This window comes from Cynocephalus volans, chromosome 3 (genome assembly GCF_027409185.1).
Source record: "Cynocephalus volans isolate mCynVol1 chromosome 3, mCynVol1.pri, whole genome shotgun sequence".
NCBI classification, from domain to species: domain Eukaryota; kingdom Metazoa; phylum Chordata; class Mammalia; order Dermoptera; family Cynocephalidae; genus Cynocephalus; species Cynocephalus volans.
Genome location: NC_084462.1, coordinates 106,977,425 through 107,121,603, shown reverse-complemented (window position 1 = coordinate 107,121,603; position 144,179 = coordinate 106,977,425). Strand labels below are relative to the sequence as shown.

The 144,179-nt window shown below is 37.7% G+C and overlaps 6 protein-coding genes, 1 pseudogene and 2 gene segments (V, D, J or C); 6 read left to right on the top strand and 3 right to left on the bottom strand.

Moving 5' to 3' along the window:
- Nucleotides 1-723: 723 nt before the first annotated feature.
- Nucleotides 724-1,671, top strand: LOC134373978 (olfactory receptor 4E1). Its single transcript, XM_063092109.1, has one exon. It carries the CDS (start codon nucleotides 724-726, stop codon nucleotides 1,669-1,671), a length of 948 nt encoding a protein of 315 aa, XP_062948179.1.
- Nucleotides 1,672-8,628: 6,957 nt separating this feature from the next.
- On the bottom strand, nucleotides 8,629-9,555 carry LOC134372671 (olfactory receptor 4E2). Its single transcript, XM_063090093.1, has one exon. The coding sequence runs from the start codon at nucleotides 9,553-9,555 to the stop codon at nucleotides 8,629-8,631; it is 927 nt and encodes a 308-aa protein (XP_062946163.1).
- Nucleotides 9,556-29,511: 19,956 nt separating this feature from the next.
- LOC134372670 (T cell receptor alpha variable 1-1-like) lies at nucleotides 29,512-35,788 on the bottom strand. The segment is given in 3 exon segments: nucleotides 29,512-29,849; nucleotides 30,151-30,295; nucleotides 35,684-35,788. Coding segments are annotated over 3 exon segments (588 nt in total).
- Nucleotides 35,789-36,014: 226 nt separating this feature from the next.
- On the top strand, nucleotides 36,015-36,971 carry LOC134372669 (olfactory receptor 10G2). The gene has a single exon (XM_063090092.1). It carries the CDS (start codon nucleotides 36,015-36,017, stop codon nucleotides 36,969-36,971), a length of 957 nt encoding a protein of 318 aa, XP_062946162.1.
- A 9,820-nt stretch (nucleotides 36,972-46,791) lies between these two features.
- On the bottom strand, nucleotides 46,792-51,938 carry LOC134372668 (T cell receptor alpha variable 1-1-like). The segment is given in 3 exon segments: nucleotides 46,792-47,156; nucleotides 47,458-47,602; nucleotides 51,879-51,938. Coding segments are annotated over 3 exon segments (570 nt in total).
- Nucleotides 51,939-54,214: 2,276 nt separating this feature from the next.
- On the top strand, nucleotides 54,215-54,315 carry LOC134374208 (U6 spliceosomal RNA; annotated as a pseudogene).
- An 8,354-nt stretch (nucleotides 54,316-62,669) lies between these two features.
- Nucleotides 62,670-63,626, top strand: LOC134372667 (olfactory receptor 10G2-like). The gene has a single exon (XM_063090091.1). It carries the CDS (start codon nucleotides 62,670-62,672, stop codon nucleotides 63,624-63,626), a length of 957 nt encoding a protein of 318 aa, XP_062946161.1.
- Nucleotides 63,627-79,555: 15,929 nt separating this feature from the next.
- On the top strand, nucleotides 79,556-117,468 carry LOC134372666 (thyroid receptor-interacting protein 11-like). Its single transcript, XM_063090090.1, is given in 18 exon segments — nucleotides 79,556-79,694; nucleotides 83,168-83,226; nucleotides 86,770-86,935; nucleotides 87,543-87,920; nucleotides 91,101-91,138; nucleotides 91,700-91,786; nucleotides 94,448-94,660; nucleotides 95,211-96,880; nucleotides 98,434-98,596; nucleotides 99,120-99,313; nucleotides 102,637-102,800; nucleotides 103,884-103,987; nucleotides 108,256-108,355; nucleotides 111,851-111,932; nucleotides 112,837-112,951; nucleotides 113,383-113,499; nucleotides 114,790-114,934; nucleotides 117,248-117,468. Coding segments are annotated over 18 exon segments (4,155 nt in total).
- Nucleotides 117,469-118,499: 1,031 nt separating this feature from the next.
- On the top strand, nucleotides 118,500-133,113 carry LOC134372664 (olfactory receptor 10G3-like). Its single transcript, XM_063090089.1, is given in 2 exon segments — nucleotides 118,500-118,636; nucleotides 132,129-133,113. Coding segments are annotated over 2 exon segments (1,122 nt in total).
- Nucleotides 133,114-144,179: the final 11,066 nt, after the last annotated feature.

The window sequence follows — 144,179 nt, the reverse complement described above, 5'->3', positions numbered from 1 at the left end:
AAAAATGAGCAAGTCTGCACTCAGCCAAGGGGTGGAGGAGAGGAAAGCTTCCCTTCACTTTTTCCAGATTGTCCAAGGCTTCCAGAGTTTGATCCAGCCTCCCATCAAAAACTGTTCAAAAAACATTACAGCCAGGTTGTCAGTTGCCCAGCAGTTCGGTGAAAAGCGGTTGCCCTCTGAAAGCTAGATCATGGAATTTATAGTCTCAGAGCAGCATGACAAAACCAACAGGGGAGCAAGTAGTTTGGGTTAGTGAAAAGTGCAGTAAACAGGACAATAAACAGAACTATGTTCAAAGCCCAGATATGTATGACCTTGGACAAATTACTTATTTAGAGTAAAGAGAACTTTAATTTCTTCTCCTGTAAAAAAAAAAAATCTATAACCTAAATCTACTCACTGATATCTTACTCCACGAAGGGAGAAATAACTTGTTTGATTTCTCCCTTTCCCTCTCCCAAGTTGTTTTATCTCTTAGTGAATCAAGATTCTCTGTTTTCTTATTCCAAAGTGTGTGCTTAGCACCAACTAGGTGTCCAACATAATTTAAGATACTGAATGAGAATTTTTAAAAGAAATATGAAATATTAGACCATAAATTCTAGATGGGGAGAAAAGTCATAAACACACAAGAAATTAAGTGACAAAGTGATTGATGCAGATATTATCTGTTATAGTTCAGGGGTTTTTTCTAATTCTTAACAGGAGTGTCCAACAAAGAGAATGGAAGAGGCTGTCCTACCCAATCAAACTTCTTTAGTGACATATTTTCGGCTTAGAGGTTTATCTGTAAATCAGAAGGCACAGATGGCTGTGTTTTTCACATTTCTCATTTTCTACGTCCTGACACTGATTGGGAACATCCTCGTTGTCATAACTATTAACTATGACCGCCAGCTCCATACCCCCATGTACTTCTTCCTCAGCAACCTGTCCTTTATCGATGTCTGCCACTCCACTGTCACTGTCCCCAAGATGCTGATAGACACCTTGTCAGAGGAGAAGCTTGTCTCCTTTGATGCCTGTGTGACCCAGATGTTCTTCCTGCACCTCTTTGCCTGCACAGAGATCTTCCTCCTCACCATCATGGCCTATGACCGGTATGTGGCCATTTGTAAACCCCTGCAGTACATGACAGTGATGAACTGGAAGGTATGTGCTCTCCTGGCTGTGGCCCTCTGGATAGGGGGGACCATCCACTCGGTAGCCCTGACCTCCCTCAGCATCAAGCTGCCCTACTGTGGTCCTGATGAAATTGACAACTTCTTCTGTGATGTACCTCAGGTGATCAAACTGGCCTGCACCGATACCCACATCATTGAGATCCTCATTGTCTCCAACAGTGGGCTCATCTCTGTGGTCTGTTTTGTGGTCCTTGTAGTGTCCTACACAGTCATCCTGGTGAGTCTGAGGCAGCAGATCTCCGAGGGCAGGTGGAAGGCCCTGTCCACCTGTGCAGCCCACCTCACCGTAGTCACACTGTTCCTGGGACACTGCATCTTCATCTATTCCCGCCCATCCACTAGCCTCCCAGAGGACAAGGTGGTGTCTGTGTTTTTCACTGTTGTCACCCCCCTGCTGAACCCCATCATCTACACTCTTAGGAATGAAGAAATGAAGAATGCCTTGAACAAGTTAATGGGGAGGAAGGAGGAAAAAGAGAAAAAATGAAAACCTAAGGATAGGATGCTTGGTGCTGCCAATCAAAGAAATGCCTTGCAAAGAATGAGTTACATGCCATATTTATCAGATTATATAACTTATAAAGTTATCCTCTGGCCCTATATCTGACAATTATAGCAATAGCTATGATTATTAATATCTGTCTTCTATATGCTAGAAATTTTTCTAGGCACTGTGCATTCACTTAATTCTTGCAACAGCCCTGGAAGGTAGGTATTATTATGCTTGTTTACACGTGAAGAAACTAGAGTTCAAAAGAGCAAATAGCCTGCGCCAAGTCACCCAGCTAGGAAATGATGAAGGCAGGATATGAGCCAATTGTATAAACATAAACTCAGACTGTTTTCATCACATCCTGCTGCCTCTCCCTGCTTTTCTGTTACGGTGATAACCAAGGTCTAAACAAACCTTCAGATTTCTCGGCAGCACTTGCTACATCATTCACTCAGATGCTTACCTAAACAGCTTAACAAACACTGGTGAATCAGACAAAGTGAGTTTGCATGTGACTTCAGTGATCAAGAAAGAAAATTTTGAACTACTGAAGTTACTGATACTCTAGAGTGTTGAGGCAAAGTATGCCATCAGAACAATGAAATTGGGATGTCTTATTCATTCACTTGATAAATATTTACTGAACATCTATTATGGGCTAGGTACTAGATTTATAGTCATAAATAAAACATACAATTAGTCCCTTCTTCATGGTGTTCAGAGTCTAGTGAAAAGAGAAAACAAAAATATGAACAAATAAATATAATTACAATTGTGACAAATGCTGTCACAGAATAGAGCAGGGTACTTATTCGAGAGTATGGAAGACACCGTCTTTAGACTGAGTGGTCAAGGAGGGCTTCTGTGAGGAAGTTACATTTAAGTTAAGATGTGAAAGATGAAAAGGAGGCAACCACAAGAAAAGAGGGTGATGAAAATTCTAGGCAGAGGAAACAGTAGGTGCAAAGACCTAAGCTGGGAAAGACCTTGGCTTGTTCTAAGAAGTGAGAGATCAACATGGTTACAGCTTAACTGTAAGGCAGATAGTGGCAAGAGAGTGATATTGGATAGGTAAAAGTCGTCCTTCCATGTTCTCTCAAAGAGTTTAGGATCTTTTCCAGTACAACAAGGAGCCACCAGACAGTTAAAGCACAGAAGTGGCATGATGTGATTTATGTTTTAATAAAGTTATTTTAGTTATTATGTAGAGAATTCATTCAACTAAGTACTTATTACTAAACACTTAATAGTTACCCAATATTGCTCTAAGAACTGGGAGAAAATACAAAGTTCAATAAAACATGATCTATAATCCAAATACCTTGAATATACTTGTGGTAGCACATATTGTAGGAGAATGGTGTGTGCTTAGTAGACTAGGAAAACAGGATATAAAGAGGACATTTCAGGCAATGGTGTCTCATGTTTCTATATACAAACGAGCATGGCATATTTGGAAATCAACAGTTCATTTTGACTACATCAGTGAGAAAGGCGTGCTTAAGAGCAGCTGGGATTTCCTGGTTAATCAGTGAGGTTGTGATCAATAAACCTGTAGACCACAAGACCCAATTCATGCTCTTTATTGTTTTTCGGGTGATACAAATTAACTTCCAACAAACAAATCTAATAATTAATAGAGTAGTCTCTTTCCCAAAAATAACTCTCTAAATAGTATAAAACTATATTCATTTGAACTGGTTGGTGGAACAACAGAGCCAAATTTGAGAATTATAGAATTTTTATAAAATAAATGCTCTTTTATTATACACAATAGAAGACAATAGGAGAAATCACTTTCCAAAGTGCCCAAATAGGACCACTTTGCACAGGAATCAGCTGCACAGAGGAACACATGCAATGTGGTAGATGAGATGATGCTTCATGGCGGTGGTTAAGGTTGTATCTGGTAAAACTATGACAGAACAATGATGTAATGTTTGCTTATTTTTCTCAGAGTAGCAAGCAAAATATCTAACACCACCCACTTTGAATTGCATTAATCTTTACAACTCTCTAGTGAAGTAAAATCAAATATTTATTCTCCATTTCACAGAAAAAAGTGTTTTAGATTCAGAGACGAGATAAAAATGTGTTTTGTTTCTCACTGAATAAATAAAGATTAAGCAATCAAATGAAAATATCTTCACTCTTGCCTGTGTGGTTGACTTACTTTAAACAGAAGAGAGGAAATGTTCAACCACTTTGTATTCAACAACTGAATTCTTCAGAATACAACCATCTTCTATGCAATAGAGTAACTAATATTGCCATAATACAAATAAAGAAATGAGGCATTGGGATTTATTTCTGTATAAAAGATACAAATAGGTATGAATACCTGTGTATAAAAGTCCAGAATGTAGAAGCACAATTAGATAATTTTTGTAAGTTTTTAACGTGTGTATAGTAATGATATCTGGGCCTCATTTCATCATAGATAAATAAAACTCTAATTTTAACTTGAATTTTATATGAGAACTATAAGGGATTGACAATATTCTACACTTGTTTGTTAATTTACAAGTACAGTTATGTGTTGCTTAACAACAGTGATATGTTCTGAGAGATGTGTCCCTAGGCGATTTCATCATTGTGCAAACATAATAGAGTGTACTTACACAAACCTAGATGGCATAAGCTACTATGTATTGCCTATTGCTCCAACCACTGTCATATGTGGTCCACCATAGGCCAAAACATTATTATGCAACATATAACTGTAATTATATTTAGATATTTTCATGAGCATCTTCCAGTTTATTTAATAGACTACTTCTGATTCTGTCCTTTTGAGTACTTTCTGTCATTTCAATCATTTATTACCGTTTTGTTAGAGTTAGTAGGCCACTTACTCTGTATTGAGTGGTGCCTGTGATGTATGGATGTCCACATTGTCTAGTATCCAATTCTCCAGAATACTCTTAAGCATTATCTCTACAAGTTAACAGAACATTGGTAGAATAGTGACCCAAAGGCCCCAATCAATTCTAAAGTCCTTTCAGAATAAGCAAAGATGGATTAGATATATTTTTAGTGTTAAATGTACTCTGTTTCATTCCACTGGGTTCATTAAAGTTGATATCGTAACTATTTTATATAGTAGCTCCCTGACCATCTATAGGATCCTCATCTATATCTGATCCTACTCCCTTCAGTCACAGTATATCATTTTATTTTCCTAAGAAATTTGTCACAGAGCCATCTTCATATGGACTTGCCTATTTCACAATAAACTGGTATACTTCAGCCCAATTAGTGATACTAGTTAATTCAGGAAATCAACAGCTCTGCAATATAAGTCCAAGCACCCCTCTTAACCACTTTCATTTGCTTATTTTTTCCAAATAAACTTTAGAATATTATTGGAAATTTTACCAAAAATATTGTGGGGTTTTTATGATAAATACACTAAATTTATAAGTCAATTTAAGTTCTATTATATTATCAATTTTTTTGGTTTTTTATTCTGTTATTTCAATTTTATTTATATTTATTTTTGTGGGGCATAGTGTGTTATTTCAATACATGCATATGTACTGCATAATGAACAACTTAGGGTAGATAGCATAGTTTTGTACCCATTAGTTTCTCCCTTCTCCTCCTCCCCATACCCCGCCCTTCCCAGATCTGGTAATCATTACTCTACTCCCTCGTTCTCTGAGAACCACTTTTTTTTTTTTTTAGATTCCATATATGAGTGAGATTATGTGGTGTTTGTCTTTCTGTGCCTGACTTATTTCACTTATAATGGTTTCCAGTTCCATCTATGTTGCTGCAAATGTTGGGATATCATTTCTTTTTATAGCTGAGTAATATTCCATTGTGTATATATACCAGTTTTTTTATCCATTCATCCATTGATGGGCATTTAGGTTGATTCTGTCTCTTGGCTATTGTAAATAGAGCTGCAATGAGCACGGGAGTGCAGGAATCCCTTCAACATGATCATTTCCATTCCTTTGGGTATATACCCAGAAGTGGGCCAATCACTTTCAACAAAGGTGCAAGTGTAATTCAATGAGAAGAAAATAAACTTTTCAGATGGTGCTGGATCAACTAGATAGATGTAAAAATTAATATCAACCTTTATCTCACACCACATATAAAAAGTAAAACAGGAATGGGTCATAGACCTAGAATTTAAAGCTAGAACAAGAGAAAATATTTGAGACTTTGGCAAAGGCAAAGATTTCCTAGGACACAAAAAGCATCAACCATAAAAATAAAAAATTGATACATTAGATTTAATCAAAATTTAAAACTTCTTCAAAATATACCATTAAGAAAATGAAATTGTAAGTCATAGAGCAAGAAAAAAACATTGCCAAGACACATACCCAACAAAGGTTTTGTATCCAGAATATACAACACAGAGACAAGAAAACTAATAATAATAATAAATGAGCAAAATATATGAACCGACACATCACAAAACAAGATGCGTGAAGGAAAAATAAGCAAATGAAAAGATGCTCAACATCATTACTCAATAGGGAAATAAAATTAAAACCACATCCTCACGACGATGCCTAAACTTAAAGACTGACGATACCAATTGCTGCATGTAAAACTCTCACACTTTTGATAAGGGTATAAAAACATACAACCACTTTGAAAAACAGTCTTGCAGTTTCTTACGAAGTTAAACACACCTTAACCAGTGATCCAACAACTCCACCCTTAGGTATTTACCCAAGATAATGAAAATAAGTCCAAAATAATCTGCACATAAATGTTTACAATTACTTTTAAATTGTCAAAAACTAGAAGCACCAAAATGTCCATCAATACATGAAAGAATAAACAAATTGTGGTATACCCATACAATGAAATATTACTCAACAATAAAAAGGAACAAACAGCTGATACCCACAAAAACATTAATTAATCTTAGAAACAGCACATACAGCAAAAGAAGCCAGCCACAGAAGAATACACACTATGCAATTCCATTTATATGAAACTCTAGTAAAGACAAATCTTATCTATGGTGACAAAAATCAGATCCTTGGATGCTTGAGTGCAGATACAGGGATTAGCTGGGAAGGGGATGAAGAAAACTTTTTGGGGTGGTGAAAATATTCTGTACAAGGGATCTTCAAAAAGGTCATGGAAAGATTTGTATTATATATTAATTCTACTTTTCCATGAAAAGTACCCACGTATCTTTATTGGAGTGGTGTTTACATGAGTGTATGTCACTCTGTCAAAACTTACCAAACTGCACAATTAAAATGGATGCATCCTACATAATGTCAATTTTACCTATAAAGCTTATTTTTTAAATAAGTTCTTTATACATCTCTACCTTGACTTCATCAAAACAAAGGGATTACAAAAATTACAAAATAGATCTAGACATAATGAGAGAATCACATTCAAAGGCAACAAAGTTTAATTCAATGTAAATAAGTAAAGGCTTATTTATACAACTTGAAAATGTATTTGAATGCAAGATTGAAACCATTTTTAAATTTATTTATTTACTTACTTACTTATTTTTATTATACATACATGTAGGGTATAATGCTGATTTTCAATAATTGCATACAACGTGTGATGTTTGGATCAGTATAGTTAGCTTATTCATCATCACAATACGCAATCATTCTTTGTGTCCATTGACCAATTCCTCATTAGCCCCCCTCCCTTTCCCTCTCCCCTCCCCTTTTCCCCCTCTACTTTTCTAAAAGTTCAACTTATTATTGTGATTGTTGTTTCTTTCCCTCTGTCTCTCTTTATTGTTCATTTGTTTATTTATGGATTAAGCTCCCAGTTTTGAGTGAGAACATGTGGTATGTCTCTTTCTGTATCTGGGTTGTTTCACTTCGAATAATTTTGTCCAGGTTCATCCATGTTGCTGCAAATGGTAGAATTTCATTCTTTTTTATGGCTGAGTAGTATTCCATTGTGTATATATACCAAACCATTTTACTGTATAAAGCACAGGCGTGATGTATAGCTTCCCAGAGGCAATAACCTATGGAACAGGATAAATCAAGAGAGTAGCTTCTCACAGCTGTACCTGTTTCTGAAACAAACTGAACTGAGTTCCCCAAATTACATTCTTTTACTGGTGAAATCAGAAGCTTTCTTTAAACTTTTCTAGGTTCTTTTTCCTTACATGTTCCATCATGACCTTTTTTTTTTTTTTTTTTTGGCAGCTGGCCAGTATAAGGATCCAAACCATTGAGTTTGGTATTATTTAAACAACAGCTAATAAGCCCCTCTCTTTTCTCTTTTTTATTTTTATTATTTTTACTTATACATATTTATGGGGTACATAGTTGGCTATCAATATCTGTGTACAGCATGTGATGATCAAATCAATATTATCAGCATGTTTATCATTACAAATCATAACTACTTTTTGTGTCCCTTGCCCAATTACTTCCTATCCTCCCTCTCCCTCCCCCTTTCTAGACTTTAGTAACTACGGTCTGTTCTCTCCTTCTGAAAGTTCAACATCTTATTATGTTCTTTCTTTCTTTGTTTCTTAGCTCCCACTTATAAGTGAGGACATGCAGTATTTCTCTTTCTGTGCCTGGCTTGTTTCACTTAATGTAATTTTCTCCAGTCTCATCCACGTTGCTGTGAATGGCAGAATTTCATTCTTTTTTTTTTTGGCTGAGTAGTATTCCACTGCATATATATGCCACATTTTCCTTATCCAGTCATCCGTTGATGGACGTTTGTGTTGTTTCATATCTTGGCTATTGTAAATAGAGCTGTGAGGAACATGGGACTGCAGGTATCCCTTCGACATGACCATATCCATTCCTTGGGTATGTACCCAGAACCGGGATAGAATAAGCCCCTCTCTTTAATGCAGAAGTCTGTCCTGCTCTGTGCCATTTCACCTAATGATTTTGACTCTACTTTTGCTCTCTCATTAAGGATGTGGCCACAATTATGTCTGCAGTCTCAATGCCCATCATGAATATGATTTCACAAAAAAACTTGTCTCTGCCTGAGCTGCTTCATGGCACTTTTTACCTCCTCATTCCTCAAGGTGTAAATGAGGGGATTTACCAAAGGGGTGACCACTGTGTAGAAGACAGACACCACCTTGTCAATGGAGAAGCTGGTGTCTGGCCGAGTGTAGATGAAGATACATGGCCCAAAGAAGAGGGCAACCACCATGAAGTGGGCTGAGCAGGTAGACAGGGCTTTCTGGCACCCTTCAGTTGATTGTTTTCGAAGAGAAACTAGGATGACCATGTAGGAGGTGACCAAGGCCAGGAAACAGGTGAGGGAGATGGTTCCACTATTGGACACGATGAGCATTCCTGTGAGATATGTGTCTGTGCAGGCCAGCTTAATGACAGGTGGCACATCACAGAAGTAGCTATCAATAATGTTGGGGCCACAGTAAGGTAGACGAATGGTCAAGAAGGTCTGTACTAGTGAGTGAACAGTAGCCCCAAGCCACAGAGCAAAGATAAGCTGTACACAGACTCTCATGTTCATCACACTGGGGTAGTGTAATGGAATGCAGATAGCTACATAACGATCATACGCCATAATGGTCAGCAGAAAGATCTCAGCACAGGCGAAAAGATGTAAGAAGAAGAGCTGTGCAATGCAATTGTCAAAGGAAATGGTCTTTCTCTCTAAAAGCAAACCCTGCAGCATCTTGGGGACAGTGACAGATGAATGGCAGATGTCAATGAAGGACAAATTTCTCAGGAAGAAATACATGGGGACATGGAGACGTGTAGTAAAGACTATGGTAACAATGATGAGAATGTTTCCCAAAAGCGTTAGAAAATAAGTGACTGAGAATGCCACAAAAAACAGTATCTCCAGCACCCGGTTATCAGTGAGTCCCAAGAAGACAAATTCAGTCACTCTTGTTTGGTTTAGAGTGTCCATCCAATAAGCTTTCCAGAGGACCTTGGGGAGAAAAATGAAAGCTAATTTAGCTTTAACATTACAGAAATAGAACTGTACTTATATCTGTATTTATATCTGAATTGCTTATTTTTTATCAGGGCACATAGAACATAAAGCCAATTTAACAGTAAATGTTACAGTATAGCCATGCCACACACTTCATGTACACCATTCAATTTAAGCACAACCACTCCATGGCATAGGAATAATTGTTCCTGTCTTGCAGATGAGGTCAGTGAGCCTTGACAAGAATAAGTAAATTGCCAAAAAACCCTTACCCATTTGTTAGCTGGCTCTTTTCATTTCAGACCAATCAACTGATAACATAAACTTAATATTCCAAAAACATATAACTGCCAACTAAAATCATTGAGTATTTGACTATTCCTATCAAATTAAACATACATTCAAAGCCTGCAACAGTTTGCTGCACACTTATTTTTCCAGCGTGGTATCCTTTTATTTTTCCTATGTATTCTCTCCAAACAAGTCACAATCCTGCATGCATGCTACCTCCACCTACCTACTTTCCAAAATCTTTGTCTTTATTTATTCTTTTTCCTCTTCTCAGAAAACATACCTTCTAATCAAGTGTGCTCTTATCACCTCACCGCTACTAAAATAGTATTTATCCTTCATTTTATCTTTGACTATCTCAAAGAGTACTGCCTTTAGGAAAGCTTTCCTGATGAAATCAAATTTTACCTCTTCCCCTTTATACTTTTTTATGGCATTTAACTATAAAAGAAAGTAAAATAAGATATTTATTTTTTCTCCCCATTAAATTAAAAAAAAATTAAGTAATAACCACACATGACTTATCCTTGCAGCACTTAGCAAGTGCTTTGCACACAGTAGGTATGTAAAAAATATTTTTATTTGAACTGAACCTAACTTCTTATGTAGCCTGAAAAAGAATCTAATCCTTCCTTCACAATGGAACTAATAAGTTACTTAAGAAACTTAATTTTTTAATTCTGCAATACGATTTCTCCCCTGGGCGATAGCATTATATAAATACTATAGTTGTATTACCCCTAACTTTCTATACTGATGGCCAAAAATTATAACAGTTTGGGAAATAATTATCACAAGCCACATAAAAAAGAATATTCTTGATCCAATTAATTCACTTGTAGGAATCTCCTAAGCATCCAAACTACAGAAAAAGCTAAATGCAAGGAAATACTAATTATAATATTATTTTAAATAACCTATAAGTCATGGGTTTTTGTTTTTGTTTTTGTTTTTTGAGGCTTGAGTGAATATAGAGGAACTTGAATTGCATGCAGCCACTAGGAATGATAATGACAAAGGATTACCAATATAAAAAAAAATTGAAATATAATTAGTAAAAGATGAGGTTGGCTGGCTAGCTCAGATGGTTAGAGTGTGGTGCTGATAACATAAAGGTCTGGGGTATGATCCCTATACTGGCCAACAAACAAACAAACAAACAAAAAGACAGAAAATCTGTTTATACATTCTCATCAGTTTAAAATATATATAGTGCCATATAAATTATCAAAAGGCAAATAGTAGACTAGAAGAAAATAGTGTAACACATATGGTCAAAAAAAGAATTTTGCTGTTATTCAAGATCTCTTAAAATTTGATAGGAAAAGACAATTCAGTTAAAAATGAGCAACGAATATGAATAGACAAGTCACAGAGAAAAGAAGAATAAATGACAAATAAGTATAAATAAAAAGATGTTCAACTTCAGTATAGGTGAAAAAGAAACAAAATACTTTTTGTCTTTCATCAGATTGACAAAAATATAAGGAACTGAGCACTCTTTATACACAGTTACTGAAAATAGGTATTATCAAGATCTTTTTGGAAAATAGTCTGGGAGTAACAATTAAAAGTTTAAGTGCTCATACTTCTAGATCCAGAAATTCCACTTCTAGAACTGTATCTTACAGAAATAAAGGAATCAGTAGCTAAGGAGACATGTTTACTGAAGCATTTTTAGTAAAACATGGTACCGAAAACAAATGGAACATTTATCAATAGACAAATAGATAAGCAAATTTTAGAACTGTCACAATATGGAATACTATGTAGCCATTATAAGAATGAGTTGGCTCTATGTCTTTTAACCTAAAGCAGTGGTTCTCAATATGGCTACACATTTGAATAACATAGGGAATTTTTGTAAATTTTGTTGCTCACTCCAAACAATTAATTCAGAATCGCTGGGAGTTGGACCCATCAGTACTGTTAAAGCTCCCTGGTGATTCTAATGTGCAGCCAAGATTGCAAACTACTAACTTCAAGGAATGATAATAATATCCTAGTCAGTGAAAAGAGCCTATTATGATTATATTATGAACCTTGAAGGAAAATAGGAAGGAAGAGAGGAAGGGAGGGAGAGAGGGACAAAGAAATAAATCAACAAAGGAACAAAGAAAAGAAGATATCAAAAGAGATTTGTGTAATATGTATAATCAATTATGTTCCAATAAAAAATAAATAAAACACACCCAAAAAGATATTTGTGTGTACATATATACACATGTATGCATATTTGTATGCACATATATTTGAACATATTTATACATATTAAAACATATATATACATATTCATGAATTGTGCTTGTATATATTTATTCCTGAAAGGATAGAGGGTAGATACTGAAGAATACACATGAATTTTAACATTGATTACCTGTAGAAGTACGTAATTGAAGGAAATAGTAGGATTTTATTAATTTTTATATATACCTCATAATTGTTTACATTTGTGTAATAAGCATGGGTTACTTTGTTTAAATAACAAAGTATTAAAAGCACGCATAGAAAAAAAGAAAGGAAACAAAAATGTTGACTGTAGGATTATGAGTAAATTATTTATTCTCCCTTTCTAAGAAATTATGATGTATTCATACTCTTATGAAGCAATATTCTTAAGATGCAAAGGATCTTTCCCATAAACTCCTGATCAGCAATGCATTCGTAGCAGAGAACTAGAGCTGTTTTCCTCTTAACTAGGAAGGAGAGGGCATAGGCTAGTCATAAAAGCACATACGGTGAATTCAAATAACTGTTACCTTTGGCCTTCACCTCTCGGAGCCTCAGTCTTCTGAGCTGTTAAATGGGATCTAGATGCATCTCTTCTATGGGATTCAATATAGTAGATGGCTGGGTCACCTGCTGAAAAGATGGAGAAGCCAAGGAATGAGGAGAACTTCTGGCTTCCTTAGGTCCTCTGTGGCAAAGAAGATCATCAGTAAAAATTGAAACTCATAATGCACATTTTACTTTGTAGAAAAATCTGATAGGAAGCATTGAATCTAGGAATTGTCTGAAATTCACAAAGGATAATTCCCTTGATGCCCTTGGGCTGTTTCCAGGGGCAGCAAAAGGTAGCAGCTACAACTTTAGCACCAGAGAAATCTATAAAGTGTAGAAAGGAGTTTGGGCTCTAGATTATGACTCTGAGATTAGCTGACTTTGGAAAAATTCCTTAGCTTTTCTGAGCTTCAGTTTTCTCATCAGGACAAATGTAAACACTAAAACCTACTTCATGAAACTGTAACCAAAGTGATTTACATATTGCCTGGCACTTGAAAGGTATAAAAAGGCTGCTCTTTTCATTGATAACTTAGGGATCTCTGTGAGAAAATACCCCAAAACTTTCCCCGAGTGAGAAAATGTAGGTTTATGTGTTTAGGCAGACTAAAACCAAGACCATGAAAAAGCAGATGAAAGAAAGAGAGACATCACTAATCAATCAAACAATATTGAGCAAGTGCCAGAGCGGGATCTATACCCAAGGAATATTCTTCTCCCAGATCTTCCATGGTTCCCTCCTTCTCCTCATGGAGACCCTCTTGACCATGAAAACTATAAGAATTCTCCCCAATTACACATTATCATAGTTCATCTTTATAGCACTTATAAATACTTGCAATTACCTGAAGTATTTGCGTATGTGTTTATTGTCTGCCTCTCCAAAATAGAAACCCCGTGAGGGCAAGAACTAGGTCCACCTTGTTTACTACCACAACCCTAACACTGTATTCAGCACCCAGCCCCCAAGTTCAGCAGTGACTGCGACCCATACATACTCCAGGACTATAGAAGCTAGTAATGGAACAGTGGGCAGCTTCTGCCCTTGATTCCATAAAAACAAAAACATACCATTGGAACTGATAACAAGTATATTGTGCCTCTGGAAGTGGGAGATTTAGCACTGTCCTGATTTTTTAAGATTTCATTCTTTTCTTCTGAAAGGTGCAGAGCACCTCCTTCAAACTCCCCATTATGTATTTCTTTACTTCTCTTCTTCCTTCCCCAGTCCTTGCCCACCATCATGTTGATCATTTTTTCCTATCTTTTTTCTTCCCTTTTTCCCATCCCTTGAAAGTTAAAAAAACAAACAAAAAAAACCAAAAAGAACAAAACTGAATGACTTAGGAAGCATAATCAAAAATTTGGAGAAGTGAGGCACATTAGAATGACCCAAAAGACCTAAAGAAAAGACACGTGCACACGAAGATGTTATTAATGACACCTGAGCAGAGCTATGTGGCTGTAAACACACTAAGTTTCACTTATTCCTTGAGTCATCTAGTGAACTCACAGATGGACTAATCCATGAAAAATTTGACAGATGGGGACTTTCAAGTGCAGAAAGAAGTTAGATTCATGGCTTGCAAAATAAGGATTTTTAAATAGTAAATACTGAATTCAAATTATTGATTTCAAAAAAATTAGTCAAGAAATGCCTCTTTTATCGACTTAGTAGTGGGGCTTTTTTATTTTTTTAATTATGAATATTCATGAAATACAAAGCTGATTGTCACCCTTCATGCCCATGATGCAAGGACCAGATTCATACTGGCAGCATACCCATTACCACAAATTGCATTGGTACCCCATGTCCCCCACTCAATTATCCCCAACCTCCCTCCCCCTCCCCCACTTTTTTAAAAAGAAAATTCTTTGGGAAAAAAAATTGTGAGCTTCCTTTTAAACTCACAATTCAATGTATCAAAATTTAAGCTTTGAATTAAACTTTCATTTGTAACTAAGAGCTTTTATCTTTTAGTCTACCAATAGATCAAAAGACCAGTTTTTAATAAGGAGTGTTGAAAAGTAAATCATAGACATAATATGGAACTAGGATGCCAGCACATTCTATTATGAACACTGAAGAATATTAGAAAGGAAATTCCACTGACATTTTTCTCAGAAATGGAAAGAACTATCCAGACATTTATATGGAATAATAAAAGACCACGCATAGCCAAAGCAATGCTGACCAAAAAAAAAAAAGCTGGAAGCATAACACTACCTGGCTTTAAGCTATACTACAAAGCTATAATAACCAAAACAGTATGGTACTGGCATAAAAACAGACACACTGATCAATGGAATAGAATAGAGAATCCAGAAATCAACCCACACACTTACTGCCATCTGACCTTTGACAAAGGCACCAAGCCTATTCACTGGGGAAGGGACTGTCTCTTCAGCAAACGGTGGTGGGATAACTGGATATCCATATGTAGGAGAATGAAACTAGACCCATACCTCTCACCATATACTAAAATCAACTCAAAATGGATTAAGGATTTAAATATACACCCTGAAACAATAAAACTTCTTAAAGAAAACATAGGAGAAACACTTCAGGAAATAGGACTGGACACAGACTTCATGAATACGACCCCAAAAGCACAGGCAACCAAAGGAAAAATAAACAAATGGGATTATATCAAACTAAAAAGCTTCTGCACAGCAAAAGAAACAATTAACAGAGTTAAAAGACAACCACAGAGTGGGAGAAAATGTTTGCAAAATATACATCTGACAAAGGATTAATATCCAGAATATATAAGGAACTCAAACAACTTTACAAGAAAAAAACAAGCAACCCAATTAAAAAATGGGCAAAAGAGCTAAGTAGGCATTTCTCTAAGGATGATATACAAATGGCCAACAGACATATGAAAAAATGCTCAACATCACTCAGCATCCGGGAAATGAAAATCAAAACCACACTGAGATACCATCTAACCCCAGTTAGGATGGCTAAAATCCAAAAGACTCTAAAAGATAAATGCTGGCGAGGTTGTGGAGAAAAAGGAACTCTCATCCATTGTTGGTGGGACTGCAAAATGGTGCAGCCTCTATGGAAAATGCTATGGAGGTTCCTCAAACAAATGCAGATAGATCTACCATATGACCCAGCTATCCCACTGCTGGGAATATACCCAGAGGAATGGAAATCATCTAGTCGAAGGTATACCTGTTCCCCAATGTTCATCGCAGCACTCTTTACAATAGCCAAGAGTTGGAACCAGCCCAAATGTCCATCATCGGATGAGTGGATAAGGAAAATGTGGTACATCTACACAATGGAATACTACTCAGCTATAAAAATGAATGAAATACTGCCATTTGCAACAACATGGATGGACCTTGAGAGAATTATATTAAGTGAAACGAGTCAGGCACAGAAAGAGAAATACCACATGTTCTCACTTATTGGTGGGAGCTAAAAATTAATATATAAATTCACACAAACACACACACACACAAAAAAAAAACGGGGGGGCAGGGGAAGAAGATATAACAACCACAATTACTTGAAGTTGATACGACAAGCAAACAGAAAGGACATTGTTGCGGGGGAGGGAGGAGAGGGAAGAGGGAGAGAGGTTTTGGTAAGGGGCAACAATAATCAACAACAATGTATATCAACAAAATAAAAGTTAAAAAAAAAAAAAAAAGAAAGGAAGAATGTCCACTTCCTCTGATACAATAACAAGTTCTTTTTTAGAGTTAGGTATAGCTCCTTAACAAGTACCTCGGTGGTAGAAATGATTTTTTAAGATGTTCATTCTGCCCAGGCCCTTCATCACAACTCCCTCACAACCAGCAAGTCAAGGTGGTTGTGCTTCTTTCTTACTCCAGCAGTGATTTGCTGTGGACTCTTTCCTAGGATTACAAAGGTTGGATGGGCTATTAAAAAGAGAAGTTGTAGGAACTCACAAAGAACTTAGAAAGACATAACATTAGAAAGGACAAGGAATGAAAAGAAACAAGGAAAATTGCCAGGTACAGACATGCCTACTAGATGCAGGCTCACACTTCTGCAGCCACTGCCTTCACAACCACTTCACAAATAGCTTGAGACTTGAAGAACTGAAAACCTTCTAGTACATACATATTAGCAGTATACAAATGCCAACCTGCAGATCCTCTAAGACACCTTCCTTTCTCTTCTCGCCAAGCCTCTATCTCATTGGCTTGCCTTTTTAGGTCTCCAACATCTTCCAACTCTGACTCAAACCTAGACTTTTGGCCTATACTTCTTTTGGCTCACCCTAAACCTTTGAGACCACACCCATCGTGACCTCATATTTTTACATATATTCTTAGAAAAGGAACATGACTATATAATGGAAAATCAAGTGGGAAGAATACCATAATCCTATAACCTAACTTAATTTTTATTATCATATTGCTTTTGTCTTTAATTTGTCCTTATTGTCTTACAAATATATAATTTTATATTCTTTCTTTTTATTCAGTATTACAACTATATGACTGAATGACATTTTATCATGTATATGTATCAGATGTATGTACTCAATCCACCCTTTGTTGCCACTCATGTTTCTAATTTCTCACTATTAAAATAATAGTGCAATCAGTTCTCAAAATGACAGTGAGAAATCCTATTAAAACATAGGTCAGATCATGTCATTCCACTAATCAGGTTTTCAGTGGCTCCGCATTCACACATTGTGAAGTAGTCTTTACAGTGGCCTGCAAGATTCTCCATTACCTGTCTGACCTTATCTCCTACACTCTCCCCTTTATTCACTCAGCTTTATCACTCAGTTCCAACATATGGTTTTTCTTGCTATTCCTCAAATATTCAGAACACAGTCCCATTTTTAGAACCTTTGTACTGGCTGCTTCCTCTGTTTGGAACCTCTTCCCCCAGAAATCCCAGAATTAACTCCCTCATGTCTCCCTAATGTCTTTGCTCAAACATCCTTTTATCAATAAAGTTTATGCTGATGAACATATACAAAACTGAAACTCACCTAGAATTCCCAGCACTCGTGATTCCCTATACCCTGATATGCTTTTCTGTTTTTTGAAAGCACCGATTACCTTCTAACATACTATATAATTCACTCATTTAATTAGTCCATTGCTTATTATTTTCTGTTTCCTCCGGTTAGAATGCAAACTCCAAAAGGACCAGGATTTTCATTTTGTTCAATTAAGTATTCAAAGTATCTAGGAAAATGCATAGAACATAGTGGTGACTCAATAAATGTTTTTGAGTAACTATAATTCCTCTAATATTTTAAGTTATTCTTTTAGGAATAGATTATTAGAAATGAATTCACTAGCTCAAAAGCTGTGACTCAAAATATAGTGCTGTCAAACTGCTTCCCCAAATGTTTGCAGGGTTAAGTAATTTACTCATGGTCGCTCAGCAATTGGTTGAAATAGAATTTAAACTTTCCAGAGCCTATGGTCTCAACCACTGTGCCATGCTGCTTAAAAAAGATTGAACAAAAAAAAATAATAATAATAACAATGTGGCCTTTAAGGAGTAATAAGATCCACCTATGCACCCCTTGAAGGAAGGGAAATACCTCATTCATTTTTCTACCCACATAGTGAAGTAACTGGCACAAAGGAGGAACTTATCAAATACTTGTTGAGTTAATTGGGAAAAAGAAATATTTTAAAATTAACACTACAAGTAAGAAACATGAAAAGTCCCAAAATTTGGGAGGAAGTGATCTGTGAATCAGAATAATTCCCCATATTTTTAAGGCACTCAGTACAAATCTTATCTGTGAATAGGTAACTAAGAGAAGCAGAATCCCCAATGGACATTACTATTGTCTATATTAGTATTATTTATAAAGGACTGAAGGTCAATGAAATCTGTCCCTTTTGCACTTTGCCTGCCTTTTGACCTTTCTCCCAAGAGCTCTGGAATTCCTACAGCACCTCCACAACACAGAAAGTAACAACTTTCCACTTTTTGTAATCACTTCTCTGAAATGGGGGCTGGCCGGTTAGTTTAGTTGGTTAGGTCATGATGTAGATAACACCAAGTCCAGGGTACGATCCCTGTACTGGTCAACTGCAAAACAAAAACAAAAACAAAAAAAGAGTATAATGACTTGCAGAGATCAGACTCCTTTACTTCCTGACTCACCAGTTTCAACTAGTCATTTTTTGCTGTTTTATCAGAAATACACCAAACCCATTCTTTCTTTGCCTCTTCTCTCTTTGCTCCTACTTGATCTCTATTTCAGCACTACAGACCCAACCCTTTGCTATGACACACTTACAGAAAGCTCCTTTTGCCAATAGGAACCTGAGTTTTCATCATAGTAGACCATCATCATTTTAGCCTGAAATGAACAGAGAAAAAGTAAAACATTAAAAATGCAAAATCAAAAAAAAAAAAAAAACACTCTGATTTGGATATTAGCAACTGAATTTCTGTTTGAATAGTTTTACCATTTAACATTGATCCCTGGATTTTTTTAATCCTTTTCTTTCTCTGCAAATTTTCCATTTGTTCTTTTTAATACATTTAACTTCTTCCTAGCCAAGTAAGGTAGACTAAGTCTGCTTGCCATTACCACTTTAATCAGTAATACCATGGGCACCATTAGAACTGTATTTTAACATCTTCCAAAATCTGTTACTCGGTCATTCATTTGTTTAACAAATTTTTTTATAGAAAGAAAGTACTTATTTCTAGCTAATATGAATAAATAGTATTCTTTAGGAGATTGACCTGATACTAATATTAAGCTTAAAATTTTGTATTAAGAAAATATAACAGTTTTTAAGGAGTTTGTGTCAAATCAAAGCCAGTTAGTCTTAGGTTCTATTATTCTCCAGCTGAACTAATAAACATTGTCAAGTGAAACCCTATTTTCTGAGTTAATATATCTAAAAATTTGGACTCTGTTTCCTTTTAGCACACCTCTGGGTACACTTGGGCAAGTCACTTGACTTTATTTTCATTATAGAAAGCAAGTGATAATTTTATCCTTTTAACTACTGTGATGATTAATTTCATGTGTCAGTTTGACTAGGCCATGTTAACCAGTTGTTCAGTCCAACAATAGACTAGCTGTTGCTGTGTAGATATTTTTTACATGTGATTAACATTTAAATGAGGAGACTTTGAGTAAAGCAGATTACCCTCCGTAATGTGGGTAGGCCTCATCCAATCAGCAGATGGCCTTAAAAGACTAAGTTCCCCAGAAGAAGAAAGAATCCTATCTCCAGTCTGCTTTCAGACTGAAGACTTCAACATTGACCCCTGCTGGAATTTTCAGCCTGCTTGCCCACTGTGCAGACTTCAGACTTGCCAGGCCCACAGCCTCATAATTTCCTTAGCCAATTCCTTAAATTAAATCAAATAAATCTCAACAGACAGACAGACAAATATATACATGAAGATACTTCAAAAAGTTTGTGAAAAAATAGAATTAAAAGATAATGTAAATCTTTCCACGAACTTTTTGAAGTACTCTCAGTATGAAACTAAAAGTGTCTGTTTCTCTGCAGTACTCTGACTAACACAATTACCTTCTTTGTAATAGTCTTAAAGATGGGAATCTGGTGAAGTTTAAGTATATAGGAAGACCACTGCACATTTATCAGGAGATAAACTCCCCTTGAAGATCCTATTATCTCCTCTCTTCCTCTCTCAACATCAGCCTTGAATAAGTAACAATAATCATTACCACTTTATAAATGACAGGCAGCAACAGGATAGAAAAACTCAGCATTATCAAATCAAATCAATCAACACAGTAGCTCTATTAAACTCTGGCTCTCTTTTTAAGTCCAAAATAATATTCTTCAATGTATATATTTATTTATAGACAAGGATGACTTATATTACTTGTTTAAAATAAATTTCCCAACTTACACCAGACACTTACTATCTGCTCCATACCTCTTACAACGATTTAACTCTCTTCTTAGACCCTATTACAGAAGCTTAGGATGTAAATCATAGAGAACAAAATTCTGCACAGTGTGAATTTCAGGCTTGAAAGCTCTGGGATTTTTATCTATCTAACATAAAATCTTGAAGTGATCATTACATGACTATAATTGAACTTGCTATCAATAAACACTCAGAGGTATTATTAAAAGTTTTTCATTTCCATGTATTTCTTGTTATTAGTCTCACTCATTTAGCAATTTAATAAGTGGACAATAAATCCAGTAGACTTCAAATATGGAAGGGTTCCAAACCTTTGGCAATTAGCATGACATCAGTTTGTGTAGCCACTGTGATAATCACAGCAATACACACCAGGATTCAAAGTTCATAGACAAGTGAAACCTCACCCATGAATACTAAATAAATTGGTACCACTCCACAGGTACCCAAGATGCCTGATATGCACTCTGGAACTAACTTAGTTTCTGGAAACATCTGACTCAATACCTCCTCACTTCTGTCTTCTACTACCTGAGCAAATGTTCAAAGCAAAAAATATTCCCCACATTTTACAGATTGTCTAGGTGAGATAATATCTATAAATAAGGTAAAGATGTCAAGATATTTTGGAACCAGTTAGTTTCTAAATCTCTCTAAAAGAGTTTTGACTACCTAAAGCAAAAATAATAATGCATTGTGAAATTTATAACATGCAAAAGTAAAATATGTGAAAATAATAGCAAAAAGACAGGGAGGAAGAAAACAAAAGTTTCAAAGGTTCTTATATTATACAAGTAATAATATAATATTATTTAAAAGTGTACTGTATTAAAGATGCTAGAGCAATGGCTAAAATAAACTGGTACAGCTAATAAGGTAATAAAAGAAATGAAATACTAAAAAAAAAAGGAACGTAGAGAACATGGGAAAATAGAAAATGAATAGGAAAATGGTAGATTTAAACCCAACCATGTCTTCTGATTTCCATACTGGCCAGCTGCCAAAAGAATAAAAAGTAAACTCAATCATATCAATAATTACGTTATTCTGTACTTACATACAGAATATATAAATGACTCATAACTCAAAACAAAAAGACAAATCACTGAACTTAAAAATGGGCAAAGGATTTAAATAGATATTTCTCCAAAGAAGAAATACAAATGCCAATAAGCCCATGAAAAAGAGTTCAACATAATTAACCTTTAGGGCAAAGCAAATCAAACTGCAATAGGAATACGAGAATATGAAGGTACTGGGATGACTATAATCAAAAAGACAGACAATGACAAGTGTCAGAAGAAATGTGTAGAAATTAGAACTCTCATACTTCGCTGATAAGAATGTAAAATGGTACATGTACTTTGGAAAACAATTTGGCAGTTCCTCAAAATGTTAAACACAAAATTACCATAACCCAGCAATACCACTCCTGTAACCAAGAGAACGAAAACATATATTCACACAAAAACTTGTACACAAGTATTCATGGCAGCATCATTAATGATGGCCAAAGTGGAAACAACCAAAATGTCTATCAGCTGATAAATGGATAAACAAAATATGGAATATCCATAAAATAGAATATTATTCAGTAATAAAAAGGAGTTAGATGCTGATACATGCTACATCATGGATAAAGTTTGAAAATATTGTGCTAAGTGAAAAAAAACCTGTCAAGACCATATTTGGTATCATTCCTTTTATATAAAATTTCCAGAAAGCTATAGAGACAGAAAGCAGATTAGTGGTTGCCAGGGACTGGAATGAGGTGGGAATAAAGAGTAACTGCTAATGGGTATGGGGTTTCTTTATAAGGTGATGAAAGTGTTCTAAAATTGGGCAGTGGTTATGGTTGCAAAATTTCATTAGCATATTAAAAACCACTACATCGTACACTTTGAGAATGGATCTTATTGTATGTAAATTATATCTCAATAAAGTTGTTATAATTATATCTCAATTATATCTTAATAAAATGTAAATAGTCTAAGTGCTCCAAATAAAATGCAGAGATTGTCAGATTGACTTTTTAAAAGCAATGCTAAACTCTATGTTGCCTACAAGAAAATTACTTTAAATACAAAGACACAAATAGCTTAAAAGTAAAAGGATTAGAAAAATAATATACCATGCTAACATTAATCAAAAGAAGTTCTTCACACCGTTTTGCAGAAATCTCCAACCCAATTTTAGTATATATGCTGCCGAAGCGAGCACAGAAATCTCCAACCCAGAGCCATCAACAGGCACAGACAAAAAAACTATAAGGAAAGCTTGTTTCTCCTATCCAAAGGACAAAGAAAAAGACGATGGCCCAACAGAAAAGCCTTTTGGTAATACTCTCCCTGCTTCAGCCAAACACCAATGGACAAACCATAACCCCAGGTTTCAGCCAGTAAGCAGGGAAGTTGATCTCCCATTCCGCCTCCCTTCTCAATGGAAGCAGGCTGTATGCTCTGATATCAGTGTCAGCAGGCCAAGCAGGAGGCTGATCTTCCATTCCCCACCTGGCAACAATAAAGTAGAATGAGGTGGTGGTCATCAACACTCAGCTTCCCCCTACCCCAGTGTCAGCAGTACCCAATGAGGAGCTGAACTTCCACACCCACCCTGAAGCTGTAACTGAACAAGGTGTGGGAAGTAACCAAAATATCCCGAGCTCCTGTTTCCACAACCTTGTCAATGAGGCCCAGTGGAAGGGAAGGGAAAGCAAAATCTCCACTCCTACCCAGCATCAACCAAGTGGGAGGTAGTTTTAATTGGCTCTCTCTTTTCCTCCTCCCCCTTTCCTGGTGGCAGCCAGCCCAGCAGAGAGCTGATCACCCCCATTCAGAGACAGCAAGGCAAAGTGATTCAATGCTCCCCTTTTGCTGGGGTGGTGCCACTGAGTCCGAGCAGGAAACTGAACATACACATCCACCGGCCTTCACACTACAACTCAAAGGGGAACTGCCTACTAAAAAGATTAAATAGGTGAAGATTAAATAGAATGCAGAGTTCATAATATAATATTCATAATGCCTAGACTACAATCAAAATCCCTTCTCCTTCCAAGAACTAGGAAACCACAGCATGAATGAAAAAAGACAATCAACCAATGTCGATGCCAAGCCGAATGAGATGCTGAAATTATTGGACTACTAGGATTTTAAAACAGCTGTTATAAAAATGCTTCAACAAGTAATTATAAATTCTCTTGAAACAAATGAAAAATAGAAAATCTCACAGAAATATATATAAATTATGAAAAAAGAACCAAGTGCAAATTAGAGAACTAAAAAATTCAATGACTGAAATTAGAAAGCTCTCTGGATAGATTCAATAGTAAAGTGGAGATGACAGAGGATAAAATCTGTGAACTTGAGAGCAGATCAATAGAATTTACACTTTCTGAACAACAGCAAGAAAACAGACTAAAAAAAAATGATCAAGTCTCAGCTACCTATGGGACAATAACAAAAGATCCAATATTCATATCATTAGAGTTTCAGAATAAGAGGAAAGAGAGAGAGAGAGAGACTTAAAAAGTCAAAGGAATAATTGCCAAAAGCCTCCCAAATTTGGCAAAACTATAGTGGCAGAAGTAATTGACTATAATGATGAGGACATAGAGTTGCTACTATATGTAATGGGAGTAGAGAGAAGTATTAATGGAACTCAGACGACTCACTGCAACATATTTTGGTGTTTCCATGCCTGGTGTTAACAGTGAACAGGCAATTGCATCAACCAATGCAAATACCCTGAAAAAGGGTTTGCTAACCAGGGGTTTTAGACCCTTCAGGAATGAAGGTCTGGGTCAAACACTGAGCAAGAAACTGAGACCAACCAGAATGCCAAATGAGGATGTGAGGAAATCCAGAAAGGGTGATAGAAGAGGAAACCAATAGATAACAATTACAGTCTTGGGACCAACTGCAGCAGTGAGGGCTGTATTTGTCCTACTAACTCTCCTGTTTTAGGTCTTTTTTTTTTTTTTTAAGAAACTATAATCAGTTATCACCTTAAGAAATAAATGACAGGACAAGGTGAATATAATATTGGGCATGAGTGTATCAAAGCAGTGGAAGGGTGAATTCAAGTTGTCAATGCTTTCCCCCACATAACCTATTGGCATTTTTCATGTCTTAGCACACTGGCCCCACTTCCAAATGTCAGCACCTGAAACTCTTTGCCTGAGGGGGTCTTTCTGGCAACTGGAGCTTTCTTTGTCCATGTGTATAGTAAACCCTGAATACTAGAAAATTAATGTCCCTGGTGAAAAATTCTCAACCAATGACTGACAGGAGCTAGTAAATGTTAGCCAGCCAATAAGATGAGTCCAGTGATTTCCACCATCTCTGGTATTCATGCCAATGTGTAGTCCCCCTTCCACACTGTATCAAAGTGGATCTGTGTGACCCATAGAATACAGCAGAAGTGATGGTATGGCACTCCTGAGGAACAGGTGTGTTCTCTCTCTCTCTCTCTCTCTTTCTCTCTCTCTCTCTCTCTCTCTCTCTCTCTCTCTCACCCTCTCCCCGCCCCCACCCTCCTTCCTCCCAGATTACTCTCTCTCGGGAAATCCAGCTACCATGTCATAAAGACACTCTATGAAAAGATCCACGTGATAAGGAACTGAGGTCTCTTGCCAGCAGCTATGTGAATAGGCCACCTTGGAATTCCATCCTCCATTCTAGTCGAACCTTTACATAATTTCATCTTGATTAAAACCACTTTTTAAAAAACACTGAGCCAACACTACTACCCAGCTAAGCTGCTGTCAAATTCGTCACCCACAGTAATTGTGAAATAATAAATGTTTGTTGGCCAAATAAATGTTTAGCCACCATGTTTGGCATAAGTTATTGTGCAGCAATGAATAACTAATATAGTGGATAAATACCCCAATTTTCTCACCCTTCTAGAAGAATAACTGTAAGCTTGTGTTCTAATAGCTCCAGAGTTCTGCAGTAGGGTTAAGTTCCAGTTGTCCACAGGAGTAACTTTCTTTATAATGTACACTGTATTGGCTTTCTTCCCTTCCCTGTCTCAATTCCCCACTTTCCTACTGGTATTTCCTGCGATTTCTTCTCAAATAACTAGTTGCAGTCAAACAGATGCCTTGGGGTCTGCTTTTGGCAACCTTAACCTAAGACATTGTCCCAGTCAGACATGCATCTTTCTCTGACTTGAGATTTGCTGATACCACAAATAAATTTTCCAAAATTTATATATAAGTAATACATATAATGTATAATATATATCGAGAGAGAGAGAGAAGAAAATCTGTGTATACCAAGACATTGAGTAAAGGAAATGCAGTGAAGAGTGTGTACCATAATTCCTTTCCATATTTTTCTATACCTAGAAGTTTTTACATAGCCATGATTATTCTGTATATTCAATTATTCACCCTTTCTTCCTGGTTCATTATTGTATCATAAGTAGTTCAGAGTTTTTATACAGCCTTAAAGAACATCTTTTATCGGCTGTGTGGTAAGTAGAATTTCAAAGAATAGTCCCAAGATTCCAAGCCCTGATCCCCAGAATCTTAAATGTGATGAAATGTCACTCTGATGATTATGTTGGGTTATATGGCAAATTGATTTTTGAAAAGGGAGATATCTAGATAGTCCTAGCCTGATCGCATGAGACCTTAAAAGCACAAGACCTTTTTCTGGTGGCAGGAAAAGAAAGTAGAAGATGAAGCCAGAAAAATATTTTAAGTGACATGCTTGACATGCTATTGCTGGTTAGAAGACAGTGGGCATCATGTGAAAAGAAATGTAGGTGGTCTTAAGGAGCTCAGAGATGCTCTCAGCCCACAAACAGCAAAGAAATGGAAGATCTCAGTCCCACAGCTCCCACAGCTACAAAGTACAGAATTCTGACAATAATGGGAATAAACTTGGAAGAGGACTCTGAGCTCCACTTGAGAACTCAGGCTGTCAACAGCTTGACTTTAGTCTTGTGATATCCTAAGCATAAAACCCAGCTGAGCCTGCCTGGACTTATGACCTACGGAACTGTAAGCTAACATATTGGTGTTTCAGTAATTTCTTATGCAGCAATAGAAACTAATACAGCTTTAAAATATTCCATTGATCATAACATATGTAATACTGTTGCCCATATTTTGCCCTAATGAACAATGTTATTATATGAACACCCCATACTCACCAAGTCCAAAGCCACTAAGTCTCATTTCTAGCCTGCAATTTTTTTGAGTAAGTTCAGAAAATGGAATTATCAGGAAAAAGGAATACGAACATTTAATGGCCTTGTCAGATTGCTTTTCACCATGACTTTGTCTATTCAAATTCCATCTCAAAAATTCATTTTATACATCAGAATGAAGAAGCACTTCTACCTCACCCAAAGAGAATTTTGTTTAATCTTTGATTCCAAAAAAAAGTATGTAATATATGACTGACTAAACCTTATGTTAACTTGGGGCAACCCTCACTTTTGATATCCAAATAAACTACAATCTGATTCTTCTGGTCAAGATGGCAGAATAGACGGTCCCCAGTGTCACTCCCTCCCACAAATCAACCAACTTACAACTATTAAAAAGCAGCAACAGCCAAGCTGGGGCCACTAGAGTTCAGAGGAAGAAGAGGAGAGACCTATGGAGTGCATGAAGGTGGGAGAAGCCATGATGAGAGAAAGAAAGAACTGTTCCAACCGTTACGAGCCCCGGCTTTTTCCAGGATAGAGCTTCTGAGCGCACAGAGCAAGAGCTGGCAAAAGCCACAGCTGTGCCCTACAGATGAAGTTGCTTGCAGGCAGCAGGGGAGAAAAGGGCCTTGGTGGCCCCCAGGCCAGCAAGACCACTAACAAGGTTCCTGCGGACCCATATAGGAGCAAGGAACCACAACAACTGAAAAGACGGAGCCACTCAGACGCCAGTGAGTCATCGCAAGGGACCACAGCACAGCCTGTCCCCTGGGAAGTGTTTGGAGCACAGGTGGTGGGGGAGACGGGCCCACAGGGGGAAGCTGATCTGCCCTCCAATCAGCGTAGAACCACTAGAGGAGACTGGTCAGGAATATAGAATTGCAGGGGGTGCAGTTTGATGAAAAGACTCAGGCCCACATCGGAGTTTCTATACAACCCAGTTGCACCAGATCTCATGAGAGCCAGAAGTATCTATAAAGTCAACCATTAAAACCTGAGCTACACAAAAAGCCTTCCCTAGGGAATTAGCAGCAAAGCCGCAATTTAGCTCAACCACAGAGCTCAAGTACTGGTCCCCACAGGAAGTTCCAAAGTAAGGAAAGGACAACAAATTAGTCCCAGCACAGAGTTTAAGTGATGGGAACAGCAAATAATCCAACACAAAACTGAAAGAAAAAAAGTACCCACAATCAAAGACAAAGTTTGATATTAACTAGTAAAGGTCTCATGTCACCAAAGAACACCTATAACACCTAGAAGGACTGAAAGTCCCCTGGGCTACCAAGCCAAAAAGAGGGGAGGGCTGAAGGCATCAGCCATGTCCCCTGACACCTACAACCAGTCCCAAGGGTGGGGGCCGAGGGCATCAGCCACACCCTTCCATACACACAACCACCCCAGTGACAACCACCGAGCCGCTACAGGAAGTCCCCTGGGCTCTCCCGAGCCAGGGCGGTAGAGACCCAAGGGCCTCAGCCAAGGCCCCCCAATACACACAACCAGCCCAGAGACAGCCACCGAGCCACAGCAAGAAGCACCCCGGGTTCCCGAGCTGGGGTGGTGGGGGGCGAGGGCTTTTGCCACACCCCCCTGACATCTGCACCCAGCCTGGCAATGACCAAGCCACCACTGGCAGCCCCCTGGTCTCCCTTGTGGGAATGAGGGGGGTGCCACAGGCCTCAATCCTGCCCCTCCTCCTTCCTCCTTCTTCCATCCCACTTTCTTCCCCTTTCCCATCCCCCCCTCCTTCCCAACTGCTACACAACAACTTCATACAATGTAATAATAATAAAAATAATAAACAAATAAATAAACTGCAATCTGAACTTCCACATTCTGGTCAGTTTTATCTTGTGTGGAGACAACCAGAACAATGATCATTTATTCTCTAAACCTAGCTGATGTAGGATGTAGAATGTAACAAACTTCACTGAAAGAATGAAGACAACATAAAGGAATTACAAAGCAGGAAAGGAAAATCTTAAAATTGATTATAGATTTTTACTGTTCTTAATGCCATTGACGATGCCCATCTTAGGAATCCTGTACTGGCTCTTCTTCCTCACCCTGAGCTGCCACCATGTCACTTATGCATACTCTCCTTTCTCATCTTCCATCGATCCCCGTGATCCCACGCTTCCCAAGTCTAAACCCCCTAAATCTCATTTCTAGCCTGCCTTATAAATTTCCAAAATATGTTAACATATTTATTTTTCTAGGATGCACATGATGAAGATAGCCTTACAAAATTAATCAAAATACTTAACATCTCATTCTGAAGCATTTGCATCTGCATTTCCAAAGTTCAGAGTCTCCCCAAAGAAAATGAGTATCACCACAGTGATCTCTCCAAAGCAAAGAACCTACCCCACAGGTGAACTCCAACTTGCAGCCTTAGATCCACAAGATACAAACAGTTGTCAGGATTTCACCCTCCACAGACCAAGGGTAGAGAAATACTGAGTTCCAGACCCAGAACCCCTGCCACATAACACCTAGCAAAAGTTCAAGATTAGAAGTGAAATGACTAACTTATATAAAGCTTGCTATGTGCTAGCACAGTTCTAAGATATACTATATAAATATACACACATATAAATTCACAACTCACAACAACCCTATGAGGCAGGTGCTATTATTATTTCCATTTTATAGATGAGGAAACCAAACCAAAAAAAGAGAAAGTGACTTACTTCACACCATCCAGTTAGGAAGTTGCAAACTCAAATCCAAACAGTTTGGTTTCAAAATCCCCACTCTTAACTCTCAGCAAACAAACACTCAAGAAATATAACTTCTCACTGCCATGGTAGCCTTTTGAATTTGGGGACAGCTGAAGATACAATCACTGTGTCTCTCACCGCACAGAGGTAAGAGGCAGAGTCTTGCGTCTGGAGCTCCTTCAGAATGAGGTAACTGTACCTATCAGACTGACTAAGGAATGAAGAAAACCGACCTCTCCTCTCCAAACCATCCAGAACACTGTAAGACAGAAATATGGGTGCTCCGCCATCGTGTTGCTGGTACCAGGACAGCCCATTGAACCCAGATGTCTGGTACGTGCAGTTGACCTGGACAGAGGCTCCTTCCATAGCCATCAACTCAGTGGGCTGCTCAATGCTTTGTCCTGCAGAGCCTATGAAAAGACACGTGACTGTTACCAGGGCAGCCCTCCTGGGAGCCACAACACTATCAAAAATAATAGTTCCTGTGTGATCACAAAAGAACTGCCATTGATGGGGAACTTCCTTAGATAGGAAAAAATGGTGGTGGTAGTAGCTGCAGCAATAGCAACAGGAGGACAGTTAGCAACTCACGAGGAAAATACGTATCAGGAAAGACTCTTTCATTACAAGCGTCAGAAGCTGCACTCATTTAGCTGGAAGAAAATCAGTTTGAAAACTCCCAGCCGCGTTTGCTATTAAGATGAGACTTACCTCCCATCTTCAGGGAAACATAAAGAAGAAAAAATCCCCACATCTGCTGCAGGACATCACAGGCCAGGCACTGCATTCCAGTTCTCCAGCCACTAGAGTCTGCAGAAGGTAAACCCTCCCTGAGAGTGAGGGAGGGACGCTCAATCTGGATGCAAAACCCGGAAGAAACACATGGGGAGGAGCTCCTTTCTTGACGGGTAACTTTAAGCTTCCACTGGAGCAGCTATGGGTTCCCTCACATGAGAGTCTTCACATGAACAGTTGCTACTAGCAAATCCACAGGTTTCAGTCCGAGTGATTCTGGTGAATATTGAAAAGAAATCTTCAGTTGTGAATAAAAATTAGAAAAGACACTAATAAGACTAACAGAAGGCAAAGGCAGAAGTGGTCAATTTCCCCATGCTACATGTTTCTCTTCTCAAGACAGGAGAAAGCGAAAACAGGGGTGCAGTTAGAGGTGGGTTATATACATATTGTGATTGTGTGCTTGTGTTATCGTTATCACTGTTGTATTTCTTTGTGGGACAAGGAAGAGACGGAAGAGTTTTTCAACTGTGTAAATTTATCTCCCAATAGGCAATCATGTATCAGAGATCAAAAGAGCTATAATACATACGGCTCTGTGTGTGTACATATATACGTGAATATAGAGGAAGAAATAGGAAAATAAAGAAAACAATATTTGTTACTTTGGAGGGTTGACATTAAAGGGAGATAGTGAAAATATTAACATTTTCTTATACATCTCTGAAAAACCTATGTTTCAAACAATTTCCCAAGTGTTACAAAAAGAAGTTAACACCTTTTGACACAGCTTTCCCAAACTAATGGACCCCTCACATGTAGTACCTTTACTAAGGGAATTTAGATCCCTCATGAATCCTCTAGATTTATTTCTTACTTACTCCATGTAGCAGAATACAGCACTTGGTTTTAATAAAGATGATACTGTCATCTTGTGGCCAGACGTACCATTACAACTTTACACACCCACACACACAAATCCCAAACTCTGAACATTTTCTTCCTTAGTAATTTAGACTTTAAAAGAAACTTAGAAATCACCCAGTCTTTGTCTAGTTTCATTATTGCACAGTGGAAGTTCTTGAAGCTTATAAAATAAAAAATGAAATGAAGCACTCCAGTCTTTATTTCTAGCCAATTTCCCAGTATTACTTAGATTAACATTGACTTTTGAAAAATAAGCAAATGGATTTCCAAAGCCACTTGCCCTGGCATATGCTATCTAGGCCTGTGTATGCATGTGACAATCAATTTGATATAAAATCTACTCCAGGTAAGTTTAAATATGAGATTCATATTTGAAATCGCAGCTCTTTTTTTCTGCCCACAGCATTTAATACGTGTGGCAATTTTCCACCGGCCAGCCCCATAATTCATTCAAAAGTATTTATTGAGAACCTACTATGTGCCACTGTGTTGAAGTGCTGGGAAGGCCACGGTGAGCAAAACTCCCTCCTATGGAGCCCATATTCTAGGGAAGGAAGACAAACAATAAACAAATAAATAAGTAAATACAGTATGTCAGTGGTGTTAAGTGGTACTGAGAAAAATAAAATAGGGAAGGGGAAGGAGGGTCAAGAGATACTTCACTGGTTACCTGACATCTGAACAGAAACCAGAGGGAGATGATGGAGAAATCCTGCTGAGTGTTTGCGAAGGGAAGGTGATCAGCTGAGATCTCATAACACCTCTAAAAAATTAGAAGTCATCCAGAATGATACTAACGAGTTTATTCCCCAAAGCCCCCTTTCCAGAAAACTACTAGAAATGTTTCCTGCTCTCTCTCAAAACAAAATAATGAGGATTTGGGGAGAGAAGATCTCATTAGGGAAACACTTCAGAGTAGGATTTCCCTTGAGATTACAATTTTTTCTTCAAATTTAATTTTTTTTCTTTTAATTAGAGCTATAGAGGCAACAGCTGATGAAAACCAAAGTAAAATATGACTCAAGACATACAGAAGACACTCTTGTCAAAGAGCCCTAAAAGGCAGATGCACTTAGAGATTCTGAATACTCACTTGCACAGCCAAGCTCAGAAAAGAATTCTACGGCCTTTCCAAAACAGATATGGGAGCTCTTTACAACAGGGCAGACTGACTGAGGGGATGCCCTCTCTCTGCTGGACCTCCACCCAGGGTCAGCCAGCCTCATGCCTGATTGTGCAGCTCTGTACATGTGAGTCTAATAGAACGGAAAAGCAGCCCTGAAACCAGCTCCATTCAAAGTAAGGGCATAAACTAATTTTGGAACGTTAAGACTTTCTGTTATTTTGTCCAAATGTTAGTTTAATCAGCCTCTTTTCTCCATTTTCTTCCTCAATTATACTAGAATTATGTTCCTTCTTTCCAAACTTGAGAAATTTCTTTTTGTGTTAAGAAAATGACTTGAAAAAATCTTAACACTATTTTCTTTTCATTTTCTCTTTTTATTAGGGCAGTGATAAAGGGCAAAGTTGGGCAGTGATAATGGCATAGGGGTCATGAAGAAGATTCTTTGGTGATTGTGCAAACACAAGACAGGCCAAATTTATACCCTTTCCTTTCTCCAGTGAAGAGGTTCTAAGCACCTTTCCTTAAGCAAGCTCATTTTTGCTTAACATTTGATAGAAGCACAAGCACCTACCTTGTGGATTAGACATGTCTAGGCCACCCCAAATTCTATTCATTTCCTCCACTCTGCCCTAGGCCAGGGAATGGATGATGACAGAAGGTGAATCTTCTTTCCAGAAACAGATTTGGGTTGGGTCTCATCTCAAGGGTAAATAGAAATCCTTAATTCTAGTTTATCCAACACAAGACTGAACCAGTCTTTATTCCTCATCTTCAGGATTTCATAATTACTCACTAGTAGCCCAGATCCCAATGGTCACTGTAAACATCCAAACAAAGATTTAAATTGCTTTATGGTGGCTTGCTCTTAAGAAAAGCACTTAAGAGCACTTCTGAGAGCACTAAATGGAAATGCTCTCAAGACATGTGCTCACATCAAACTAGCCTGATTTGGGGCTGGGGAGAGGGTCCACAGAAAGCAGATCATCCTGTGATCCCATGATGCCATAGTGGTCCCTCGAAGGTGTTCTTGTCCTTACCTTCTCAATGTCACTCTTTTACTCAGAGCATCTCCTTAGAGTTTCCAAGATAATTGCTTTTTTAAAATGTGCTGTTTACTCTCTTATTTTCAGATGCTTTTTATACTGAATTTTAACCCTCTGTTATTTTTATGTGCTTTGATTATTTAAATTCTGACCATTTTACAGGATGATTTTAACAACATCAAATATAGTCTAAACCTTGGGAAATTTTAGAATATTTTGGTTATCTAATTAGCCAGGGTAGATATATTAAAGTTGTTTTTAATTTCTTCAAACTCTTTAAGTTTGTCTCTTCCCTTACCTTAAACATCCTAAGTTTTAACAGCTAAAAAGAGGAGCAGACTTAAAGCATAATGACACAAAAAGCTAGAGGATGACAGAAAGGGAACAAGAGGACACTTGAATGTGACCTCTTCTTTTGTTTCTTCTAAGCTGGCCCCAGACTGTTGTCCTCTTTCATCAAGAGATCCAGTCCTTCTGCAAACATACTCCCTGTTCCCTCCAAATATCCACCTTCTAGCAATCTAGATTGTCCTCCTCTGCAACCCTTAAACACCACACTCCAAGTTAAAACTACCGTTCTTTGCCAAGTCAGCCTGGAAAAGTAACCTGTTCTCAAACCGACCAGCTCTAACCCACCTCAGTTTCCTGAGTCCTAGTAAGTAAGACACCAAGAACCCAGAAGGATAAAAAGAGCTTTCTTCTAAAAGGGCACCTGGGAGAAATGAAATCAGACTTACGCACAACAAAAGGGGGGAAATCACATTGACAAAGCAGATAAATTAGGGAGAAACTTTTCACTATACATAAATATGCGTTATGATAATTCTCCAAATAATTGCCCCAGTGGTAAATTCCATTTGATTTGATATACAAAACTGGATTTTCCTAAAACATTTCATGAATATATCATTTGCCTAAGTGGAAGCACACTGATATTGTGTTTGTATCAACACAAAAAAGTTACTTTGACTCATAATCAGTATGATATACATAATTTTAATACCAATTATTTCCATCTTTTCTCTGTATTCTAGCCCAAGAAATAAGAACTAGTCTTCCAGATAAATCAAGTTGCTCTCCTGAAACTTAGACAGTAAAAATCTGCTATTTCTTCTTTCTTTATGGCCAAAGGTCATGTTTAACACATTCTACAGACCCTAAAGAGCCAAATTTATTTTTTATTATTATTATTAATAATAACTCTAAAATGTTAACATATGAATTAAGGTATTTTAGAGATGAATCAAGATAAAATCACTTTGGAGAATTCTCTGATGAAGATTAAATGGTTAAATGAATTAATATTCACATGTTATTTATAATTAATCTGTTAGTATTATAATTGCTTTCTGAAAATAGTCATTTAAATTACAAAAACACTTTATGATTAAATGACAAATGAATGTATCTCAAACCCTAATGTGAGGGAAAAACCTTTATCTAACAACCTACTCAACAAAAGGAGTGAAACAAACACATTTCATCTCTCTATCTTTTTTTATCATTTGGTTCAGGTACTTGAAAATCTTTAAAAGGTCTTTAGAGAGAGTTGCTGTATGGTAGACTGCAACTATATATATCACACACAAACACACTAAAGATCGAGTGCTGCATTAATCAGTGACTTCATAACACAACAAAAATTTATCTGTAACCCCATACAAGAAATCCAGTCCCAAACCAATGGACCATATAAATCAACCAAGAGATCTAAATAATATCCTGGAGTAATAAAAACCAAGAATGATCCTTACAGTGTGTTATAATAAAACTAGACCCGTATTGCATAATAAAAGAGGTGATCCCTTCCCCTAAAAGTCCAGCCAGGTGGGCACAAGGGTCAGAGAAACAAGATCAAGCACAGATACACTGTATCAGATCGGCAGGATAGGGCAACATCCATTCAACGGGCCATTTAGTCATTCAGATAATAATTATCACTTTTTCTGTGCTAAATGGGATGACTAACGGGGAGACAAATAAAAATTAGACAATGGCAATGTGATACATGCTTCGCAAAGTAAAAACATGGTTCTCAGGGATCTAAAAAGACTTTTTGAAGATGAGGGACCCCAAACTGAATCCTGAAGAAAAAGTGGACACCACCTAGGTGAAGGGAGCAGAAAAGGTAGCATGTGCACAGATCCCAAGTGACAGCACGCGACTGTGAGGGCCCTGAGGAGCCCCATGCGTCAGAACACCAAAAAGGAATTGCAAGGGGTGTAATGGGGTGGTAAATAAAGGCCAGAAAATGAATTTTTTTCATGTTGTGAGGAGATAGGATTTTGGCTGAAGACAAAGGGAAGGCATTGCAGTGATGGTTAAGTGGAGGAAAAAGTAGATGTTGTGACAGAGGGTACAGCATTTGCTCCACACTGCTCTGCATCAACCTTAGCCTCTCTCCAGTCAATACCCTCAGAGTTATTGGTCCATTCCTATCATTCACATTTTCCCCTGGTTTTTGATTTTCCAAATCCTGCTTCTCAGTATCTACCAATGAACAACAGTTTCCATCCATCTAGGAAACCAGCCAGCCTCTGGAGGGTTTCTCCCATCAAGTAAACCTAAATAACTAATGGTGATACCACCCCTTCTTTAAAAAAAAAAAAAAAAAAAGACACTATTCTGTTTGTCTCCTAACTCCCAGGCACTAATCATCAGACAAAAGCATTCTCTCACAACTTCCATGTGCTGTGTTTCTCTTCTCTGTCTCCACAATTCATCTTAGCAGACTACAGAAAGACATGGGAAACTCCAAAAACATATCCCTGGACACCGTGGTGACAGATTTCATTCTCCTGGGCTTGTCTCACCCCCTGAATATGAAAACCCTCCTCTTTCTGGTCTTCCTCATCATTTACATCCTGACTCAGCTGGGAAACCTGCTCATTCTGCTCACGCTGTGGGCCGACCCGAAGCTCCATGCCCGCCCCATGTACGTCCTTCTGGGCGTGCTGTCGTTCCTGGACATGTGCCTCTCCTCAGTCATCGTTCCCCGAATCATTCTAAGCTTCACTCCTGCCAGCAAAGCTATCCCATTTGGTGGCTGTGTGGCTCAACTGTATTTCTTTCACTTCCTGGGCAGCACCCAGTGCTTTCTCTACACCTTGATGGCCTACGACAGGTATCTGGCAATATGCCGGCCCCTGCGCTACCCCGTGCTCATGAGTGGGAGGTTGTGCACAATCCTGGTGGCTGGAGTTTGGGTGGCCGGCTCCATCCATGGCTCTATCCAGGCCACCCTGACCTTCCGCCTGCCCTACTGTGGGCCCAACCAGGTGGATTACTTTATCTGTGATATCCCTGCGGTGTTGCGACTGGCCTGTGCTGACACAACTGTCAATGAGCTTGTGACCTTTGTGGAAATTGGGGTAGTGGCCGCCAGTTGCTTCATGTTAATTCTGCTTTCCTACGCCAACATAGTCCATGTCATCCTGAAGATACGCACTGCTGATGGGAGGCGCCGAGCCTTCTCCACCTGCGGTTCCCACGTCACCGTGGTCACGGTCTACTATGTCCCCTGTATTTTCATCTACCTTCGGCCAGGCTCCAAGAGTCCCCTGGATGGGGCAGTGGCTGTGTTTTACACTGTTGTCACTCCATTACTGAACCCCCTCATCTACACACTGAGGAACCAGGAAGTAAAGTCTGCTCTGAAGAAGATAACAGCAGGTCGAGGGACTGTGAATGAACATAAGTAACTACAGGCTCAGGGACCACCCGCATCACCGTCACTACTACTCTTTTCAGCTACCGCTGCATGTGACAAATGCTCAATAAACTGTTAGTAATTTAAATTGAACTTAAGTCAATTCTATTTGGAAGAAACCCTTGAACTCTTTAAACACATAATCTTTTCATCTCATTAAATTGGCTTAAATTGTTTTACATTATTTGTTTAGAAATAAATGGATACATTACATACCACCTCTGACTACCTTGCAAGATAAGAAAATGCCTTATCAAATGTCAAATAGGATGAGAATGCGTCAACTTCTTAGGAGGTATGTTATGCCAGAAAATTTGAAAGGGAAAAAATAGCATAATGATACCCTAATCCCTTTTTTTATTATCTTCGCCCCAATCCTAGAGCTCCATAAATTCTGTTTAAACTTTGCTTGTGCATGGCATAAATATTCCCAAGCACTTGAACTTGAAAATTCTAGATTATGTTTCCTTCCTGTCCCTCAGCCTCACCATGCTAACATATCAAATTCTGTTTCCTTCAACTTTAGAATGTCTCATTTGATTCCTAACTAGTCTTTTGTCCTTTCCTCCTCATCTACATCACAATCAAAGTCACCCTTCTGAAACACAGAAACTGCAGGATGACCCAACAAATGTAGAATAAGGCCAGACTCCTTAATCTGGAATTCAAAGTCCAATACAGTATGGACCCAACATAACTTCTCTCCCAATACCTCTCCACTTGTCTTCCCCTCTCACAGCCTTGCTGATTTAGTGCCATTCCTCGAGCATGCCCTAAAATTGCCTGCTGCTCTTCTGCTCAAGTTCTCCCCTCTGTCTAGAATATACCTCCTCCTTCCCCATATTGACCAACTGAAGATTTATGCTTCCTTCAGATTCACATCGAACATTTCCATATTTGATTTTCCCAGTCAGGACTTAGCTCCTCTACCCTTGTATTGCCATAGTCCCTTTTTTATAGACCTTATCACAGTCTGTTATGTATTACAGTCAAGAATTCATCTCTCTTTCCACCCCAAATAGATTGTGAGTCCTCAAAGGATAAAAAGCATTTATTTGTGTTTGTGTCTGCCCCTTTTCCCTAATAACTAGGAGCAGACACAAAAATCAATGTCCGTTGCTGAATTGAAACAGTAGAGAAGACTCCTGAAATGTATCTTAAGCAAAACAAAGATGTTATTGTCAATTATCCCCCTGTTACCTTTCCTGGTCTTACCTGGAAAAACAAGAGAACATTTAAAAGAAACTGGAAACAGAAAATCCAAGTACATGGCAGTCTGAAAGCAAGTATGGACAGTTCCTTGGTGAATAAATGAAGACAAGGTAAAAGTATTATTTCATTTGCTGACATATTGTTTATTTCTTTGGGAGTGTGGTGTCATGCTGGCCCATTTTAACAGTGAAACGAAAACAAAGTATTTTGGATGTTTTATTTTCCATGCCGTGGAAGACCTCCCTGAATCTTCATTTTTGGTCCTCATTGCTAAGAAGAGCTACTGAAAAGGTCATAATACTACAGTTCAGAAGACAGGAACAGAGCAGGGCCAGCCCGTGGCTCACTTGTGAGAGTGTGGTGCTGATAACACCAAGGCCACGGGTTCAGATCTCTATATAGGGATGGCCGGTTCACTCACTGGCTGAGCATGGTGCTGACAACGCCAAGTCAAGGGTTAAGATCCCCTTACCAGTCATCTTTAAAATAAAAAAAAGAAGAAGAAGACAGGAACAGAGCTAAGTAAGAGAGAAAATGCCTCCTCTTGAAACAGATGTAGCGCCAGAAATAGAAGCTATAGAAAAGTTTAGGAATTGTATAACAAGGGAGTTAAACAAACTATCCACAGTGTTAGAGAAGGAATGGGCAGAAAGCTTGAAAAGTATCAGGGAGTTGAGAGAGTTGATAGAAAGAAGGTACAAGCTGGATTGTCTACAAAATCAAATTACTGAAGTAAATGCAAAACAAGAGAAAGTCTCACAGAATGGGAAGAAAAGGGGAAAGAAAATCAAGATAAGAAAAAAGGATGGCTGGCCCTGTGGCTCACTTGGGAGAGTGCAGTGCTGATAACACCAAGGCCATGGGTTCGGATCTATAAAAAATAAAAGAAAAGAAAAAGAAAAAAGGAGAAAAAGAGAGACCTAGAGGTCTGGTCCAGGTGATACAATGTACACATAATAAGAATACCCAAAACAGAGGACAAAGCAAATGGAGCAGAAACAGAAATTAAGGAACTAACTGAAAAAAATTTTCCAGAGTTGAAGAACAAACTAGATCTACAAATGGAAAAAGTGCACAGGGTACCTTTAAAATTTGAGGAAAAGCAGGCAACCCCTAGACATATTCTGCTGATGTTTTTAAATTTCAAGGATAAAGAGAAAATTCTACAAGTATCCATACAGAAAATGAAAGTTACCTATAAGGGAGCAAAAGTCAGGCTGACCTCATATTTTTCTCTTGCAACTCTAAATGACAGAAGACAATGGAACAATATCTACAGAGTTTAAAGGGAAAATAATTTTGAGCCAAGAATCACATACCCTGCCAAGTTATCACTTCTGTACGAGGGCAACTGGAAGACATTCTCAAATATGCAGAGGTTAAGAAAGTATGTCAACCAAGAAACTTCCCTGAAAAGTTTGCTAAATGATTTATTGCAGCAAACAAAGAACATGAGCTGAAGTAACTCAAGAGCAGGAAGGCAATCGTATGAAAGAATTAATGTTTTTCAGTTAGCCTGGAGTTGCAAACTTGACATGAGACATACACTATCCAGATTCCGAGAAACCAGAGAAGACATTAATAAAGCTATACTGATTCCACCGGGAGGCTCATCAAAATCCAGCAGAACCCTAAGATAACATCAAGGATGGGAACAGAAACCAGACAAAGCCTCGGCAAGAGCTTGCACCTAACAACTTGCTCGGAGCCCCCCACAGCTCACATCCCCCTCCCTCCTGCTTTTCACTTCCCACATTACAATCCCTCAACCCCCTCTTAAAAACCCCTCAGTGAATCTGAGAATTTGCGATGCTTTTAGTATGGCAATTCTCCATCAGGTTTACTGGAGAGATGAGTTTGCCTAACACCTCTCCTCGGGTCACTGGCATTCCTGAATGAATGATGACTTCCTATTCCACCAAAAAAAAGAAAAAGAAAAAAGAAAACAAGAGCATGAAAAGAATCAAAATTCATAAATATAAAAATATATTAATATGGATATAAGAATCACACTGTGCCATGCAAAAAGGCCATAATATCAGGAGGGATATATATCATACAATATTAGATAAAGGCAATATAGGATCTTCAATAATTTGTTAAGCTCAAAGCAGCTAAGTCACCAAAAATTGCCAACTGGACATTTGAAAAATATCAGTTTAAGTGGAATCCAGAAGTCAGTGACAGGTTTGACAATTCTGTTACGTGGCACTTAAGCTTATTTGTCATATTGTTGTTGTTAGAACAGATGAGATCTTAAGATCATATGAAGTTCATCCAGAAAATATAACTACTCTTAGGGTTATATGTATATGAATGCTAAGTTCATCAAGAACTAATCTTAAGGGATACCAAGTGATTGTGTGGTACAGAGCTGTTAGCAGGAACTCATCTAGCTTCAACGTAAAGAAAGTATGAGTCAAAACCATGAAACCAGTTCAAACTTGAAACAATGCAAATAAACATGAGGCTACACCTGTGCTTACTTCTGTTAGCTGTGTAAAACCTGGACCCCTTCATTTCAACGGCATTCTTCCTGGGATCTATTCCCACCTCCTTTTCTACAACCCCTTCTTTCTTCCTTCTTTATTCCATGTACTTTCAGATCACTTTAAGATAACTTCCATTCACCTAAAGGAACTAATTAAACTAAGTCATGCTAAATATAAAGGATTGATAGGTCATTTAACTTCCAAGGGTATTTGGCCATCAATTACAGATGATCAGTGAAAGGTAGCTTTACTTCAGTGACCTGGAGTTTTAGTGGGCTAAAGCAACTACCTGATAAACTTTCAGGATATCTACCCATTTCAGAAAGAAATCATTATGGAAAGGAAAGAGTACACCTTTTAGAGTCTGTGAACAGAATCTTGATTCTTCCATCAACTAGATATGTGTCCTTGAGCAAATTAACTATCCTTTATGAACCCTGGCTGTTTTGTATGTAAAATAAGGATAATAAGACTTACTTCAAAGGGACTTGCTGTGGATTGATTGAATTGTGTCCCCCAAAGTCCATGTATTAGAAGCTTAATTCCCACTGTAACTTTTGAGGGTAGAAAATCCTATTATGGTAATTAAAAGATGGAGTCTTAAAGAGGTAAATAGATTGTAGGACTATGCTTAGTGAATGGATTAATAATGGTGGTCATGGGCGTGGTTCTGTGTACTTTAATAGCAGAGCACATGAGAGTCTCTCTCTCTCTGCTCAGCCATTTTCTGCCATGTGAGACTCCTTGCTGTAAAGTCACCACCAAGAAGACCCTCACCAGATGTGTTCCCTGGACTTTGGACTTTCCAGCCTCTGAAATTGTAAACAATAAATTTCATTTTCTACAAAGTACCCAGTTCTGTATGTTCTGTTATAAGCAATAGAAACCAATAGAAACAGACTAACACTGGGATGTTGACAGCACTGGATGAAATAACTAAGGTAAAGCTTCTGAAGCATGATAGACACTTAATAAACGATTGCTAAAATCATCACCCTCATTATCATTATCCAGGATTTAAAGAAGGGTTTGTCTTAAGAGATGAATAGGAGATCATAAAAGAGTGTGTATACAGGAAATATTTTGTGATGAAGAGGCCACCATCCCCTCCAGAGGATGGAGTAAAATACTGGAGGGTGAATAACCAATGAATTAGACACATGGAAAGCACATCAGTGTTGCTTTGCCCCCCATGGATTTGTCACCCCTCTTCCCCTGGGTGACAGAGCCGCAAAGGATTACTCAAAGCCCATCTCTTCTGAACAGTAAGAAGCCCCAAAGTGGTTAATTTCCCCGAACCCTCAAGAGAGAGGCATTTCTTTCATTTGGGAAATTAACTCTGAATTGGGGTTCTCTTCCTGCCTTTATTCTCCAGCCCAGGAAGTTACAGGAAGAGACATAGGTGAGGTTAAAGTTTTAAAAGTTTAACAACAGAAGCTGGTAACATTCAGTAAAAACAATTCAGATGACATTCCATTAAGGCAATTAAGTGGTCCACCAACAAAAGCTTGATCTTAGCAAACATTCCTTCTCACATCAATTTCCCAGTATCTTTACATATCAATCAGTAACCTGTCTGTCTTTGAGCCAGCAGCCTTGCTGTGTTACAACTCTTTATCTTACAACAGAGACTCAATAGCCTGGGGAAAAATTCCTGGTTTTTGTAAGGTCAATATTTGAAACTGCAAGGCTATGGAAAACCAGGCCCTGTGAAGTACATTTGCTTTATAGTATACTCCACATATCACCAACACCAACAGAAACACAGACAGAGAGACTCTGCATTTCCACATTCACAGAGCACTAGGAGGACCAACTGATGCTGCTTCTGGGGGCAATGACCCAACTATAACAAACTTCCAGTTCCTGGAATTTTTTAATTTCCACAAGGACTGGCCTTGATTGTCTGAGGAACTTGGAGATGTAGTTAAGCATTTTCTATTGTTTATGCTCATATTTGTCCCTCAGGAAAACCCTTCATGTTTAAGGTATTGTTAATGTATCTTTATAAAAATGTGTACTAACCTTAGAGGACCATGATGGCCCTGAGAAAGGGTTTGCTTATTTGAAGATGTTCTCCAAGGAACATAAAGGCAAAGAGTGTGAGGGGGGGGAAAGACCTTGATGTTCCCTAGCTGCCCTTTGATCTGGGCACAGGTGTCACATGTCTCAGTTAAAACTGGACCTCATGCTTGTGATTCTAGAGAGCCGCAAGTACAACTACAAGGTACAAGAGCAGCCCAAGATGAAAAGAAGGGATGAGCAACACATCATCTGCCTCAGCATTGGAGATAGGGCCCTCAGCCACTTTTTGAGCCTTGTACAATAGGTTTGGGTGATTTTTTAATTCTGGGGTTTTAACCCCACTTATCTATTAACACTGCAGTTTTCCAATTTTGCTGCATTTAGAATCCCCTGGGAACCTTTTTATTTCAATACTAGTGCTCAGGCTCCACTACCAAAAATTCTGATTTAATTGATCTAAGATGGTAACTGGGCATAAGAATTTTATAATGTGATTCTAATGTGGATTGAAAACAGTTGCCCAAGGGGATCAGACAGTCCTCAGAGCAATCTCACTTTCCAACTCAGGACCTGGTTAGCAAGCAGAAAAGCACAGCTAGTTTGCAAGTCAGTCCACAGCCTCGGAAGATCAGGTCCTAAAACCTAGGTTGCAATTCCCAGGGTACAGTGTCTAGACCATGAAGTGTGAATCTTTTTTCTTCCAGCTCTGCCTACTGATTAGTCATAGAATGGACACAGGCCTCCCTTGATCAGTACTGTTATTCAAAGTATGTGCCTACCTAGGAAAAGATGTTCTGAAATTCTTCTTAATTCCCTCTTAAGTTCATAGGGAAATACAACAGAAAAGACGAGGCGACCCTGGGGCATCAGAAGGATATAATTTAATTATTAGATGTTACACATGCTTCTTCAAGACACCTCCATTTCCACATTCAGTGACAAAGTGATTTCAAGTCAACTCCCAGCTGAGAGGATAACTGGGGAATGGCTGGGACAAAACTGGAAGGTGAGTGCAGAAACTCAAAAAATTGGTCCAGGAGAACAGTATGCTAGAGAAAAGCTCATATATGACAAATGGATGGACATAGGTCAGTTGAAAAGTATAGTGTATACAAAATCCAATAATGAATAGTGAGTACACATCTGGTAGTCACTGCAGAGGCAGGGTCAACATACATTTAAAGGTTTAGAAAATATGTTGAGTCAAATATTTGTTTTTTTGTTTTTTGTTTTTTGTTTTTTTTATTTTATTTTTTTTTAATTTTATTTTGTCGACATACAATGTGGTTGATTATTGTGGCCCATTACCAAAACCTCCCTCCTTCTTCCCTCTCCTCCCTCCCACCCAACAATGTCATTGAGAAAATTATATTAAATGAAACAAGTCAGGCACAGAAAGAGAAATACCACATGTTCTCACTTATTGGTGGGAGCTAAAAATAAATGAATTCACACACACACACACACAAAAAAAAAAAAAACGGGGGGAGGGAGAAGAAGACATAACAACTACAGTTCCTTGAAGTTGATACGACAAGCAAACAGAGTCAAATATTTGAATTGATGGGTTTCAGGCATGAGACCCAGTTAGAGTGATGCATGAGGCTGTCAACTGAGATTCAGAAAGACAGCAAATAAGAAAATTATGTGCTTGCACTTGCTCAAAAGCCACACAGAATACTGCCTGACAGAACATTTCATCAGAGATGTGTTTTATCCTCATATTCTCTCTAGAATTGAAATTCCTCTTCTTTAGGAAAAAAGACAGGGTTTCTAAAGAACACTGGTGGAGTCCTACTTGGAGTTTTAATCCACCCCATAAACTGGTACCTCAGGAAGCCCGAGAGTCTCAAAAATCAGAGTTTCACTCCAACATTGTGGAAGATAATTGGATTACCTGTACTCCAAGTTCTTTTCAGTCCTGAGAACCTACATTTCTTTTATTCTGTGAGATTTTATCTGGACACCCTGTGGAGCCTGAACGTCAACCTAGAAGTATCTGACTCCCAAGTCCAAACACAGCTACTGCTGTTTGAACATGACAACTGAGCTGGTTCCCATTTTGACCCACAGTAGCTGTAAAAACCATGGCTCCTACTTCTCTGTTAATGGTTTGCTCCAACCTTCTTCCAGGTGGAAGTGGGATAAATTGCTGGGTCAAATAGAGGAGACATCCTACAGAAAGCATCAAAGAGTGGCGAAAATCTCTGTAGTAGAAAAACATGGTTTAGAAACTTAAGGCTTTAGGATAGAATAGATATGGAAACAAGCTCAGAACAAACCTATAAAAGTCCTTATGTATACTCTTCATAGTTGCTTAATTAAATACAAAGAAAGCATACTAAATAAAGAGAATATCAGTAACTAACATGTCTTCAAATTTAAGATATTTGATATTGTAAGTTCATTTCCATTTACTATTCACTCTTTGCTAGAAGTTCTTTAGATTCTATCTCCCTCATAGTTTCAATGAAGCAATTGAATTTTTTATATTTCTACTAACAACAGACATATTGAAGTTGATTTGTTTTAGTGTTAGATCCTTCATTCATATGTTCAGTATCTTTCTGATTTTATGTAGAGTCCCAGATACATTTGAGTAATTTGAAAGATTGCAATTCTTTTTTTTATTTTAATGTATCAACATACAATATAGTTGATTTTCATATCCCCTTACCAATTCCTACTTTTTCCCCTCCCTTTTTCCCCTCCCCCCATTAAACATCATATCTGTTCACTTGTCTTAACAAAATCAAGGAACTGTTGTGATTGTTGTGGAAAGATTGCAACTCTTTGGATAACCTGACTTGCAGTCTTGTAAGCATCCCATGTCTTAAGCCCTTACTCAGCTCATGAGTAATTTGTATTTTAAAATTTATAACAAGCACATGACATTGGCACTGTTTGCATACAAGTACATGTCAGCTCTCTTCCTTTTAAAGACAATGACGTCTGGTTCTGAAGGTCAGCTTTATTTTCCCTGCACTTTCAAAGGCATGTTTGCTAAAAAATCTACTTTTTCTCTGTCTTCACTAGAACATAAGCAATAGGAATGTGGGGATCTTTTATCCACTGATGCACCCCAGCAACTGAAAGAGTGTCTAGCACATATTAGGCGCTCCATATAATATTCATTGAGTGAAAACTATCCACTTTACCGTCCTTTCCTAGTACTCTCCACCAAGTCCCTCTTATTCTGTCTATCCCAAAAAGAGTGATTCAAAATTATCTAATGGAAGAACTTAACATCTAAAGCTAAGGAAAAAATATATAGAAATAAATATATATACTAAGATGTAGAGAAAGAGGAATTCACATATGAGGAAGAAATTCTGCATTTTCCTCTATGAACAGAATATACAGGCTGTAATGTTTAACAAACTTCAAAAATTTTGAGATAGTACACAAGAATTACAATTTAGAAAAAGAAAATATTTAAACTGGATGTTATATTTTACCGTTCTTCATATTCATCATTCGGTGCTTTCACGAGAATTCCCTACTGACCACCTCCTTCCTCACCCACCACCACCTCATTGCCTGACTTCCCTTTTCTGTTCCACAGAAAAGAATTTTCCTTAATCTTCTCTTCACCCCCTAAGTCCACAGCCCCCAAACTGTCCAACATGCTGGATAAATCTACCAAAATGATAAATAATATCAAAATAATCCCTCAGAGAAGTACAAAAATGAGGACATATTTGACAGAATTAAATGAAATCTTAATATCTCAAGCTGAGGAGTTTGCTTCACAAATTTCAGAGTCTCCCAAGGATAAATGAATAAGTATATAACTTGCATAAACAAAAGCACTCGCCAAGGGATCTTTCCCTTGAATAAAGAGTTTCCTCCAAAAGCAGATTCTATCTTCTACCCTTAGAGCCATAGAATATTAGTGGTACAAATAAGCAGGAGGAAGAGGGAAGGAGGAGAAATAGACAGAAAAAAGAAATAGAGCGAGAGAGCAGTTGGCCTCTCCTAACAATCAACGGTTCAGAAAATAATGCGATTCAGAGTCCTACGCTACGTTACTCTGAGCAAATTTAAAATTAGAGGTGTCAGTGAGCACACACTCGGGAAATACTAGAACTTCTCAAGCCCATCCATACCCCACTGGTTGCCTTTTGAATTTGGGGACAGCTGAAGAGGCCTCACGATCACTGTGTCTCTCACCGCACAGAGGTAAGAGGCAGAGTCTTGCGTCTGGAGCTCCTTCAGAATGAGGTAACTGTACCTATCAGACTGACTAAGGAATGAAGAAAACCGACCTCTCCTCTCCAAACCATCCAGAACACTGTAAGACAGAAATATGGGTGCTCCACCATCGTGTTGCTGGTACCAGGACAGCCCATTGAACCCGGATGTCTGGTACGTGCAGTTGACCTGGACAGAGGCTCCTTCCATAGCCATCAACTCAGTGGGTTGCTCCATGCTTTGTCCTGCAGAGCCTATGAGAAGACACGTGACTGTTACCAGGGCAGCCCTCCTGGGAGCCACAACACTATCAAAAATAATAGTTCCTGTGTGATCACAAAAGAACTGCCATTGATGGGGAACTTCCTTAGATAGGAAAAAATGGTGGTGGTAGTAGCTGCAGCAATAGCAACAGGAGGACAGTTAGCAACTCATGAGGAAAATACGTATCAGGAAAGACTCTTTCATTACAAGCGTCAGAAGCTGCACTCATTTAGCTGGAAGAAAATCAGTTTGAAAACTCCCAGCCGCGTTTGCTATTAAGATGAGACTTACCTCCCATCTTCAGGGAAACATAAAGAAGAAAAAATCCCCACATCTGCTGCAGGACATCACAGGCCAGGCACTGCATTCCAGTTCTCCAGCCACTAGAGTCTGCAGAAGGTAAACCCTCCGTGAGAGTGAGGGAGGGACGCTCAATCTGGATGCAAAACCCGGAAGAAACACATGGGGAGGAGCTCCTTTCTTGACGGGTAACTTTAAGCTTCCACTGGAGCAGCTATGGGTTCCCTCACATGAGAGTCTTCACAAATCCACAGGTTTCAGTCCAAGTGATTCTGGTGAATATTGAAAAGAAATCTTCAGTTGTGCATAAAAATTAGAAAAGACACTAAGAAGAATAACAGAAGACAAAGGCAGAACTGGTCAATTCAGTTATACTGAGAGTTTTCTTTCTCATGACACAATGTAATGGAGTCTGGGAGTGATTAGAAGTGGAGTATGTGTGTGCATATATTGAATATTGTGTTTGTGTGTCACATGTATTTTGAGGGCTAGAAAGACAAAGGAATTTGCCTACCACTTCAGTTTGCTTGCAACGGCTAATATAGAAACAATCTTCAAAAGATTCTAAAGCAAGTTGCAGAGTGATGAGTATTAAATTGTTATTGTAAATATAAAATATATGTATAAACTTTAAAAAGTACAGGAATACATATAGCAAACTACTAATATTGGTTATGTTAGGAGTTGCAGTGGAAGAATGGAGCGAGGGAATTTTTTCTTGTACATCTCTGTATTGTTTAATGTTAAAATTAATGTTTCCTTATGTAATTTAACAGAAACTAAAAGCAAATGAAACTGAAAGGAAAGAAGAGAGACACGAGAGGAAAAAAGAGATGGGAAGAAGGAAGGGAAGAAGAAATGAGGAAAAAAGAAAAGTTCAATAATAATTTAAACTATTTATCAAGATGTCTCAGAAAGAAATTTTTTGCTATCTCTGATAAATATGTTTCATACCTGTTCGGCTCTCATTAATACTACTTAATATCAAAGGCAACTGCAATAAAAAAGATGAACAATAACTAGTGCTAGTGAGGATGTGGAGAAACTGGAACCCTCAGACATTGCTGGTGGGAATGTGAAATGGTGCAGCCACTTGGAAAACAGTTTGGCAGTTCCTCAAAAAGTTAAACATAAATTTACCATATGACCCAGCAATTCTGCTCCTAGGGATATACCCAAAAGAAATAAAAATATATGTTCACACAAAAACTAGTATATGAATGCTCTTGGCAGCATTATTCACACTAGCCAAAAAGTGTAAACAATTCAAATGTCCATCAGCTGATAAGTGGATAAACAAAACATGGTATATCCATAAAATACAATATTTTCAGCCATGAAAAGAAATGAAGTACTGATCCATGCTGTAACTTGCATGAGCCTTGAAAACATTATGCCAAGTGAAAAAGCCAGACACAAAAGGCCACGTATTGTATGATTCCATTTATATGAAATGTCCAAAATAGGCAAATCCATAGAAATAGAAAGCAGCTTAAGTAGGTCAAGGGTTCGGATCCCTACACTGGCCAGCCACCCCCCAAAAAAAGAAAATAGCTTAAGTACTAGGTACCAGGAGTTGGCGTCAGGAGGAAAAATGGGGAAAGAAGGAGTGACTGCTAAGGAGCATAAGATTTCTTTTTAGAATGATGAACATGCTCAGGAATTAGATAGTGATCGATACACAACCTTATAAGTATACTAAGAACCCCTGAATTGTATACTTTAAAACAGTGGACAGTATGTGAATTAATCTCAATAAAGCTAATACTTTTAAGATTTATTTAAATCAATGTTGATAGATATAAGAGTTTTTAAGTATACTTGAAGTCAATGTATTATGTTTACAAAAAAAAAAATAAGGCTTTTTATTAAGCCATGCCATGAGCACAGTTCTTCTTCTGGAACTTGCTGTCTGACTGAGATTTTTATTCTTTGCACTCCTTTTTGTCACAGAGTCAAAATCATCTTCCCTCATGGAAAGCCTGTGGAATCAAGAGTGTTAAAACTATTGCTGGGTCCAGAGGAATGGAAATCATCAAGTCGAAGGTATACCTTTTCCCCAATGTTCATCGCAGCACTCTTTACAATAGGCAAGAGTTGGAACCAGCCCAAATGTCCATCATCAGATGAGTGGATACGGAAAATGTGGTACATCTACACAATGGAATACTACTCAGCTATAAAAACCAATGAAATACTGCCATTTGCATCAACATGGATGGACCTTGAGAGAATTATATTAAGTGAAACAAGTCAGGCACAGAAAGAGAAATACCACATGTTCCCACTTATTGGTGGGAGCTAAAAATTAATATATAAATTCACACACACACACACACAAAAAAAAAAAAAAAAAAAACCGGGGGGGCAGGGGAAGAAGATATAACAACCACAATTACTTGAAGTTGATACGACAAGCAAACAGAGGGGACATTGGTGGGGGGTAGTGGGGGAGGAAGGAGGGAGGGAGGTTTTGGTGATGGGCAACAATAATCAGCCACAATGTATATCGACAAAATAAAATTTAAAAATAAAAGAAAAGAAAAGAAAAAGAAAAAGAAAAGAAAAAAAAACAAACAACAACAACAACAAAAAAACACAAAAAATTCTTCCTTGCTGTATGTGGATAAATGTGTATAGTTTTTTATTTAAAAAAAACCTTACTAATAGGCAAAAAAATTAGCTCATCTTGATTTTATTGTTTTATTACTAGTGATGAGCATTTTCATATATTTGTTATTTGTTTGTTATTCCCTCTATTAAAGGATGAAAGGGTGTTCATGTCCTTTTCCATTTAATATTTGGGTCCTCTTATCAATTGGTATGAGTAAATGGGAATTTTAATCTTCTGCCTGTCCTGTCAGTTTGTTGTTTGTTTTTAATCTGGTTGATTTGACATGAAAAGGTTTTTTTAAACTTCAATATGATTCAGATCTATTAGCCTTTTTTGTTATTTTTACAATGCTTTTTAGCTATGAAAGACCCCAATCATCCAGAAACTTAAAAATACTCATTCACTTATGTTTTCCTGTTTGATTTTTAAAACATTTAATTCCTTAATGTATCTAGAATTTATTGTTACCTGAGTGCAATCACTGATTTTCCCCAAAATGGCAAATCTATTGTTTAGAACCATTAATTTAATACATGCATAAAATTTGCATATTTAGTGTTACATTTGCCTTAAGTCAAAACATAAAAATGTTTTATTGAAAATATTGTCTAATAAATGATCAACCACTGCAAAAGTATTAAAGTCCTTTGTAGCTAATTTTTAAAGCACATCTATTTGCAGATTAAGATATAATAATGTATGGTATATTTAAAAATAACTAAGAGTAAATTTTAAATGTCTCACCATAAAAATGATAGGTAAGTTAGGTTATAGATATATCAATTAGCTTGATTTAATAATTCTACATTGTACATATATACCAAAACATCACATTGTACCCCATGAATGTATACAATTATGATCTGTCAATCAAACATAATAAAAAATTAATTTAAAAAAGTAAAAAAAAACAGAAAAAAAAAAAGAAACTACTGCTGGGTCCATGTTGACTCAGTCCTCAGGCTCTCCTTGATTTTCATAAGTACTAGCAAAACTCCTTTTGTATGCTAAATTCAGTCTCTCAATCAACAGCAGACCTTTGTGCAGTGGTAGATGAATAGCAAATGGGGGGAAGGGGTGCTGCCTGCCTCCTGGCCTTACCCAACTTTATCCAAACAGCACTGTTTATGCATTTTGCCCTTGTGTAGTAGAAAGTGGGAAACAATTTTTTAGTGTCAGTGATAAGAAATTAAAATGAACTGCATGCAACTAGGATAAGTATGGAAACATGCTGAAAACAGAAAAAAAAAAATCAAAGGCAGTTTGTATCTCTGGTAAACCTCTGAAATTATTATTTTCTATTTATTACCACACATAGTAGGATGTAGCACCTGATTATAATAAATATGATACTGCCATCTCGTAATACCCCATATCATTGCCATTTTAGACACACATCCATTTCCACATACAGCCCCAAATGATAAATATTTTCTTTCCCTACCAAAAACATAGAAATATAAAATCAAACATAGCTTAAAAACCATCTAGTTCTTTTCAGTTGTCTCATTTTACAACTGACTATGTAAAACTAGATTAGCAGAAAAATTCCTTTTGAGGCTGTCTTCCTATATCTGAAAGTAAGTTTCTTCCCAAATATTGCTCAAAATACGATTAACCATTGTTAAATAAATAAATAAAGCCCTGCTACATTCATCCAGGCCTATGTTGAATCGAATGGTCCAGTTAAGAAGTAGCTTGATCACAAATATACCCCTGCAATTCGGAGCATCCACCCTGGTGGCTCCCAATTTGGAGCTCATATTTGAAACACTGTGTGCTTTCTCTGCCCACAGACATCCAAGGCATCTCTCTCCTCACTGGCACTGACCAAGTCTTCATACTGAGACTTGGGCATTTCTAGTTTGCTGCATCTTCAGATAAAAATGTTCCTCCCACCCCTAGGAAGAATTAACGGGTGCTCATCACTGAACACACATCCAAGGGACGGGGCTCACTGAAACAGTGGTAAGGGATAACAAGAGATCTGGGCAGGATAGCAACATTGTCCACCATGGTCTATCTCTCTTCCAATCTACTCTTTTTTATTTTAATTTATGTATTTTTTCATTGTACCTGTTTATAGGTGCATTTTGTTGTTCTGATACGTGCATGTATTGTATAATGATCCAATCCGAATATTAGCATATCTATCACCTAAGCATTTATCATTTCAGTGTGGTTATAGCATTCAAGTTCCTCTTAGAAAAGAGGCCAGAAGGCTATCTTGAGATATACAGTACAGTGTTATTAGCTGTTGTCACCCTAGAGCACCAGAATTTATTCTAACTGAAACTTCTTTTTTTTTTTTTTTTTTGCAGCTGGCCAGTAGAGGGATCCAAGCCATTGGCCTAATTGCAACTTTATAACTTTGTATAGGTCTACCAACCTTTCACTGTCCCCTGCTCCCCTTGCCCAGCCTCTGGTAACCACTATTCTACTCTCTATTTCTTTTTTCTTTTTTTTTTTTTAACTTATTTTTCTTCATTGACCCATCATAATTGCATATATTTATACAGTACAATATGATATTTGTGTACATTCACACTGTGTGCAGTAATCATATCAGGGTGCTTAGTATATCCATCACCTCAAATATTTGTCAATTCTTTGGGTTGAAAACATTCAACATCCTCTCAACTAGCTACTCAAAGTTACACAGTATTTTGTTGTTGACTATAGTCTCTCTATTTTGCTGCAGAACACTAGATCTTATTTTTCCTCTCTCTCTGCAATTTTGTATCCATTGACCATCTCTCCCCTTCCTTCCTCCCCCCTCCCCTTGCTAGTCTCTAGTAAACACTATTCTACTTTCTACTTCCATGAGATCAACTTTCTTCACTTCCAGATATGAGTGAGAACAAGCAGTATTTCTCTTTCTCTGTCTGAAATTATGTTATTTCACTTAACATAATTTTTTCCAAGCTCATCCAGGTTGCTGCAAATGGCAGAAATTCATTCTTTTTTATGGCTGAGTAGTTTCCACTGTGTATATATACCACAGTTTCTTTATCCAGTCATCTGTTGAAGGACATTTATGTTGGTTCCAACTCTTGGCTATTGTGAACAGAGCCATGATAAACAGGGAGTGCAGGTGTCTCTTCAACTTGTTGATTTCCATTCCTTTGAATATATTCCCAGTACTGGGGTTGCTGGATTGCATGACGGGTCTATCTATAGTTGTTTGAGAAACCTCCATACTATTTTCCGTAATGGCTGTATTAATGAGCATTCCCCTTTCTCCACATCCTTGCCAGTATTTGTTATTTTCTGTCTTTTTGATAATAGCCAGTCTAACTAGGGTAAGATATGTCTCAGTGTGGTTTTGATTTGCATTTCCCTGATGCTTAGTGATGTTGAGCATTTTTTCATATGCCTATTGGCCATTTGTATGTCCTCCCTTGAGAAATGTCTATTCAGCTCCTTTGCCCGTTTTTAATTGGGTTACCAATCTACTCTTTACAGATGCCTGAGTGATCAACCTACAATTTCAACCTGTGACATTCTCCTACTTAAAGCCTTCAATGGCTCCCCAGACACTACAAAGTAAGGACATATTATTTATTCCATTGTATAAGACCCCAACTGTGTCTCACTTTAATTCCACTCACAGCCCATGCTGCAGATTTTCTGAATTGCTTGTCTTTCGCCACTCATGCCAGGCTGCTTCAGGTCTCCTTGCCTTTGCTCAAAATTTCCTCTGCTGAAGTGTCCCTCCGTGTCTACTCATCTTTCAAGGAGCAGCACAAGGATTAGCCACTTTGTGAAAGTTTCCTAGCCTCTGCCTCTAACTCCACTAAAACCATCAGAAAGCATAACTACACTCTTCTTTTTGGTCCCAGTCTAACCTGTAGTTGATGCATTCTTCCCACCATAATATAAGCTTCTTGAGAAGGAGGTATGACTAACCAATTTTTGTTTCCCTAAATAAAATATCTGTGTGCATTTATAGCCACTGATGATTTTGAAAACAGAGGTTTTATTGAAGTGGAGGAGGAGAAATCTCAGTGCACTAAATTTAAGAGGTAAAGTCAACTTTTCCACAACTGTGAGGCCAGGATCTCCTGGCCCAGTTCTCCCAAAACTGATGTCAGTCATACTAGAATGGGAAATGAGAATAAATCCTGGATGAGTGTTTGCTTCAGCAGCACATGCTGAAATTGGAACAATACAGAGAAGATCATGACCTCTGCACAAGGACGACGCAAATTTGTGAAGTGATCCATAAAATATATAAATAAATAGATAGATGGATACATAAATAAATAATAAGTATTGGGTGAGAAAGAGGGGAAAGACTATTACTATTGTCTGAGCCTGGATTCAGAGTGGGGAGAAAGTAATTTTCTAGGAACAATGTGGAGCTGAGAGAAGAGACCCTCCAAACTCAGCCCTTTTGGAAAAGCGTTACATTTACAGAAGTTGAACCAAACAGCCAGATCACTGAAGACCTGTGACAATAGTAGTCCAAGCTGTGGTGGCTTTGGGAAAAGAGTATGGCCGTAGTAGTGAGAGGAGAAAGACTTCCTGCCCTACACCTGTACAGTAAGAGGTAGTGACTACGTGGAGGGAACTTGCCCATGGTACTGAGGCAGAGATGGCAAAAAAAAATCTTTTGGACTACAAGCGACTCCATGTGGCCAAAGAACACAAGACTTCTCTACTGAAAATAAGTTTCCAGATTTTCTCTTCTAGAGAATGCAATTAACACTGACCTCTGGGAATTGGATAAGCCCCCGGGTTCTTGAATATACCACAGGAGTGGGGTAGTGGCAGTAATAAGAACATGTTCACAGTAGCTGCATAGAGATTCCTGAAATTTAACTCAAATGTTGAACTGTTTTATACCACAAGGAGAGGTTGAGACATATCGGTTCTTTATATTCCTCCCAGCTACATGAGGAAACACAGCCTTACATCTCTCCATCCTTCTTTCTACCTTTGTAAAAGGTAATATTTTTACATATCTTGATGTGATATGTCTGTGAACAGGACCTTATCCACAGCCACTTAAAGCTGGGAAGGGAGGGAGAGGAGTGTGCTGCAAGGAAGGAAGATTAGGATAGCGATGTTACAGTAAAAATAAACAAAAAAAGAAACAATTATTATTCAGCTTTTGGTGGCAAAATGGGTTTTTAGTTCTGCGGCAAGACAACTGGCTTGGAAGTCAGGACTTGTCCCAAAATTGTCTAAATTACTTTATCTCCCACTGTAACACATCAAGCCAGGCTTGGCAGATGTGATCACAGAATTTATATAGTGAAGGCTCCAAAGAATATTAAGTGAAAGCAGAAAACCCTTGCCCCTGCAAATGTGAGAGTATTGTGAAGAAAAGAGGGGAACAGAGGTAGGCCAAGGACGTTGGATGCCAGGGTTCATGTTTCCTCAACTTGAAGTCAAATTTCAAGACAAATGAGAGCCTTACAGAGTGTGAGAAAACCAAAGGTCACCAGAGACCATAGCATGTTTCAGTGTGTGTGGCAGGAAGAGGCTACAAATTTTTAGGATAACTCTGGCTGTCAGCTCATAACACAAGGGGACATAAATATACAAATCTGGTTTTCTAGTGCCTGGAAATAAGAAAATCAGAGGTGCCTGTATGTTTTGCCAGGAAAGACAGAGAAGTATGGGGAATGATAGTACAACAGTATAAGGCTGGAGTCAAGCAAAGTCACCCCAGCATGTAGTGACTTCTAGACCAGAAGCCAAGAACAGGAACTATGGATTCTAGCCAGTGGTATGCTGATAAATGTTTAAATATTGGTTCTCAGGAAAAAAAAAAAAAAAAAAAAAAACCTGATTTATAATGTTTGCCAATTTCCATGGCATAAATTCTCCCACCACATTCAGTTTCAAGCTCCAACACGACATCACTGCACATGGAGCTAGTAAGCAATATTATAATACACTATTATATAGTGGTGTCTACCAAAAAGATATAATATGAGGGTACTTCAAAAAGTTTGTGGAAAATTAGAGTTAAAAGATAATGCTAATCTTTCCATGAACTTTTTCAAGTACCCTCGTAGATGTGAATAGATATTAGTAAAATATAGTAAAATAATTAGAAAGTGATGCGTTTTGAATATTATCACATTTTTAATATAATTTATTTAATTGAAAATGTATATTTAATTGCAAATTTATATTTTTTATCTTTTAAAAAATATTTTATTATGGAAAACTTTAAACATACACAAAATTTAAAACAACACTAAAAGAATAATACAGTAAAGGCCCATGTACCCATCAACCAGCTTCAACAATTCTTTATATATGTTAATCTTGTTTCATCTATAGACCATACTTCCCCTAAAACATGGATTGTTATAAAGCAAATTCCAAACACCATAGCATTTCTTCCATAAATAATTTACAATGTAACTCTAAGAAATTAGGATTTTTAAAAAATACAAGTATAATATTATCACACCTTTAAAAAAAAACAGCACTAATTACAGTATCATCTATTTTCCAGTCGGTGTTCAAATTCTCAGGTTGTCTTGAGATAAGAGATGCTTGGTTTCCATGGGCTCAGTTTCCAGGACACATTTCTGGGTTTCAAGCCATTCCCCAATGTCTCAGCCCCCTCTTCTAGGCCCTCCCCTAGAGAAAATGTTACTGTTGCTAGTTAGACCTATTTTTGGCACCAACATGCAGAAATTGAGAGAGCAAAGGGCTGGCTAATGCAAATCTAGTGGCTGGGCATGCTGGGTAGAGAAGGGTTATATAACCCTGGTAGCTTGGCATACTCAGTAAAGTGGATTTTATCCCTTGAATGACCTTCCTCTAGAGATGCTAAATAGCACAGAATAGTCTTGAATATGTCCAGTGCATGTGATAGGATTTGACCAATGAACATGTTCCCCAAAAAAGCCCCCAACTGAGCATGTGTAAGACTATGTTACATAACTGGGAACCACCCACTTAGTCGAATATGCATTAGTGAAACTGTAAAAGCTGAATTCAGGCAGAAGGGGTTGTTGCTGCTCCCTTTCCTGGGGCCAACCTGCACTTTGCAGGCTGAGGGTTGTATGCTTTATTTGTATCAGACTTACTTTCAACAAGCAGCTGCTCAGTCTTTTGAGCCGGCCTGCACTCCATACTGAACTTTAGATGTGTATTTCTTACTTTTGTGTTACACTTGGAGTGGGTCCTGCTCAGTCTCTGGAGCTAGGCTGTACTCTGTTTGTGAAATCTGTATCTTTTATTTGTTACATTAAACCTGTTTTCACTTTCTACCGTGACTCTGCCCTTGAATTCTTTCCTGTGGTGGAGTCAAGAGGCGGTGGTAAGAAGACAAGGTGGGTTGAGATCAGCTACCAGGCATCCCCAGACCCTTCCTCTAGCATCAGTCTCATACAATTTTTTTTAAAACAGGATCTAAAACCATGTTCACACATTTTTAATTGGTATGTCTCCTTAACCTCTTTAATGTAGAATAGTTCCCTCTCCCTCTTGTTTTTTCTTTTGTTTTGTTTTTCCTTGCCATTTGCTGATTGAAAACATTGGTCTTTTTTTTTTTTTTTTTTTTCTGTAGACTTTCCTATATTCTAGAATTAGGTGATTGCATCTCTGTGGGGTTTTTTAAAACATATTCTTTGGTCCCTTGTATTTTCTGTAATCAGAGACAGCATACTTTTAATTTGAATTGTGCTGAACTTAATTTATTACATATGAGGGTAGCTCAAAAAGTTCATGAAAAAATAGAATTAAAAGATAATACAAATCTTTTCATAAACTTTTTGAAGTACCCTTGTATATATAAGCAAATTTATATTTTAATTGCAAGTTTAACAAAGAACTCACAAAATTTCTGAAAATTTAACAATCAGCTATTGTAGGCCAGTATAAACCAACTCCAGCACACAACAGATTCCAACTATTGGGTAAGAGCAAGTAACCCCAAAAGTCTAGATGGTATCATCCTCACCTACATGGTCCAAGGAACTACCGGACCAGCTACACCCCAACAAAGAAGAACAAGTGTCCAGGAACACTTGAACAATTTGAAGCCATCCTCTTTCCCCACTACTGTAAGAACAATGGAGTCATCCATGACTTTTAAAACTGAACGTAACTAAATTTATTCAACTGACCTAAATTCAGGGAATTTCTTTTCTCTCAGTGTCCAGAGAGGTGGGAATATGTAAGGAGGATTAGCTCAATTACTGAAAATTAAGTACATTTTCAATCCACTTTTGAGTATAATGGGGGTAAATGTATGACCCCCATAATCCTTCAAAGAAAGAAATCCCAGAAATTAGAGGTCATCCAAACAGATCATGTTGTTATTCTTTACAGCTCACTTACTAGATATGCAGAAATGATTCCCGCTTGCTCTCAAAACAAAAAATAATTATAATCTGGGGAATGTAGTTCTCATGTGGTAAATGTTTCAGGGTAGAACTCCCAAGAGGTGAATGGTTTCCTCCAAATCTCCTGACACTGTTTTTAAAAACTAGATCAAAGGAGACGTAGCTTATAATGTAACTCATTCAAGAAGTCAAACTCCATAAAGAACTTCCAAGGGCAGGGTGGTCTCATAAATTCTTAAATCAGTCAATGAGCTGATCCCCTGGAAAATTTTAATTTCATTCTGAAGCAGAGGTTCAGTAACCCATCACCACAAGCCAGCGGGATGCCCTGAAGGACACTTTCTTCACCTGCTGGGCCATTCCACTTGAGAATAGACCAAGCTCCTACAAGAGTTTGCTGCCATGTCCACGTGAGTCCAAGAAGAAAAGCATTCTTAAAGCTTGATCAATTCACAATAGGAGCAAATGCTTAATTTCCAGACTTTAAAAGTGTTAGCAATTTTGTCAACAACAGTATTTAGTCTGTCTCTTTTCCCCGTCTTCTTCCTCAACTCACCCTTTACTTCCAGAGTTAATATGCTGGCATATGAATTTTGAATTAAATTGGCCTTTCTCCAGATTGGGGAGTTTTCTTCTTTGAACTGAGAAAAAGTTATAAACTATGATGTCTTTTATTTTCTCTATTTGAGGGCAGGTAGTATATGATATATCAGATTCAGTGTCACTGTGCAAACACAGTAAGAGACAGGCTCCTTACCCCTTCTTTTCCCAGTGATGAACACATTTATACAAACAAGTACCTTTTCTTAAGCAAGCTCTTTATCTTTTAACTTAGAATTCAAGGGATAATTGGAGCAAGAAAATATGGGCTCTGCCTCCCTACTGTACCCAGACTCTCTTCATTCTCCTTGCTCTGCCACTCTGCACGGGTGCCTAACAGCCTAAAAGGGCAATGGTCTGAGTCTGGCCCTAAAGGCAAACAAGAGTGAACAACTCAACAATGGGTCATTCCTCATCCCTCAGCCTTAGCGATTCATATGTGCTCTGAATGAGGATGGCCCCAACTCAAAAGTGTCCTGTACAAAATCCCAGCTCAGTGTACATATGCCAGAAAGAGGCCAAATCCCCTCCAGGATAATCTGATTTTTTTACAAAGTGAGAAAAGGCACTACCTGCAAAGGGCTCAAAGGGCACTGGCTTCCTGATGAGGGGGAGCACAACCAACAGTCCATCCTATGGTTTCCTCCTGTCCCTGTCTCACTCTTCCCTCCCTTACCTTGGCCTCTCAATACTACCCTCATTCATTCCATCCCCAGGAGCCCTTTCCTTGAATTTCCAGGCCAAAGCCCCTGCACCTAATTATTTGTTGTTTTAAATGTTGAATTTATCAATGATGTCACTGGCTTCTTATTTTCTTTAATCATATACTTTTGATATTAAATCACAACTGTTTTGTAAGATGTCCTTAACAATACTAAATACTATTTAATACAGGAAATTTCAAAATATATATAAAATTAGCCAGGATGTGAATGTTTCGATTTTTTTTAAATTAATAAATCTAAGTTTGCTTCACTCAATTTACATAAATAAGACTCCACAGTTTCAAAAGATTAGTAGACCTATAATAAAGTATCGTATTTAAGTTAAGGGGGGAAACAATCAATTGGTTTTTTTCTAGATTGGTCTCTTTTTCTCTAGAAAAAAGAAAACTGTTCTTTTTTCTAAAACCACTTTCTTAGAGTGACTCGGTCCTTCTGCAAACATGTCCCCTTCCCTACACCTTATGGAATTCTCCTCTACCCACCTCCCCACAGTCTGCCTCCCTCTGCAACCCCACTACACCACCCCCCAAATCAAAACCACCCTCTTCTGCTGCCTCTGCCTGGAAAAGGAGACCCTGCCTCAGGCACACCCACTGTAACCACCATCAGTGTCCCTATCCTGCCAGCCAGGATGCCCAGGGCCACATGAAACGTGTGTGAAGTAGAAAGAGCCTTCTTCCAGCAGAGCACTTGGGAAAGTGCACCCAGATTTATCCACCACAGCCAGGGGAAAATTCAGACTGGTGAAGAAAGATGATTTTTTTATTATGCATAGGGATTCATTACGTACTTTATGTTCATTATGTATGAACATCCAAATAATTGTCTTTTTAATATAATCCTAATGTGATTTGATTTGTGAAATTTTGATTTTCAATGAAAATTTTAGAAACATATCATTTGCCTAAGGTAGAAACACACATTATGGTATGTATCTCCTCTTACTGATTGAAAATAAATTTGGCTCATAATTGTATAATATACGTGCTCTCAAAGTTTGCCATCTCTTTCTGTTCTAGCCAAAGAAAGTACCACCCATCCATCCTAAAAGTAATTAAGGTGTTCTTCCTTCTGAAAATGAGGTAATAGAAATCTAATATAGTCTTCTCTTTGTGGACAAAGTCTATAATTAACATTTCTATGGACCCTATAAAGTAGAATGCATTTAGTATTATTAATAATTACTGGATATTATTTATGCACTTAATTTTTTAAATAATAATGAAGATAAAATATGTTTGAGATTCGTGTTTATGAAAGGGAATTTTTCTAATGACATCCCAGTGGTTAGATATGTTAATGCTCAGATCTCTGTATAATTAACTTTTTACTAGTTTAATTTGTATTGTTTCTTAAAGGATACAAAGTAGCAGATATGTAAGATGAACAAGTCTAGAGATCTAATGTACAACATGAGGACTATAGGTAATAATATTGTATTTTTTGCTAAATGACTAGATTTTAGCTGCTCTTGCCGCAAGAAAAAAAAATGGATAATTATGTGAGATGATGGAAATGTTAACTAGCTTCACTTTAGTAACCATTTTACTATCTATATGTATCTCATAACATCATGTTGTGTGCCCTAAATATACACAATAAAATTTATGTTAAGAAAACAACAAACAGCAAAAACAAAAAAAAAAGAATTACAAGATGCTTTAGTTTAAGCAACAAGTAAAATTACGTAAAACATTATTGTGAGGAAAAACTCATTTTGAACAAACCATTCATCAAAGGGAGTTTTAAATAACATCTGGCTCAGATGTTTAATAGCTTTAAAGGTTTTTGAGAATCTCATTTGTTGGAATGCAAATAAGGTCTATTAAAATAACAATGTATTAAAGGTCAAATCCTACAATAGTCAGTGATGTTGTGATCCAAATAAACAAAATCAATAAACTACTTGGGTCAATCAATAAGTGTAAATAATATTCTTAAGCAAACAGAAAGCATGAACGGTGTCTTGGACATTGTTTACACTAAGCATAGGCTCACACTGTTTGAAGTGCAAGGCTAATCCCTTGTCCTGCAGTCCTGCCTATAAAGCAGGAGAGATGTGATCATGGAGAGAAACATGATGCTGGATTAATAGGAGTTGGCACTATCTACTTAGTCAACCAATCAGCCAACAAATATTTATTAACTTACTGTTGCCAAATGCTGGGACAGTTGCTGCAGATATATCAGAGAACAAAATAGACTTGGTCTGTGCTCTGAAGGGTTTTATAATCTAGTAGAAGGAACTAATAAGCATTTAAGCAAATAGCTCTTATAACGTTGTACTGCAATTGCCCTTTGTCAGCTCTTTTCTCTAGAAGATTGTCTTCTGGGGGAAGAGAACTCTTCTCAAGGGAGGTGAGAGCCAAAGTCAATCCTAAAGAATAAAAATATGTTAAGATGAATCAGGATATTCATAGATCCAGAAGAAAGGAACACATACTGCTCTGAGAGACCTAAAGGAAAGAAGACGGTAGAAATATGCAAGGGCCAGATCCCAAAGGTTTTGTAGATCATGGGAGGAGACATTTCGAGGACATAAAGTCAGAAACCAACAATAGGAATGGTAATTGTGGAGTAATTGTTTCACACTGCTCCCATACCACCAAAATCCATTTCTCTGTGGTCCCCCTTGGGGGCACAGACCTATCATATACACTTACAATGTTATTCAGACACACCCTGTACCTTGGCTTCTTCCAACACTTACATGCAGCATCTCCCACTGAAGGAGCATTTCAGGACACCGGGAAACTAACCAGCCTCTGAGGGTTATCTCGCCAACCAAACCCAGACTGATGGCAAGTGCTTTCTACTTAAATTATAAAAGTCCTCTGTTTATCTCCTAGACCCTGGTCATCAGACAAAAACATCCCCTTACCACCTTGCTCTGTTGTATCTGCTTTGTCTGAGTTTACCATTCATCTTAGCAGACTACAGAAAGACATGGGAAACTCCAAAAACACATCCCTGGACACCGTGGTGACAGATTTCATTCTCCTGGGCTTGGCTCACCCCCTGAATATGAAAACCCTCCTCTTTCTGGTCTTCCTCATCATTTACATCCTGACTCAGCTGGGAAACCTGCTCATTCTGCTCACGCTGTGGGCCGACCCGAAGCTCCATGCCCGCCCCATGTACCTCCTTCTGGGCGTGCTGTCGCTCCTGGACATGTGCCTCTCCTCAGTCATCGTTCCTCGAATCATTCTAAGCTTCACTCCTGCCAGCAAAGCTATCCCATTTGGTGGCTGTGTGGCTCAACTGTATTTCTTTCACTTCCTGGGCAGCACCCAGTGCTTTCTCTACACCTTGATGGCCTACGACAGGTATCTGGCAATATGCCGGCCCCTGCGCTACCCCGTGCTCATGAGTGGGAGGTTGTGCACAATCCTGGTGGCTGGAGCTTGGGTGGCCGGCTCCATCCATGGTTCTATCCAGGCCACCCTGACCTTCCGCCTGCCCTACTGTGGGCCCAACCAGGTGGATTACTTTTTTTGTGACATCCCTGCAGTGTTGCGACTGGCCTGTGCTGACACAACTGTCAATGAGCTTGTGACCTTTGTGGAAATTGGGGTAGTGGCCGCCAGTTGCTTCATGTTAATTCTGCTTTCCTACGCCAACATAGTCCATGTCATCCTGAAGATACGCACTGCTGATGGGAGGTGCCGAGCCTTCTCCACCTGCGGTTCCCATGTCACCGTGGTCACGGTCTACTATGTCCCCTGTATTTTCATCTACCTTCGGCCAGGCTCCAAGAGTCCCCTGGATGGGGCAGTGGCTGTGTTTTACACTGTTGTCACTCCATTACTGAACCCCCTCATCTACACACTGAGGAACCAGGAAGTAAAGTCTGCTCTGAAGAAGATAACAGCAGGTCGAGGGACTGTGAATGAACATAAGTAACTACAGGCTCAGGGACCACCCGCATCACTGTCACTACTACTCTTTTCAGCTACTGCTGCATGTGACAAATGCTCAATAAACTGTTAGTAATTTAAATTGAATTTTATTCAATTCTATTTGGAAGAAACTTCTGTGCTATATTTTGTCTATAGCTCTTTTACACTTTTCTGATCCATCTCTCAAGAGAAAGCATATTCTGTACATATATTGACAATGAGGAATTAATGCTTTATCTATTTAGGAGGAAAAGAAATCATTCCATGTAAATTTGGGGAAACCAGCATAATAGTGCTCCAATGCCCTTCATCCATTTCTTTTACTCCTATTTCCCCAAGCCTTTAGGCATTCAGGCTTGCTTAGCTCACGCCAAGGCATATCCATCCTCCCAACCACCTAGTTTGAATCTCTTTGTGATCATCTGTGTTTCCTTCCAGTCTCTCACTGTCCCCCGTGCAGTAATTCAGCAAATCCTGTTCACTCTGCCTCATGAATATCTCTCTGGCTTCTTAAATGTCTCCTTGTCAACCCCACCCTCATCCGTACCAATGCCAGACTTTTCATTCTAAAAAACAGAACTAAATACTTTATTATTCTCCTCACGAATAGTCACTGGCTCTCCACTACATATAGATAAAGCCTCTAAGCTTGGAATTCTAAGTCCCGACAATCTGACCCCAACATATCATCTCCCAAAATATCTGTACTTTCTTCTCTCCTAGCCCAATTAATTTACCTGCCATTCCTTAAACATATTCTATACTTTCCTGCTTACTTTCCATAGAACCTTTGCTTAAGATATTCCCATATCTGAAATCCCCTTCCTCATTCAATATTAGCAAATTGATGTTTTATGCTTCCTTCAAGGCCCAGGAAAAACTTTACTCTGATTCTTCATCATAACATCTCCGCCTCCTTGTATTCCTGTACTCCTTTGAATTTTATAATAGCGCTTCTCACAGGATGTACCATATTGCATTTTAGATCAGAATCTCTGAAGAACAAAAAGCATGTTATATTGGCATTCATGTTGCAGCCTTCTTTTCCCTAATTCTACTAGTAGCCACTTGTAATGTAGATGGCTAACTGTCCACCAAAATCCATTCTCTCCTTCTTTGCTAGTTAGAGAGCTATAGCTGGAGTGTGGCTGCCCCTCTGTGGACACTTCCCAGGCCCTTTTGCAGCCAGATATGGTCATTTATCTAAGTTCTCCCAAATGGAATATGAGAAGAATTTGTGTGTATGTGTGATACTTCCTGACCTTCAAAACTGTCACATGAACTTTTTCATGTTCTTTTCTTGCTCTGAGCTGGAACTGGCATATGACGGGGACCCAGCTCCATCAGCACTACCTTGTGACCAAGTGGAAAAGAGTCACCTACCAAACCTAGATCACTCACTTCAGAATTTTAAGTGAGAGAGAAATAAATCTCTAATTGCTTTAATCCCGTGGTTTATCATTGGGTTACTTTGTTAGAGCAGTTTTTAATCCACTGATTTATTGTTGAGTTACTTTGTTACCTCATCCTAACTAATATTCTACTCAATGAACAATTTTTTAGTTAAAACAGCACCAGGAAAGTCTTTTGAATTGTGTCTAAGTTATCTAAAGCATACAGAAGAACTTTTGATTAATTATCAAAATGCCAAATAGACAAAGATGTGGAAGCCACCTGTTCAGCAATTCAGTGGGCCAATCAGTCAGTCATGTGATGTCCTTGGACCAGGCCAGGATGATGTAAATGACCCTTGCCTGGTCCTCTGTAACCTGTCCTGGTCTTACCTGGAGGAACAAGAAGCTAGTAAGAGCATAGCCTTGTAACACCAAGGTCAAAAGTTCAAATCCCAGAGTGAGCCAGCCACCAAAAAAAAAAAAAAAGAAGAAGAAGAAGAAGCTGAAGACTCAAGCACAGGGAAGCATAAGAACTAGTGTCAATACCTCCCAGAAAATGAAGGACAAGGTAAATGTGTTCTTTCATTTGCTAACAGTTTTTTTACTCCTCTAGATGTGTGGGGTCATGTTGGCCTAATTTCAAGTAACAGTGAAATATAAGAACGTATAGATCTGAGACCACTGGAATAAACATGAACACAATTTTTTTAAAAAATCTTTAAAAAGAAAACAGTGTAACAATGAGATTACAAGATATTTATATCTCCTATAAGAGAAGACATTTAAGACAACTTCTAGGTCCACAGTACTTTATTAAGGTTGGAACAGCTAGATTTTTTAAATTGCCAATTCTGACATGAATAAAATGATGTTAGATAGAAACCAGAGTTAATGGACATGTGTCTTGCATAACACCTAAGCTTGGATACCTCATTACATTGTCAGCAGAGATGAGATGCTGTTAAGGCTATGTATTAGTCCATTTCTGTTGCTTATAACAAAATACCTGTAACGGGGTAATTTGTAAGAAAACAAAATTTATTGCTTACTGTTTTGGAGTCTGGGAAGTCCAAAATCCAGGGAACTCATCTGGTGAGAGTATTCTTTGTTGGTGGCTTTACAGCAACACAGGGGTCTCACATGGCAGAAAATGGCAGATCAGAGAGAGAGACAACCTTCTCAGTTGACTCCTTTTAAAACCATCAGAACCACGCCCATGACCACCATTACTCTACCAGCTTAATACTCAGTGAATGGATTGATCCACTCACTAGGCAGAGTCCTCACAATCCAATCACTTCTTCAAGGCCCCACCTTTCAATTACTGTAATAGGATTTCCCATCCTTCCAACAGTCACAGTGGGGATCAAGCTTCTAATACATAAAACTTGGAGGACACAAGTCAATCCTTATCAGGCTTGAGATCTTGGGTTCATATGTAAGTTTAATCCATGAGACCTAAATATCATTTTAGGGGCATATGTATCATTACTAATTTCATCAGTAAACCTAAATACTCTTGTGTAATACAGCATGATTTTTGTGGAACAGAGCTGCTAGTAGGAACTCACCTAGCTTTAACACACAGAACGATGTCAGTTTTAACCATAAAACTAGATCAAGCTGTGAACAGCTTAAAAAACCATGAACCCTCCCCGTGCCCTCCAACCACCCAAAGAAAAATACATGAACCTGCAGCTGTTCATGCCCCACCTCACACACACTATAGTCACCATACACAAACCTGAGCTCATAAAATTAACAATTCCTTTAAAAAACCAACTTCAAGTGAAATTTTTTCATTCCTTCCCCAATTTCTTCCTTTTTGCTCTCTTCTTCTTTTAATCCAAATTTTTTTTTTTTTTTTTTTTTTTTGGTGGCTGGCTGGTGTGAAGATTTGAACACTTGACCTTGGTGTTATAACACAGCGCTCTACAAGAGGCAGAGTGAGCCATTCTACTATGCTCATTCAACCAAACCAATGAGATATATTTTTTAAATATTGATTTTTAGTCACAGGAGGATGGAAGACGGTAGAGGTAGAGGCCCACTGAGTAACTAGAATGGAACAGCACACGATTTGGACCAAATGATGTCTTCTTCTAATGGGGACAACAAAATATCCCAGTCACCAGAGCTGCCCTACATCCTGATTCACTCCCAGTTCCTGACCAGTCCCAGTCTCCACAAGGCCTGACTCTGTGGCAGACCCTGTTTGTCTAGGCAATCTGGCTGTCAGAAGTTATATATATTTTTAGGACCGGCCCGTGGCTCACTTGGGAGAGTGTGGTGCTGATCACACCAAGGCCACGGGTTCGGATCCCTATATAGGGATGGCCGGTTAGCTCACTTGGGAGAGCGTGGTGCTGACAACACCAAGTCAAGGGTTAAGATCCCCTCACCAGTCATCTTTCAAAAAGAAAAGAAGTTATATATATTTTTACTTTCCACATGTAAACATACAGTGGACTTCATTTCTTAAGCTAATCTTAATGTATCTCTGTTCCTTGCCACCCAAAAATAAATGAAAATAATCAATAATCACAACCATCTTTATTAACGTGTTCATTTAGAGTTGATCTCCCAGGATCATACAGAAGAGAACAAGAGGAGAAAAAGAAAAAAAGAAGAAAAAAACTTGGTCTTCCCAAGTTGCTGCTTAGTTTAAACGTGATATTTATTATCTGGCCCTTTAGAAAGAAAATTTGCAAACCTCTGCTCTAGATACTTCGACATAAAGGTGGCTTGGGAGCTATAGACACCTCCACAAAAGTTTGGGGTGAAAAAGTAAAACTAGACCACATTCAAGGTGTTTTCTCAAGACATAGACCATCTCTAAAAATTTGAGGAAAGTTTGTAGAAAGGGCTCAGACAATTCCAAAGATAAAACTAGAAGAAAGGAAGTCAGCCTATTCTCAAAGTATTCAAAGCAACAGGACCAAGAAATAAAAATCATTGCTCAGGGAGCATGACTTGAAATATTGTAGATGATAGCTGGATTGGATGACCTCTAGCACTGAGATTCTATGTTTCTTCTAGTCTGTGAAGATTTATACTAGCACCTAAGTAATTCAAAGAACTGTGAATTTCATAAAATTTGAATGTACGAATAAGAAAACATCTCTTGACCAGTAACAACCATATTAGCTTTTTCTTTTCTTTTTTCCAAATTTGTTTTGGAAAAGAAAGGAAATCACAGATGTGAAGTCATCAACAAGCCCTGTTAAGCCCCACAGACTTAAGAAACTTAGGAAGTTTCCCAGGAAACAGACTATAGATATTAGTCTTGCCTTATCACAGGGGTGCTATTATGATATTCCCCAAGCTAAAGGTCTTTTGCTCATTTTTAAATTGGGTTATTTGTTTTCATGTTATTGAATTGTTTGAGCAGATCTTCTGAATTGTAGATATGATATGTTTTGGTGTGGTTCTATTTTTAGTCACTGTTTTGCACACTGGGTGAACCCTTTTAATCTGTGAACTAATACCCTTAAAATATGGAAAAATTTCTAAACTACTTTAGCAATGTATATTTCTCTATTTTTCCTGTCTCTCATTGGCTGAAAATACAACATTCTTTATTGATATTCAAATGTTTTTAACTCTTCTGTCATATTTTCTATTGGTAATTATTTTGCTTTACTTTCTGGGAGCTTTCCTTGCTTTTATCTTTTAACATATTTTTAAAGTTTCAGCTGTCATATTTCTAGTTCCTCGGAGCTTTTTTAAGTGTTGTTTTTTAAACAGCATCTCTTTTTGTCCCATGAATGCAACATATTATTTCTGAAAACATTTTTTGAAATAAAATTATTTCCTCCCCTCATAGTCACTATTTCCTCCAAGCTACTGTTTCCTGCTTGTTTTCTTCAGACAAATAAAACCACATTAAGTAATTTTTATTCCCAGCAATTGCTGATCCTTGTTTAAATGTTTATATTTAATAGAGGGAGACTAAATAGCTGTTTGGAAGCTCTGAGCACAGATGGTGCTTGATGATTCTGGGCCTCACTCTATGGGGATATGGCTGGCTTGGTTTTTTAGAAAATACCAATGTCAGTATCTTTAGAACTTTCATTTTGGACTTGTCAGATTCCCCTAAGAGATTTCTCATCTCCTGTCTATCAGCCACATTTGCGGAAATGAAATGGGTAAAGATAGCTTAGAAAAGCATTTCAGTATCCAGTATACACACATTGATTTAATCTCCTGGTTTTCAATACAGTGCCCCTATCTTCAACAACCCAGCGACCCTTTCTTTCATCTGTTTCAGAGACAAATCATCCAGTCGTCTGCTGGTGTGAAAGAGGGACAGCAATCAGCTTGGGAACTAAAGAAAGATATCTAGAATCTAACGGCTTCTCGAACAGTTTTGATCAATCCTTGATTTAGCCTTATATTCATCCCACTTCCTAAAATGCAGAGAAATGCTATGAAATAAATTGAGTTGGTTCTTGACTTTCCTTGATACCTGAATAGAATTAATCATTTTCTCAGTCCTGGCATGTCAGTTTCTACTAAATTATCTGCTTTTCTGCTTCAAAAATGTTCTTGCTATTTTCTTTCCCATACTATAGTTTTAGTGGAATTTCAGGAGAATACAGGTGTATGTATTGGATCCATCATCTTTATCCTCATGTTTCCCAATTTCTGTGTTGACCTTTCCTTCTTGTATCTCAGTCTATCTAGGCTCTTTTTTTTTTTTTTTTTTTTTTTTTTTTTGTCTTCCTGAAGGTCCTCTTTTAGATGCTCCTTTACTAAAGACCTGTTGGTCATTAACTCTCTCAGTTTTTACCAAAAAAAAAAAAAGGTCTCTATTTCACCCTTGTTCTTGATGGGTTTTCTGCACAGGTGATTCTACATTGCTTTCTCTTAGCGCTGCCTTCAGTCTTTCATTATTGCTATTGGGAAGTCAGGTATCTTCTTAATTGTTATTCTTTTTCTTCTGGCTGCTTCTAACATTTCCTTTTTGCTCTGGATAGTTGGCGTTTCACTGCAGTGCAGCTATGTTTGGAATTTTTTTTAAACCCTGCATTGTGTTTCCTGTACATTATGCTTCCTGTACCTGGAATTTAGCTGTTTCATCAGTTCTCTGAATGCATCACCTATTTCTCTCTTCGAGTATCCTCTCCTCCTCATTTTCTCTGTTTTCCTCTCTAGGACATTTCTTTTTTTTTTTAATCTCTTGTCTCTGTTAAATTCTCCATAACATTTTCCCATACATATTTCCATTTACTAGTCCTCTCTTGGCTGCGTAATCCACTGTTCTTATTCATTAGGAAGGGCGGCCTGATGCCTGCAGAAAAACTCTAGCACCTTCTGCGCTACCACAGATGTCCGAGGGCACACGGTTGACTGCAGAACTTGTTATTCTTAGTGCTTAGTAAACGCCAAATGATGACTGATCGGAGAAATCCGAGCTTGTGGAACTACCTGGGAAAGTGGTTATTGCCCCCTTCAGGTGTGGAGCAGCCTGTCGTATCTTGGAAATTCCGAGAAGCTTAAAGTCAATGGAGTCCAAACCCGGCCTTAGAATCACCTGGGAAATTAAAACCGATTTCCGTAGCCACCGCTAGGAGAGTCTGATAAACACGTCCCGCCTTCGAGCCTTTTCCAAGCGATCCACAGGCGCCTTGGGAGTATTAAGTCAGGGCTCTGGGTTTACCAGATGGTGAAACTTTTCGCTTCCATCCGCTATTCTCTGCTTCAAGGGTCCGTACCTGCCTTGGTGAGTCTCGGCGCCGGCCCCGGGCGCGGAGAAGAGGACGCCGCGCACCGCGACCAGTCCCCTTGGAAGCGGGAACCCAGCCCCCACCCCACGTCACGGTCGCTGAATCCTCGGTCCCCGGCGGCCTCAGGGTTCTCCGCAGAGGGTCGAGGACCTCGGAGGGGCTCACTTTCTCTCAGGCTGAGCGTTCCCGCCTCCGTCCAGGCAGGCGTTGCTTTCGGACCTCTCAGAGGGCACCTGTCCTTCCAAATCCGGTACCGCCCAAGGCGCGCTTTCTCCTCCGCCGTCTTCATTCCGCCTTCTTTCTTTCCTTCTCAGCTCCGCTTTGTGGGTCTCCAGCCTGTCAGCTCCATCTGAAAAGCGCACGAAACCTCGGTCTTCTCCGTCTTCCAGAGAAGAGCTAGACGCTACCCCCCACCGCAAACTCGGGACACCGTGTGTTTAGTAGCGGAGGCGCTGCGACGCGATGGAGGCGGGCTCAGTTCCAGAACGGGCGGAGAGAGTTACTCGTTCCAGCCCCAGAGAAACTCTCTCCCGACGCCGCCTCTGGGCGCCTTGCGAGCTGGGAAGCCTGGCCTGGGGCACCGCCTTGAATCCCAAACCCCAGCGCCAAAGCCGCGCTTTCTCTGGTCGTGCAAGTCAGGAGAGAGCGTAACCGCAAAGACCCGCTAGTTCCGGTGTCGTGCGGAAAGACAGCTGCTAGGAATGCTGTGTCCCTGTCGTGGGGCCTTGGCCATCTGTCACGGCAGGTCTGGTGATGACTCTGTTCTCGAGTCCTTCGGGTGGTTCTCAGAGTTCTGCTTTTCCACATACAGTGGCAACAAAATCTGATTTTTATCTGTGGTTGGCCTTGGATATGAACTTCTGGCCCCTCCACCAGCCCTGCTAGAATCTCTAGGATTTTGAGCCCCATTACAATTTCCTGCCCTTCCCCCAGAGGTAGAGGGTTTTGCTTCTCCACCTCCCTCAGCAGCAGAAGGTCTTTGTTTCTGTCTTGAGGGCATGAGGGTTTCCTTACCCCTCTCTCAAAAGCAGACAGGCTTTGCTTCTCCCACAGAAGCCTGGTATCCTGGCCTGTGCCTTAGGGTGGAGAGAGGTGGTTGTCCCTCCCCCAGTGGCCTCAAGGCTCTTTCTTGGCAGAAGAGAAGGGTCTGGGAAAGCAGACAGAGTTTTGTGTTTGCCTCCAGCAGCATCTGATCACTTCCACCACCCCCGAACCATTCGTAGGTGCTCTCTCCAAATTCCTACCATGTTTCCAGTTTTTAGAACACTGAGCATCCAGTGGAGGCACATGGAAAAAAAACTTGTCAGTGAGCACAAACTCTCCTTTTATCTAGCCCCCAGCTATTCCTAACTGATGTGCTAGCCCACACTTGGCCTTTAAGAATTCCTTAAATTTAGCTGATTTCTTCCTACTGGCTTTTATGGAAGCAACCAGTTTTTCCTGAGCTCTTCAAAAGGTGACACAGTTTGTGTGTTCATCTCTGCTTGGAGGAACTTTTCCCTGTCTTGATTTGAGTTTACTTGGTTCTCATGAGACCTTACCTCTCTGATGGGTTCAAGAAAAGCTACAAGTTTGTAAATTATTGGGTTTTCTTGGTATTAGGTAGGAGTAATGTTCTTTGCATCCTCTCTCCATCCTAAGTCTCATAATCCATTTTTAAAAGTTAATTTGTGTTTATTAAGTATAATCCATGGTTTTGGCATCCCTCTCCACCTGAAGAAGTCAAAGGCATCTGAGCTACTTTGAAACTCAGGGTACAGGAAAAAACAGTTTGTATAACATTGCAGAAGATGTCCATACTACCCAAAGTGATATACAAATTCAATGCAATCCCCATCAAAATTCCAAAGACATTTTTCTCAGAAATGGAAAAAACTATCCAGACATTTATATGGAACAATAAAAGACCATGCATAGCCAAAGCAATGCTGAGCAAAAAAAATAAAGCTGGAGGCATAACACTACCTGACTTTAAGCTATACTACAAAGCTATAATAACCAAAACAGTATGGTACTGGCATAAAAACAGACACACTGACCAATGGAATAGAATAGAGAATCCAGAAATCAACCCACACACTTACTGCCAGCTGATCTTTGACAAAGGCACCAAGCCTATTCACTGGCGAAGGGACTGCCTCTTCAGCAAATGGTGCTGGGATAACTGGATATCCATATGCAGGAGAATGAAACTAGATCCATACCTCTCGCCGTATACTAAAATCAACTCAAAATGGATTAAGGATTTAAATATACACCCTGAAACAATAAAACTTCTTAAAGAAAACATAGGAGAAACACTTCAGGAAATAGGACTGGGCACAGACTTCATGAATACGACCCCAAAAGCACGGGCAACCAAAGGAAAAATAAACAAATGGGATTATATCAAACTAAAAAGCTTCTGCACAGCAAAAGAAACAATTAAAAGAGTTAAAAGACAACCAACAGAGTGGGAGAAAATATTTGCAAAATATATATCTGACAAAGGATTAATATCCAGAATATATAAGGAACTCAAACAACTGTACAAGAAGAAAACAAGCAACCCGATTAAAAAATGGGCAAAAGAGCTAAGTAGGCATTTCTCTAAGGAAGATATACAAATGGCCAACAGACATATGAAAAAAATGCTCAACATCACTCAGCATCCGGGAAATGCAAATCAAAACCACATTGAGATACCATCTAACCCCTGTTAGGATGGCTAAAATCCAAAAGACTATGAACAATAAATGCTGGCGAGGCTGCGGAGAAAAAGGAACTCTCATCCATTGTTGGTGGGACTGCAAAATGGTGCAGCCTCTATGGAAAATGGTATGGAGGTTCCTCAAACAATTGCAGATAGATCTACCATACGACCCAGCCATCCCACTGTTGGGAATATACCCAGAGGAATGGAAATCATCAAGTCGAAGGTATACCTGTTTCCCAATGTTTATCGCAGCACTCTTTACAATAGCCAAGAGTTGGAACCAGCCCAAATGCCCATCATCGGATGAGTGGATACGGAAAATGTGGTACATCTACACAATGGAATACTACTCAGCTATAAAAACGAATGAAATACTGCCATTTGCAACAACATGGATGGACCTTGAGAGAATTATATTAAGTGAAACAAGTCAGGCACAGAAAGAGAAATACCACATGTTCTCACTTATTGGTGGGAGCTAAAAATTAATATATAAATTCACCCACACACACACACACATACACACACACAAACCGGGGGGGGGGAAGAAGATATAACAACCACAATTATTTGAAGTTGATACGACAAGCAAACAGAAAGGACATTGTTGGGGGGGAGGGGGGGAGGGAGAAGGGAGGGAGGTTTTGGTGATGGGGAGCAATAATCAGCCACAATGTATATTGACAAAATAAAATTTAAAAAAAATAATAATAAAAAAAAATAAAGTACACGGGTCTTCAAAACGTTCATGGGAAGATTCATATCATCTTTTAATTCCATTTTTCCACACACTTTTTGAAGTGCCCTCATACTTTGCAAAATAAAAAAAATAAAAAAAAATAAAAACATTGCAGAAGGATTTCTCCCTCAGGTTAGAACACATGTTTGTGGACTCACCTGACTATCAGGCATCTTAAAAGTATTGCTAGGAAGATGCGTGGAGAGAAGAGAGAAGGGTGTATTTTGTTCTCAATGACAGATGAAGGATTTCCCTGTAGAAAACCAGAGGAGTCTCGGATTTGAACTAGAGATTTCCCACATCTACAGTGAGAATCCTGCCCCTGGCCAAACAACATTTGGGAGGAAAAAATACATTTTTATTTATTCTCAGAATTAAATTTCCTTCTTTCTCCTCCCTCCAAAATGGTGTTCATCTCTCTCTCAAGCATGCCTATATTTTGCTTGCTCACATGCTGCCCGGCCCTCAGCTCCAAGGTTCTTTCTAGGGCTGATACTAAGCCTTTTGCCTCAGCTGATTGAAAGAAGGGACTATGCCACCATAAGCCAGGTGGGTCTGAGCAGACTGGAGAAGTCAGAAGTAAGCTTCATGCTTCTGGAAATAAAACTTGCCTTTATACCAGAACTCTTTGAAGAGTGATGGAATTCTGAAAATTATGAGACTTCTGGACTGATCATTTCTCTCCTTCATGGCCAAACTCCTAGAAAGAGTTGGGTACAACCTTCCACATGCTCTTCAAGCCACCGTAATCTGGCACCTGCAGTAAGATCTCTGAGGAAATTGTCTGGTCACAGTGTCCAAGGACTCTGGATGCTCAAATCACATGGACATTTTTTGGTATTTGGCGTCTGTGACCATTGTGGCATTTCTTTCCTAATCCTTTCACTCATTTCTCTGCCTCCACTCTCTAAATATTGGTGATCTCTGAGACTTTGTCTTTTTCTGCCTCTACGTGTTCTCTCCAGGAAATCTCAACCCCTTCCAGTTTAAAATACAACTGACCCTGCCTTAAGATTAAACATAAAATGCAAGATGCCCAACTGAATTTCAGATAAACAACAAATAATATTTTAGCACAAGAATGTCCCATAAAATATCTATCTGAAATTCAAATTTAACTGGGAATCCTGTATCTTTATTTTATCTGGGAACCCTCACCCTATCCATCCCCACTTCCCAACAGTGATGACTTTTAAACCACTATCTCCAGGCTCAACTCCCTAACCTGAATTCCAGCCCCACGGTAATCAGCCTCCATGGACATCTCACCCACTGGTTCCTCAACAGAAAATTCAACCTGTCCCAGGCTGACCACACCACCCTTCCCACAAACCTGCTTCCTTTCCTGTGTTCTTCATCTTCAGGAATGACAGCACCAGTGGCCATACCGTGCCTTCTCCCCAGATTCTTCCTCCTCCTCCTACTTCGCACTGCACGGTATACATATTAATGCTGCTGTACCGATCCAAATCTAATCAATTCTCACCTGGTCCATAGTTCTCCGAGCTTCCAGACAGGCCCCCAACCCACTCTTTTTGATGCTGCTGGGAACTAACAAAAATTTGCCACAGGCTGACTGGATCAAGTCTGGGTTCCTGTTCCACAGGCTCAATTCTGGCTCTAATTTAAAAGCCCAGCTGTGGAGTAGCTCCCTGTGCAAAGGAAACCCCTGCAACTCGGTAGAGCCAGCAGTGTAAGGATTACTACGGAAGTCCTCCAGTCGGTCCTCCGTTACACCCACTGAACTATGGAAGTGTGCATACACGTGCTTTGGGGAACATTATTTCCTCACCACAGATAGCAACCTGATTTGGGAAGGACCCAGGAGAGTCCTACACTCACTCCCAGAGCCACAGACGCCTGCGCCCTTGGAGTTTCACCGTTTACAGATCCCTAGCCTGAAGCTATGATCATTTGCTTTCCAAGGGGTGAGGAGCGACTCTCTTTTACAGCGACTGTCCCTTTGAAGAGCTCTGCGGCTGGTGGAAAAGGTCGGGGAGAACGTGCCATTCAGCGAGTTCGCTACGGTTCCCCGCACAGCAGGCGGTGTCCTAGGCAGGGCGTTTAACCCCAGTCGCCCTTTCGGAATAGCTAGGACCTAGCGCCGCCTCCTCTCTCCAGTGCTCGTTGTTCCGACCTGGTGAAGATGAGGAGAAAACAATTCTTCTCCCTGAAGAAGCAGAGGAGCTGTGTGCAGAGGCTGCCGCCCCGACCCCGACCCCCGACCCCGCCCCCGCAGCAGTCCTGCCCCCGCCCTGGGGCTCCTGGGTCGCTCAATCTACTGGAGAGGTGTCGGCTTTTCGAAGCGGCTCACGTCTTCATAGGCCTCGAAGGGGGTGATTGAGACGGCAATTTGGACTTCCAGGCGGCGGGGGGGGGGGCGGATAACTGTGGTGCAATTTATTGATTTGGCCCAGATGGCCTTTTGCAGAATGTCCCGGGATTTACGTATCAGTCAAGTGGGATTTATTTCAGGTATGGTAGGTAAGGCTGGCTCAACATTTGAAAACCAATGTAATCCATCACATTAACAGGCAGAAGAAGAAAAATCATATAATCACATCACGTGATGCAGAAAAACATTTGAAAAAAACAGCACCCATTCATAATAAAAACTCAGAAAACTAGGAACAGTAGAACTTCCTCAGCTTGATAAAGAACATATACAAAAAACCCACCACTAACATCATACTTAAAGGTGAGAAACTAGATTTCTCCCTAAGAGTAGGAACAAGGCAAGGATATCCCCCTTAGTACTCCTATTAAACATAGGATATACTAGAATCCTAACTAATGCAATCAGACAAGAAAATAAAATAAAAAGCATACTAATTGGGAAGGAAAAAACAAGATTGTCTTTGTTCACAGACAGCATGATTGTCTGTGTAGAAAATCGCAAAGAATGGGCCAAAAAGCCATCTTGTAACTAATAAAATTATTACAGCAAGGTTGTAGGATACAAGGATAATACACAAAAGTTAACAATAAGAAAATAAACAACCCTGTTAAAATATGGGCAAAGATCTTAACATGCACCTCACCAAAGAAGATATAGGTGGCAAATAAACATATGACATTATATGTCAATATCCTACATCATTAGAGATTTGCAAATTGAAACAATGAGATATCACAATATACTTACCTAGAAAATCCCAAACATAGCAACATCAAATGCTGGCAGGGATGTGGAGAGACAGGAACTCTCATTCATTGCTGATGGGAGTGCAAAAAGTTACAGCCACTTTGGAAGACAGTTGGCAGTTTTTTACAAAGCTAAACATAGCCTCCCCATATGATCGAGCAGTTGTGCTCCTAGATATTTACCAAAATGAGTTGAAAACTTAGCTCCACAAAATAATCTGCACATGAATATTTATAGCAGCTTTATGTATCATTATGCCAAAATGTGGAAGCAATAAAGATATCTCAATAGGTGAATGGATAAATAAACTGGTACATACAGACTGTGGAATATTATTCAGCACTAAAAAGAAATGAGCTATCAAGCCATGAAAAGACATGAGGAACCTTATATGCATATTGAGCAGTGAAAGAAATCTCTCTGAAAAGGCTACATTCTATATGATTCCAATTATATGACAACCTGAAAAAGACAAAACTGTTCAAAAAGTAAAAAGATCAGTGGTTGCCAGGGATTCAGGGAGAAGGAGAAAGGGATAAATAGATAAAGCACAGGGCACTTCCAGAGTGGTGAAGCTATTCTGTATGTTATTATAATGGTGCATACATGAAATTACGCATTTTTCAAAACTCATAAAACTATACAACACAAAGAGTAATTCCTAGTAAACTATGGACTTTAGTAATGTAAAAATGTAGCACTGTTGATTTATCAATTGTAACAGAGGTATCACACTAAAGCAAGATGTTAATAATGGGGAGATTAGGGCAGCCTGGTGGGGGTGGGGGTGCGGTGACTGTGTACTTCGTGTGCTATTTTTCTATAAACCTAAAACTGCCCTAAAAAGTAAAGGCTATTAAAATATTTTTAGGGTGCTTAAGGTTCTTATATCTAACCATGTAAATTAAAGATGGGAGAAATAAGTTTTCAGCCTTTATTATCATGTATTGGATTTTAGAAATAATACTTAACAATTAAAAAAGGAAAAAAATTTTAAAGAAAACAAAGTAAAAAAATAGAAGTATCACTTAAGTTTTTAATTGTCTGTTTTCATAATATCACACACGAGTTATTTATGGAAGTTTAGTGACCTCACATCCATGCAATTCCTTCTGGCTTTTGACTCTCTGGAGGGAGTAGTGTTTATGTTTCCACAGCTTTTGCACCTTCATCGTAAACTATAAGGTAGTTCTTTAGTATGTGAAATCTAAACACCTTTGGCCCCACGAGAGTTGAAAAATATGTTGCACATGTAATTTCATGTTTTCAGACAGAAGTTGTCTGACAGTTTGTTAAAGATAGCAAAATAGTTTGTGTTTCTCTTAAGTAGCAGGTAATCGCAGCACATTATTTTTTGTGTGTTCATTTATCCTTAAAAATAATTGATTTTATATCCTTTTATTCATACATTAAAAGTTATTTACCTGAAGAAGCTGACATTTTATATAATGACTTCAGAACTTTTTTAAGCTTTAATGACGTTTGATTTAAAACCTTTGAAACGTAGATATATTATTTGCTGAGTTGTAGGAGAACTCATTTTCCCAAATACAAACAGAATTAAAACTCCTCCGAAGAAATGATTTCAGTAGCAGGAATAACATTGCTTTAAAAACTAGCAACAGGAAAAGCATTTGGGATGATTGTCAATTCTTTTTCTTATTAATTTTGTGGGCATTCTTTATATATACCTATATATATATATATATATATTTGGAATGCACTCCCTTTGTTGAATATATGCGATCCCACCCTCCCCTGCGCCAAGGACACGTCTGGCGGCTACGCAGGGCCCTTCTACCCCACCGCAGCGCCTCTCTCTGCTCCACAGTCGCTTTCAGAGCGGGTGTCGTGGCGGCTGGCGTGGAGTTGGCAGGAATTGCCCACGGAACTGGGGAAAGTCACTAAAGGAGAGGAAGCAGTGACCCAGTCCGGACGATGGGAAGTCGTGGGAATGAGTCGAGGCCCCGCGTGGGTGACGGTGTCACTAGAGGCGGGCCCCTGGTAAAGTTCCAGGCCAGGCCTCTGCGTTTCCAGACAGAACCCGGCCCTTGGTGGGAGCCCCCCGCGAAGCCGGCGTTGCCAGGGAAGCCCGCGTTGTGCCATGGAATTCTGAGTGCTTGGATTTGGACTAGTCCCGTGAAGGAAGACGTTCGAGGACATTTGGCGGGGTTGTCCGACGGCGCTGGTCGCTTTCTTCGGAGCTGACCGGGTTCTCTAAACCCGCAGCGATGTCGTCCTGGCTTGGGGGCCTGGGCGCCGGCTTGGGCCAGTCTCTGGGTCGAGTGGGGGGTAGCCTGGCTTCCCTCACTGGCCAGATTTCAAATTTGACAAAGAAGATGCTGATGGAGGGAGCTGAGGAAGTGGAAGGTAAGAGCTGGAGCGAGGGGAGGGAGGGCTTTCCTGGGACCCTGGGAATGTCCCTCAGCAGACGCGGACAGGTCGCTAACGAGTCCCACTCCGTCCTTTTTTATTAACACTCCTCCTTTTGACTCTTCCCGGTTGATTTTCTGTGATGAATGACCACTGGGGTCTGCGGGAGGAGTTCTGGTTCTCGTCCTTTTGACTACTCTGGATATCTCAGAGTGAAACTGCTCCTAGGTGGAGTAGAGTTTATTTTTCTTTTGTTTGTTCACACCTACCACTTATTTTGCCCTCATTTTGGGGGTGGATCTGAATTTTGACCATCTTCATTTTGTCACAGTTATAAGAATTGTATATGATAAGGGTCACTTTTTTGTTTTCTTCTGTTTTTGTAACAATAGAAATAACTGATAATTCAAACATTTGGTAACTCTTGCCCTTTCTGTCTTGCACATATTATTTGTTAGTGAGACATAGCTGTTTTTCCGTTCAGTTATATTTTTACTTACTGTGATGACACATTGTACAGTTCCAGCTGAAAATGTTTTTTGTGTGTGAAATTGCCTATTTCTCCCATATTTCAACAGTAGAACAGGGAAGATAGCCCATTCTTTGGGAATCCTTAGCAACCTTCACTCGTTTTCGAAGTCCTCGTCTTACTTTGCTAATGAGTAGTGACCCAGAGTTACGTGGCGATCAGTGGATAAGTTAATTACTATTTTGATTTCTTGGTATTTCTTTAAGCGAGATATTTCTTGGATCAAAAGAGTTTTTAAAATTTCAATCTAGGCCTGCCTCCAGGGTGATAATGGGCTGGTCTTTTGGATGAGAGCAGGTCCTTTGACAGTTTTATTTCTTATAAATTAATAAATTAGAATTCTGGTGGTTGTTTTTTAAATCCTGATTTAACTGAGCCTTCATATTTATTTGGTTGAAATAGAGAAAGATAGTTTGATAGAAAGGTAGCGTTTATATTTAGAATTTCTGTGGGGTCTATTAAGAAGGAAGGAATACAAGGGAGCTGCCAAAATCCTTCTTACAGCTTGGGGTTCCCCTTGGGGGGGTGCATGACATGGGACAGTTTTGGGGACGGGAATGAAAGGGCTTCTTTCTGTGTCCCAGGAAAGGATCTTGTGACCTTGAGGGCAGTCAGAGCAGAGAAGGGCCAGTTAACAATGGTAAATGACTAGTCTTTCATTATATCCTAGATAAAGGGAGACAGTTGACTGTTTTGACCCAAACCAGAAAACATGCATCCGCAACCTGGATGTCTTGCAGGTTTAAGGTGGGATTAATTTTGTTCCTCCCACCAAATGTGCTCCTGTATTCTCAGTCTTAGTGATTTCCGTATCTCCTACCCAATTTTCTAAACTAGGAATATTTATGTCTTTGTCTCTTTCTTTTTCTTCCCCTATGTCCAGTTGGTCACCAAATCTTGTTCATCCTATGCCAGATTGTCCTTTCCTTTATTACTCCTACTTCTTTAGTTCAGTCCCCATAATCTCTCCCAGGGAGGTTTTCTCTTTCATGTCCTGTCACCCATTTCTCCCTACTCCAGTTCATTTTCTGTTGTATTCCCAGTTAATTTTCTAAAAATAAATGTGCTTAAAAATTTCTTGATCGTGTTACTTGCAGGATAAATTCCAAACCTCTTAGTTTTGGGAGGCCAAGGACCTATCTTATCTATTTTCTGCCTACCTTTTCTAGTTCCCATACCAATGGCCTTGCATCTGTATATTTGCATACACGTGCATGCTTGTACCCAGACTTCTACCACAAGGAACTTTGTCAGGTGTCTACACAACTCTGAACCTCTACATGGAAAGCCCTTCCTTCTCTACTTCCTCCTTCACCTGCCTGTGCCTGGAAAACAATTTTCCTGTATGAGCCTGCTCACATGTCGGGTACTTAGTGAAACCTTTCTGACTCCCACTTAGGTTGAGTCGATTGCCAGTGATGTGTTCTAACAGAACTTTGTGGATCTCTCCCTGATAGCACTTACCATATTGAGTTATAATTTATCTCTTTCCTGATGTCCAGGGTGGGGACTGTATTTTTTTGGTCCTTATAGTAACAGTGTGTTGCATCTTCCTTGGTACATAGTAGGTGCTCAATAAAAATTTTGCGAATGGGTGAATCTTCAAAGTTGCTTAATGCTTTTATTCTTTTCCCTTTGTATTACTGTAGGGATTGCCTACCACCTAATTTATTGATTTTGTAAATTATTTTAAAAGAGTCAGATCTTTTATTAATTCAGCATATGTCTATTGAGTGTTTACCCTATGCCAGTTATGAACAAGAAAACAGTCCCAAAATAGCAGTGTTGGTACAACTTGAAAATCATCCATATTTACAAATACCAGAAGGTTGCTATTCTACCAAACAATCTACTGATTTATTTAAGGTTAGGAGCTTGGACTTTTAAGTCAGATAGGCATGGGTTGAGATTCCACTTCCATGCATTGCAAGTTGTGGGATCTTTGGCAAATTATTAAATACTTCTAAAAAACACAGTTTCTTTCTCATTGAGGAAATCAGAATTTTTTTGTCCGCATAATATCTCCCCTTTACTTAAAAAAGACCAGGATTTTTTGGGGGGGGGGGTAGGGAGTGGGAGGCCACTTAAATAATTTAAATCCCTCTTTGAAACAATTGCTGCTTTTAAAAATTACCTTTCTAAACAGATTAGGTTATACTTTGTCTTCTTCAGGGTAGCAAATAGACAGCCAGAGTTTCAAACAAAATGTATAAACAACCAGAGAAGCAACCCTACCTGTGATTTTCAAAACAAGGGTGTGTTTGTCAGTATAATTTATTGCATGCTGCTTGTATTTTCTTTTGACTTAAACTATAGTTCAGAGAAGTTATTTTTATAATATTTAAAGTGCTGTGAGTAATGAAAAAACACTAATACCTAGAAAAAAATAACTGTGGATGATAATTTTCTGACAGCATTAGTGGTGCTATTTTGGCACTACTGGGCTCTGACTCTACTTTTAAATGCAAATGTATAAAACCAGACTGAGCTCATTATTATTTTTAGTAAGTTATATCTATGTTACTTTAAATAAGCGTTCTTTTAGTGTATTTTCATTTTTTGTTTACAGGTCATTAATTATTTGATAGTATTAGAAGCAGAAGTTAGAAATAAGGCCTTAAGTCCCAGTTGAATAATTTTCATCTAAAATTACAGGGTAAGTCAACAGAGAAAGAAGGTCAGTTTTCAAAACTTAATGAGCACTTCAAGGGAGTAAAGGTAGACATCCTAAGGTATAGGACACAGGCAAAATAATGACTTACATGATAATGAACAACATTAACGGCAATGGAAAGTTGTGATGAAAATCAAGTGGTGTACGTCTGAATTTGCTCTCATATCTGCCTACTATTCTGTTTAAACCCAGTGAAATAAATTTTCCTTAAAATGTTTGTTTATACTTCATGTGTTGGTTCAGTATATGCTATTTCTTTTGTAACAGAATTACCTCATTATAGGAGAACGGAAATGGAAGCCATTCATGCAGTCTTAAAATCAGAGGTAAAGATAATTAAAGACTGATTAAACTTAGATTTTTCTTTCTTTTTCTTACTTTTTTTTTTTTTTTTTTTGGTGGTTGGCCAGTAAGGGGATCCGAACCCTTGACCTTGGTATTATCAACACCTTGCTCTAACCAACTGAGCTAATTGGCCAGCCCAGATTTTTCTTTTTGTAAGCTGTGAGAGTTATTCAAACTTTATTTCAGTCCTCTCATGTTAAATGCACTTCCTTCCACTTTTAATAATAATTTAAATATAGCAAATCCAAATTTCTATTTCATATTTTTCTGGTTTTGAAACATATACACAAAATAGGCAGTGTTCTTTGGATTCAGTTTACTGCTTATTAACTCCTTTTTTGTGTTTTTTAAAATTAAATTTTTTATGGAAACATATTGATGGCACATGTTAACTGTTAAGCATAAATGAGAATGTTTCTATCTATCTTGTAAATACTGGTTCCAGATTTTAATTACTCCCCTGGTAGATTTTAGGTTATCATTACTTCTAATTCTTTTTTTTGACCAGTAAGGGAATCACAAACCTCAGCACGGTGTGGTCTGCACCACGCTCAGCCAGTGAGCGCACTGGCCATCCCTATATTGGATCCGAACCCGCGGCCTCAGCACTACCAGCGCCACACTCTCCTGAGTGAGCCACAGGGCTGCCCCCTTTTTAAAATTTTTTTTTGTTTTGATCATTACTTCTAATTCTTGACTTGTGTCATTAAAACTGACAGTTTTGAAAACTTTAATGGCTCACGTTTTTTTAAAATTTAATCATAATTGATTATACATATTTTGGGGATTCTGTGTTGATCAAATCAATATCACTAGCATATATATTGTTACAAATCGTAATTATTCTTTATGCCCCTTGTCCAATCTCTCTCCATCCCCTCTCCCTCCCCCCTCCCCCCTCTAATTACCCTAGATTTCTTCTCTCCTTCTGAAAGAATAATGGTTACTTTGTTGATTTGTTGCCTAGATGATCTGTCCAGTGCTGACAGGTGTGATCAGGTCCCCCAATATTATCATAGAACAGACGCTTCCTCTGTCACTCTGGAATGGGCTTTGTGGAGAGAGACATCCTCCTCCTTTCTTTATGTCTGTTGGTGACTCTCCTTGTGTCAGTGCACTCCAGGGGCTGGTGGACTATGTGTGGTGGTTGTGGCATCCAGCTGCTTTTGGAGTAGCCATGGTTATTTTAGTGGCTGTGGTGGGCCACCCACATGGAGGTGATGTTTTTGGCATGCTCCTTGGTGCTGGTGGAGTGCCTGGTCGTGGGGAGTGTCTGGTCCCCATCTTCATGCCTTGGGTCCTTGCCTCCATGCCTCGGGTCCCCAGGCAGTCCCTGAGGTGCTGGCACAGTGTGCCTGGTTGTGGGAGGGCGTCCGGTCCCCAGATCCATACCCTGGGTCCCTGGGTGGGCCCCAAGGCACTGGCACTATATGCCTGGTTATGGTTATCCATGGCTCAGGTACTTGAGTGGGCCCCGAGGTGCTGGCGGCATGCCTGGATGTGGGAGTGGGGTCCAGTTCCTGGCTCAAAGCCTTGGGTTCCCAGGTGGGCCCCAAGGCACTGGCTATGTGAGTGGGTGTGAGTGGGGGTCCTGTCCCCATCTCCATGCCTCATGTCCCCAGGCAGGCCCCAATGCACTGGTGGTGTGTCTGGGCCGGAACTAATTTTTCATCCTTTGCTTACTTCTAAAATGGGGGAACTTCCTGTGGGAACCAGTACTTGAACTCAGTAGTTGAGCTAAATTGCTGCTTTGCTGCTGTTTCCCTAGGGAAGGCTTTTTGTGCAGCTCAGGGTTTAATGGTTGACCTTACAGGTACTTCCGGCTCTCCAGAGACCCGGTGCACCTGGATTGCATAGAAACTCTGACCTGGGCCTGAGTTTTTTCATCAAACTGCACCCCCTGCAATTCTGCATTCCCAACCAGTCTCCTCGGAGTGGTCCTGCGCTGATTGGGGGGCTGATTGGCTGTCCTTCCTGTGTACCAGTGTTCTCCTGGTGGGCCTGTCTTCCCCACCACCCATGCTTCAAACACTTCCCATGGGACGGGCCGTGCACTGGTCCCTGGCGATGACTCATTGGCCTCTGAATGGCTCCTGTTTTTCAGCTGTTCTAGCTCCTCACTCCTGTGTGGGTCCACAGGAACCCTCTTAATGATCTTGCTGTCCTGGAGGCCGCCAAGGACCCCTTTTCCCCTGCTGCCTCCAAGTAATTCCATCTGAAGGGCACAGCTGTGGCTTCTGCTGGCTCCTGCTCTGTGCACTCAGCAGCTTAAGCATTAAAGCAGCGATGACCTGAAACTCTCAGAGCAGTTTTTTCTTTCTCCCATCGTGGTTTCTCCCATCTTCATGATCTCCATAGGTCTCTCCTCCTCTTCCCCTGAGCTCCAGTGGCCCCAGTTGGGTTGATGTTATGTTTTTATCATTATAAATTGATTGATTTGTGGGAGAGAGTGACGCTGGGGACTGTCTATTCTGCCATCTTGACTGGAGCTTCCTGCTTTTATTATTATTACAACACTTGTTTGGGTGGGTTCCAAAGTCCGACCTGTGTTTGAATGTTCATTGTGCTATTTACCATCTGTGTTACTTTGGGTAAGTTACTTAACCTTTCCAGGCTTCTGTTTTACCATCAGTAAAGTAGATGTCATCATAATACCTACCTTGTAGGATTGTTTTGAGGTTTATATTTTTTATTTTTATTTTTTTATTTATTTGAGGTTTAAATATAAGCTGTTAGCCCAGTGCTGGCACATAAATAAGTGCATCAGATTAAAGAATACCTATACTTATTTTCTCAGGAAGTAGAAGCTAATTTATAGACTAGGATTCTTGGTTAGCAGCAAAAACTATCTCTAGCTAAGTAAAGGAAAAGAGGATTTACTGGAAGGACCTGGTGTAGTCCATCCATAGGACTGGAGGAAGAGATGAGCATTCTGGCCACAGGAAGGACTGGAGTGGGGACAGAGTCAGGAATCTAGGTAGTGGGATACAGCAGACAGCCTCTTGAAGGTGCAGCTATCATAAAGCTTCTCATCCAACCAATTTCTCTCTTTTGAGGACTCAGCTCAAGACCTAGGTTCCTGGGAGAGACACTGGTCTTCTCAACTTGGGTAGCAAGGCACCTTGATTGACAATTTGGAATTCCCATCAAGACTGGTAGATAGAAAGGCTGAGTGAGAGGATAGGGATGGTAGGATAACAGATACAGATTGGCCAGAGGGTTGTTAGCTGGTATTGGTGGACTATGTCATTAGGAAAAGATATTTTTGCTTATCTTTTGTTTCAGTGTTTTCTTGCTGGTGTTCCCTCTTTAAGAGTAGAAAAACTGTTTTTAAGGTCTAAGAAGGGAAAGGGTGTAGTCTTTCAGAATTGTCCTAATTTGGGGCCTGTGTTTAAATTCTTTTCAGCCTTGACATATTCAGAGAATTATTTTTAATAAAATGGACTTTCGGACAACAGTAAAATAAATAGCTTAGGTAAATTTATTGATCATAAACATGGTTAACTTTGTTTTTATTTTTTAAGGAACTTAAACAGAACCGAAGTCAGGAAATTGATGACCATCAACATGACATGTCAGTATTGCAAAACGTACATCAACAGAAATTGACACAAATGCATCGTCGGTATCGAGAGGAATTAAGCTACTATGAAGAACGAATTGAAGAACTCAAAAACCTGTTACAAGAAGGTTATTAGTTTTATTAATTTAACATGTTAGATGACATACTTAAATGACAATTCTAGCACTCTGAGACCAGGAAACTGCTATAAATTTGCACTAAGTTCAAAAGAATGAGTAAATGACTAGCTCTGCTTGTCTGCCAGAAATTTGCTGTGGCGGGCCGAGCCCGTGGCGCACTTGGTAGAGTGCTGTGCTGGGAGCGCGGCGACGCTCCCGCCGACCGGTGCACTCACTGGCTGAGTGCCAGTCACGAAAAAATGACAAAAAAAAAAAAAAAGAAATTTGCTGTGGCACCACTACTTTCAAGATTTTGCAAAAATGGAAAGGTCCTTTTGCATTTGTGGTAAATAGTTATAATTCATAGATTTTTTTTTTCATTGTTTGGTGGTCATATTTTACTTTCTTTCAAACTCAGGTATGTAGGTTTTTAGTAGTTGATTCAAATCCTATGTTTCCCCAACTTTTTATTTATTTAAACATGCTTAGTTTAGTATGGTAATTTAATTTTTCTTTTTAAGCTTTTCAAGTTCTGAACTCTTAAATCTTAGTTGTAAATAGCAAGCTATTTACTTCTCGATTCTTAACATTTGATATCCTTGACTTTATATTCTAGGTGGCTCAGGAGTCACAGGAACTGATCACTCTAAAATCTATGAGATGCGAAAAACTATTCAAGTTCTACAAACTGAAAAAATGGAATCTACAAAAAAAATTGAAGAACTTGAGGATAAAATAAAAGACATAAGTGAAAAATTATCTTCTGCAGAAAATGACAGAGATGTTTTAAGGAGAGAACAAGAACAACTAAACGTGGAAAAGAGACAAATAATTGAAGAATGTGAAAGCTTGAAACTGGATTGCAGTACGTTGCAATCTTATGCTATGAAGCAAAGTGATTGTGTGACAGAAAAGGAAAGACTTCTTCCACAGGGTACATCAGTGGAAGAAGTCACACTACAAGAAGAAGTCACACTACAAAAAGCACTGCCTGGTATAAAATGTTTGGAACTTATTTCAGACTGGTATTTCATTGCACACTAGTTGTTTTTAAACACTTTAATAAGTGAATACTTCTTGGAAATGGAGTACTCATGGAAACAACTTTGAGTAATTTGAGAATTGCTTGGTTTGGATTCAGTGCCATAGTTGTTAATAGATCACAAATAGGAATTTTCTACTGAAAGTGGTTAAGTATTGGCTTGGTGTTTCTCAACCTGCCTTCATTATTCTTTTATTTACATGTAACTCATTGATTTAGGAGGCCATGCAGATATCTGAGAAAAGTTTATGTACATTGACATTTTTGGGACGAGGTAAAGGTCTGTTTCTTGTAATCTATATTGAATACTTCCTGTAACTCATCAGGGCCCAAACCCTCCAGTTAAGGAATGCAGTCTTTCTTCTTCAAAAATCTGTTGGTGCCTTTTGAAGTGATCTCCTATATCAAGCAAAGGCCTGAGTAATAAGAGCCATAGATCTTCTGCCATTTTCCATGCTAAAGATGATATTTATAGTATTGGATGAAATACACCAGTATGCCTTCATGGCAGGAAAACATAATGGGAACTCTTCCACTGAAAAGATGCATTTCATTTTGCACTTTGTCCTTCTCTCACACTATCAACTCTCACTTTTTGAACTCAAACATTTCTGCTCTGGAGGTTTCCAGCCCTTGTGTGCTTGTGACCCCCCACATCTGTATCCCTCAACCAGTTGTTTATCGTGAGTTCCTGATCTGTATGGCTAGTTCTGTATATATCAGATGGATTTTCAAACTAAAGTTAAGTTTAAAGGAAAGTCACCGTGTCCTTTTCCGCCTCCTCTTCCTTTCCCTACCTTAGTGATTGGTAGCATTTTCCAGTCTCCCAAAACAGAAAGCTCGAAGTCATCACGTAGCAAGTCCCGTAGGTTCTGTTTCCTTAGCTTTTCTCTGATTTAGTGATATTTTGGGATTGTATCCCATAGGAGCTCTAGGGTTTCTCACAGGTTCATCAGTCCTGGGAGCTGCCATGCAGGCAAAGTGTAGTGGGAGTCTGGGCTTCTTTCTCAGTTGGCTTCAATCAAAGTAGCGCTGCTCTTTTTTTAAAAAAAAATTATTTGTCTATCATGTTGGGCGATCCATATGAGTTTATTTGCTTAAAAAACAAACCTACTGCCCTAGACTTTCTCCTTTTTTCCATTTTTGTTGCCATGGAATTACTTTAGCCAATCATAATTGCTTTCTGCCTATGTTAACTATAGCAGATCTCTTAGTGGAGCAGGATAATATAGTGGTTGAGAACCTGACTGGGTTGGAATACAGCTCTATTGCTAACTAGCTGACGTGGGACAAGTTAGTTAATATCTCTTTGCTTTGGTTTTTTCACTGACAGCGTTTAGATAATAATAGTAACTTCCTTATAGTTGTTGTAGTAGTAATGAGGATTATAAGAGTTAGTTACTAGCTACACATTCTCTTTAGAACAGTGTCTGGCCAATAGTGTTATAAAAGCATTAGCCATTTTTATTCTCTGGTCTCCATGATTCCTTCTTTAATCCATTTTTTCCATTCTGCAGCCAGAATAATTTTTCTGAAATGAAAAGCAAGTTATTCCCTTGCTTTTACCTTTTTTTATTTGGTTGCTGACTGGTTTGGGGATCTGAACCCCTTGACCTTGGTGTTACCAGCACTGTGTGCCAACCAACTGAGCTAACCAACCAGTCCTTAACAGTTGTAGTCTCCCATGTGGGAAGATTTAGTTTTAATTCTTTAATTTATTTTTTGGGCCCCTGGCCAGTATGAGAATCCAAACCCTTGACCGTGGTGTTCTAATACCATGCTCTAACTAACTGAGCTAACTGGCCAGCCCCCATTCCCATGTTTTTAGTACTTTGTGGCTCCCTGTGAACTTCAGGATGAAGTCTAAACTTCTTAGTTGGACATGTAATGTCCATCATGATCTGGTCCCTGTCTGCCTCTTTTGTTTCCACTCTTCCCATTCTCCTCACATTCTGAGCTTTAGCCATATTGAACTTTCTACAGCTTCTGAAACCAATGGTGTTGTCTCTTTGCTCTTTTGCCTTTGCTGCTTTCTCTGTGTGGACTGTTGCCATGTTTCTTTTAGCTAACTCTTACTATTTTGATTCAGTATGGGTATTACCTCAACTGGGAGGTACCTAGCACTGCCACTTCCCTGGCCCCATTTTCTCCCCCTAGTCTGGATTAGGTGTTTGCCTTTTTTTTCTCTCATAGCACCTTGTACTCACTGTATCACACTGTATTGTAATCATATATTCACTAGTTTTCCTTCACCTCTGAATTGGAAGCTCTTTGAGAGCAAGGACTAAATTTTTACATCTTGTGGTCTAGCACCTGGCCTCATGGTAAATGTTCAGTATTTCTTTGAATGAAAGTCAAATGTATTACCTCAGCTGAACTCATGGTATTGTCTTTGTGTTCCTCTTCCAGAATCTCTTCTATTTATGGATCTATCTATACTACCAGATTGAATGGTCTTTTTACCAATAGTCATGTCTAAATCACTTTAGATAATTGATACTATTGTATTGTTGTGGTATAAATATATATTTATTGCTTTTAAGGTTTTTTTTTTTTCCCTTCAGTCTTAGACCTTTTGCTGTTTCCTGCTACCCAAACTAATTAACTCATTTTGAAATGTAGTTGTTAGTATTTTTATCAAGGTGATAATTTATGACTCATTCAGAATACAATCATAGTTCTTTCTTATACTTTTCCATAGAATTGGATTTTAACATGGGGTTTTTTTTGTTGGTTTTGTTTTTTTTTTTTTTTTAAAGATGACCGGTAAGGGGATCTTAACCCTTGACTTGGTGTTGTCAGCACCACACTCTCTGAAGTGAACTAACCGGCCATCCCTATTTAGGGATCCAACCCGCGACCTTGGTGTTATCAGCACCACACTCTCCCAAGTGAGCCATGGGCCGGCCCTTAACATGGTTTTTAACTGGCATTTATATTATGATTTCTTCGGTATAATCAAAATAGAAATACAAAACAACAAAAATGTGCTTCACTTGGAACTGTTAGCACTTGTTAATTAAGCTTATAAATATACTTTGTTTTAATTGGGTTTCATTTCTTAGTTTAATATAGGAGGTAATAAGTTATTTTAAATTGTTTTAACGTCAGGTTCATTTGTTGTTTTTACAGATGCTGAAAATGAAATGAGACTGAATAGTTTAAACCAGGTAAACTCATTTTAAGGGAGACAGTTTTTTACATTGGTGTACCAAGAAAAAGTATTTCGATTTATTATAGGTGCTTATTTTTTTTTCACAAATTCATGTGAATTTACCCTAAGAACTTTCATTTCCATGATTTTATGTTTGCTGATTAATAAATCCCAAATTGACATAATTCAAAAAGTTACATGATTGAAAAATACAGATATGTCTTTTTGAAGATTAATTTGACAAATGTTATGTGTGTAGAGACAGTGGACGCAGATCCTATACTGAAGCGAGGAATGCATTTTTATTTTCCTTGTTGAATTTGAGGAGTTGTTTTTATTTCTAATAATTACAAGTTATTTTGTAAATAAATAAAAATAAATATATGTATGTATTTTAATAATAAAGAGATCTGTAAGAATGTCTAAAATGAGTGGCTTTTAAGATGGTTCAATGTTGAATTCTTATAATTTTTATATATGACTAAAAAAATTAGAAACACAGTTACATCGTTCACCTGCTTTTTTGTAAACTGGAAATTTCTTGTTATCTGAAAACACTGCTTTAACATTTTTGTAGAATAACGATCTCACTGAAGACAATGTGAACCTTCAAATGCTTGTCCAAGTTTTTGAAAAAGAGAATTCATTATTGAGCCAAGAAAAGGTGGGTGCTGTAAAAATTGGGGCAGAATTAAAATGGTGTGTGTATTATAGTTTACAGCTAATGGCCAGTTTATATCAAAACTCAGAGTCCTCTGGATAAAGGTGATCTCATTGATGCTTGTCAGGCCAGTTTGAAATACCTGGATAAGGTTAAGGGTATGAGAGACTAGCCAGAGTTTATGTTTAGAGATAAGCCAGTAGGCACACAGATGTGAGCAGAAAAGATAGGTACAGGCCCTATTTTGGTTTCTGATGAAGGCCTGACAGCAGCAGCATACACAGGTGCGCCGAGAGGTCTGGAGGGGCATACTGTAATAACTGTAGCTACTGCTTATGTGCTCCAGAATGTGTCCATTGTGGTGGACAGGATTTCTTTGTGGTGAGGGGTTAAGAGGGACAGTTTCAGTCGTAGAAGTAGGGTCTTTCTTGTATATGTTGGTAGCAATGATGGAATTCTTGGGATTAAAATTCTGTATGAGGAGAGGTATTCTTAGTTCTGTACCTCTTGACGGTAAGTCCTTGGCTAAGGCAGGTGCTTAAATATAGGACATTTGTAAGCTGGTGTTAAAGGCCAATGTCTGGATTCAATTTAAATTTTTAATTTTTTTTAAGTAATACATGTTTACTGATATATGTATTCAGTAATACTCGTACATACTGAAAAAGTTCAGACAGTATGAGTGGAGTGTCCTTTGCTTGGCCTTTCCTAGAGGTGATCTCTTTTACCGCTTTCTGTTATATCCTTTCAGACTATATCTATGCATGTGTGATTTTATATATAAAGAGATTTTAAAAAATACATGTCAGCATACTAAAAATATTGTTCTTACATACCTTAACATTATATTTTCAACACCTTCGTACATTAGTATATAGGCAGTGTTTCTCAAAGAGGGTGCCATTGGCATTTAAGTGAGAAGATTCTTAGTTGTGTGTACTGTCCCATTCATTGTAGGATCTTTGCCCCCACTTTTTATATACCCACTAAATGCCAGTCACTTTTTAACTTACTATATTATAAATGAGGATATTTCAAAAAGTTCATAGAAAGATTCATATTATCTTTTAATTCTATTCTGCAAATTTTTTGAAGTACCATCATATATTTTCTCTGTTCTCTTTCTGCTCCCATTGTATTCTGCTGTTTATCTGACTGGCCTAAGTATATTTTATAGTTTGCAGACTCTCTGCACATATTTGGTAGGGCCTGTAACATTTTCATGATATTCTTGGATTCTGTAGCTATTCCCAATAGCTGTTTCTCCTTTCTTTTGATGCTAAGTAGTCCATTCTAACTATTCATTGAATTGTGTCTGCTGTGGGTCTGCTTACTGATAAGAAATACCAGAAGACATGAAGGTGGAGGGTTCAATCCCTGTACCAACCAGCCACCAAAAAAAAAAAAAAAAAGAATGCCAAAAGTACCTTCAAAGCTGTATGTCCTCTTAAGGTCTACCTGAAAAAAATGTGTGGTTCTCCTAATTGAGAAGATAACAGACAGTAGAAAGATGTAAGAGAATGCTGTTTTCATGTTCCAGTTGTATTCAGAATAAACTTTTGAATCAGAAGGAAATGAGAACTGTGATGCATTGCTCTGAGACACCTTTTACTGTTTTCTTTTATAAGGTATAAGGCTTTTTATTTGAAGGAATTTGAGACTCTAGATACTGTAAAAGTTTCATTTTTTAAAAATCTCGGTCAATGGGCTGACCGTGTTGCTCACTTGGGAGAGTGCGGCGCTGATAGTGCTGAGGCTGTGGATCCTATCTACGGGTGTCCGGTGCACACACTTGCTGAGCGTGGTGTGGACCACACCATGCTGAGGGTTGCAATCCCTTTACCGGTCAAAAATAAAACTCTGTCAATGAGAGAAGGCTTTACAGCAGTTTATAGTTTATCAACAAACCTTGTAATCAGAGGTTGAAATAATGTTGAAACATAGAGAACTGTACCACTTCTGGGGTTCTGGAGAAAAGCATTAAATAGCTAATAATGGACTATAAAATGTATATATACATACATCTTTATGTCAGGTTTGAGAGAGGGGAACCTTGTCTCTGCTCAAGTTAGAAGGTAAAGAAGGAAGGAGGGCACTTTTTTGGATCAAGAAAAGGTTCCAGTTTCTGACAGAAGTAAGCAATAAAGGGGATTCCTTTAATGAGGGAAAAGAAGGCTTTTATTTTCTAATTAGAGAGGATAAACTTTAGAGTGAATGAGTGTGGACTTTTTACATTTTTATTTAGTCTGTGGGTGCTGATGACTGGATGTTAGGGAATGGAAATGAAGAGAGCTGGAAGACTTGGATATTTTGCAAATATGTATGTGCAGGGAGAAGAGCAGATAAAGGGAAGCAATGGTGGAAGTGGGATAGGAAAGACTCAGATGGGGAAGGTTGTGTGTAAAGAAGCTGAAGCTACAAGATGAACACATTTGTTGTATATTGTCTAGGGTTATAGAAATGTTTTATTTGAAGCTGCAAATAAAATTGCAAATTGAATAATATTGTTTACTTTTATATTTCATTATTGAGGTATTAGTAATGTTTCTGATACAGCGAATTTAAGATAGATTCCAAGTTTTGTTTATTTATAGGTTTTTAATCTTTTGGTGTCTCTTCTTCGGTTCACAGTCTAAGTTGCTTTTTTTCCCTTTATCATTTAAGGAAGAACATCAGATATCACTTTTAAAACTGAGCAATGACTATGAAGTAATGAAAAGTACAGCCGCAAGAGCTATGAGTTTGGATTCAGAATTCCATGATTTAAGACTTAGTTTGGAGGCAAAGGAACAAGAACTCAATCAGAGAATTAATGAAAAGGAAATATTGCTATCCAAGTTAGGAGAATTGGACAAACAGAACCAAGAAGCTACAAAGGTAATTTTATATTAAAGACAGTGAGTTAGCACATTTTACTCAGTAGACTGAACACTGGGTTAACATGTAAAAATGATGGGCATAATTTAATTTTGTGATTTAAGTACTATTTTAGTTCCCTGATGCTCTACTCATAGGAATTGCCAAATACTAAAGTACTTTTGGCTTTACAGACCATGTAGTCTCATTTGCAGCTACTCAACTCTGCTGTCGTGGGAGAGCATGGCTGTGTTTCAGTACGATTTTATTTACAGAAAAAGGTGCAGGCCTGATTTGGCCTCTAAGATGTAGTTGGTTGACTCCTGCTCTAGTGTTTAAGAGTTGAAAATAAATAACATAAATTGTTTCCCTTCTTCGGAAAAATGGACTTGCTGTAAGATATTAGTAAATACCTTTGTGGGGGATGTCGGGATAGGAAATAGGTTGTTTTTAAGAAAGATTAGAAATATCTGAGGATAATTCTATTGCGTATCAAATTTTGTGAAATTTTTTTATGTACCAAAATAAGAACATTTTGTAATGTTACCATGCAAATTAATTTTTCTTTCAGCACATTTGTTTGATAACAGATCAGCTATCAAAACAACAAAATGAAGGACGTAGCATTATCAGTAAACTGAAACAAGGTCTACACGATGAAAAAAAGATAGTTCATCAACTTGAGGATGATAAAATGAACCTTACTAAAGAGTTAGACATAAAGAAAGAACAGTTAATTCAAAGTGAACTGGTCCTGAATGATTTGCATTTAATCAAGGAGGAGCTTGAGGATAAAGCAGAAGATTTAGTAGATCAGCTAAGTAAATCACAAAAAAATAATTCAAACATCCAGAAGGAGAACCTTGAACTTAAGGAACATATTACACAAAATGAGGAAGAGTTTTCTAGAGTCTGGAAGGAGTTAACTCAGTCTCTCAATCAAGACTCTAATAGTACTTTTAAGGATAACTTACTTAAAGAAAGGGACGCTGAAGTTAGAAACTTAAACCAAAATCTTTCAGAAATAGAAGAGCTCAATGAAAATTTAAAGAAAGTTGCTTTTGATCTGAAAATGGAAAATGAAAAGTTGGTTTTCACATGTGAAGATGTAAGGCATCAGTTGGAAGAGTCTGTAGCTCGGAACAGTCAGATTTCTCTGGAAAAAAACACTATTGTGGAGACCCTAGAAGTGGGAAAAGGACAGCTAGAAGCAGAATTGTGTCAGGCTAAAGAGAGGCTGTTGGAAGAAGCAAGCAAGTATGAGCAAAACATTGAAGAACTATCAAATGCACATAACTCGAGCACCTCTGCCTTACAGCTGGAACATGAGAGTCTAATTCAACTCAGTCAAGAGAAAGACTTCGAAATAATAGAACTCAATAAGAATATTGAGCAAATGGATACCGATCATAAAAAAACTAAGGAAATTTTGTCATCTAGTGAAGAAGAGCAGAAGCAATTGACAGAAGTTATAAAGGAAAAAGAACTTTTTATTGAAAAACTTAAAGAAAAGTGTTCAGAGCTGCAGGAGGAATTAGATAAATATTCTCAGGCCTTAATGCCAAATGAAATTTTAAGGCAGACCATATTGGAAAAGGACAGAAGTCTTGGAGCCATGAAAGAAGAAAACAGTCATCTGCAAGAAGAACTGGAACAGCTCAGGGAAAAGCAGAGTCAAGCTGCACCTGTGGCTGAGCCCAAACCACTTGTTAGTATTACAGACCTAGAATTGGAGGTATCTGAACTGAATATAATCAAGGATCATCTTGAAGAGAAAATTAAACATCAACAGAAGATAACTGAAGATCAAAACCAGAGTAAGACACAACTACTTCAATCTTTACAGGAGCAGAAGAAGGAAATGGATGAGTTTAGATACCAGCATGAGCAAATGAATGTCACACACACCCAGCCCTTTTTAGAGAAAGATGAGGAACTTAATAATGTGCAAAAAGCAGTTGAACAAATCAAAACCCAGTTGCATGAAGAAAGACAGGACATTCAAATGGAGAATCCTGATATTTTACAAGAAACAAGAGTTCTGAGCCTTAATATAGAAAATGGAAGTGAAAAGCATGATTCATCTAAAGCTGAAACTGAAAGATTAGTGAAAGAAATAAAAGAACGAGAACTAGAGATTAAACTTCTAAATGAAAAGAATATATCTCTAACTAAACAGATCGATCAGTTGTCCAAAGATGAGGTTGGTAAAGTAACTCAGATTATCCAACAGAAAGATTTGCAAAATTAGGTACAGTGTCTTATGGTTGTAAGACTACAACAGAAGGAATATAGAACAAGTCTTCTGTTGTAATTTTTTTTTCTTTTGCAGTTTTGTGTCTTGTACAATTTAGTTCTATTTCATTGACATTTACATATCTAAAGTGTGCAGATTTTATTTGGGCTCTCCTACCTTTTAGGAAACTTCCCTAAGTATTACTAAAGTATTGTATTAATTGAGGGTAATTCATATAAACTAATTAATTTAGTCCAATATTCTATGCCAGGCATGTTCCAAAAGTTCATGGAAAGGTTAATATTTTCTTTTAATTCTGTTTTGTCACAAAATTTTTCAAGTATGCTCATATAATTTGAGTACCTTTAATAGTACGTTTTGAATATAATGAATTATATATTTTGGGGGGAGAAGGGGGTGTTCCCATCACTAGATCTTCAAGTCTATTTAATTTCTCAAGCATTTGCTCTTTCTCTGTAATATGAAAAAGAAAACTAACTGAAAAACTAACTATTTGGAAAATATTGGGCATCCTATTTAGGAAGGGATGTTGAAGTAAAAGGAACAGATGGTTTTATGTTTTGGTTTCAATGATTTATCTTGAGGGAAACGTTATATATTCTTAAAGAAATGAAAAATTTTCATTACAACTTAAAATAAAACTAAACTATAAGTAGATTCATTTGAGATGCATATTTAAAACAGAGAAAAGACTTGGCTGTCAACAGCCTGACACTTTTCTGTGTTTGTTAGAATTCCAGGTATCATTTGAAATTCATGACTCTACTTTTGCAATGAAGAGTTATCTTTTTTCTGCTCTCGTTAATATATTGTACTTATATGGAATAAATTTTCATTATTGTGTAGCAAGATATCATTCCAAAGTTGCTTTCATTAAGTTGTTGCCAAAATATTCTTTTAAAATAGACTGTACATATGAAATGATTTCCTTTTTATCTTTTTCTGGCTGCTGACACTTATTTTCTTGAACAACAGTTGTAGGTGCCTGATGAATGGACATCCTTGTGTGCATATGCACCTGTGTGCGTGCACACACACATACACCCTACACACATACATTTTATTGGTGATTTGGAGGCTCATGAACACTTTGTTGTATGGGCAAATTTGAAGAGATTTTTGTCTTTTGAGTTCCTTTTGAAACATTTCTAGTAAACTTTTTTTTATAATAGATTTATAGAAAAATTGCAAAGATAGTGGAGAGAGTTCTATACCTCACACCCAGTTTTATTTATTGTTGACATCTTACTTTACTATAATCCATTTGTCACAGCTAATGAACCAATATTGAGACATTACTACTAACATTTAGACTTTATTCAAATTCCTTATTTTTACCAATTGTCCTTTTCCTGTTCCAGGATGCCATCCAGGATACCACATTATATTTAGAGGTCATGTCTCCTTAGGCTTCTATAGACTGTGACAGTTTCTCAGACTTTCCTTGTTTTTGATGACCTTGACATAGTTAACTACATTTTAAAATTAATTATTTAATGAAGAAAATGTCCTTTTTAAAGTGTATTTTTCTTTAAAGCTCAAGTTATTTCTTTCCAAAGGGCAAGAGTGGGGAGTTAAATCAGCTTTTAAATGCAGTTAAGTCAATGCAGGAGAAGACAGTTACATTTCAACAGGAGAGAGACCAAGTCACATTGTCCCTGAATGAGAAAAAAATGGAAAACAGTACCCTAAAGAATGAGGTATACTTTCACTTTAAAGAAACAGTGAATCAAATATTAAGTTTAATAACCATTAAGTAAGAAAACTGGAAAGTTTTCAGTTAAAATGAATTTATTTCCTAGGTGATTTTTCTTAGTCTTTCTCTGATATGCTATAGTAGGACTTTTATCTCCCAGGGTGCTTTATATTTTAGGTTTAAAAAAGGAAAACCATGGCATATCTTGGATATAAGAAAAAATTTTTACACATAAAATATGAAAAAAATGAGATACACCAAAAAAGTGGTCTGTCACAAAGAACCCAGTACTTTTGTATAGTTCAATTTTCCAGGGAATGAGATCATACAAAGTAAAGTTTCTCGATGAATATTCAAGATGATTTCAGGAGAATATTTCCAGGAATAAATATATCTTGCAGTATGAGCAATTAGTATACAATTAATACATTTCAACAATGGGAGAAAGATTTGATAACATAGTAGCTTGTAGCAGGGGGTAAAGGAACATTTTGTAGAAGAAAAATAAAGAAATGTCCTCTACCTAGGTTCAACATTTACATAACAAAGAATTATGGTTAAACCAGGAGCTAGAGAGGTTGCATAATCATCTTTTACAATCAGAAGATTCTTATACCCGTGAGGCTTTGGCTGCTGAAGATAGAGAGGCTAAACTAAAAAAGAAAGTCACAGAATTGGAGGAAAAGCTAGTTTCATCCACTAATGCAATGGAAAATGCAAGGTAACTGTTTCATTTTTTTTCATTAACTTTAACTGAAAACTTCCTGAGTGTCAGACTCAGTAAGCATTTTTCATGTTAGCTCATTCTCACAAAATTCATTACCTCCTTTTTGCAGATAAAGATACTGGGTAAAGAGATATAGTAACCTGCCCAAGGTTGGGCACACAGAATTTATGTGTGAGTTTCGCACTCAAGTCTGAGATTCTGAATCTGGCTTTCAAACTCTTAATCTTAACCATCACCCTAGGCAATTGCCTCTTATCATTTTAGGGATATAGTCTGTAATTCTGGCTGATTTAATTAGCTCTGTTCAGCTCCCAAAGAACTAATTTAATTTATGTGGGTTTATTTTTCATCAAGCGGTCTAAGGTTGAACTAGGTGTAGATATTAGAGTAAAGGAAGTAGCAAGGTGAAGGACCTAGGTCAGTATGAAGAATTAGTTCTTGGTTTATTAGGACTTTTAATTGGCCAGGTCCCTGCTTGGTCCCTGCTTATCTTTTTTAAAATTTTATTTTTCTCAATAAAATGTTGTAAAATGTTTTTTCTTTTCTTTTTTTTATTACAAAAACGTTATATTTTCCACTTCAGGAGAATCATTCAAACCAAAAGAACATAAAGCAGAGTCTCACCACCCCCCAGTGATAATCTTTTTTTGTACCCTTTTATGCTTCTGTATTTGTTTATATATATATTACTTATCTTTTTAAAAGCAAAATTGAGATCATACTATTCATACAGGTTTTGTAACCTGTTTCTATCACTTAGTAATATGAGAATCAGTACACATTCATGCATATGTTTCTGCAATATTATTTTATGATTAGCCATTACTTGGATTTGCCATAATTTCTTTAACCCAACCATTTATTATTGGATGTTTCAAGTGTTTCTGCTTTTCAAAATTACTAAGAGTGCTGTTGTGATATCCCAAGACATGTGTGTTTTGTGTTGATGACAGATTATTTCCTTAATGTAAATTTTGAGAAATCTAACTTCGGGGTCAAGGGGCATTTTAAAACTTTTGAGATTGTACTGCAAAATTATTTTCCAGAAAAGATGTGTCTGTTTATATTTCCATTTGTGGTATGTGCATCTTTTTATTTATCTTTTTACTACGTATGGTGGTGATGGAGATATAAGAAGATAGTAGACACTATCTGTCCGCAAAGATTATAGGCCAGTGAGACAGTATTTCTGAGGGTGAACCCCTTCTCCTCCCTTTGCATGGAGTGTTATTGTACCTTCAGATTCTCAAGGGAAACTCATTTAAAATGGGAATTAAAATGAGTGATCATTTTTGTAGATGTTTCACTCAGTCAGACGTGCCAGAATATCCTCAGATTATGTCCTTATGTATTGTAATCCTTCCTTGCAATTTTCAGGCCCTTATTTTCTCAAATTAAAATAGTTTTTAGTCTCTGCCCCATTTATTTATACTTTGTAATAATTTCCAGAATAACCTTCCTTAAGTAGAGCTGTGATCTTGTTCCTCCTTTTTTAAAAACCAGTTTTGACCACCATGATTTGGTTCCATGCTACCTACTACCATAGCCTTATTTCGCACTATCATCTGTATCCAGCTGAACTGTATTACTCAGTTTTCTCAGACCTACTATCTTCCTATTTCTTTTTCTTATACTTTTTCTTTTCATATTCTTTCTTCTGCCTGAAGAATGGACCTATCCCTGACAGTTTTTCTGTGAATCCACCTGTTCTTCAAATTCCATTTTCTTCATGAAGGGTACTTTATTTAGCACCCCCCTCCTCATGTGCAGAACAAACACTGGTGTGATGTTTTTCTTTTGAACTTGTATAACACTGAGTCTTTGCTAGATTACATATATTTTACTTTAGGGTACAGGTAATTGTTGACCTGTCTTACACTGTCTCCCACCCAATGAAATGTAAGGTCACTGGGGAGTAGGAATGATGCCATTCATTTTGTACCCTTCCCATAGCATATATTAACACATAGTCTAATAGATTTTCAGTAAATATTTGTTCTATGAGTAACTCAGTCTACAAACCCTAACTTTACAATAGTGTGACCTGGTATTTCTTAACTTTGAATGCCGTCATAACTCATTTCATCCTTAAAATCACCCTTTGAGTGATTAGCTAACGAGCAAAGCTGAATAAATTCCAGGGACATTGAGAGCAGAGGTCTTCTTGCTATCAATTTACCGCTCTTTCCACAAGAGGGTGCTATTGGGTAAAGTCTCTTCAAAGTGAGATGATCTTGAATAAAAATTAACTAGATATTAAAAACCCAGAAAGATTATTTCAGTATTTTGGATATAATCATTATACATTAAGGAACTACACCAATGACATAAGCCTAGATAGGTGCTATATAAATCTCCTAGGGATCCCTGGATTATTATTTTGGGACAGGACTAGGTATTACTGTGTTTAATGTAGGTAGAAAGAAAGATGATAGTAAAAGATAATTAGCTAATAATCAGAGGAATTAGTTCATCAGTTGGATAGCCTTTGGAAATTGTGAGTTCACCATGATTGCAAGTGTCAAAAGCAAGGGGGGTGTCATAGAATCTCTTCTTTGTTAGGTTAGAAGCTGTATAAAATGACTTTGAAGTTCCCTTACAACTTAAAATTCTGAGATAAATTACATCTTAGAGATTTAACCTGGAGACATGAAAATTGAAGACTACTTATAAATTTTTCTTTTGCTCACATTTCTTGTTTAGCCTAATTCTTAGTCTTTAGAAAGATAGTCATTTGTTCAAAGTCACTTTTACAGCAAGGATCACTGAGTTAATTAAAATAGGGAGAACAGAGGAACTATTCAAGTTTCTTTGAAATCTAACTTGAATTTAATGCAATAAAATGTCGGAAAGGTCCAATACATAGAGACAAAGTAGAATGGTGGTTGCCAGAGGAAGTGGGAGTTGTTATTTAATGAATATCGGGGCTGGCTGGTTAGCTCAGCTGGTTAGAGCGCAGCCTTGTAACACCAAGATCAAGGGTTCAGATCCCTCTACCAGTCAGCTGCCAAAAAAAAAAGTATGGAGTTTCAGTTTGGGAAGATGAAAAAAAGTTCTGGAGATGGATGGTGGTGGTGGTTGCACAACAGTGTGATTGTGCTTAGTGCCACTGAGCAGGACATGTAAAAATGGTTACAATGGTAAATTTTAATGTGTATGTTAGCACAATAACAAAATGTGGGGAAGATGTTTCATCTTGTTAAAGTACCTAAATACTTTGAAATCTACCCTGAATTTAGTGCAATAAGACTTAGGGAAGGTGATTCTTCTGGTTAAAGTAATAGAAGCAGTTTGATTTTTATTCTTTCTGTTTGAAGCCATCAAGTCTGTGTGCAGGTACAGTCATTACAGGAGCAATTGAATGTAGTCTCCAAGCAAAGGGATAAAACTGCACTGCAGCTTTCGGTCTCCCAGGAACAAGTAAAGCAGTATACTCTATCACTAGCCAACCTGCAGATGGTACTAGAGGATTTCCAAGAAGGTAAGTTGTATGGTCAGTTTTTCAGTGAAGAACAATTGTAGTTGTTGGTTATTTGCCCCTATTGGAGTGCCATTTTATATTAAACATGTGGAAATCTTCAAAAGGTTACCCACTTGTAGGGGCAAAAGGTAAGTAGCCATCATCAACTATTTAGACTCCTTTACAACTAAGACTAGAGAACATTAACTATATTCAGTAGTTATTAAAAATTTGATTTAGTATTATATTACCAGTTAAGGTGAGAGTTGAAGTATAAAGGCAACACGCGGTAGGATGATCAAGTGCTAAAGGGAGAATACAAAGGAAGAGAGAGATACACACGTGGAAAAGGTGATTAGGTTTTAAGATATTGGTTGGAAGTCGAACCCACTTCAGAGTGTTAATCATTAGTAATTACCATCGTTTGATATATTAACTTGTTATTAGCTATTCATCTATACTTTTGGGTGACTGTATCTTCTAGTCCAAATGGGAAGTACTTCTCTGGAGACACAGTAACAGTGTCCAGAGACATTTTATGCTGAGAACCAAACAATGTTTTTTCACATTCTCTCATCCTCAGATTTATGGTAATGCTTTAGTTTCACCCATCCTTTTGTTTTTTCATACATTCAGTAACTCCTGACAGTGAATGAACTGCTAGGTGGGGGGTGGTTAGGGGATATGAGGATAAGGAAGTAACTTCATATTTGTACCTGGTGTCCCTTCAGGATTATGCATGTGTTTGAAATCGTGAATTTTGAATATAGGGTTTCTAGATTTCTGTAATGTAATATAATTACAAGAGCGGGCATGTATACAAACTACTATGGTACTGAGGCCAGAGAGAAAAAAATTGCCAAAGGGGAAATACTTGAGTAGAGTTATGAAAGGAGAGAAGAATCTGCAGGATAAACAACATGGAAAAGGGTTTATGCAGAGCAAACAGTGATCTCATTACTTAACATTATCACTAAGGCATATATAATTTTCTCACTGAGACATTCGAACTAGTTTTGTTGAATTATTAAAATTTCAAGTGGTTTAAAATTCTAGTTTTATCACACAATTGCAAAATACTAATGTAACTTTCTTGGTCTTCAGAGGAGAAAGCTATGTATTCTGCTGAACTAGAAAAGCAAAAACAGCTTATGGCTGAGTGGAAGGAAAAGGCAGAAAATCTGGAAGGAAAAATGGTGTCATTACAGGTAGGTCAAAACAGTTTTCTCTTGTAAATTTTATTATTCATGAAATAATTACTTTGTAGAATCTTTGTCTTGAAACTAATCTTCAAAGCTATTCATTTAGTAAGTGATGTTCAAGTGGCTACTCTGTATCTGATCCTCTGCTGGGGCGTAACAAACTATATACTCAGGATTTCCCTCGGGTCACTGACTTAGAGTATAGAGTAGACACACACAGCAAATGTGAGAAGAGAGGATATTTTAATGTTTTAGCACACATGGGTATGTTAGAGATCTCTCTGTAGGTGAAAAAAAACAAATTAATCTATGATTTTAACTTTATAATTTTCTCTTTTTAACAAAATATACTGGGTACTGTATTTCACATGGATTAAAATAATGTGTATGATCCCATTAGATCTTTTTCTTTTGTAGGTCATCCTTTAAAATATTTTTTATTTATTATTCAATATTTCATACAAACAAAAATCATGAGGTATAAATAAAATGAATCACTAAGAAACAATACAACACCCAAGTGACTTGCTTTTAGATTTAGGAGATACTTTTCTAAGTCATAAGTAGATTTTAGCAAAAGCTAGTGAAAAATAATGAAATTCACTTACCTGGCATTAGTGGTGAATATGCTATACAGGAACATTAATGTCCCAAGTAAGAGTTGATATATTTCCTACAAAGTTTTAAGACTTTTATTAAATATTAAGTGGCTGAAAAAAAAATTATGTAATATGTATAAAATATAGCAGCAATGCAGCAAATACACACATACTCACCACCCCATGTAAGAAATCGAACGTCATCCTCTGAAGTCCTTATGCACCCCTCCACATGTCATCTCCTTCCTACCACCTTGTCGATAACATCTATTCTAATATTTTGTGTTTAAACCCCCCTTGTTTTTCTTTATGGTTTTATCACATAGGTTTTCATCTCCAAATGATGTTGTTTAGTTTTGCATATTTTTGAAGTCTTTATAAATGAAAGTTGAACTGTATGTAAATCAAATAATTCTTCTGAGACTTGCTTCTTCAGCTATGTTACTGTGTCTAGATGGTTCATTATTTTTACTGCATGAATATATAATTTATTTACCCATTTTACTAATAAAGAACATTTCAGGTGTCTTCTATACAAACAATGTGGTTATGAACTTCCTTGTTTATATCTCCTCATGCACACATAGAAGAGTTTCTTTCAGGTGTGTATCTTGATTGAAATTGCTGAGTTACCAGACCTATAAGATTACTTCAAAATTTCATGGAATAATAGAATTAAAAGATAATATGAGTCTTTTCCATAAGCTTTTTGAAGTACCCTCATATACGGGCAGCCTCAGCTTTATTAGATGATTGCAAATTGTTTTTTAAAGCAATTGTGGTAATTTACTTCTAGCAGCAATGTGTAAGAGTTCTTATTCTACATCCTTGCAAACATTTGGTGTTATCTGACATCATGTTTTTGCCAGTCTGATGGGTTGGAAGGTGTCTTTGTTTTGTGCTGCTATAACAGAATACCACAAACTGGTTAATTTATAATGAAAAGGAATTTATTGGCTCACAATTCTGGAGGCTGAGAAGTCCAAGCTTGAGTATCTCACAAAGGCCTTCCTGCCACCTCATCCCATTGTGGGAGGGCAAAGAGAGGCAAGAGAAAGAGCAATAGGTGGCCAAACTCATCTTTATAAGGAATGCACTCCCGTGATAAGGAACCTGCTTCCACAATAATGGCATTAATTCATTCATGACGGCAGTGCCCTCATGAACCAAATATCTCCCATTAGGCCCCACCTCCCAACACCACTGTATTAGGTATCAAGTTTCCAACACATGAACTTTGAGGGGACACATTCAAACAATAGCAGAAGTACTATCTTCTAGTGGTTTTAACTTGCATTTCCCTGATTACTAATGAGATCGAGCATCGTTTAATATTTTTATTGATCATTTATGCTTGCTTTCTTGTCAGTTCATTAATACATTTAAGAAGATATATTTTATCCAACACTTAGTTATTTCCAGTGAGTCCAGAGTATCTAATCTGTCAAACTGCTAGGATGGAAGTTCAGATCTTCTTTTAAAACTAGGGGTGTTTTTTTGTTGTTGTTGCTTTTTTAAATTTAAAATGTGATATGCATATAGAAAAAGAACAAAATAAATCAGAAGTAACTAAGAGAGAACTAATAAAGATAAAAGCTGAAATTATTGAAATAGAAACCAAACAAATGGTAGAAAGAAAAATGAAGTATAAATGCTGATTTTTGAAAAAGTCTTAGTGTAAAAAGTCTTAGTGTAGTTTTAAGCTTTAATAATTTTGTAAGTATAAATGCTACAGGGTTAAAGAAGTAATTTGGAAGTTTATTTAAATTTCATTCACATTGTTTAGTTTTGTGGATTTTGAATAATAAATTTTTTATTTAGAATTTTTTGTTTCAGTTACCTTGTGTATTGGTCAGGGTTCAGTCCCTAGAAGCAGAACTGGTCAGATGTGTATGTGTGTGTGACATATGCATATACAGACACATTTGTATATATGACATGACATGTACGATTACACACATACACAATTTATTATAAAGAATTGGCTACACGATTATGGGGGCTGGCAAATCAAGTCTGAAATTTGTAGGCTGGCAGTCCAGATGGGAAGACTACATCAAAGGTGGACTGGAACTCACAGGCATGGGCCAAAGCTATTGTCCGTAGGCAATGAAGAAAGGAAAATCACAAGCAGAATGGAACTCCATAGGCACAGGTGGAAGCTGCTGTCCACAGAAGGAATTTTTCTCTTTTGGGGGGAAGCCTAATTCCTGCTTTTAAGGACTTTGAACTGGTTTAATCAGGCCAACCCAGATTATTCAGTATAATGTGCCTTCCTTAAATTCAGCTGAGTAAGTGCTTTGATTGCATTTTCAAAATGTCTTCCCAGCAACATCTACATTATGTTTGAATAACTGAGGACTGTAGCCTGTTCAGGATGACACATCAAAAAAGCTGTCACAATGACTGAAGATGACAAAACTTGACCTGAAACTTACATGGATGAATACTTGAAAACAACCAAGAAAATTATGAGAAAGAACAGTGAGGAGGGACTGGCCTATTAGATACTAAAATAGAGCCATAAGTCAATACAATATTGATTAGATTGGTGGAACAGAAGCAGAGTCCAGAAATAGACCACAGAATATACTTGAGAATTTAAAACTAAACCCTAAACTAAACTAATTTTAATTTAATGAGAAATAGGATAGATTGTCTAATAAATGAGGTTAGCACAACTGGCTGTCCATATGAAAGAAAATAAAATTGAGTCCCATCTCACACCATATACAAAAATAAATTCCAGTTGTATTAGAATGAGGATTCTCAACTGGGAATGGTACTGAATACCTGGGGATATTTTTGGTTGTTACAGTGATTAGATGGCTCTCCCGGTATTTAGTGGGCCAGGAATGTCAAAAGCACTCCCATTGAGAAACACTCTGTTAAATATTTAAATATAAAAACCAAAATATCTTGCAATAAAACCTAGAAGACTACATGTACAGTCTAGGGGCAAGGAGGTTCCTAACCAAGACTAAAACTCAAGAAGCTGTAAAAGCAATGTAGGACATGCTTGACTATGTACAACTTAAACATTTACATGGCAAAAGACATCATAAAGTCATTAGACAAATGGCATATGTGGTAAATGGTATTTGTGTAGCACAGATGACAAAGGGTTTACATCTACCGTACAAGGTGCTCTTACAAATTGACAAGAAAGAGGCAGCTCATCAGAAACATGAGCAATGTATGCAAAGAGGTTTGCACAGAAGAGCAGACCCAACTATCCTGTAAATGTGAAAAAAATGCTCAAATTCAGTAACAGGGAAATAAAATTTAAAGTAATAAAATCACAGTGAAATATCACTTTATTAGACTTGCAAAAATTAAAAAGAGCAAGAACATTTGTTGCTATATTTCTTGACGTTTTGTGTTCATTCTTTGAAGTTTTATTTCTTACTGTTACTTTTTTTTTTATTTCTGTCATCATGTTGTCGTTTAATAGCATTCTCTCTTTTATTTAGTTTCTCTGAAAGAGGCAATGTTTTATTGTGAAAGAGTGTGGGGTCTATCTTTGGTAGTTAGTAGTTGCATAAACTTGCCCAAGGTCACAGAGGTGCAATTTCATCAGCTAAAATGTAAAGGGTTGACTCTAAGATGTCTCTCAGCTCTATAGTTTGTGGAACTGTTTTTGCATACTGCTTTTTAATAACTTTTTTCCCTCAGGAACATTTGGATGAAACAAATGCTGTGTTGGATTCAGCGTCAAGACTTACAGAACAGTTAGACCTAAAAGAAGAACAAATTGAAGAACTTAAAAAACAGAGTAGGTTTTTTCTTTTCCTTCCCCCACCCTACAATACCAATCAGATGTGGTCGTCCACCATGCACTGGCACAGTTGAGTGAGACCAACTTCCAAAGAATTACTTTGGCATATGAGATGATTTCACAGAAATATTGTATTTGGCTTAAAACCCATTTCTAAATAACCATATTTTGCCTGCCCATATAAATACAGTTCTGATTTTAAATTGTCATTTGAATTAGTCATCAGTTTTTGTAGAGAAATATTCAGAATCTCTGATGGGTGGAGAATAGGGGGCCGGAGAAAAGAAGAGTCTGTAGGGACCTTCGAAGTGGGTGTTTGACTTTCTTTTCTTTTCCAAACCTCTTGTAGTTAATACCATCCTTCCGGCCCCTTTCCCTAAATTCTGAGGTTTTTTTCACCTAGGCTCAAATGTCAGAATACATTAAAACTACTACTTGAATTTATTTTATTTTTTTTTTAAAGATGACCAGTAAGGGGATCTTAACCCTTGACTTGGTGGTGTCAACACCACGCTCAGCCAGTGAGCTAACTGGCCATCCCTATATGGGATCTGAACCTGCAGCCTTGGTGTTATCAGCACCACACTCTCCCGAGTGAGCCACGGGCCAGCCCCTACTACTTGAATTTGAAACAGCTCTTTGCAGTCTACCTCACATTAGCTCAGCGACTAACTGGATATTCTGACAGTGAGTTTAAGAATTTATAACCATGTCAATTTGGCCTTGAGCATGTTTCAACTCTTCCTTACTGAAAATAGAAATTATAATGAAAATTGTCCCAACCATAATCAGTTTTCATCAAGAAAATATTTTTGATTTGAATTTTAAGACAGTTTGATTTCTTGATCAGTTTTTCATACAACAAAGTTAAAAAATTTTAAACTTATTTTACTAAAATCATCTTTATCAGAATCAACTCTTTACTTTTTGAATTTTACTCTGAAAATGTCTATTTATCATTCAGTTTTTTCTTTTTTTCTTTTTTTAAATAAGAGACAGTGTAGTGTAGTGTTATATCCTGGTTATGTTTTAGACTGTACAGTCCAAAAGAAATACTGTGAGCCACATGCAGTTTTAAATTTTTTAGTGGCCACATTAAAAAACAGTAAAAAGATATGTGAAATTAATTTTTAATATATTTTATATAAACGAATATATACAAATTATCATTTTGACATGTAATCAGTATAACAATTATCAATTTAGAGGAAAATAGATAGGAGAAGGGAAATCTCAGAAAAAGGGAAGGGGTGGGTAAGAAAGTCTGACCTCTGTTTCTCTGCTACCTTTCTATAACCTCGTGGCATGGTGAGGATGGAAGAGAAGACAATGCCCATCTTTACTCTGGCTCCTACTTTAGCTTGTGAGTGAGATGGTTAAGTAAGAACAGTGACAAGATTAAGGTATTTGCTGTTCTTCCTCTGAGTAGTCAAGAGTTCTGTTTACATTAAGAATGTAGTGCTAGAAAATGCCTAAATAGCACCATGTGCTCATAACTCATAATATGCTTGTGCATCTTAAGAATCTCAAATGTTTTACTAACCCAGAGTTTAACAATAGTCCTGTTCATATTTGCTTGCACGTGCTCGTGCTCTCTCTCTCTCTCTCTCTCTCTCTCTCTCTCTCATCCAAGTTTAAATTCCTTACTGGAAAGACAGGAAAGGAAAAGTTTGTAGTAGATTTTCCAAACACTAACCTTGCTTTTATAATATGGTTATGGAAACCATCTCTATTTTGGTAAAGTTAGCCTATTATATGAATGACATTTTACAATTTAGATTTTTGCTATTTAGAAAAACCACAAGCCATTGAAAATAGTTAAACTAGATATTTTATATATGCATTTAGTACTCTAAGTCAGAAATTTAGGCATTGTATGGAAGCATTGTACAGGACAGAATGAAAACATAAAGCAGACAGACCTGGCCTAATCTGGAAGGTTCAGAGAAAACTTTTGTGAGGAAGTGAGTTGGGAACTGAGACATGAAGGCTGAGTAAGAGTTAATAGGCAATATTGATGGAAAAGAGCTTTCCAGGCACCAGAAAAAAACATTTGCAGAGGGAATTGAGAGTCCAGAAATATATCATACATTAACGTTCAATTGATTTTTGACAAGGGTACCAAGTGAATAATTTTCCACCATATAGTGCTGGAACAACCAGACATCCACAAGCAAAAGAATGAAGTTGGAACCCTACCTCACACCATGCATAAAAATTAACTCAAATTGGGTGACAGGACTAAATTTTAGAGTTAAAACTGTAAAACTCTTGGAAGAAAACATAGGAGTAAATCCTTGTGATGTTGATTAAGGTAATAGTTTCTTAGATTTGACATCAAAAACACAAGCAACAAAGGAAAAAATAAATTGGACTTCATCAAAATCAAAAACTTTAGTCCTTCAAAAGATACCATCAAGAAAGTGAAATGACAGCCCACAGAATGGGGGGGGAAATGTTTTCAGCCATATATCTGATAAAGGAACTTGCATCCAGCTACGGCTAGGAAAATGCAGCATTAAATAAAGAGTAGGTTTGTGAAAAGAGGTCAAAGTCTAGTGTTTGGATGTGAATGTTTCTTGATTTGAAAAGTAGAACTCTTACAAAATGATCGCCTCCTCATTTCTTTCAGAATAAAAATTTGTAATCTAGCTTAAAATTAGTAAGCATCTCTTTCAGCTCAAATTGTCCATTTCTGAGATAAGGTGTAAACTCCACCTTTGAGTGAGCATTCCTTAGTCCAGGAATCCTTGGCCCTGAGGTATAGTTGAATTTATGAACAAGGCATCTCTTGTTTTAATTCTAGACTTTGCTTTTAATGCTGCTCAAATTCCAGCTATTCTACCAAGATTTTACAAATTTTGCTTCCTTTTTAAATGAGAATTTTAAAATAAAACAGCCCAAGCATCCTTCTGAATCAGTCATAAGCTATAGTAACTTGATTAGTATTTTAGAATCAATGATCTGAATTGTATTTTGCAATTTCCTTACTCCAGAATACTTTGCCCTATCAGCTGCATCCTGAACCATGGTCTTAGTTGTGTTAGACGTTCCTCTTAGCTCACCAAAAACTGAGTCCAAGCCAGGAAAATAGAAAAAGGAAAATCTAAAATTGTCTTTTCCATTTCCTACCATTAAATAAGTGGATCTGGAAATGTTTCTTGCATGCAAGCAATGGTGAAAATCTCTTCTTTGCTATTAAGTTACTAAAGAGGATGAAAGCCTTTTTTGGTTTTTCAATTTTCTATTAAAGAATTGATTACTTTATTGGGGTAAACCATGTGAATTAATGTGTACTCTGGCTTCTAGATGATTTCTATATCAGAGAGCCTAGTTCCCTGTTCCAAAGAAGAGATGGAAATAATTGAATATTCCCAATTAGAAGTGCATATATTCAAAGTTCATAGAAAAGACCTCATAAATCTCATTATATGCTCATCCAGACTGTTTTGATCAGTTAAAGGCTATCTTTACTCACATATTTTAAAACAGATGAACTCCGACAAGCAATGCTGGATGATGTAGAGAACAAATTGGTGAACTTAGTAAACAGTGCAGAAGGAAAAGTGGACAGGTATGCTTTTGCCTTTTAACTTTTGTATATTTTATGGAGATTGCTTTTATGGTAAAAAAAAAAACAACTTCTACTTGTAGATGTTTATATGTAATTAAATTTTTTAAGAGCCTTTTATTTTTCTTATATAGTGAGGAGATATAGGTAATTTTAATGAGGGGTCAGTAGAATAAGTTATATTCTTTTGTTTTTTAAAGTCAATTTTTTTCAACTGGTTTTCTTAAAACCACATAGGAAGAGTTAAAACATCACCCCAATGTGAAGACTTAGAAAATAAAAAGTTTATTTTTGCTGTTCTTTTCTGTTCCCCGCTGTTCTTAAATAAATGTATGTTGTTTAAATGTATTAGCTCTGGGCTGGCCTGCAGCTCATGTGGGAGAGTGTGGTGCTGATAACACCAAGGCCAAGGGTTAAGATCCCCTTACCGGTCATCTTAAAAAAAATGTATTAGCTCTGAAACCTAGGTATATATGTGATAATGTCTACTGTTTTTAAATTTTAGGTACTAGCAAATTACTAATAAATGTGAATTGGAAAATGTAAGCATGATGGTTAAGCACAAGAACAATTGTCACCATTTAATGTCTGCTTCAGGTGAACATCAGCCCAATCAGGCAGTGACAATTACTAATGAGGCACCACCTTAGTCAGTGTTGGGGTGAAGAAAGTGGGTGGCTAATAAATGATGTTTTAAAAGTTCTGCATTTTGGGTTGTTTGAAATATTCTTCATTAGACTTTTCAAGATGTTTTTAAAAGTTACTTTAAAATATTTTGTTGTTTAGTCTTTTTATAATCAAACATTTAATCGTTTAAGAATAATTAAATATTTATATGTTTAGTGTTTAGTGTTTGGGTACACTCAATGTTAAGTTGCTTGAGCTGTTTCTGCCTTCGTTTTCATAGAGTCCTAATGAGAAACCTCTTTGTTGGACATTTCCACGCACCAAAAAATCAGCGTCATGAAGTGTTAAGATTGATGGGAAGCATCCTGGGTATTGAAAGGGAGGAAATGGAGCAGGTAACTAGGCAGAGAAAGCCATTCAGAATACATTTATAACTAAAATATGGCATCAAATTGTTTCCTTTTAATATGTATAACTTTTATTGAATATAATTTTCTCAATAATGTGGAAATGGAATTATTTCACAGTACATTGAACAAATGGATTTGTTTAATTTATGTATTAGTTTAAATGTTCTGTAACTTATAAACCACTTCTCATATCAGGATATCAGGATTCTAAAATTTTGAGATATGGCAATTCCCAAAACTTTTATTTGAGATCATTCCAGGGATGCCATTTTATTGTATTTGTGGCCTCTATCAGTAGGAAACATTTTCTAGGAATTGGACTTGAAAACCATACTAGATGAAATTACGTATAAGTGCTTCTTGTTTTTTCTTTTCTTGTATTGATAATATTTTTCTGTTTTAAAATAATCTTGTAGTTGTTTCATGAAGATCAGGGTGGTGTGACCAGGTAGATGACTGGGTGGCTTGGAGGAGGATCAAAAAGTGTCCCCGACACACCTTTGAGACCAAATCAGCAATCTGTGCTTAATAGTGTAAGAACCGATTTTATTCTTGCTGAATATGAATGGTGAAATGATTGTATGTTACACTCATTTGCAAATAATCAGATTTCTTTTTCAAGTTATTTTATACAACCTTTTTATTTTGGAGTTGTGAAAACTGAGAAGAGAGAGATGATTAGCTTAAGGATAACAAGCCAGTTTTAATAATTTTATTGCATATAGGTTTTATTTTAACTTTTTATATGGTACTTACTTTTATTTTTCAAAGTATTGCTGCGTTGGGAGCGCGGCAACGCTCCCGCCGCGGGTTCGGATCCTATATAGGACTGACCAGCGCACTCACTGGCTGAGTGCCGGTCACGAAAAAACGACAAAAAAAAAAAAAAAAAAAGTATTAACTGTTCTTTTCTTTATGCTTGATTATGCTGCCATTGGCAGTCTTGCTACTAAATCATAAGATTCTTGAAAACAGAGGCTTTATTTTGGTCATGTATATATGTTGCAAAGTGAGCCAGTGAACACTAGCCGTGTACCAGACTATTCCAAGCATTGTGGATGCAGCTGCAAACCAGATAGACAAGGTGTCTGCCCTTAACAAACTTAAATGCTGGTAGGAGGAAGCAATCAGTAAACATGAAAACACTGTGTGTGGTATGTGGTAGGCTTTAGATGAATATGAGTTGAATTGAGTTGTATTGTGAGTTAGAATGTGGAGTTTCTTTTATTTTTTTTAATAAAGAGGACATTAAGGATAGGTGACTTACCCAGAGTTGGTTAAAGATAAAACACTGTCTTACTTAGATAGCATAAAATTCAGTTTAAAGGAAAAGTCTACACTATATTATTTTAATCTGATAATGTTACTGGTGATCTTTTGCTATATTCATTGATTGGGTCTTACTTTAGAAAATCATGTTTAATGCTTGTTTTTCTTCAATATAATTTTTCACATCTATATTAACAGTTATTAAAATGATAAGCCTTGGTGTTTTAAGTGCCATTGATGGCAAGAAATGTGTTATCAGTTGGCTAATTCTGACTATAAAATGTTTGAAACTGGCCAACTGCCAAAAAAAGATGTTTGAAATGAGTGTTGTCATCAGAGAGTATTGATTAAACTGTTAAATTTTTGTAATGATAACTGTGTAACTAAAGTACTGGCATTTTCAATTGTTCATAAAGCTGATTTGTAAAAAAAAAAAAGTTTCAAATGGCATGATTAGTTTTTAATATTTAATTACAATAGCTGAATATACTTTCTTAATTGTAGTGAATACAATTTTATTATCTGGTCTAATAAAACCAAATATTTTATCTTAGTCTTTTTCAGAACTTTTTGTTAAATTTCTGGAAACAGAGTCTCATCCATCTGTTCTACCACCAAAGCTTTCTGGTCATGATATAAAACCTCTAGATTCACCAGGAAAGAGAAAACTAGATACAAATGTACCAGAAAGTTTTAGAGGTAAATCCAAATATTTATTTTTCTATGATTATAAAAATTGAAAGTTTAATTTATGATTATGTTTTATAGTGATATTAACTAAATTTTACTGTTTTTGAAAATGTGTAATGACTATTCAAAATTCCAATAAGCCATCAGATATTTGGCTTTATATATTCTTGTGGCAATCTGATATTTAATTGGCTTAGATTAAACAGTGTGAAATACTTTCCCTTTGTATATCGGAGTAGTTCTTTTATCTCTGCATAAGCCACTTTGAATTATTCTTCTGGAAGTGATGGTGAACTGGTTAAACCTTTGCTCAGTCCTGTTTTCCTTTTTCACTAATGGTGCTTATTACTAATCAGAGCTAGATGTATAGTTTATAGTTTGAGAAGGGTTTTTCCCCCTTCTCTAATCTAAGTTTATCACTCAGTAACCAAACCTTGGCATGTTAATAATGCCAGTTTGGTAAACTGACTTAGACTTCCAAGATTGTTATGAAGTGCCCTTATACTGTATGTTGAAAGGTCTTCCTGAAGCAAATGGTTGGTGGTTGTAGACATGTGTACATATTTTTCTATCCCACTAGGTTGTGAGGGTCTTATTTATATTCACATTGCCTATATTGGCATGCGGTAAAATGTCTTGAGTTGAAATTGTATTACAATCCATTAAACTGTAAACACATTCTTTATTGAAATCTCTTTTTTTTCTGAAATTTTCGTATTTTATTATAGACTAACATGTTTGCTGGTTGGACTTTAAAGGAATATGTTATTATATACTCTTGAGTTTATATCACATGCCAGATTCTTAAATTTGGATAAAACATTAAAGAATTTATACTCTTAAAATTTTAAAAACTTCCTCAGTTATTCAGACAAATGTTTCTATTTTTCTGAACTCCAATAGAAAAAGAAAGTGGTAAAATTATCTGTCGATTAGATAAAAGTTTTATGTACTAAATTTAGTGAAAAGTTGTAACTTTATCTAAGAGGTAAGGACTGTACTGAAAGCATTTTTTCTTATTCCACTAGGCTGTAGCATCTTGAAGCAGACTCCCAAATTCATTAGGACAGAGTTGTCTTCTCCTCCCTTTCCTTTCTCTTTCTCACCCTCTCCCCTTTCTTTTATCAAGTTCTGTGCTCAGCTTGATTTGTATTGATCAGAGACAAATGCCAGTGATGATCTCAGTTGATAAAAGGTTTGCATGAAAAAAAGCAAGCCTAATCTTTAATCCTACATTTGGAAGTGTGCCAGAGCTTTTACTAGGTATCACCAGAAGCTTTCCCAGAGTTAGGAAAGTTGTCATTCACAGGAAAATACAGCTTGGGAACTCAGGGATGCTCAGTAATGAGGAGATTTGATAAATTTGTTTCCATGCTTTCTGTGTTCCGGGAGGCCTCTTTTATTTGAGTTTCCCATTGCTGAAGTGGGCACCTTCAAAGGGTTGCTTGTCTCTTATCAACGAACTTCTTAGTGGTCTTGGGTAATAAAGCAGGATTCTGTCCACTAAGACTTAAGGTCATAAACTAAGTACTTATTCCAAGAAAAAGGAACTGTATTAGCGCAACTTTTTAGAGAAATAATCTAATTGAGAATTGTTTTCAAACCTTTGGATGCCTAAAAGAGGATCAGGTAAGGTATCCATATATTAAGTTCTCAAGTTCTTCATTTTTCTGCTGGGTAAGTAGCTTGCCTTGCAGCATAAATAAGGCCTTTTAAAAGCTGTTATTGTAGTAAATGAGGTCTATCAGTTATATAACTGGTATTTAAATATAAAACAGTATTAATGTGTTCAATACAATATTAAATATGCATGGAAATACTCTTCTCTCCCCTTTTCTTTCTCCCATTTCTTTCTCTTGTTTCTTGTCCTCTTTTACCCTTCTATATTTCATAGACCCTGCGTGTGGGATCCAGAAACCAGCAGTATATGAGTTAAAATTATTTGGGGGCAATCTGGGAACCTAAAACACATGTCTAGCATTGTTTTTATCAGAAAATGTTTTGAATTATCAAGGCTGAACTTTAATCAGATTTTAGTAATATAAATTAGTATTTGTGTTTAGGAATTGAGGCCTATTTGTACTCTCATTTTGAATAAATAAAGAGTAGTCCAAAAAATGTGCTAAATACCAGCGTTATTAGTAGCCAGGTAGGATTTTAAATTTATAGTAGTGGTAAATTGGTTATTCATCTATGTCTGTATTAGTCATTTAACAATATCAGAATAGCTTTCTTTATGCTATTACTTATATAGAGAGGGTTTATTCAATTTGACTTATTTGTGAAGGGTGGAGACTAAATAATCCATATTTTATCATTTTTATACAACAGAATCCAGGTCTGGTAGAAGAACAGACATGAATCCATTCTTGGCTTCCCGCTCTGCAGCTGTGCCTCTTATTAACCCAGCTGGACTTGGACCTGGTGGGCCCGGGCATCTTCTTTTGAAACCCATCTCAGATGTTTTTCCCACATTTACACTTTTGCCAGTGTCACCTGACAACAGCGCTGGAGTTGCATTGAAAAGCTTTTTAAAGCAATAGATGGTTCTCAAACCAGAGATGATATAGCACTTTTAAAAAACCATGAACACTATGTGTATATACTTTATCACAAAGTGGCCTTTTGGTAAAAGTCATGTATTTGTTTAGAGTTGTATTTTCTCTAAATTTAATAAAAATATTCTCAATGCTTTTAGAAATTACAGGTGTCAGAGGAGCAAGTGTTTGCTATATAATTTGCTTTTCTTTCTCTGATTTGACCTAATTTAACCTGGAAACATTTGATTTATCTTTTATCTTAATTTACAAAAATAAAAAAAGACAAAAATACTAGAAGCTGTATATCAGCTTTTAATTTCCTCTTTTGATTTTCAAGTTCATTTAAGCTAGAGACACGTGGTTTATCTTATAAAGATAATCAAGAAATTTACCCAACAAAAGAAGAAAAATATACTAATAGTGGCTTCTCTGCATAGTGCAGAAAATTGATCTGAAGTATATATTAATCACTTTTAGAGGACTTTGTGCAGACAGGCCAAGGACAAGGTTGTCCCTGGGAGGTCATAGGTGCCCTGAGATGGAATGTGTATTTGGTTCTATGCAATATATCACGTATGTAGATTCATTTACCACCACCACAGTCAGAATACAGAAGACTTCCAGCATAAGGACCCCTAGTGCTGCCCTTTTTAATCGTAACCACCTTTCTCCCTGCCGCCCACATTAATCCCTGACAACCACTAACTGTTCTCCATCTCTATAATTTTGTATTTCAAGAATGTTGTATGAATGGAATCATACAGTATGTAACCTCTTGAGATCAGCCTTTTTTCACTCAGCATAATTCCCTTGAGATCCATCCCGGATCCCTTGAGTTGTTGCATGTATCAGTACTTTGTTCCTTTTTAGTGCTGAGTACATAACATGTGGATATGTCATTTCATTTTAAGAGCTAAGTAATCTGTTTAAAAGTATCTTAACACTAAATGTTTCCTCACACAAGTACAACTTTCATGTAAGTGTTAAATTGGACAGTTGCATCTACATAACTTTAATTAGCAATATCACTAAACATGACACCTCCTGCCTCTGTCTGGGGTGTTGGTACAGTAGGCCAGGAGTCTTCTGTTCCCATCCCGGTGGTCACTGAGGGCAGTGAAATCCCTTCAACAGCACCAGCACCCAGTGTTTGGAACTTAAGAATCAGAGAGTATTTCTTTAATTTTTATAAACCCATCATAAAAAATCCTGACTTGAAACTTACTTGTGTCAGGATGTTCATATTTGTATTAGTTGTTGAAGCTGTACAATTACAAAGACATTTCTTGCAAATTTTGTAAATTTTCATATGCCTTTAAAATATAAACATTTGTATAGCAAGGAAAGGTGAAAATGAGACCAATCCAAATATGTAAATAGGCCTGGCTCTGGCCAGAGCTAAATTTGGTTGTTTGTAAATTTTGCTGTGATTAATTGTATACTTTCTAATGTACTTGGAGACTGGAAGTCTTATTTATGTACTGATGGATAAAACTTGTTTTTCTGAAAAATTAAGTGAGATAATGCTGCTTCAGAATGTCACCTGTCTCCTTAGCTAATTTATTTGTATTGTCATTATTTAGTACACTTTAAAGGAATTTGTCATAGGAGTTCTATATTAGAACTGTCAAACTGTCTCCTGTCGGTTTTAGCCGTAATTATTTCTCTATGACATTACTATTAGGTTTTTATAAGCTCCTTACAAAGATACTTTCATTGTCTATCCTAAATTGTTTGCTACTTGCCATTGAAGTTTCATTTTAGTGTGGAGCAACTGAGATACTTGTTTTTAAGTTAAAAAAACAAAAAACAAAAAGAGGTGGTTTTTCATTTTGAAGAAATAGAACATGCAAAAAGTTTTCTTTTTTACTTTAAAAAGATGCATGGTGGATATTTAAGTAGTACATCATCATATTTGAAATCCCTTTTGTGCATTTTGATGATTTTCTTCCCTACCAGAACAGCCTGTCCTCCCTCACCTGTAGTTTAACGTAAGTTTGAAGGCCGTTGTGGGTGGATTGCATATCTAAGCATCACAGAGTGAGATATTGCATGGCTGCTGTTTAAATGAGTACGTGACCTTGTCCTAAAGCTGTAGTACCTAATGTTTTCATTGTACCATTGAAACTGTAGCTGACTGGTATGTGTACTAAGTGTTCATTGATCTAAACCAGACATAACTCATCAACTTTTCTGAAACTAAGTTGTGTCAGAGATGAACCGTCTGCTCAAGGAATCATCTTAGTAACCAATGATGAAGCATATAATTCTAATGTTAGCAATAAGACATTGCTAACAGTATGTTTACCATAATATTTTAACTATAGTAATTTTACTGTTTATTTCTCTATAAATTTAGTAGAACTTGTGGTTGAATTTCGCCTTAGCTGCCACAGTTTTTCACAACATTGCTAATGGTTTTCAACTTCTGTACTATAGGAGAAAATTCATTCAGCTATTGAATTTGATTTTAGTAGAATACTGTATCATATGGTTGAGTTTTAGTTCCTGCCATTCTTGATTTAGAACAAAGGAAAGGAAAAAAACAAAACTAGATGACAAAACAATAGAAAAGAAGGATTGGTTTTCTTGCAACTGGCCAATTAAAATATTAACTATCCCTCCAAATAAAGGCTTCAGTTTCTTTTACCTTTTTAATTGAAAGGGACAAAATACTAATAAAAATACTTATCTAATTGATAGGTGGAGAAAAGAATAAGCTATGTCTTCAGGGACAGGGGAGCAATAAGACAGTGCTATTATGCATCACACTTTAAAGCATTCAAATTTGATTCTTAAAGCTAATGAAGTTTTTAATGTATCAAAGTATTTAAAATGTCTTCCATCAACAAAAATATGTCTATAATTTTGTAAATATCAAGTGTAGGTGGAAAAAAAATGATGCGTTTAATGCTCTGACATTTGTGATTATTTGCCAGTCTTTACTTTTTAACTTATTAAGGTTTCTCTATTTAAAATTGATAAATTGTCTTTTGATTTTTAGGGAAATATCTAAATGTTAGAAATGTCCAACCCGACCTTAATATTAGGTTGCATTTTATAGTGCTAAAGTCAATGCATTTTTTAATTTCTCAGGAGCACTGCAAGGCAAAACAAAACAAAACAAAACAAAAAAACTCCAAATAAAAATGATATATGTAAGTTGGCAATGTCTTTATCCCACAATAAAATTTTTTTTTTAGCAAACAGCTGCTGACTTTTTCTTTAGAAGGGGGAGAAATGACTTACATATGTTGTTTATAGTAGCAGTAGATGAACTACTGAAGCTAATGTATTTAAGTGTTCACTGGACATCTGCTGTTAGAGTACTATTTGAACCTTGAAAATTTTAAGTATGTACAATTTAAAAGATGCTCAAGGTTATGTATGGAAAGAGGATCTAAGAGGTTTTAGCTGGCCCTTTTTTCTTTTTCATTAGAGGTGGTATTATGCATCACTGGCTTCTTGCTCTTTCTGCAGGATAATCAGTATGTATGTTTTTTCTTAGATGTGGAACTTGAATATTTTTAACCATTCATATGATGGCAGTATTGTAAGGAACATGAGTTTTAAAGTTGACAACTGGATTGGAGAACTGCGTGACCTTTCACAAATTTGACTATGGGCCTCATTTTTCTCAGGTCTGAAATGAAGTAACACCCGCCTAGTAAACCTCATAGGATTGTAAGGATCAAATGATGCATTCATTCATAATACGTATTAAATGGATAAATGTACCACTTGTGGAAATGCTTTCTAAAGTCCATAGTTCTATACAGATGTTAGAAATTGTGATTATTACTGCAAAAGAGTGGATAAGATTGTCAGGGGTGGGGATGTTACTGGAGCCAAGTGTTATTTCCAAAAGATAAGGAGAGGTCAAAAGCATGGGGTGCTTGCTGCTGAGAGGGCTGGTGAGATAAGTTTTAAGAAGACTTGGATTGAGGCACGAGAAGGTGGTTGTTGGCTTTGATTACAGCAGTGTTGGTGGCATGATAGGAGCAAAGGCCATACTGTTGAGGGCAAGTGGACATAGCAATGCTGCTGCAAAACCAGAGTGCAGAGGGGATGGAGGGCATGACAGGAGAGGAAAGGGAGGTGGAGGGAGAGTTTCTTTAAGCTGAGAGACTTGAGCATGTGTACTTGCTTATGGAAAGGACACAGTTGAGAGGTTGAAGGGAGCAGAGAGAGAAGAGTTACCTAGAAGGGGGAACAGATAGGATCAGAGCACAGGTGGAATGGTTGTCCTTAGATAGAAAGGACTCTCATTGGGGCAGGAGCTATGGAAGAGGGGGAGATAGCAGGTGGATTCGTGTGGAGGGAATTTGGAATTTTCCTGACTGAAGTTGGAGGGGCACTTAAATGCTAAAAATGAGTGGGAAAGGGTCTGATGCTTGAGAAATTCACAATCAAATGGGAAAGACAGACACATGTCCAGATTACTGAAGTGTAAGAAGTGCTCGTGGGGGCACATGCCAAGTGCTAGTGGCCCTGACTTGGGCCTCATGGACAGATGGGAGGAGGGACAGTGGTTGTTCAACCTGTCTTGAAGGAAGTAAGGTTTGGGCACTTCTGAAGGAAGCCAGCTAGGAAATTAAATGTCAGGTAACAGTTAAACAGTTCTTGCCCTAACCAATTCAAGTGGAATATAAAACGTTATTAACTTGAACCTTGTCTTTCTGTCCTTGGCACTTAGGTTATGTGAATAATGATAAAGCTGAGGGTTTTACAGCATGTTATTGTCATAATTTAGTATATCCAGTAAATTAATAATCCATTATCATTGGAACAATATTTGTCTTGGAGACAAAGAAACATTCAAAAATGTTAGTAAATGGATCACTTAAGGCAAATATTTGAACTTGTAGTTTTTTTGCCTTAGCTCCAGAAATAGAATCTTGCTAATAGATCTTTTAGCCCTTCTGGGGTTAAGAAATTAATAATTTGCACTGTAATGATATTTTAACTGTGATCATTTTCAGCTGTTACTGTTTTGCAAGAGTAATCTTTTCAGCTCTAACATTCTCTGACTCTAGCGAAATATTTTTAACCCTCAGAAATTAAATTTCAATGATTTGAAAATATTTTACTGTGTACTTAATGTAAGAGTTTGGTATAGTTGTTTCCTACATATCCTTGAGTTTTCTTAAAAATGTAACATACATTATTCCTTTTTTGCAAAATATAAGGCATTTAGAAGTTGAAGGATATTATATTGTGAGTTTTCCTGTCACGGTGGGTCAAGCCCTTCTTGACCGCTGTGTAAATGGGTATGTATTCTGAAATGCATACATTCCCAAAGGGCAAGGTCCACCCCCACTCCCTCACCCCCATAGTGAAGGGAGACATGATTTCTTTTAAAGAGAAACAAAGTAATATAAATTTGCTTCAGGTTTCCTCTGTAGCTCCCTCTATTTATGTATAAAGAACAGTGGCGTCATCTGTGCATTAACACATAAATCCCTTTTCTAAAGGTATATTCAGGAACTCTCTGAATAAAAAGGGGGTGGTAGTGAGAAAGTTACAAGTTGTAGACTAATGAGGTATTTTTTTTATTTTTGAAAATTTATATGAAACGTTTAGTCTTTGAAAATTTTTTGAATCATTTTAAAGTCTTCTCCCTAAAGCATTTCCATGCCACATGCAAACTTGCTACTAGGGTATCTTAGATACAAACATTCCACCTATATTGCTCTCTTTAAGGTTGTGCTTGGCAACTTGGTAGCTCCTGTGTTGAAAAATACAATGACAGTAAAAATAAATTTCCCATAGAATTGCTACTTGAAAAATTAAAACTTCACTTTTTCTAAGTCATTTTTATTTTTTTCCCCTTTAGACATCAATTTTACTTGCTGAAAAGAAATTTTACCCCTGTTATCATCCTTTAATTTGTGTGTGTACATGTGTGTGTCAAATATTTAAAACATTAAGGAGGAGACAATTGGATATTAGAAAGGACATCTGACTATGGTGGTGTGAAGAGGTCAGCCAATCCTCCTTGCAAAAAACAAGTATAAAATTAAAATGATCAAAAATAACCATTTGGGGGGCTCTCAAAATTGACCAAAGGCAGACAAGAAATGGAGAATTTTTTATTTTTGAAAATCTTCTGTTGCTTCAGTAAGAAGCATTGGAGTCTGTGGCCTTCCAACCTGGGGCTTCCTCACAGCCCCCTGGTTTTTCTAGCATTGAGCTGATCACAAAAGCCTGCAGCTTTGTTGCCTGAGGGGTTGGACTCAAGGGGGGGGGATGAGGGCTGTGCAAAACCCATGGCTTTGTCAATTAAAAGTGGCGAACTTTGAAGGAGACAAATGGAAAAAACTCAGCTTTGCTATTCTGAGGTTGCAATTCCAGACAGGGCAAGTGGCAGACCAGCAGAGATTTAATGCTGACACCTGGGATCTTAGAGCATCATGGAAGGGCCCTGGCTGATGGGAAACCACTCATTCTCTGGGGAGACCTTGGGGAGACCCGAGAGAGCTCGATGGGAAGAAAAAGCTTAGACCAACATGAGTGAGCTGTTTAGCCCACCCACAGATGGCAATAGATGGAAGCCCCAAGGGGTCAAGTCGTTTAGCAAGCACAGCGTCTGCTGACCACTAAGCTATGCAGGAGCCACCCCGGGAAGCCAGACTGAAACATAAAAATAAGAGTGGAAAACAGCAGACACACCAGCAAACACACTCTCCCATTGGAGAGACATATTCCACAGTTTAAATCCAGTATAATCCAAATTGCCCAGTTTGTAATGCAAAGAAATGTAATCAGTATCAGTAATGCAAAGAAAGAAGAGTGGCCGTACTCAGGGAAAAAAGCAGTCAAAAGAAACTATGGCCCCTCCAGCCCTAGAGGAGGTAGCAGTTTCCTGATGTAGCATATCTCTGGGTTGCCTCAACATTACATTTAGTTTTTTAGCTCTTTCAACACTATGTTACTAGATAATTGGGTACACGGGGTATAATCGCAAGTTGTGGTAATGGGCATGCTGCCACTATGGATCTGGCCATCACATCTTGGGCACAAGTGGTGACAATCAGCTTTGTGTCTCATGAATATTTATAACCAATAAAAAATATTTGCAGAGTTTCATATTTTAATGAAAGCTGTTAGTCTCATATCTCAGATTTAGTAACTCAAACTTTCTCATTGTATACATGTATATATATTTTTCAATGTTTCTCATCTTTAGGCTATCTTCAATTTTACATGTCTTATTGTAAAATTCAGAAAAGAGCAATAGATTATATTTGTTTTCTAAATATTTGAGATGCTTTTTATAGATAAACAAAAGTGTGCTTTGAGTTGACTTTCAGAAAATAATGAACTTTCTAAAGTTTTCTTCATGGCCATTTGAAAGATGGATGACTAGAGTTAGAAATGTACATTGGGGGCCAGCCTGGCCCCGTGGCTCACTTGGGAGAGTGCAGCACTGGTAGCGCCGAGGCCGCAGGTTTGGATCTTATATAGACATGGCGGGTGCACTCACTGGCTGAGCCTGGTGCAGACCACACCGTGCCAAGTGTTGCAATCCCCTTACCAGTCAAAAAGAAAAAAGAAAAAAAGAAAGAAAAAAAAAAAGAAATGTACATTGGAATCAGAATTAAGCAAAACTCCTCTGCTGAAATGGGGTCAAGCCTGTGCCCTTTGCCTGATTAGGAAAGGTGTCTAATCACCTTGGCAGATCAGTCACTAACAATTTTTAATGATCAAAATTATAGATTTATATTCAGTTTGTGTTTCCTATATCTTTTTCAAACATGTTTGTAGTAGATGACCTTTCATAGGAGGGTACTACAAAAAGTTCATGGAAAAATAGAATTAAAGATAATACAAATCTTTCTGTAAATTTTTTGAATTATCCTTGTATTTGATACCAGATCAGAGTTCAAAAACACATTGCATCAATACCTTCACAGAATAAGTCTGTGAAATGAAAACCCTGCTAAGCCCCAAGGCAGTGGTTTACTTTTTTAAGAAACGCACAGTATGATAGAATGTCAGACAATGAAAGAAGTGGGCAGCTTCACAGAGTCACAGTAACAAAATCTGACTCATTTGATTTTAGAGTTTGCTCTTAACTCCCCTACATTAAGATTTTGAAATAGAGGAGCAACACTAGTTTAGAACCTTTGACAGAATAAACTATCAAACTTAGAATCATTAATCAGATCACAAGATTTACTAATTTATTTTGACTTGATTATTTGTGGGAAGGAATGTTCAGTAAAATGTAGAAAGAGTGGCTGACTGGAAACCATCAGACCTGGTTGGAATCCTTACATCAACATTACACAGCTGTGGGACTCCTTTGTCATTTAACTTCTAAGGATCATGAGGACACTATACAGATGCAAAATACCCTCATTATTCTGAGTTTATATCACATTAGTCCATTGAGATTTCATCAGTACCATGTTTCTTTCTCTTTGAGTCAGGTCTCTTTCTTTCTCTCTCTCTCTCTCTCTTTCTCTCTCATTTTGTTTTTGAAAGGATTTAAGTAAGGTGTCTCAGAGTCATATCTGGGATATTATTGAATCAGAGTAAGCAGAGAGGTGATCACTCAATGAATACCACATTTCATACCTGGAGATCTATGATAATGTCAGTGACACAGGGAGGAAGGTCATAAGAGAACAGAGGTAAAGAGAAGTTTTTCTATTAATACTTATAACTAAGTAAGGAGGAAAATGTAAAGTTAGAGAAACAAAAAGAGTAAAACTTACTTACAACTAGAACGAAATCACACCCAGTAAAGACATTCTGTATTACAAACAGGACTGCATTCCTTTCCTTCATTCCTTTCATTAGGGTGTCTCTAAAATCTAAGGGCAAGATTAGAAAATGCTATTCTCTCTGGTTGTATAAAACAAGAATCAGCACACTATGGGAAAACTGGAATTCCCTATCAACAGGAAATTTTGTAAAAGAAATAGCACTTGCAAGATCATAATTCAGAGAACATTTGCCAATGCAAAAAATAAAACAGTATAAAAAACAAAAGAGGAAAAAATAATCAGGGAACGCTAAAAAGTTAGGAAAATATTTTGAAAAAAGTCATTGGAAATAACAAAAGCAATCTGAAAGATTCTTTTATAGATGCTTGTTATTACGATAGCCAAGATATGGAACCAACCTAAATATCCATCGACACATGACTGGATAAGGAAAATGTGGTATATATACACAGTGGAATACTACCCAGCCATAAAAAAGAATGAAATTCTGCCATTCGCAGCAACATGGATGAGCTTGGAGAAAATTATATTAAGTGAAATAAGGGCCGAGCCCGTGGCGCACTCAGGAGAGTGCAGCGCTGGGAGCGCGGCAACGCTCCCACCGCGGGTTCGGATCCTATATAGGAATGACCGGTGCACTCACTGGCTGAGTGCCGGTCACGAAAAAGACAAAAAAAAAAAAAAATAAGCCAGGCACAGAAAGAGAAATACTGCATGTCCTCACTCATAAGTGGGTTCTAAGAAAGAAAGAAAAAAAGAGAGAAAGAAAGAAAGAAAATAATACACAATGATACATTGAACTTTCAGGAGGAGAAACCAAAAATATGGTTACTAGAGGTGGGAAAGGGGGAGGAAGAGGAGAGTAGGGTGGAAACTGGGTAAGAAGCACAAAGAATAATTACTATTTGTAAAAACGAGTATGCTAATAATATTGATTTGACCATCACAAATAGTCGACACTGTACCCCCAAAAGTATAATCAATTATGCTTCAGTAACAATAAATAAATAAATAAAAGCAGCCATGAGAGGCAATTGAGTTAGTGAATGACTCCATAGTAACACGGAAAACAGGATTATACATATTCTTTTCTTTTTTTCTTTTAATAAAAAAGAAAGAATGAAATAATTGAGAAGTCAGTTACTAGGATCAGAGCATAGAGTCAGAAAAATTGACTTGATGCCCACCTGTCAATATACCTGCCTTTGGCTGAATTATGCAATTGAGCAAGAAGTTCTTCATCCACCAGTAGAGACTAGAAAGGGACAAAGTGATTCAGCTCTAGCAAAAGAAGCATCAGAAAAGGGCAGTTATGATATTAAACATCTTTATGATAAATGAACTCAACTTCCTATTTTGACATTCAACAATTTGCAAATGCAAGCCCTTTGTCAATATCATGTCTGAAATTTACTAATATTGTTAATAATTTTTATTCCTAAATGGTAAATGTTTAGATGTTTGGATTAAAAAACCTATTTATAAATCTCACATGTAAAAATAAATAAAATATTTCTACTATTAAAAAAAACCACTGGAAATAACAAAAGCAATGTAAAATATATAGATTCAGGAAGGAAATAATTAGAATGAAACTTTGTTGATGTATCCCCCACTACTGCCCAGAGGAAAAGATAATGTATCTGAAGGGAAGATTGAAGTATTTTCTTAGATAAAGATGCTGTGTGATTTACCAGGTGTGATTCATCAGGACCTACCATAGCCTAGATTCAGTGTGTCCCATCAAGTTCCCTTTGCTCTGACTCAAAACTCAGAAATATACATCTGATTCTTAATTTGATTTCCAGGGACCTTGTCATTAATAAGTGGATGCCCTGTGTTTTAGACACGCCATTCCAGTCATAGGAGCAATATCTCCCACTGTAAATTAATAAATTGTTTGGTTTATAAGTCATTCACTCAGGCACTTGAATAGTGTGAATCGATTTCCCAGAGCCTGATTACCCCAGGAAAACCCGAACAAATTAGAGTTCTAAATCTGAAGAGTTAAACAACAAACTTCAATGACTCCTGAAAACTATAGGTGGCACCGTGACACCCAGACCACAGCAGCCACCTAAGATTATTCATCCCAGACCTACCGTTGGTCATAGTCATGAATTTCTCAAGGAACTTGTGTGGGAACTTAAGTGCTCTGCACTTTCCAACGGTGAGAAACAGGAGGAGGAGGTCAGAATCTACAGCTGTGGCATCTGGAAGAACAACTTTTTGAAGTTCAACCATCACTGCTTTCCTGCGACTGTCATGTTTCAAACTGGGGGAAAAAATAGCAACCGCTTTTCACTCACTTGAAAGAGAATAAAATAAAACAGTAAAATTAAATTACATTTAATTTAATTTTTTAAAAGGACACTAAAAGGTGGGGGGGGGGCAGTTAGAGCCCAGCCTTGTAATACCAAGGTAAGGGATTCAGATCCCCATTCAGGCCAACTGCCAAAAAAAAAAAAAAAAAACTGAAAGAGGATAAAATGGCATGGGGTGGGAGGATTTATTGCTTTTTATAAGCTTCATAATAGAGATAGTTAAACAATGAAAGCTAAGCTTTGACAAGTACAGCAGGTTTAAAGGTGAGTGTTGAATGTAAAGATTATCAAACATGACTATTATTATTCACTATTTGCCAAGATTGGGTCCACAGTTTCATTCCCCATTCTCATAACCCCAGAGAGGAAATCAAATCCCAGAGGAGCTGTGAGACTGGCTCAGAAACAAGACGCAAGCTGATGACTGAGGTGCATTATAATATTCATGTTTGGGGCTTTCAGCAAAGGGCCATCTGTCCATGACGTCTTACCTGCTCTTGACAGTAGCTTGACCTACGGCAGAATGCTGCCCTGCACAGTAAGGTGGAGGGAATCACTAATCAGGGAGCTCCTGATGTTCCCTGTTAATCTCACATTCCTTCTTCTGAGTGGTTGCAAACCACTCAAGAGAAGAAAAAATCTATCGATCCATTTCAATTTTTTTGACATCCCACCTCAGGCCATGAGATCTTTTTCATTCAAAAACTTTTATTGAGCATGTCTTTTCTCATTTAAATTTTTATTTTTAATTGAAAAATAATAATTACGTGTATATATGGGATACAATGTAATGTTCTGATACACATTATGAAATGATCATATCAAGCTAATTAACGTATCATCACCTCACAAATTTATTTTTTTGTAGTAAAAATATTTAAAAACTACCCTTTTAGCAATTTCAAAACACACATTATTATTAACTATGGTCTCCATGCTATGCACTATCCTGAAAACTTTTCCTCCTTTCTAACTGAAACTTTGTACCCTTTGATCGACACCCCCATTCCCCACCCCTACCCCCAGCCTCCAGCAACCACCGTTCTACTCTCTACTTTTGTATGTTTATTAGATTCCACATGTAAGTGAGATCATGTGGTATTTGTTTTCCTGTGCCTAGCTTATTTCACTTGACATAATGTCCTACAGGATCATCCATGTTGTTGCAAATGACAGAATTTTCTTCGTTTTTAAGGTTAAATAGTATTCCATTGTATATATATATATATATATATATACCACATTTTTTTTATCCATTCATCCATTGATGGACACTTAGAGTGATCCCCTATCCTAGCTATTGTGAATAATGCTGCAATGTACATGGGAGTGTAGGTATCTCTTGACATTCTGATTCCAATTACTCTGGATATATACCCAGAGTGAGATTGCTGTATCATATGGTAATTCTATTTTTAGTTTTTTTAGGATCCTCCATACTGTTTTTAATAATGGCTGTATTAATTTTAGTACTAATTTACATTTCCGCCAACAGTGCAAAGATTCCCCTTTCTCCGCATCTTCACCATCACTTGTTATCTTTCATCTTTCTGATAATAGCCATTCTAAGAGATGTGAGGTGATATCTCATTGGGGTTTTAACTTGTATTTCTCTAATGATTAGTGATATTGAGCATTTTTCATGAACTTGTTGGCAATTTGTATGTCTTCTTTTGAGAAATGTCTATTCAAGTCCTTTGCCTAATTTTTAATCAAGGTATTTGTTTTCTTATTAGTCCTTACATATTTTGGATATTAACTCCTTACCAGATGTATGGTTTGCAAATATTTTCTCCTATTCTGTAGGTTGTCTCTTCACTCTGTTCATTGTTTCCTTTGCTGTACAGAAGCTTTTTAGTTTGATGCAATCCCATTTGTCTATTTCTACTTTTTTTTGCCTGTGCTTTCAGGGTGATATTCAAAAAGTCATTGCCTAGACCAATATTGTGAAGCTTTTCTTCTATGTTTTCTTCTAGTACTTTTAAAGTTTCAGTTCTTATGTTTGTCTTTAATACATTTTGAGTTGATTTTTGCATATGGTGAGAGATAAGAGTCCAATTTCATTCTTCATTATCCAGTTTCCCCAACACCATTTATTGAAGAGACTGCCCTTTCCTCATTGTGGAACCATAAAAGACTCTGAATAGCTAAAACAATCCTGCACAAAAAGAACAAAGCTGGAGACATCACAATACCTGGTTTCAAAATATAGTACAAACCTATAGTCATCAAAATAGCATGGTACTGACATAAAAACATATGCGTCAACTAATGGAACAGAATAGACAGCCTAGAAATAAACACATGCATTTACAGTCAATTGATTTTTAATAAAGTCACCAAGCCATGAGTTTAGATATCAGAAAACATAGGACTAGAGGGAAATTTAAAAGTTCATTATTCCAGGGCCAGCCTGTGGCTCACTTGGGAGAGTGTGGTGCTGATAATGCCAAGGCCACGGGTTCAGATCCCTATATAGGGATGGCCGGTTGCTCACTTGGGAGAGTGTGGTGCTGACAACACCAAGTCAAGGGTTAAGATCCCCTTACCAGTCATCTTAAAAAAAAAAAAAAAAAAAAAAAAGTTCATTATTCCAACCCTTTTCTTCAGGTGAGGAAATGCCAATCAAGGGGTTCAACTAAAAAATTTTAAATAATTCTTCCACAACAAGAGCCATTTGCTCTGCTCTAGCCATTCTCTCATGTTCCTCTCATCCTTTCTAATCATCCTTGCTTTTCCTTTAATCTCTGACTTCTCCCACAGCCATTCCCTCTTTTCTTTCTCCTCTCCTCTCTTCCTTTACCGTGTCCGAAGGTTAAATGATTACACACAAAGCAACTGAAATACATAGTACCAAGTACCAGCCATGGTGCATGGTGATGTTAGTCCTCACTTTGCTTACATACTTACAGCCTTGTGGGCATTCTGTTTCTTTGAATTGTAAAAAAACTTGGGGAGTAGATTTGTATAGCATCAAGCACTGTCACTCACAACTAGCCATTTAATCAAAATTCTATTTCGTTCTCTCTACAACAAAAAGGGAAAAGAGTTTCCTCATTTCTTTTCTGCATATTCCCTACTCTATGTAAGTTTGTGTCCTGGCAAAGGTAAGAATGAGCTAGTGGCTGCTGGAAGATTCTGAACTGGAACAGCATCTAATGAAACAAATATCCTTTCCCACGTATGTCATGTTTCCAAGAAACCCTGGCCTGTGCTGAAATAACAGTCAATGATTATTTTCCAAAGATTTTTGGAAAAGGTGCTCTGGATACAAATTCCTCGTGCAAACTGCTTCTGTAATGGTCCAGAGAGTAAATAGTTTAGGCTTTGCAGGCCAAATGCAACTATTCATCTCTGCCATCGTAGCATCAAAGCAGCTACAGACAATATGTAAGTAGATGAGCATGGCTGTGTACCAGTAAATTTGATTTACCAAACCCATGTGAAAGAACATAGTTTCTCCCCATTTGTCATCTCCATATAAGAGAGAAACTTTATGCCACTGCCCCTCGTATTTACAGTCTCTCTAGTTCCCCCTCACTTCCCTCTCACCTCTATGCTAACGCCTGTTTTGTCCATTCTCTAGGTAAAATCTCTCTGGGAGATGGACAGAGTTCATCTTGACTAGAATCCCCTACCCACTTAGGCTGAGGACTTTCCTTTTTGTATTCTTCTTGCTAAACTACATCCTGACTCAGCTGGAGAACCTGCTTATTCTAATGACTGTCTGGGCAGACCCGCAACTCCATGCCCGTCCCATGTACATCTTTCTTGGTGTTCTCTCCATCATTGACATGAGCATCTCCTCCATCATTGTCCCCCACCTCATGATGAACTTCACTTTAGGCATCAAACCCATCCCATTTGGTGGCTGTGCTGCTCAGCTTTACTTCTATCACTTTCTGGGCAGCACCCAGTGCTTCCTCTACACCCTGATGGCCTACGACATGTACCTGGCAATATGTAAGCCCCTGCGCTACCCCATGCTCATGACTGCTAAACTGAGTACCTTGCTTGTGGCTGGAGCTTGGGTGGCAGGATCCATCCACGGGGCTCTCCAGGCCGTCCTAACCTTCTGCCTGCCCTAGTGTGGGCCCAATCAGGTAGATTACTTCTTCTGTGACATGCCTGCAGTTTTGAGCCTGGCCTGTGCTGATACCACAGTCAACGAGCTAGTGACCTTTGTGGACATTGGGGTGATGGTTGCCAGTTGCTTCTCGCTGATCCTCCTCTCCTACATACAGATCATTCAGGCCATTCTGAGAATTCGTACAGCTGATGGGCGGCACCGGGCCTTCTCAACGTGTGGAGCCCACGTAACCGTGGTCACCATGTCCTATGTGCCCTGTGCATTCATCTACCTGAGGCCCGAAACCAACAGGCCCCTGGGCAGGACAGCTGCCCTGTTCCCCACGGCCATCACTCCTTTCCTCATCCCCCTTAGCTACACTCTGCGGAACCAAGAGGTGAAGCTGGCTCTGAAAAGAACGATAGGAGGCAGAAGCATAAGAGTGAGGTTTGAAGGTGTCTATCGCCCACTAAGGGAAACTTCACGTTTAGAATTTATTTTAATGCTTAGGTTTCAGTGAGGTTTTTCTTCTTCATCTTCTTCTTCTTCTTCTTGCTTTTTTTCTTCTGTAGCCCTCATATCATACAACAAGATCAAACACAGTTTAAAGTAAAACACCACTTTCAAGCAGTTCCTCAGTATCCCCTCCCCTTAAACAACTCTCTGGTGCTACAAGAGTAGAGAATGAGACCAAATCCACCCGGAAGACAGCAAAAGATGGCACGCCTAGAGACTCGGGAATTCACATACCAGAAGCATCCAGTGGGCTTTCCAGCCTCCAGGCTATCATTGGTCAAGCCCTCATAAGCTGGACTACACTGTAGTTCTCTTAATGGGAGAATGCCCTTCAGTTCTGTTCCAATTGGATATATACCTTAGGCACCAGTGTTGGAAGGGAAACTGTAGATGCCTTGCTATGTGCATCTTAACAGGCCTAGTTTGGGGGACTTCCAGTGGCCACCATAGCTGTGTAAAGAGGAACTAAAGCACTTACTCTATGTTGCTTGCTAAAGAAATGAACCTTCTCTTAAACTGCTTTCATAAATCAAACCAAATTAACAATCCAGAAAAAAAGAACGCAATAAAGTCTTTTCAAATGTCTCCATAATAAATTCCCCACACCAAAATGTAAAGCTCCATAAGAAATTTCCCACTGAAAGAAAATAGGGTAATTGATCAAGGCACCAAGATAATTTATCCAAATTAGTGTCTCATATCAATTTAGATTTAGGTTGACAAGCTTTCATGAAATTGGCCAGGGCCTAATAAATTTGAGAAAATTTGGTGTCGTATCTCTGGTTTCAAGCCCTTAGGACCTCCAATCTTATTCGGTTATGCTTCTGCTTCATTCTTTAGCTTTTTTAATTGAATGGTTGCTTTATCCATGTGTGGAAACTGTGTTATTTATAAAGCAAAGTCTCTTAGTCATGGCAGATAATCAAATTTGGTCATGTCACTGTTCGTGCCTCAGGAACTCACAAGTTCACCTAATTCGTATAGGAGACAGAAAACTAATCATTTTCCCTTGGATGAAGCTGACCCACATAGTTTTTCAGTATTTTGTTCAGAAAACAATCCCCTAACATCAACTTCCTCAATCTAGAATATTAAGTATAAAATACATGTCTTAATCTTTCCAAATATTTAACAAATGAAATGACTGAATCATGAATTATAAAGATAAGCTTAAATCTATAGCTTAAAAATAAAAATAAAAAATCCAAAGGCTATTATACATCTTGTTCCTGTCTTCCCAGTGCTTAGCACAATTGCTGTTGTAGCTATTATCTCAACAATAAAATAACATTAAAATGATCTGTAGATGTGAAATTAAATTAAAAAGATTAAAATGGAATAATTCTAAAGCAAACATTTGTTTAAAAAGTAGATTGGGCACACTGTATAAACCTGACACCAATATACGCTTATTCCACTAATGTAATTTAAGTTTTAAACCATAAAGAAATCAAATAAAAGCAGTAAGCTGTAGATAAAGTCACTTCTTCCTTCTAGTACCCTCTTATTAAATTTGTAGTAAGCATTAGATTAAGGTTTTAAATAGAGTTATAGATCACCTTCCTTAACATTACAAAGATTGCTTCATTAGGGTGATAAAACCACTTTTAATTCTTAGTTATAACATATTGTTCAATGCACCTTGATTTATTCAGTCAACAAAGATCTACTGAGTGATTACCATGGATTTGGTACTGCTCATGGCACTGGGGGTACAGTGACAAATACAAAAGATGGATTCTTGCTAGTGTGAAGTGTGCAGTTTATTAGAAGAGACAGACAATTCATAAATAATAAATAAGAAAAATACTGTGTAACAACATGTGCCATGAAGAAGAGAAAATAGGGCTGTACCAAAATGCTTTCAGCAGAGAGTAACAGAAAACACAATTCAAAAACTGATTTTTTAAAAATGAGAGTTTATTGACTTGTGTTCAGCTGAAAAGATAAGGCAATAATCAGGTAGGGTTCAATCGGGGCTCCTGCTTCACTTTTCTGCAGTTCTCTTGATTTTGTCTCCCCTGTGTTGGTTCTACCCTCGATCTTGTAGTCAAATGACTCTAGCACTTTCATACTCCAAATCTGTACAGAACGTCTTCCAAGCACACTTTCTTAACAGCAAAGAAAGATTCTTTTCACAGGATGAAATATCATCCATGATGAAATTATATGATGTCTGGGATTTGTTTTAAAATAATCCAGTGTTAAGATTCCACCTCACACCCATTAGGATGGCCACTATCAAAAAAAAAAAAAAAAGCCAGAAAATAACAAGTTTTGTCAAGAATGTGAAGAAATTGGAATCCTTGTGCACTACTGGTGGGAATGTACAATGGTGTAGCCACTGTGGATGATAGTATGGTGGTTCCCAAAAAATTGAAAATAGAATTACAATATGATCCAACCATTCCACTTCTGGATATACACGCAAAAGAACTGAAATCGGGGTCTCAAAGAGATATTTTATAGCATGAACCCATGTTCATAGCAGCGTTATTCACAATAGCCAAACGGTGGAAGCAACCCAAGTGTCCACAGACAGATGAATAGATAGACAAAATGTGGGATATATGTACGATGAAATACTCAGACTTAAACAGACAGGAAACTGACTCATGCTACAACATAGATGAATCTTGAGGACATTATGTTTAGTGAAACAGCACAGTGACAAAAAGACAAATACTGTAGGATTCCATTTATATTAGATACTCAGAGTAGTTGAATTCATAGAAACAGAAAGTAACAAGGTGATTGCTAGGAGCTGGAAGGAGGGAGGAGTGGGGAGTTGTTTAACAGGGTTGTTTTACAGAGCTTCAGGTTTGCAAGATGAAAAGGGGAGATCACAGCAATGTGAATGTACTTACACAACCGTGCACAGAGAAATGGTTAAGATGGTAAATTTTATGCTATGTGTATTTTACCACAAATTTTAAGAAAATAAAAATTAATCAAGTAAGGCAAAGGGAGGAGGGGATGGAGAAGAAGAGACACAGATGAAAAAGATAAGCCACATGTTGCCTGAAGCCGAGTGAACATGGGGGTTCATTCTTCTGTTCTCTTTATGCATGTATGTTCGGAAATTTCCATAACAAAAGACTTATTGAAAGCCATAGCCATGGAAATCTCCGGAAAAAGTTTTCCAAATAGAGGGAAAGACTAGTACAAAGCTCTAGGATGGAAAAAATGTGACATTTAAAAGGAAAGTTGGTATTGTTGAGAGTAGGGTACAGGGGAGAGGTTACACGATTACACTAAACCTTTAGTTTAGTAGAAACAAGTAGTTTCTAAACCTTTAGAAACTATGTAGAAATTTGGATTTAATCTAATATGATGGGCAATGTGTTAGTTTTCCATTGCTGTATTAACACAAATTAAAACAAATTTATCAGCTTAAAACCACATTCATTTATTACCTCACAGTTTTATAGATCAAAAGTCCAAGCATAGCATGATTTTGTTCTCTGGCCAGGGTCTCACAAGGCTAAAATCAAGGTGTCCCTGAGCTGCATTCTTATCCGGATCTCAGGGTCCTCTTCTAAGCTCATATGGTTATTTATGGCAGAATTCAGTTCCTTGCGATTATTGGACTTCAGTCCTTCCTCCCTTGCTGCCTGTCAGTTGAAGACCACTCTCAGCTCCTAACGGCTGCCCATATTCCTTGTCACGTGCCCTTTCCTCCATCTTCAAAGCCAGTGTGACATAGTGAGAATATATATTTGGTGTCTGTACCTGGTTCCTGACACAGAGTTCCCTTAACCCTGCACAGCTCCTGCATAGCTTGAGAATTGGGGCTGGTTACCAGAAGGACCAAGCCATGTTAGAAGCTTGGAACTTGCAGCCCCAACCCTCCTCCTCAGGGAGAAGAGAAGGTACAGAAATCATGCCTATGTGATGAAGCCTCCATAAAAATCCTAAAAGATAAGGTTCAGAGAGCTTCCGGGTTGGTAAATACATTCACATGCTGGGAGGGTAACACACCCCAACTCCATGGTGACAGAAGCGCCTGCACTCAGCACACTTCCAAATCATGCCCTATGAACTTCTTCATCTTGCTGTTCACCTGTATCCTTTGTAATATCCTCTACAATAAACCGGCAAGCATAAGTAAATGTTTTCCTGAGTTTTGTGAGCCATCATAGCACATGATGGAAACTGGGGAGGGGGCTGTGGGAATCCCTAATTCACTGCTAGTTTGTTAGAAGTGCAGGTGACAACCCAGGACTTATGATTGGCACCTGAAATAAGGGCAGTCTTGTGGGGCTGAGCCCCTAACCTGTGGGATCTGATGATGCCAACGCGAGGTAGATAGTGTCAGATCGGACTGAACTGCAGTTGGTGACCACGCAGAACTGGAGAATTGTTTGGTGTGGAAAAACCCACACATTTGGTGTCAGAGATGGTGTGAGAGTGTGGAAGGAAAACATTTTTTTGTTTAGCCAGCAACAGAGAAACTCCCTTGCCTGAAATCCCCCTCATTCTCCTAATCTCTCTTCCTGTATTTAGATCAACCCATCTGGAACCTTAATTATATTGGCAAAATTCCCTCACATCAGCACCTAGAAGGAATTTTGATTGTGTTTGATTAAATAACTGGGAGAAAGTCTGTACAGCAAAGGGGGAGAAACTTGGAGGCCATATTAGGCAGCAAATAAAAGCTTCCCAGCTTTCTCAATTTTCGTACTGGATGAAAGAGTTGATTTTCTAGAAAAACACGCAATTACAAAAACTAATCTCATGAATGCTGAGAAATCTAAATATAGACCTGTTACCAAGAAGAATTTGAAAAAGTTAACAAAAAGCAATCCCCAAAAAACAACAGGCTCAAATTAATTCACACATAAATTCTACCAAACTTTCAAGGAACTAATAACTCTAATACTATTTAGGCCATTCTGGCGAAATAAGGAAAGCTCCCAAATTATTTTTTATTAAACCAGCATAACATTGATAGCAAACTTGACAGACAGAGCAAAACAAAAAAAGTCAACAGTTCAATCTCACTAATAAATGGCAAAGTAAAAATCTTAAATAAAAAATAGAAGCAATTACAGTCTGCAACAAATGTAAAAGACACCCAGTTATATAGAGAGGATACAAGAAGGTGGAAAGAGATCCCATGCTCTTGGATTGGAAGAATCAACATAGTGAAAATGTCCATACTACCCAAAGTGATATACAAATTCAATGCAATCCCCATCAAAATTCCACTGACATTTTTCTCAGAAATGGAAAGAACTATCCAGACATTTATATGGAATAATAAAAGACCACGCATAGCCAAAGCAATGCTGAGCAAGAAAAATAAAGCTGGAGGCATAACACTACCTGACTTTAAGCTATACTACAAAGCTATAATAACCAAAACAGTATGGTACTGGCATAAAAACAGACACACTGATCAATGGAATAGAATAGAGAATCCAGAAATCAACCCACACACTTACTGCCATCTGATCTTTGACAAAGGCACCAAGCCTATTCACTGGGGAAGGGACTGCCTCTTCAGCAAATGGTGCTGGGATAACTAGATATCCATATGCAGGAGAATGAAACTAGACCCATACCTCTCACCATATACTAAAATCAACTCAAAATGGATTAAGGATTTAAATATACACCCTGAAACAATAAAACTTCTTAAAGAAAACATACGAGAAACACTTCAGGAAATAGGACTGGGCACAGACTTCATGAAAACAACCCCAAAAGCACGGGCAACCAAAGGAAAAATAAACAAATGGGATTATATCAAACTAAAAAGCCTCTGCACAGCAAAAGAAACAATTAACAGAGTTAAAAGACAACCAACAGAGTGGGAGAAAATATTTGCAAAATATACATCGGACAAAGGATTAATATCCAGAATATATAAGGAACTCAAACAACTTTACAAGAAGAAAACAAGCAACCCAATTAAAAAATGGGCAGAAGAGCTAAGTAGGCATTTCTCTAAGGAAGATATACAAATGGCCAACAGACATATGAAAAAATGCTCAACATCACTCAGCATCCGGGAAATGAAAATCAAAACCACACTGAGATACCATCTAACCCCAGTTAGGATGGCTAAAATCCAAAAGACTCTAAAAGATACATGCTGGCGAGGTTGTGGAGAAAAAGGAACTCTCATACATTGTTGGTGGGACTGAAAAATGGTGCAGCCTCTGTGGAAAATGGTATGGAGTTTCCTCAAACAATTGCAGATAGATCTACCATATGACCCAGCTATCCCACTGTTGGGAATATACCCAGAGGAATGGAAATCATCAAGTCAAAGGTATACCTGTTCCCCAATGTTCATTGCAGCACTCTTTACAATAGGCAAGAGTTGGAACCAGCCCAAATGTCCATCATCAGATGAGTGGATATGGAAAATGTGGTACATCTACACAATGGAATACTACTCAGCTATAAAAACGAATGAAATACTGCCATTTGCAACAACATGGATGGACCTTGAGAGAATTATATTAAGTGAAACGAGTCAGGCACAGAAAGAGAAATACCACATGTTCTCACTTATTGGTGGGAGCTAAAAATCAATATATAAATTCACACACACACACACACACAAAAAAAAAACTTGGCGGGGGAGAAGACATAACAACTACAATTCCTTGAAGTTGATACGACAAGCAAACAGAAAGGACATTGTTGGTGGGGAGGGAGGAGAGGGAGGAAGGAGGGAGGTTTTGGTAAGGTGCAACAATAATCAACTACAATGTATATCGACAAAATAAAATTTAAAAAAAAAAGACACCCAGTTATGACTAATGCAAGGATAGTTCGATATTAGAAAATGTATTAAATAATCAACAGTGTGATGGTGTTAGACACCAAGGTCCAGGGTTCAATCCCCCCAAATAAAAAAGAATTAAATAATCAACATACTCATGAACTAAAGGTGAAAAATAGTATGGTTATCACCATAGATGCTTAAAAGACATCTATTAAAATTCAACATCTGTTTCTAATTTATTTAACTCAATAAAATAATAGGTTGATATTTTAATAAATATACAGAAATATAGCTATATAAATATATATGTAAATCTATGTCTATAAATATTAAAATATTTTAAAACAAAGGCCAGCTTTATGCTTAGTAATGAAATTCTAGAAGCATTTCATTTATGCCAGGAGGAAGGATGTCCATTATCACCACTATTAAATAACACTGTTCTGAAAGCACTAGCCAAAATTATTAGACAAGTGAAAAAAATGAGTGAACATTTGAGTGCAGGATCTGAAGAGGAAGTAGCTTTATCCTAGTTGATGCTATTGTGAAGGGCCCAGTCCACAGAAAAAACTCAGGGTGTGGGGGAGTATCTGTGGACATTCCAGGGAAAAGACAGGAAAGAGACAAATCCTGAATATTACTAAAATGAATTACCAAAGAATTACCACGTTTCATCAAGCTTACCTGATGGTGGCTCAAATAAGTTTTTTATATCAGATAGAATGAGAGTTCCAGATAAAAGGATATTGTACATTATAGAAAAATCAAGAATGCTACATTTTTTGCCCACCTGAGTTTGTATAAAAGTAAAAGCAGTGTACACTTATTGTGCCAATGATATAAACAGAGTTCACAGAAAAAGAAATGCATGCAGAATTTTAAGCATATGAAAAGATGTTCAACCTCATTCACAATAAATGGAACTTAAAATACAGTGAAATGTCATTTTAGTTGTCATATTAACAAAGATAAAAAATTTGATAATACTCAAATTATCAGGTAATACAGATCTTAAGAGTTTGATAATACTCTGGGGGTTTTTTTGTTTGTTTTTTAAAAGATGACCGGTAAAGGGATCTTAACCCTTGACTTGGTGTTGTCAGCACCACGCTCTCCCAAGTGAGCTGACTAGCCATCTCTATGTAGGGATCCAAACCCATGGCCTTGATGTTATCAGCACCACACTCTCCCAAGTGAGCCACGGGCTGGCCCTGATAATACTCTGTTGTTGAGGTGTGGAGATACAGCTACTTGTACGTGTTTTTGATGGATATGAAATAAATACCTATCAAAATGTAAGAGGTACATACCCTTTAACTGTAGGAGTTTATCCTAAAAATATCCTTGCACATAAAAAAAATATGTGTGTCTGGCACGTTAGCTCAGTTGGTTACAGCACAGCCTTATAACACCAAGTTCACGGGTTCAGGTCTCCATACTAGCCAGCTGCCAAAAAGAAAAACAAAAAAAGAAAAAAGTCTATGTGTAAGGTGATTCCCAGAGCATTGTTTGTAGAAACAAAAGATTACCAAAATGTTCATCACTAAGGTACCAGTTAAATGAATTATGGTTTATTGTTATAACGAAATAATATGCAGCCATTAAAAATAAGAGATATTAAAAATAATGAACTATATATTCTGAAGTAGTGTGGTCTTCAAGACATAAACTTAACTGAGAAAATTAAGTTGCAGAACGAAGTATATGGCCTGTGACTTTTAATAGCTAAAATGAATTTAAAGAATATCTCTAAAATATACAAGTACCTGTTGAGTTGGTTTCCTCTGTGGAGAAGAGCCAGTGATATTTTATTTTGATTTTAACTTGTCTTTCTTTAATTATGAGTGAGGTGGTCCATCTTTTCATATGTTTAAAATCTATTTGCTTTTATTTTTCTTCACACCCTCTGTTTATGATTGGGCACATAGTGATAATTTTAAGAGCCTCAAGGAAAAAATTATCAGAAAAATAGTACTATATCCTTTTGATTAATCTTAAGGATTATGTCCTAAGTTTTTGCCATATCCTCACTGCTACTGGCCTTAGCAGATAGTCCTTTTCCGGGGAGAGAGATAAGATTGCTTCCAAAGGACTCTATGGCTAATTTTAATTCCAGACCTGGGTGGGGTCCATGCTCTCTGACACAAGATAGCAATCCCTCAAATAAATACCTCTCACCTAGCACTTTGACTCCAACATAAAAAAAAAAAAAAAAAAAAAAAAAGTACAAGTATTGAAATAATATCATGAATAATAAAGGCAAGAAAATCCAATTGGTCCAATGTATTTTATCTAAGAGCCTGACTTCCCAGATCTTTTCTCTCTATCAACAGAGAAAGCCTACCTCTTTCCACTCCCTAATTCTCACGGCCCTGCCACTCTTACCTGCTCAAAATCCAGCAATATCTCCCACTTCTCTCAGAGTAAAAGCAAAAGTCTTTGCATGTCCTGCAGTGCCCTTGTTACCTCTCTGATCTCTAGTCTCTACCTTGTTCACTCTACTTTAGCTGCACAGGCCTTCTGCTTCTGGAACCCTCCAGTTATGTTCCTGCCTTAAAGCTTCTGCACTATCTGATCTCTCGGTCTGTGAAGCTCTTCCCCCAGATACTCACCTGGCTAACTCTCCTTCAAGTCTTTCCTCAAATGTCACCTTCTCAATGCGTTCAACCCCAATCACCCTATTTAATATTTAATCACCCTTCCTCACTCTATCCACCACTCCCACTCCAGATTCTCCATATGTGCACTATCTTTTCTCATTTATCACCTTTTAAAATACTTTATGACTTATTTATCATGTTGGTTATTTCATTAGAATGAAAGTTGCATGAGGGCTGGCATCTTTGTCCATTTTATTTGCAAAGATATATTCCAAATGCCTGATTCAGTAGAGACTCAGTAAATATTTGTTGAATGAGTGAATGCTATCACTACTTTCTTGTTGAGTAAACACATTAGCTAGTCATAAGCAAGGCTTAAGTCAAGATTACCTTATAAGTTATCACTTATATTGATTATAGTTGAGTCTGATGCCCTCTCAACCAACCAATTATAGCAGTGGGGGTGGGGAAGGCCAAATAAGCACTTATTTGTATGGAGCTCTTCAGAATGCAAACTCTGCAGTGTCTGTGGATGAAGTAGTTCCATTGAGAAGGGAACTGTGTGCATGGAAGTCATCTGCAGGGAGTAGAGTATTCTGCAGCCCAGACATATTAGACTATAGGCATATTTAAGGCAGGTACAACTTTTAATTTCAGTAGTCATGAGATAGCTCACTGCAATACAAAGCCATAAGAGCTACAAATATTCAGTGAATTGTGAGAACTGTTGACTTCCAAACTCATTAGTAGACTCAACTAATGGATTTGGTCTCAGAAGTCTTCCTGTTGGTTTTTCCTGAACTTATATGGTCCCCATCACCACCATCACCAACTCCTCCATCTCAAAAGCACTGATACTCTGTCTTACCCCTTGCAATATTGGGCCAAGAAATAGGCCAGTATACACATCACAGTGAGAGAAAGCCTTCACCCCTTAGAAAAGGGAAGATGACATTGGGTTTTCCATGTAGTATTGTTCATATGCATGTTTCCATACAGCCAGGTGAGGACCTCATCCAGGAAGCAGATATCAAGACAGAGTCAGAATAGAATCAGAATAATCAGGCACAGAGGAATAAAGAAGGAGAATTGGATAGGAAGAGCCTATGCTGCAGTGCAGCACTGAGAATATCTCAGCCAGCCTAATGCGGATCTCCCAGGCAAAAGTTGCTGCTGTGGTTTGACTGTATGACCCTCCAAAACTCATGTTGAAACTTAATTCCTAGTGTAGCAATATTGAGAGGTGGGCCTTTAAGAGGTGATTGGGTCATTAGGGCTAGACTAATTCATGGGTTAATGTATTAATGGGTTACCATGAGAGTGGACTGGTGGCTTTATAAGAAAAGGAAGAGAGACCTGGGCTAGCATGCACTGTGCCACCTTGTGACTCTGCACAGAAGGTCCTCACCTGATGCAGCCCCTCAACCTTGGACTTTCCATCCTCCATAACTGTAAAAAATAATTGTTTCTTTATAAATTGCCCAGTTTCAGATATTCTGTTATAAGCAACAGAAAAAAGATTGACAATTGCCTAAAAAGAGTTGGACAGAAATGGCCTGATGACTAGCATGCTCAGTTGTTGTCTGGGGACAGCTGCAGAGTCCCAAAGCTGAAGGTTATCAGTTAACCACACCTCTTTCAACTGATCAGCAAGCTCTTTCTTAAAGGGAAATCCCTGTGGCACTTCCATGGCTGCCACACAAGGGATGTGTAAATGCTCCATTCTGC

Bases quoted from the DNA above. Each gene is read 5' to 3' on its own strand.
- LOC134372669 (XM_063090092.1), top strand. From the start codon at position 36,015: ATGGGAAACTCCAAAAACATATCCCTGGACACCGTGGTGACAGATTTC.
- LOC134373978 (XM_063092109.1), top strand. From the start codon at position 724: ATGGAAGAGGCTGTCCTACCCAATCAAACTTCTTTAGTGACATATTTT.
- LOC134372667 (XM_063090091.1), top strand. From the start codon at position 62,670: ATGGGAAACTCCAAAAACACATCCCTGGACACCGTGGTGACAGATTTC.
- LOC134372671 (XM_063090093.1), bottom strand. From the start codon at position 9,555: ATGGACACTCTAAACCAAACAAGAGTGACTGAATTTGTCTTCTTGGGA.